General features: G+C 34.5%; 2 protein-coding genes across 2 annotated transcripts in view; both read right to left on the minus strand.

The window, feature by feature from the left end:
• Nucleotides 1-27,879: 27,879 nt before the first annotated feature.
• On the minus strand, nt 27,880-93,279 carry TrpA1 (Transient receptor potential cation channel A1). Its single transcript, XM_090410716.1, has 25 exons — nt 93,037-93,279; nt 59,558-59,714; nt 57,576-57,751; nt 55,120-55,230; nt 54,875-54,986; nt 46,281-46,378; nt 45,728-45,964; nt 45,265-45,465; nt 44,862-45,034; nt 44,587-44,751; nt 43,967-44,081; nt 42,306-42,475; nt 42,105-42,189; nt 41,913-41,972; nt 41,559-41,645; nt 38,572-38,642; nt 38,044-38,227; nt 35,201-35,287; nt 34,769-34,944; nt 34,415-34,547; nt 31,501-31,704; nt 31,307-31,375; nt 31,095-31,205; nt 30,036-30,163; nt 27,880-29,260 (listed from the first exon to the last, which is right to left on the minus strand). The coding sequence occupies exons 3-25, from the start codon at nt 57,687-57,689 to the stop codon at nt 29,053-29,055; spliced, it is 3,099 nt and encodes a 1,032-aa protein (XP_090266842.1). The 5' UTR covers nt 57,690-57,751; nt 59,558-59,714; nt 93,037-93,279; the 3' UTR covers nt 27,880-29,052.
• An 11,101-nt stretch (nt 93,280-104,380) lies between these two features.
• Nucleotides 104,381-144,179, minus strand: part of LOC150095267 (otoferlin-like) — a 158,022-nt gene continuing 118,223 nt past the window's right edge. Inside the window, exons 27-48 of the mRNA XM_090410633.1 lie at nt 142,131-142,265; nt 141,851-142,012; nt 137,834-137,968; nt 136,303-136,464; nt 136,004-136,187; nt 135,036-135,115; nt 134,679-134,819; nt 133,733-133,835; nt 133,215-133,411; nt 130,441-130,575; nt 127,893-128,036; nt 127,505-127,632; nt 127,104-127,274; nt 124,577-124,728; nt 120,236-120,245; nt 113,344-113,476; nt 113,085-113,173; nt 112,899-112,997; nt 112,426-112,664; nt 109,266-109,444; nt 109,050-109,150; nt 104,381-104,561 (exon numbers count right to left, since the gene is read on the minus strand). Coding sequence (XP_090266759.1) covers nt 104,381-104,561; nt 109,050-109,150; nt 109,266-109,444; nt 112,426-112,664; nt 112,899-112,997; nt 113,085-113,173; nt 113,344-113,476; nt 120,236-120,245; nt 124,577-124,728; nt 127,104-127,274; nt 127,505-127,632; nt 127,893-128,036; nt 130,441-130,575; nt 133,215-133,411; nt 133,733-133,835; nt 134,679-134,819; nt 135,036-135,115; nt 136,004-136,187; nt 136,303-136,464; nt 137,834-137,968; nt 141,851-142,012; nt 142,131-142,265 — 3,060 coding nt within the window. The remainder of the gene's footprint in view (nt 104,562-109,049; nt 109,151-109,265; nt 109,445-112,425; nt 112,665-112,898; nt 112,998-113,084; nt 113,174-113,343; nt 113,477-120,235; nt 120,246-124,576; nt 124,729-127,103; nt 127,275-127,504; nt 127,633-127,892; nt 128,037-130,440; nt 130,576-133,214; nt 133,412-133,732; nt 133,836-134,678; nt 134,820-135,035; nt 135,116-136,003; nt 136,188-136,302; nt 136,465-137,833; nt 137,969-141,850; nt 142,013-142,130; nt 142,266-144,179) is intronic.

Raw genomic sequence — 144,179 nt, forward strand, 5'->3', positions numbered from 1 at the left:
AAGACGTCAGAAGAATATTAGGAATGGCTAAAACAGTCAGAGACCTGTCTAAAATCTGAAAAGGTGGATCTCTCTCCAGGCGAACAAAGTTGAGGATTTTGGATGCAGCGATTTTCCCAACAGCGATTTATGGATGTGAGAATGAGATTCTTTTGAAATGTAGTGTAACGGGAGATTGTTCAGGATCTCATACATTGAAAGACAGACAAACAGACAGGATGCTAGAAAGGATCGGTAGAACTTTAATGATCCTTAAGGATATTGGCAGAAGAAAGTTGAAATGCACTTTTCTATTTCGTATGATGATACAACGGCCGTGAGCCCCTTTCAAGGGACGGTACTGCACCATCTAAAACCCCGCAAATTTTATCCAGGCTCGGGGCCTACATAGCTGACGAATCAGACCTATGGCTGGGTCAGTATTCCTAACTGTAATCCGTGTGTGTTCACGGGGTCTGTTTGCCTGTTCTGGGGAAAGTAAAACCCGAGTTTACGGGTGGAAAAAAACCTAACCTCCTATGAGGCCGGCTAACTCACCTTCAGTCAAAAGGGACCAGGTAAAGGTTTCTCGCATCACTGACGGAAATTAAACCCGATTCTTTTCGACGAAAGGACTTCGTCTCTACTGACTAAGCTACCGAGACTCTAATACACTGCTCTCCAAAAGCTAAAGACGAACTCCATTTCCACCTGTATACGTAAAAATGTTCAGGAATACAACCAAATGTGGAAATAAATTGTTGTTAGCATACTAATAAATTATTCAGTCAGTCTCTTCGGAATTTTTTGGCATTAAACAGTGTATGAAACATGATGTGTCTGCATTATTGGATGCAACAAAGAGTAAATAGAATCTAATTAAGATAAAAATTAAGATAAAATACAAATACGTATAAGGACACTGTTTCTTAGAAACCTATATTGCGCACACTTCAGTAGTATGCGAGCCCGCCTTCACCCATGATGAGCTGCTCTTCAGCTTTCTAGGCAGACTCATCAAAATATCAACCGCAATAAATGGCACAGAAAAGTATATGGCCATTAATTATTTGATTAATGTTTACATTGCAGTATGTTTGGAACAGGTTTATTTTTCACTTGTTCATCAAAAAAGAAAATTGAATTCTCTGTTTAATGAGCAACCCGCCCCAAATCAACATCACCAGGGTTCGAGTCGGTACTATCGACATAAGAAGCCTAAATGGCAAAGAAATGGAGCTAGCTGAGGAATTAGATAAGTACCAGATCGACATAATAGGGGTGACTGAAACAAAAAAAAAAGACCAAAACTGGTGAGATCTTTCTGAGCAATAAGTACAAAATGTTATACTCAGGGAATGACAATCAAGGAAAAGAAGGAGTAGCCATAGTATTCAACACAAATTACGAGGCTAATCTTCTTGAATGGCAGTCAGTCTCAAGTAGAGTAATGTGGGCAAATATGAGAATGGGGAACTGGACAATGAGACTTATTTGTGCCTATGGTCTCACCGAAGGTTCTACTAAAGTAGAAGTGGAGGAATTTTTTGATGCTTTAGAAAAAGCAACTGACACAATGAAAAATGAAAAGTTGGTCCTTGTTGGGAATTTAAATAGTAGAGTAGGAAGTGATTGTCAGACGTACAAAAATATTTTGGGAAAATTTGTAGAAACGAACAAAGCTAATAATAATAAAAATGGCAAATACTTGTTGGATTTCTGCTCAGGACATGGACTAGTTATTACTAACACCATGTTCCAACATAAAAATGTGCACAAATTCACATGGCGAGAAGAGGCTAGGAATAAGAAAAGTCTCATTGACTATGTTATTGTTGATAGTGACAGATGTTATTGTTGATTCTGGTGCAGGACACCAGAGTGTAGAGATGATTTGGAATTGGAAGTGATCACTATTTAATCTTGTTCAGGATAACATTCAAATTCGTATTGAAAAGATTAACATCTAAGGACGTTTTAAAGCGAATAAAAGTTAAGCAGATCTCAGATGTGAACTGTAGACTAAAATACACAAACTTATTGAAGAAAAAATGAAAGAGTTTGAGAACAGGAACCAAACCTTGGAGATTCAGTGGCAAGCCCTAAGGAAAACAGTGCTTGATTCAGCCAGAGAGGCACGTGGTGAGGTTGTCTGCAAGGATAGAAAAATCAGAACTCCCCGGTGGACACATGAAGTTAATGAGGCAGTGAAGGAAAAGAAGAAATCATATCAAAAGTCCCTGGTGATTAAATCAGCTTGTGCTCTTAGAGATAAAAAGAGACAAATGTAAGAAAGCCAAACACTGTGTAAAACTAGCTAAAGAAATGTCACAGGAAATCTTTAGTAAGAACATAGAAAATAAATATCAATAAGGTGCCAAGATATTCTGGACGTTATTGAAGAAGCTCAGAAATGGAGGAAAGAGTGCTGTAAAAGGAATTAGAGATGATAAGGGTGATATGAAAACTGGAGAAAAAGGTATCCTTGAAGTATGGAGTAATTACTTCGAAAAAATGCAAAATGAAACAAATAACAAGCAGTGATGGCACAGTGGTAAAAAAACACTGACCAGACATGCAGTCAGGAATACATATCCATACTAGAAATAGAAAAAGCCATCAAAGGCTTGAAATGTGGAAAGACAGCAAGAGTAGATGATATTCGAACAGAAATGCTGAAGTATGGTGGTATAAGATTCTTACAGTGGCTGCACTGCATATTTCAGAAGGCCTGGACAGAGGGACGAATTCGCGATGATTGGAGTAGAGCTCTAATAGTACCCATATATAAAAAAGGGTAATAAAACTGAATGTGAGAATTACAGAGGTATTTCCCTACTCAGTGTTCCTGGTAAGATTTGTGCAAGTGTACTTGAGAAACAGTTGAGAAGAATTGTGGAAGAAAAGCTGGGTGAAGAACAAGCTGGATTCAGGCCAAATAGAGGCTGTCAGGATCAGATATTCACTTCACAACAAATAGCTGAGAAATCATGGGAATATAACAAAGATCTGTATTTACGTTTTGTAGATCTGGAAAAGGCATATGACAAGGTGCCAAGCTATTCAATATGCTACAGTTATATGGTTTCAATGGGACATTATATCAAGCAATACTTAGTCTTTATTTGAGTTGTAAGTCAGCAGTTAGAATTGAAGGAAGTACAGGAAGATGGTTTAATGTTAAATCTGGTGTGAGACAAGGATGTACATTATCCCCTCTGTTATTCATTATCTATACGGATCACATTATGAAGGAAAGTGGTATTAAACATGATATCAAAATTGGAGATGTTAATGTCAGCTCTTTGCTTTATGCGGATGATGTTATACTTCTAAATAAATCCGCTACAAGTCTGCAAGATTCTCTGACTAAATTGAATAGCTGTCGTAATAGATATGGTATGAAGGTCAGCAATAAAAAGACAAAGAAAATGAAAATAGGTAGAACTGTTGAAAATGTCAACTGTGTTGTGAACGGGGAACTTGTGGAACAAGTAAAACATTTCAGCTACTTAGGCACTATTTTTAGTGAAGATGGTAAATTAAATATAGAAACAGACAACAGAATCAACAAAGCTGGTATGGTAGGAAGTCAAATGAATAAATTCAAATGGAATAAAATAGAAATTAGTCGGAACAATAAATTAGCTGTATACAAGACAGTGTTCAAACCAGTTTTAACTTATGGATACGAGAGCTAGGTCAGAAGTAAAACACTTGACTAAAGACTAGAGACCCAGATATGAGAGTCCTGAGAAAGATTAGAGGCGTGAACAGATGGCATCAATGGCAATATCATATTAAAAACGAGGATATTAGGATAGAACTTGACATTGTCAGCATCCAGGAATGCGTTTGCAGAGCTAATCTCAAGTGGTATGGTCACTTAAACAGAATGGGAGAGAAAGCAAAACAAGTGTTCTTTGCCAGGTTGGCAGGAAAAAGACCCAGAGGAAGACCAACATAGAGTAAAGTGTCTTAGAAGAGAGAAACATAAGATCTGATAATGTTGGAGTCTTGACAAGTAACAGACTGATTTGGAGGAAAATTGTAGATAGGAAGTTAGTAATGATGAAAAATTTTCATGTAGTACCCGTGGCGCACCCATGGAGGGGGAAAAAGGGCCCCTTCCCCCCCCCCCAAAAAAAAAAAAAAGAAAAGGAAATAAGCACTAGAAAATGTTCCCAAAATATTTTCCTAATTAAATTTTTATTTATATTTTTATTTATGTTGTGTCTTCTATTTCTATACTACTTATCATGTATTGGCGATCACTGCAGATGCTCAGTCATAGATCGTATGCAATGCGTAGTGTATATTCGTAAATCGTCTACTCAACTCGAACCCCCCCCCAAGATTATATTTTGAGCGCGCCACTGTGTAGTACTATCATATCCTGTACATCCCTTGAGGGTACATGGCAGGAATTTGATGATGATGAATGAGCAACATATTCTATTCAGTCTTAACTTGACCAGCAGGTTGGAGGAGTAGAATTTTCTCGTCTGCCTTAAGACTAATGCACTGCTTACTGGAGACATAAAGTTTCTTCAAACCACGATATGTTTCGGACTATATGAAACAGTTCCAACTATCCTTTCATGGTTAAATGCATATTTAGTAGGATGCAGTGAATATAGCGTATGGTTTCGGAGCGCACGCAAACACACACACACACACACACATTTTTTAATTGCTAATAAGCTCTTTTCATCGTAGTTCAGAATTGTGTTATTTTTTTTCTTCGCTGCATTTTTTTTGTGTATAATTTATACTGAACCGTCTATATCGAAGAATAAGGGAAAAGAAAAATATGTCGATGAGCACAAAAAAAAATTAGTGGTAAAAATTACACTCATTTTTTGAATGCACCGGAAATTCATGTAAAGATGGTTCTTATGAGATTGTTAAATTCTCGTTTTTCTTAGAGAGTCAGAATTTTTTTTTCTCAAACATTCGTTCCATATCTTCGCTAAGTTCACGAGAAAATAAAAAAAGAACTAAATTACCCCAACGATTGCTTATTAGACCCTAGTCTTTCTTTACAGAGCCGTAGACCCCCTTAAGAATTAGAAGTGGAATTTCTCTGATCTCTTATGCCTGCCGAACCATCAGACACACAAACGTCAAATTCGTAACGCGTTCTTAAGAAGCTGGATTTAATGAGCACGTCACCTGTGCTTTCTCGACGCCACTGAGAAAAGGAAGAGCTCATTAGTATTTGCAGCAAAGAACGGGGGAACAAAACTCAAAGCATTTTCGCCATGTAATGGACCGGAATACGCACAACACTCCGCACACCATCTCTTCGGATGGCTGTGTGGATGTCTTTAATGAGAAAGACAACGAAGCATTTCGAAACGAGAATTATACTTTCTGATTTATGCTAAGAGTTATTTATTACCCACTGCTGGAATTAGAGACCCAAATTTAACATGCAGCTCATTAGTGTTAGCATTAATCAAGTAGCTTAGTTTGCGATAATTTAGTCCCCATGTCTGGAATAGGATGCTTATTCAATTCGCTGGCATGTGGTCACTTGCAACGATATGTGTCGCTTTCCAATCTGCGAACGGGTGCTATTATTTTATGCTGAGTCGTGTAAGCAACACTCGTACTGAATTTTAATTCCTGTTTAATCTATTTATTTGAACTACCTTTAATTCATTATGACGCGTTACATTAGCCTTGCCTCGATGTAGAACTCCTGCTTTATATTTATTACGTCGTTCTAACAATGAAAACTAACATTGTTGAATTTCCAACAATGGACAGCGGAAGCTGTTGGTATTGTTGTGTTCATAACAATGGAATGAGGACGTACACTGGTTATTGTTACTACAATCATAAATGTTATTAGCCTAATTAGTTGAATAATCATAAATGTTTAATAAGAAAGAAAAAGCCTGCGTCACTTAGTTATTACTTACAGCCGAATCAATTAAGACTAGCTTATTATGTCTATTAAATGTGTGTTATTCGGCTGGTTTGTGTATTTTGCAACTCCCGGAAACTTGCATTTCTGGGAGGATAGGCCTGTCACTTTTCATCTTCAGTTGAAATTATCATATGAAGGCTCCCAACATCCTAGAAAAAAATTCAAAGCATAGGACAAATATCGCATCGTTCTTTCAACTTCGTCATGGAGGTCTTGAAGAAGTTCATTTTATTTATCATAAGTACTTGGGCCTTCGATAAAATTTGGCTATTCCAGGCAACGACTGTTTAAGAATAACTTTCTCGCCATGTAAACTAGTATGGAAATAATTGGCAACAATCATAAAAAAAAGGCGCATTCTTAATCGCATTGTTGCATAGTGACGTTACTGATTATCCCAATAATTGAATCTAAAGCTGTTTTAGGTTTATGGACTGTCAACAATCGATTTATTGGCATTCGTAATAGATAACGTTGATAACTTTGAATTGTTAATAACTGGTTTGCCTAATTTCAGAAGTAATTAGGCAAATTTAAACAAAAATTCAGATTATTCCACAAAGGTTCAATTTTGATAAAGATCCGGATTATCAATCAAGTAACAATTCCAAGTGAATTCAAATAAAAAAAAACACTTAATTGTTACTAATATTATCGATAGTAAATGAAAACATTGAACCTCTTACTCCACAGAAATATTCCGAATACTGAACGAAATAAATAAACCTTAACATCTACAAGTTCAAGAATGGTGTTGTGGCGTGCTCTTTATATTAACGGAAAAGTTGATATCTAAAAATAAAAAAAAAGTGATTACGGACACATTACAGCTAATAGTGAACTAGACTGAACGATGAATTGGCAACAATGAACTAGACTGAACAATGAATTGGCAACAATGAACTATACTGAACGATGAATTGGCAACAATGAACTAGACTGAATGATGAATTGGCAACAATGAACTAGACTGAATAATGAATTGGCAACAATGAACTATACTGAACGATGAATTGGCAACAATGAACTAGACTGAATGATGAATTGGCAACAATGAACTAGACTGAATGATGAATTGGCAACAATGAACTAGACTGAACGATGAATTGGCAACAGTGGACTAGACTAGACTAGACAAATTACAGAAACAATAGATATTCTCAAAAGAGTCTTCATTGCAACCAGACTGTAGCTACAGTAAGACTGTATTCTTCATTTAATCGCTAGTTTCTTCAGATGCTTATATAATGCTTGAATATTTAACTAATAAAGTAAACTAGAGTTCATTATTTGGGCAAATTACTTCTGAAATAGTTTATAGATAATAAGCATTCTGTAAATATTTCATCTAGTTCACCTGCTCGTATTTAGTTGACACAGTCGTTCCGCCTACCTAATAAAGTTTCACATTATTATCCGTATGGCAAAACAAAACACAGAAACAAACAAAGAGTCCAAAGAACATGAGTGTTTAGCAAATATAATGCCACAAAACTTACACCCAAATTAGGAAGAATTGCATTATTCAGAAGCTTCCATATTCCGCAGCCCATCCCGCCCAAAGGACAGGACTCATACCCAGAAAGATATCTCGAAGATGTTACACGTCCAAACTTCCCAGTCATTTTGGAATCAAGTATTATGACCCCTATCCCAAGACATTTGAGAGAAAAATATATAAAACCCAAGAAAAATGTCAACAATTAAATTGAGCTGTTGTCAGGATTAACTTACACACAGCAAATGGCCTCATCCTCATCGGAAAGCGAGAGCTGTTGGGTTATTGTACAACGGAATTCAGTTTAAAAGTATTATTCATTTAATAATACTATCTAATACATCTAATAGGTTTTTCTGCTTAGTTAAAATACTGTAAGCATTACTAAATCCGGCTTCTACTACGTACGAACTTTGAAAGGTCAATAGCAAAGGCTCATCAATTGTATACACTTTGGGGTAGTTTTCAGAAAATTTTCACTTGTCCAAAATCCTCTGAAACTTTCTTTGGCCTGCAGCTTCTAGTTTCATCTTCATCCGAATATTTCCTGTTGCAAATTCAAATTCAAATTGTTTCTATCGTCCTCGAAATCAAATGGAGACCATCCATTCTGGAACTTTTATATCTTCGAGATCCTTGAAACTATTTTTAAAATCCTCTTTTTAATTGTTCGAGGTAAGCTACATAAATAAATATCTGGGCACTTGAAAATTTTTCTTCAGCTGCTTGATCTGAAGACAGCATACTTGGAAAGAAGTGAAAATGTCTTCGACTCACATAAGTTTTGAAAATCATTAACTTTGCTTGTGGTACAATTATTTGGACATGGCTGTCCAAATAATTGTACCACTCTGTATAATTGGAATGACTTTGCCTTATAGTTGTTTTTTTGCTTCGTTGAATTTTGAAAATATTTCATCAAGTTAAAAATAGTTGGTTTTTATACGGACTAAATTTATCAGCAAATGATCGTGGTCGGACAGAAATTCCACCACTGGGTTATAAAGTTTTACAAGCCTTTGCAAACAGTTACATTTTGAAAACCGCCTTACTTCTGCACGAAGGAGTAATGGGTTGAAATTTTCGTCATTTTTTTTTCACATAGCAAACAGTTGAATTAGTTGATATGACTAAGGACATTTAGTATGAAAAGAACATTTTATTTATTACCTTAATACAAATTTGCAAGACAGTTCTTCACTTTTTTTGAAAGAAGGTGTTGTCTGTGTAATTACAGGGTAATTTTAATTAGATTAAAATATTTACACTTCCAAATGTTGACTCGTCTAATTGCATAGTAAACACAACCTCTTTCAGTTCAGAATTCACTGTTGTTTGGACATCGTTTGCCATCTCAGCAAAAATCCGTTGGACTGAATTATTACTTAGTGGAATGCTCTTTAAAACTAGATTAGCATCCTTTCATACGAAGGGTATAATTATTCCTTCACCACGATCACGTGGCTTTTATTTCTTTGCAATTAGAAGAGAAATATCATACGACGCTTGTAGTTCAGCACAAGCTGCCGTTTACTGTAGATCATGGCTGTCCAAAGCACTGCCAGCGGGCCGCATGCGGCCCTCGGTGTGCGATTTTGTTCGGCCTGCCTGTGAGTTTTGATTCTCACGAGCGAAATAAAATAAAATAATTTAAATCGAATGTGTATTAAATGTTTTAATATTCACTAATCGATAATCTCGATGTTGGTAATTTTATTTGGTGTTTTTACGTCACCCACGTGTTTTTTCAAATATTAGATGTGTCAAAGAAGAGTTCTTACACTGTTTTGTTCCAATGCGCATGCTCCGGGGCGCTCACGGGGCAATCGAGCGCGCGATTAGCGCGCAGTTAGTGTTGTTCGTTTGTTCAGCATTCGAGGTTATGTCGCTGACGCTCACCAAATTACTAAGATACGCACAGTGATGCGGCCCTCGGATTACCTAAGGTTGAACGGCCCTGCTGCAGATGATTTTTTAAAGGGTTAAACAGAGTACGATTTAAATTTTTTACCTTCATTCCTTGAAATATTCAACTTTACCGCTTTTATCATTATGCTTTTTTTTTTTTTTTTGAAGTTCTTTCATTTTATTTCTAGGGTTATCTTTGTGAGGTAATATTTTCTTGAACACTCTCAAAATAATCTTAACGATCCCCGATAACTTTATTAGAAACTAAATATCCCATGCCCACATCCACCAGTCTCTCCCCTGAAGAGCTTTAATTCATTCATAGCTTGGGCTCACTATCAGCTAGAAGAATGGAGGCTGGCAGCACTTCTGTTTTAGAAAGTTAGTTAGGAATAAAGGAGATCCTTGTCCCTTCGAAAAATGAAATGCTTTACAATATTTATTATTCTTTTTAACTATATGGAAATAAATTGGAAAGTTAAATTTACTTTAGAGGGGTAGACCGATTATTCATAACTTAATTCGTTCACCAATAATTCAACTATGTTATTTATTTTATATTTGAGTGCTGTCATAATCCTCTTCTTGAATGTAAGTTTATGAAGAGGATTATGACTTTTTTTTATGATTAATATCTTATTTTCAAATAAATACAGGGATAAAAAGACATCAAGGCACAGGAAAGCAATTTATTTTAAATAGCCCTTCTTCTCACTTCTTTTAGAACTATCACTGTCTATTAGGCAGCTCAATGAATTCGTTTTAGCAGAAATTCATAACCAGTACCAAAGACAATTGCATTGAGGACATTTATTGATAAAATGACGAAATGTATTTGATTAAAACCAAATAATACATCATTCATTTCCGTGGATCAGACTCGTGCGGCTCGTGCATATGCATTACGGAACTTCAGCACCCCCATTTTTTCTCCATATATAAATATATTTATTAATTTATTTATATTGGCTTGTAATATTTAATTTTATCATCAACAATCCTACACAATTCTCTTATTTTGTATAAAAAATAACAAAAATCCATCTTGTAGCACTTAGGAGGGCGCTAGCAGCACTGCGTTTACCACAGTGTCATATTGCTACGCGCGCAAGCATATGCACGTCATAGTGAGAGGCGAGCTATTAGCGTAATGCGGCACTGTCCAACGCACAGTTCCACTGTTGTTTATATGCAGTTTGCGCCAGCAGTAGAGTGTTCGTAGTGCTTATCGTGTTTACTCCGTCTCTTTAAATATTTGGACATTACAATTAAAGACAGCATTTGTTATTGTTTTTATTTTAGAACATTATTGGGGTTATGATAATGGATTTTATTTTAAAATAATTTTAAATTATACCAAACTGTATAATTTTATTGATAATCAACAATAAATTTTCATGTTTAATTTTTTTTTAATTTTTACTGTAATTTTGATATCTTATCCAAACACGTATACACTTGCAGTGTGTATGTATATTTCGAAAGTTGCAGCACCCCCACGATTTCAAGCCACGAGCCGCCACTGTTCACACTTGAGTTAAGTTTATTGTACGGACTGTATAAGTGAATTCATGCTGGCCAGGAGTAGTTGGTCTTTTGAACTTCCCTGTTACTAACAGCCCATCTGTATAAAAGCCATTGAACTTTCACTAGCAAGCAGCATCAGCTCTCATGCCTCTCTATAAGAGTGACTGAATATATTATCATAAGCATCTATACTGGAATAAGAGCTACAACAAGGACTCGATTGGACGATCTGCATTCAAAATTTCTCAGTGTGTTTCTTTGGGAAAATTTCAAAGGTTATATTATAAATTTATAAAAATAAAAAAAAATCTTCTAATGGCTTTTATTTCCACGGATAGGTGTTGCCACTTTAACCTTAATTAACTTTGTTGCACATCGGTAAGCAGCCAATGTTCAGCCATCGCTAACACCTGAGGTCGAAGCTGCCAAAGACTCAATGCTTTCAGGTAATAAGATTGCAGAAGTCAAGTGCTGCCATTTCTTAGTTCTAAATGCTACTGAATATATATTATGGCTGAAATAGAGTGAGCTCTGCTGTCGATTTCTTTGAGTTGTGGGGTTTAAAACCCAAGTTTTTGGGAGAAAATCCTGCTTGCTTTTGTCAATGCTCGAATTAATAATAATAATAATAATAATAATTTTTAACTGTAATAACATTTTATTTATCATCATACAGAGCATTTACATGTATACAATAAAGCATACTATTATACTGGTGTATTGTGTTGCAATGCCTTCAAGTCCTTGGCAACTGGTGTTTTCTGTCTGCTGGCTTTTATGAGATCGTCTCTTGTGGACTTGCTTGTAAGAGACGTACTATGCCTGGTGCAGGTCGTGGCAAGCCTTGTTTTTCGCTCTTCCTAGGAATCCGATTTACGGTCTGAATGTCGTTAAGCTGTAGGGGGATGTCAATTGCATGGCCTAATTTTAAAACTAAGTCTCTGAGGTTTTCTGTAGGTTCAGTTTCAGAAAGACCGTTTATGATAAGATCTTCTTTATGGTGTTGCTGTCGAAGTTTGCGTAAATAAGACAAATGTGTCGTAGTCATGGGAAAAAAAAGAGAAAAATCATCAGAGTTCATAATTACAATTCTCGCTTAATTACAACTGGTGTAATTCTATTAATAAATACAATCTTTAATGATATCGTCGTTAAGTGCTTAAATCTGAGGTTACAATCGAAGTCTCTAACGTTGACTCTGTAATGACAAAAGTCACCTGAACGCCCTATCGTCTCCATCGATCTCCTTCCTTGGTAACGGACGCCATGAAACCACCTGATCGGTTAAATTTCTCTTTTAGCGAAGGTCAAAAGCAGAGTCAAAATCATCGTTTCGCATTGCTAACTAAAATATCAGATTTTTTTTAATTGAATTAATCGAATGTGTAAATGTGAATATCGTTCATTTAACCAATGTTCCATACTTGCATTATTGTCTCCAGATAACAACTAGTGCCATCTAGCGGACAAAGTCCAAATAGGTTTATCAAAATTAAATAAAAATAAATAGATGAAAATTAGAATAAATGAGCGTATTTTTCTTACAAAATTGCATCAGAAATAAAAAATACAAATCAGTATTTCTTTATCGATGTGAAATACGATGAAGTATTAGTTAAATTACCGTCAGTTAATTGTGCTGTTTTTCTGTTATTTTTACTAGTCTCCGTAGCAATTTTTCAGATTAATTGCATCCTTGGAAGAAATTTCCAATCTCTTGATATACGACAACAAAACCTACCGCATCTTTTTTTATATAGTCCCTTCACTAACGTAGCCAGGAACCATGAGATTATGTTTAATTGAAGCAGGCCTTTCTCTATAGCAAACGATCCATATTAATTTCTCCTTGTCTGCAACGAACCTTGTGTAATGCGCTCATCCCATCCCTCTCTCTCTCTCTCTCTCTCTCTCTCTCTTTCTCTCTCTTGTTCTCTCCCTTCTACAGCGTCACCTAGATCCTCGCATACGAAGCAAAGGCAGCGAGGAAGAGTCGCCCGCTCGCCTCGCTGTAGATGCAGTATCCTACACGAGGCTGACTTCCCAAGTGTTGTGCAAATCGATTTTTCTCTCTGTGTGTCTTGGTCCGCTACAAAATGAACGTTGTGATCCCCGGAGAGCTGTCACATTACGAGCAAGAGGAAAACGTGCCCAACTTTGGAAGCTGTTCACCTGAAGGATGCACATAGAATGTCACTCTTGGTTAGTTCTATTTTAATAGTGCAAGAAAGTTGCAGAATTGATGCTTTATTCGTTGTAAACAAACCCAAAAAAACTATGGAGAATAAAAGTAATTAAACAGATTTGGATGCTTTCTAATTGAAGAAAAGAAAACGTGTATTGACTCCGTGGTGTAGCATTTGTTCGGTTGTCAGTAATAGACGAGTAAAACAAATGCCACGCCAGTGATGCTGCCATCGGGGTTTCTGTAAAAATAGATGCAGTAAATTTACAACTGGCACGATAAATATAACAAAATCAATATCAGTAAAAAACTGGTAACGGACATACGAGTATAAAACCAATGGTAGTCATGGAAATCAACATTCCCTTGTAACAATGGAGATCAACAATTGTAGCAATTGAACTATGGAATAATATATTTGAATAATAAAGCAAACGATAGAGACATTCCAGTTTGTTCTCTCTGTTCCCTTCCAAAGATTCCGAAGCTATTAAGAATTAATTCAATTTTTCGAAAGTAAAAACTATAAAGTAATTAATCTGGTTCTGCTGAACAGTTCATGTTCGACAAATCAATCGTTTCAAGATACATGTTTCCGATAGTTTAGATTGATTTAAAATTTAACCCCAATAGTGTACAGTTTAGAGCGATCTGAGTGATGTATCATGTTAGAAGACATTGATGTCTGCATTTAACATAAAATTTGCTCTGATAATCTAATTTCACAAACAAGACCTTTTGAAAAGTACCAAAATAACGCCAGGAAAAAGTGCTGGTGATGATGACGGTTCAAACAGCAAAAACGATCAAAATATTCAAGGACAAAATGTTCTTCTTACTGAAAGACACTTCATACTAGAGTTCAATTTCGATAAAATATAGTAAGGATAATTTTTATCTCCCTGTCCCAAAAAATATCAGATTTTTTCCTCCTGGAAACTCCTCTACTTGTTCATTGTGTGATAAGGTTTGTGGTGAGGGAAAATATTCTCCGATGTTTTGAAGAATGGTTGTTAGAATTGCTGAATGATATAAGCTGCGTGTCAATATGCAAAACAATCTTGTTGAGGGAGAATAAGAGAGACACACAAACAAGAAATGTTTCATCGAAAATATTGTCGGAATCTTGCAAGGGATCGACGAGGTGATATTTTGTTAACAGAAGTACGAAAAAATATATAATAGCGTTTTATAAATAATTCAAAGACGCCTAAGAATTTCCTCAGTAGAGAGAAGCTAAAGATTTCGTATAAAGACACATCACTAACATATATTCTAAAAATATTTAGGATACGAATTAAAAAATAATAATAATAATAAATCCTCTTGATGTTTTTGTAATTTATTAAACTATGGTAGTATGTGGGAATTATTTTAATATTGTTTGTTTATATTATATTTGAAAAGGAAATTTTTGTTGCTACAAATATCATTGACATAAAATATCTTGTCTTTTTTTAAAGGAATCCGAAATACTTCTGCAAATGCTAGACCTTGCTATCAGCATGCGGTAATCCAGCTTAGCCATGTAATCTCTTCATTCAACATGTGATCTTTGACGCACTTCAGTTTTCTACTTTTTTTGGTTACCGTCGATACTTCACACACACACACACACACACACCCTTGAAATTGTTTGTATTCCACGAACAATTTCAAGGGTGTTCCACAAGGTTTGGAACAAACACTTAAGGAAACAATTAATGTCTTTATGTGTACCTTGTCGTATGGCTTCCTTTAATGCTTATAAATTAGATTGTAGGTTCGTTATGCAGAATTTTCATTTTGATAAAAATAACGGTGGTTATTTTGACTGTGTATTAATCGCTCCATTGTGCTTTGTTTCACTGGTTATATAGAGACCATACCTGTTTGATTTATCGCGAAAAATATTAACCATTGATATTTCCACACATGCTTACTTTGGATAATATACAAATCTACAAACAAGTACGCCTTCTTACAATAATTGGTCTAACTTTAACACCCAAACTTTCCCTTTTTTACCCACCAGCTATACTAGCCTTTATATTCTCGGTGTTTGATGCAATACACTTGTTATCCTTCGTTAAATATTGCCTTTAAGTGTTTTATTAAATCAATATTGCCGATTTCTTAGCGTTACAAATGCTAACAACGATAAAATCACTTTTGTAAGGAACTCAACTTGAATTTCATTATTTCTCTAGCGAATCAACGTTTAATAGATTACCAATGGAGATCTTTAGGGCAGCTTTCTGGATGTCTTGCAAACCTGAAAATTGGCAGCTCTTTGAATTTCTGTTTGATATCTGCCAAGATGTTCGTATCACCCTTCAGCCTCCTTTCTTTGAGAGTGGCTATCCGCCGTGTTTTAGAAGAGGCCTTTTTTTTTCGGAGAGGAGTAATTTAAAATGATTCCTTTTCCGTATGAGGTCATCGATTCGCTATCCACTGAAAAAGCCTTCTTATTGCTAATGTGCTTCGGCTACTAAATTGAATCCCACCCCATTGTCCATCCAAAGAACAAACCTCTCCTTGTACTTTCAATAGCTTATACTGGTGTTAAGATATTCTATTATACTTTACTTATTTGAGTCCGAAAGGACAAAACTCCATACGTAAAATTGGATGAAAATTTGTTCAGTTTAATTCAAAAAAATGCTGGTCGACGTTTCTCTGCTAACATTTAATTCACTGGGTTTTCTCCCCAAAAAAATTCATTTTCCTCTGTAAAACAAACAAGTCGGAGGGTTAACACGAGCAACTAATGTATCTCTTACACACACACACACACACACACACACACACACACACACACACACACACACACACAGAGAGAGAGAGAGAGTTATCCTTAGTTGATCGACTTTGCTTCCCGCTACTTTCTTTTCTTTAAAGACATAATTAAAGACCTTTTATGTGATACTATTCGATATCACATAAAAGGTCGACGTGTGCCACCTATAAGTAGGTAAAAAGTATTGGCTTTCAGTATGTTTATGCCTTAAATACGCTGCTGTCCATTGGAAATAGGCCAATAGTGTTAAAAACCAGCGTCATAACCAGGGTCGGCTCATGTATAAGCACTACGGAACTGCAGTACCCCCAATTTTTCCCGCTATATAAATATATTTATTAATTTATTTATATTAGCTTGTAATATTTAATTTAATCATCAACAATCCTACACAATTCTCTTATTTTGTATAAAAAATAATAAAAATCCATCCTGTAGCATTTAGGAAGGCGAAGGACGCTAGCAGCACTGTGTTTACCACAGTGTCATATTGCTACGCGCGCAAGCATATGCACGTCATAGTGAGATGCGAGTTATTAGCGTAATGCGGCACTGTCCATCGCGCAGTTCCACTGTTGTTTATATGCAATTTGCGCCAGTAGTAGAGTGTTCGTAGTGCTTATCGTATTTACTCCGTCTCTTTAAATATTTCGAGATTACAATTAAAGACAACATTTGTCATCATCATCATCAAATTCCTGCTATGTACCCTCAAAGGGTGTACAGGATATGACAGTACTACATGAAAAAATTACATCATTACTAACTTCCTATCTACAATTTTCCTCCAAATCAGTCTGTTACTTGTCAATACTCCAATATTATCAGATCTTATAATTCTATCGTCTAAGGCATTTTGTACCATATCAATCCACCTATATCTTGGTCTTCCTCTGGGTCGTTTTCCTGTCAACCTGGAAGAGAACACTTGCTTTGCTAATCTTTCCTCGCCCATTCTATTTAAGTGACCATACCACCTGACATTAGCTCTGCTAACGCATTCCTGGATGCTGACAATGTCAAGCTCTTTCCTAATATCCTCATTTTTAATATGATATTGCCATTGATGCCATCTGTTCACGCCTCTAATCTTTCTCAGGACTCTCATATCTGCGGTTTCTAGTCTTTGGTCAAGTGTTTTACTTCTGACCCAGCTCTCAGATCCATAAATTAAAACTGGTTTGAACACTGTCTTGTATACAGCTAATTTAGTGTTCCGACTAATTTCTCTCTTATTCCATTTGAATTTATTCAATTGACTTCCTACCATACCAGCTTTGTTGATTCTGTTGTTTATTTCCATATTTAATTTGCCATCTTCACTAAAAATCGTGCCTAAGTAGCCGAAATGTTTTACTTGTTCCACAGGTTCTCCATTCAAAACACAGTTGACATTTTAAATGATTCTGCCTATTTTCATTGTCTTTGTCTTTTTATTGCTGACCTTCATACCATATCTATTACAACAGCTATTCAATTTAGTTAGAGAATCTTGCAGACTTGTAGCAGATTTATTTAGAAGTATAACATCATTATCATAAAGCAAAGAGCTGACATTAACATCTCCAATTTTGATATCAGGTTTAATACCACTTTCCTTCATAATGTGATCCATATAGATAATGAATAACAGAGGGGATAATGTACATCCTTGTCTCACACCAGATTTAACATTAAACCATTTTCCTGTACTTCCTTCAATTCTAACTGCTGCCTTACAACTCAAATAAAGACTAAGTATTGCTTGATATAATGCTTATTGACACCATATAACTGCAGCGTATTGAATAGCTTGGCACCTTGCCATATGCCTTTTCCAAATCGACAAAACTTAAATACAGATCTTTGTTATATTCCCATTCTTTCTCGACTATTTGTCGTAAAGTGAATATCTGATCCTGTCAGCCTCTATTCGGCCTGAATCCAGCTTGTTCTTCACCAAGCTTTTCTTCCACAATTCTTCTCAACCGTTTCTCAAGTACACTTGCATAGATCTTGCAAGGAACACTCAGTCGGGAAATACCTCTGTAATTCTCACATTCAGTTTTATTTCCCTTTTTATATATGGGTACTATGAGAGCTCTACTCCAATCATCGGGAATTCGTCCCTCTGTCCAGGCTTTCTGAACTATGCAGTGCAGCCACTGTAAGACTCTTATACCACCATACTTCAGCATTTCTGGTCGAATTTCTTCTACTCCTGCTGCCTTTCCACATGTCAAGCCTTTGATGGCTTTTTCTACTTCAAATAACATTTGTTATAGTTTTTATTTTAGAACATTATTGGGGTTATGATAATTATTTTATTTTTAAATAATTTTGAATTATACCAAACGGTATAATTTTATCGATAATAAATAATATTTTTTCCTGAAACAAAACAAAAAGAATATATTTTATTTTTATATATTACATTTTATATATATATTTAGATGAAAAAGAAATTATGAATGCTCGTTAGTTACTTCTATCGTATTCAGAAGAACTTAGTAATGATGACCTCCTTAAATAAGATGAAAAGAATGCACTCAAAGATGAAGAAGATTGTGAAGTAGATAAAAATGCATCAGCGAAAGCAATCTTCTTCAACCCATCCTCAATTAGCAAGGGTAGTGACCCTTGATTAAAGGTCACGACGAATCCATGAAGTCAGTACTCACTCCTCTGTTCCCTTCCTTAATACTGACTGACTTTGCCTTTTCAATCGTTTCCGAACGCAGGTGACTTTGTAGGGGATTGCCCACCAAGTATTTCTGGCGAGATGTATAGAGGACAATTCATCATTGTTTTCACCAAAAGCCCCAAATTTATCCGGGCTCGGGACCTGCCTATGATTGGGACTGTAATCCATGTGCGTTTAGGGGTAACGGTTTGCCTGTTTGCAGGAGGGAAAACCCACATAAACTGGGGAGGGAAAACCCTGCTGTCCACGCCCAAGTTTATCTAACTTGGCTATGTCTGAGAAAGATCCTTAAGTTCCTCACATCAGCGAAGGAATCGAACCCAGAACACTCCTTTCTCAGGAGAAGGTTGCGAAGCTCATAGTCACTAAGTTAACCGCACGGACCATTCTTTGAGGGCAAGTATTTCAACTTATAGACCTGTGATGAATCTAAGGGACCTGTCTTCCTTCTAACCAAATTGTTCATTTATACAAACTATAGAGAAAGAGATAGATAACTAAGAATCTGAACGGATATTTAGCTGTTTAGATATTCGTAAAGTACAAGTTGATCCCAACATTCAGTAAAGTAAGCAAGTTCGCCGAAACTTGCAGAAACAATGTTTTTTTTTTCATACCTACTTCTCTCAAGTGTACGCAGAAGAACAGAAAGTAAACATGGTTCAAGCTACGCTCTGAAAATATTTGTCAAATAAATAAATGCAGTTTTCTATTGTACATAATAAACTCTTAATCCTGGCAATGATTTTATTCCCACTCTCAGTTTTATTCAATGAAAAACAAGAAAAATCTGACTGAATAAATTTAGCAAACGCTTTTAAAGTCTATGCAATATTCATAATTATTTTCCATCGAATATTATATTCGATATTCGATACAGCGTGTTTGGTTATTGGCATATTTTCTTTGTACATATTAACTGTGTTAATAAACTGTACTTTTGATGTGTGCGTGTGTGTGTGTGTGGGGGGGGTAATTTTATGTCCTTAGCACCGAACGAATTGTTGAATTTAACTGTTAACAAAAATGCTGGTGAAGGTTTATCCACTAGCACTTGAAACGTCCACCAGTGTATCCTTTATGGTGCTGAACCCGTTTTAAGTGTGATCCCCCATGAAGTGTAAACGGAAAGAACACTGGCTTCGTATGGGAACATCTTAACTGTGCTTCTGTCCAATGAAAATCGGAAGGTAATGTTAAAAAAATTGAGAGTAGTGTTAAACGAAGTCACAGCTATCGTACGATATTAATAGCATTTGTAAAATGGAGTACTTACTCTGGAAAAAAATCTATTCTAATGTATATGAAGAACATTGTATCGCTTAAGCACTTTTGAAGGTGTTTGTAGGATTCCTAGTGAGAGGCTGCGACAAAGAAATGGACATCGGGCATCTTCGAAGATTTCCGATGTTGCATATTAAGGAGAAAACGTGATCTCCTCAAATAGTGTTGTTCCAATTTACGAGTATTCTAACAGAGTACACATCTACCGAGTGATATTGAAAGCACAATAGAAGAATCAATATATTCGCAACTCGAAAGACTGAAAAGGACCTTCTTGTATCAGAGATGCTATTAAATGCATACTAAAAAAAAAACAGCCTTATATGCATTCTTCACCTACAAATTCTTCACAACACGTAAATAACTTGTTTTAAGTGTTCCATGGTTTAGAGCAGAGTTTTTTTCAACTTGTGACGCCTGCTAATTAGTAAAACGTCGAAGACAGTCTCATTACATCGTACTAAAAATTCAGAAACTTTAGCAGGGAAATGGTTTTATTAAGATTATCGGATTAAAGAATAGAATTCTTAATCGTGGTCAACAAAATATCCCGTCCAACTTCGAAGATGTAAATCATTCCATCTTCATCTCACAACTTCTAATTCTTAATTCACACACACACACACACACACACTAATGATTTATTAGTTGTAAGTTACTGACATTTTGGATCGAACATTTCAGCTAATTTTCAGAATTTCAATTTTATGTTTGTCTGGAAGTACTCTATCCTTTCTCGGGGGGTCTAGAAAGTTGCGATAAACAGCTAGAACAAAAATGATATTAAAGCAACTGATATAAACCATCAGTTGGATGACTCCCCCATGTATCAGATGAAACATGGGAGGATATAAAATGCTAGGCTGACACAGTAATATGATGAAGCCTAAAATCTCTTCTATTTCAAATGAATAATTTTAAACTAAGAAGAAGAAGATCAGTCACGTAAAAGATAGAATAAGAGGAGATTGAGGTAGTGTGATTATCTACTTTGTTGATCTAATGCTGACAATCCTCTATGGACTGTAAAGCTTAATCATAGCCTTGTATGTGATGCTCGCTTCAAATATGTTCTTAGAATGTTTAAGGAAATTACTGAACGTTAAGCTAATAAAAAACATGTTTGGACATAAAAATCTAACATTACATCTCTACAGATTTCACTCTTTGCACTTTTTTACAGTTTTATAGTTACACAATTATGTGTAACTATAAAACTGGCACGATTAACTGTAAAAAACTGACTAGAATAATTACAAATAAAATAGAATCGAACTAATACTCTCAGAAATATGGAAAACCCTAATCAAAACTTTAATACAAACTACAGAAAGTCCCTTGGCAACAGCTAGCTAATTTTGTACACGCGATACGTGTTTTAAAGAGTTCGATACCATTTTATTTGTAATTATTCTTCCATAAATAAACTGAGAAGCAAATAAACGAAACCCATTTTGCGTGAGAAAGAACCCAAGAGAAAAGAATCTAAAAACAAGTGACATGCGTACTTCATTTAGATTGCTCAGAAAGCATCATCGAAGCAAATACTGAAAGACTTCGTTTGAAAATGCAGTGCATATTAGAAATATTTTCATGTAACTACCATACATGATTTGCATTCTGGTAAGTCGTTTACCATAAAACATTTTGTTTGAATAAAAATGGTAATTTTATTTTTACCTTGTTTGAATTGGATACTTTCGTAAATTAAACAAGTCCATTTGTTTTCAAGCTCAATTAATCTCCCATGGCATTTTATTATCGAACAAGTATTTTTTTCGATCCTTGTTATTTCCATTCTCTTCATTGGTTCTCTCTCGCGCGAGCCTGTGTATTTCTCTCTCTCCAAAACTTTTATTTATTGTGCCAGAAAGGGATCTAACGATGACATAAAGCTCCTGTTGTGCACCCCCAACCTCCTGAGCCTCCAGCCTACTCTGCAAGGGCTCGCTACAGCCCAAGCAGAGTACGAAGGCAAGTTTGTTGCTTGATCCGTTACCTGCAGACGTACTATCGATCCAAAGAGGCCCGCGCAGTGAAGATGCCTAACTTGGGAAGGCAGCGACATAAAATGGGGATGTAAGGTTAGCAGGGACTGTGTTCAAGGAGTCTCAGAAGACCTAGAATAACGTTAAGTCCAGGGGAGAGGAAATGGCGCGGTTTATCATATTTAGTAAGTCCTCTTCATCCTCCTGTTCATCATTTTTGCCGCGAAAGGATGCTGATGTTGTAATGCACTACTCATCGCAAGGCAACGAGCGATTGATCGACCTTTCTGACATCCCACACTTACGAATGCTTCTGTGCAAGAATAGGTTTCATCCATGGCTTCCATTCCCTCCAAACTTCTTTTACTCATCAATTCTGTTATCCTCGTTCACTTAATGGACTTTTTTCCCCCTCTTCATTTATAAAAATTATACAGCAAGACCGGTGAAGCTTTTTTTCCATCCTGTTTTTTATACCTTTCTCTCTATGATGCAGTTAATTATGTAGCTAAGGGGAGAGAACGATGGCTATTGCACGTTAATTTTTTTAAAGTAGTCGATTACTTCAATTAGCCGTGGAATCATTTATGTGTGTTTTTTATACAGGAAGATATAGGAATGAAAGTGGTGTGGCAATTTCTGAAGGGACATTTACATTATATATTTTTTTTAATTATTTCTCACTAAATTAAACTCTTGCTAATGTTATTTGGTGGAAAACTTTGTTTAACATTTTCTCTGAAAAATAAACTAAAATGATTTACATTCAAAGGAAAAACTATTTTGTAGAGAAATAAATTATTGTTAAAGTCAGTGTAATTTTTTTTGCAGAGGGCGCTAATCTCGCTAAAGTCAAGTTTTCTGTTCTATGTTTTGAAACATGCATGAATTTGATCTCAGATATGATAATATGTTTGCGTAAGCATAAAATGTCAGAAATATTTTCATAATACTCTTAAAAAATTTAAAATAATCGAAAACCAACTAAACTTTTTTGAATTTTGCTGCACCAGTAACAAATAGTTAACTCAAGTTGCACTCTAGCAAACTTTTCATTTTAATGTTTGATTTCCACTGTTTTCGTTCAATGTACGCATGCGCTAACATCTACTATCCATTTCTAGATATCAAATGTAAATTTTTACCTTTTTTCGCCTAAAAAAATCAGATTTAAGTGCTTCATGAAATTCAAATAAGGGGGGAGGAGGTTCATTTGAAAGCCAATGATAAAAATGATGTGGGTAAGGTATCTCCGTCCATATCGTAAGAGTAGCGGGGGAAAAATAATATAAGTTTCCAAAAATGGCTTTAAAGTCTCTCTAAACGAGGAGACTATGATGAAGGGTATAAAATCTCCATGTATTATTGACAACAGCAGAGAAATGGAGATCTTGATTCTCCCTGTGGCGGTCGCTATGGCGACGCAAGACGTCATATTTCGTATTCTCTTATTTGTTTTTCCTCTCTTGTCGCTAGAGGGCAGATCGTATCGTTGTCAGATGATTATTATAGAATGAAAGGCGCTTTTCTACGCCATGAAAAAATGGCCATATAAACCAGCAAATAATTCAAAATAAATGCTCACAAACACGATAATAAAAACCGATATAAATGATACAGCAATCTATCTAGGTTAGCTTCTTTTAATAATGCATTTCCTTTAGGAGAAAGCAGTATTTATAATATTAATGAGCTTGGGGAACTTCGAATGCCTTTCCCTATCAGTTCTATTACAAAACTCAATTCATCCACATATATCTATCGATCTAATTTGTCACACACATATAAAGAAGCTAATAAAAGAAAATGTTATACAAAATAATAATTCAAGAGTATGTTAAAGAACACAAAGTAAACGTTTAGCTCCACATGAAGTTATAATTTGTGGATTAATTGTACACAAGCATCGTATAAACAGTTCTTCTATCAGTTCAAGTAGGCGCCTATAAATCTTTGAAATAGGAGATGCTGTATTGCTGGAAAAAAAGCACAGAACTACTCAGTAGGCTATCCAGTATATAATAATGATGATGATTTAAATATATTCTCTTGCAAAAACATCCAGCAGCTGTTCTTAGCAATGAAAACTTGCATAAACAATAAGTTCTGATCATTCCAGAACTTATTCTGTCTATGGATACAGATTGCTGCAGTACAATAAGTTCTGGTAGTACAGATTGCTGTACTAGGCCTAAATCCGATCGACAGGCGTTGGAGATCTTTGTTTTGACTAATAGATCTTCTAGAACTCAGTTTTAGGACCCTAAAAGTATATCCTGAGATACCTTTGAAGTTATGGATATCATCTTGATCACAGATGAAGTATTGATGGCAGGAGAGAGGTTATCCAAGATATCTATTGTATTTTGCATGAAAATGTATCTCTTTAATACTCTGCAACTCTTTTCTTAGAGATTCCCCTGTATGAAATTACAAACTCCTCTTAGAGAATCTTAGAACCGATCAAACGAGTTCTGAGAGACTTGAAAACTCCCAGTTTTGAAGATAGATGATGCATGGAATCATGAAGAAAGTATCCTCCACTGAATGGAAGATTCCAGTAAACAGGAATCATAAAAGTGACATCCACCTTACCCATTTTATAAGACATGCAAGGAATTCAATAATTCCATAATTACTGAGAAAATTGGATTTATTTTTGTTGAAGTCAATAGCCTTTTACTTAAAATAAACTTTACGTTAACAAAATATAATAATGAAGTCCTTCCGTTTCTTACATTCTTCGTAATTACATGCTTCTCAAAAACTCAGAAATGTTTTTGAGATGCATGATAATATTTATCATGCATCTCAAAATGGCCGAAATACTTACACTAAGCCTTTGTCTTAGTGTAAACATCGAATGTCTTTTATTTGGGAAAAAAATGTAGTTCCCATCTGACACAGGACTTCGTGAACAAGCAGAACTTATTCAGAATAACTTTTACAATTTTTATGAATCCTAAAAAAGGTCAAAAATCTGAGAGTCTTTTCTAGGAATGTTGTGGAGTTCTTCAACAACCTAATTCGGGTGGAGATGAGAGTTTACGTATATCAAAATGTTTATAATTAACAAGTTTGAACTGGTATTGAGTTATAATACTTTAGCCTCACTGCTAATTGCTATTCTAAAATCTCCCATTAATCTTTTATGTTATTCCACCAACTCACAAATAATGGTAAACCTACAGTGCTTTAGTAGCGTGGGTTGTTCGAAATATTCTTAATTGTATTTTATTTATTTTCTATATAACCTGAAATCCCCCTGCTCTGTAAACTAAATATGGACTTTTTCAAGATTTCAGGCAACTAATAAGCAAGACAGTGGCCACAATCTGACATTGGGAGATGATACTAATTTAACACTCAAAGCTCTTTACAACCAATCACGCCACTGATGGGATTCAAACACACAGTAGAGAGTACGCCAGCCACTGAGCAGAACAAGCTGACTGACAAGAGTATTCTGATGGCCTCAGTAGTAGGATAAAAAAATAACTTTTTTCGTGAAATGCTTGTCTTAATGCCATTTTTGCTTAATGTAACAGTCCATGTTAGGACTGCTTAAGAAAATATGTGTTTTCATATTCGATACTTTATTTTTTTCTTGCATAATTTTGCGTGTACAATCTATTCATGTCCATGTATATGAATATGAATTAAAATAAGGAACTTAATTAATAGTAATTTGATTAAGTTTACTAAGTTAATATACTTCCTTATGAGGGTGAAGTAACGTAGTTAAACCTTTCTGTAATAAATAATAGGGGGGGGGGGGTATATCGATTTTCAGTGTCTAATATGTCAATGCTATCATTTTGGGAAGTTGGACTCTTCATCAGTTTTTTTTAATAAGCGCTCATGCCTCTGATAGATCTCGAACCCAGATCTTTCTGACTAAAGCAACTATATATCATTCCAACAAGATCAAATTCTAAAGTTGCTTACATTCATGATTGCAAGATCAAAATTCTCAAACTATATATAAAATAAATTGACGTTTGCTTTGAATATACCCAAAGTAAATTGCCAATGTAAGCTCCTTTTATAAATTGTAAAGGCATTTATATATGTTTACATCGCGAACTAGTGTTTCCTAAAACGCTACGAAACTGGAGACCATTTTTTGTTGTTCATTATAATTTTTTGACCCTTCATGTATGCATACATATATGCAGGTATGTACGTAGTTTGCTGAGTTAAATAAACAGGTCTGTAGTCAAATAAATAACTGATACTTTTACAGGATATCGGTTATGCAATGAGTCTCCACTAAATTTGTATTTTCTGTAAATGCACGTGTTACAAAAGTTGAATAAATAATACTTGTGAAAAGGAGAAAAAATGTTCTCTACTGATAGCAAGTGTGTCATGTTTAAATTATAATATATTCCTAGCATCGGTGATTTTTTGAGCACCAGTACTGGCTACTGTCCTCATTTTGGAAGAGCTGTTACAAACCATCAATGTATATGTCTCCTCATTTTTTTCTACATGATTCGGCTTTCTAGATAAATATAATTTTACACTTTAAAGCCAAATCATGTAGGGAAAAAATAAAAAGATATGTGTATTGATGGATTGTAACAGTGCTTTCCAAAATTAGATCAGTGACCAGATAAATCTAGCTTGTTTGGCCGAGTGGAGGCCTATACTCTCCACCTAATAGAGGTGAGATTGGATTCCACTGTGTTATGAATGCCTGGTGATCTATTCCTTATTGTATTCATGATACTAAAGGAGAAAGGTTATATAGCCTTTCGTGGGTGATACTGACATTTAATAAATTTAAAAAAAAAGAATAATAATACGTATTATCACATTTGAAAATCAAACGTGTCAATGTGTATGTGTCAAAAGAAACTCGAAATTTAAGTATACTCGATTAAATAACATCTATGGATTAGCCTCCCCTATTTGTTCAACTACAATCAACTCGCTTTCATTCTGACACAATTTTTCTCTTTCTTCACCACATAATAAACTAATTAATTAGAATTATTGAATCAGTTCATAAAGTAGGATACTTTTGGACAATCAAGTCCAGACTTACAGCTGAAATGCCGGCCTAATAAAGTTGTGTAAAAGTACCAGGAATATGAGAGGTTACACGTATATTTTGGTATAAACCAAGATGTACAATATGAAGTCTTGTAAGCAAGGAGATTAATTCTTCACAAAAGTATATATATATATATATATATATTTTTTTTTTTTTTTGAAATCGGCTCTTAAATTACTTTCATAGATATTTTTGAATAATGAAAGTTTTATTCAGTTTTGGACTTTTTCAAAAATATTTCCAACTAGAAAACCAAAGAACGTACACGTCTGAAGTTTCAGAGAGGATGATATATCCTTTGACGGTTTTACACAATCTTTCACTCGTTACGACTTGACTCTTAACTTCCATGAATCCTAGATTCTATTAACACTGGGGAAAAAAAAGAAAAAAAAAAAAAAGTTGTAGCCTCTGTACATCAGAGCTACAAGAAAAGCTGCACGTGGATAGTATGATTTTAATACTTATGTGCTAAACTATTTTACATTTTAAGTTCTTTATCATGAAATCTATACTTACTTTTTAATTCTCTTTGATTAGTATACAGTATATATCATAGACTAAAGTAAAAAAAAAGTAAATGAAAGGATTTTATTTTCAAAATTCTGCATTGGAATAATTCATAATAGAGAATTCAGGTTTTTAAAATACTAGAAAAATATTGGGAAAATATTTTTCTATTTTTTTTTTTTTTTTTTTGAAAAATGTAGAATTATAAGGTAAGTAAGATATTTCTATCTGACGCTATTTTCCATAATTTTTTTTTTTTAACTTTAACACATTTCTGAAACCATTTCATAGATGGCAGCACTGTCTACATAGATCTGGTAATCTGTTTTTCAGCTGGTCTCTTTAATCCAAAAAGAGGCGTTTTTTGTATCTTGTAATGACTTTGAAACAACGTCTGCTTATTTTGCTTCTTCGGTTTTGTCTGCCAGCACTATAAATACCCTATTACGCTATGTTAATTAAAGTTGTAGAAATTAAGATTTAAAACATCTTTAATTGCAAAATTAAGCAAAATACAGGCTTTTCGTCATAACAAAGCTGCACTTTTATGTATTTAAAAACTGCCTTAAAGTCAAACATTATTTAATAATGAACAGATTCGAAATAAAAATTAATATTTAAAAAAATCCATAAAATTATTATTATTACATATAAGGAATATATTTTGCAGTCCTTCACTCTTTGCGCTGGTTTATAAATATGGAAATATTCCATATATCATACAAAAAATTACAACTAAGTACAACTGACAATATCAAGACAAATTGTTACAAAATTATTCAGATGTTTCCTCCAATGCAGTAAAAGCTTGAGTCAATTACGATCAACACTATTTGACGGTTATAAACTCAAAATTTTATAAATCTTCTTTTGATATTCATGTTCACTTTGTTTTACGATTATTTTCGTAGCAAATATAAATATATAAAATTAATTACGACAGAAAATATTTATTTTTCTCGTTTGTGTTTTATGAAAAGTCATGCTAAACTGACATGTAAATTTCCTAGTAATGGTGCTGCCATCTACTGGCAGAATGTAATACGACTACATCAGAAATTGATTTTATTTTTATTTGTCGAAATTTCCAAGAAAAATAGGAAAATGGCATGAAAAAGTATAAGATAAGAATTTAAAAGTTTAAAATTTTACACTTAAATGAATAAAAACATTAAGAAGGAATCTTTCTCTAGTATTATAAATAAAAAAAGTAAAGTACTACAGTATCTGTAGTGACATCTAGCGATAATCATAAACACTAAAAGAACTTGCAGTTTGTAAAATTACTGAGACGGCAAAAATATTTTGGTCACTTTTAAAGCACATTGGCTAGATTATCATAAAGGGGCTTTAGTTAGGCACTCACTTTCTTATAAAAAATACTCTTCCTCTTTTTATGAAATAAATAAATTCATCGAAACATGAAGGACCTATTTTCTTTGCTAATTTGTAAAATTTAATTTTAAAAAAATCTGGCAATAGCTTATATAAGAGTCGTCATTTCTATTTATAGGATAATGGGACGGCTTTAAATTGTTATTCCAGCTGCTCTTAATGGTTTTGTAATATAGTTAAGATTCTCTTGGTGCATTTTCCCTGATCTTAACCATCAGCTATTAAAATAAAAATATACACTAAAAAAAACGCGAAGTGACAACAGAACTTTTTTGTTGTTGTTGTTGATTAGCGGATCTTTTTTTTTTTTAATTTTTTATTTTTGAACTGGAGTCTCTCGTGGTGATCTTCCTTTTGGATTGGCAGTTGGGGAACGTTGCCGATAGAGGGCGCTAATCGGTTTCTCCATAGTGAAATAATCTCCTTCGTCCATGTCATCGTTTTCGGTGCGGATTTCCATTTTCTGCACTATTAGACGAAGTAACTGGAGTTGTTGTTCCATCATCTTAGTTAAATCTTTCAGTCTAGCAAAGAATGATATAAAAAAACATTTAAACAATTTCTCTTTGGTAAAGAAAAAATACAACACATTATTACTATTAAAATCTTCATTTCTAATAAAAAAAGATAAATTTTATTTGCTTGTTTCAATAAATATTTTAAACATTGTTTATTCTTCACAATTTTTTTTTGTTCAGAAAGTATGTTTTGCATTACAACAAAATTTTAAGAGTTTATCTTTTTTTAGTGACAAAAAAAAATCAGCTAATGCCTTTTTATTCCCCTATAGGGAGTAGGCGAGGCCGTTTTAGCCCTATCTAACTCTTGGAAACTGAGTGGGCAGTTCAATCTCCACTGGTACCCAATCAGAGACATATGGCCCAAGGCTATCACTAATTAAGCGGCACGCAGTGAAGAGAGACGGCTCAACATGTGGTCCCTAACACAATATATTTAATGTCTGAAATAATGTGGGTTAAACGGTCGATTTTCTTGAGTTTACGGGATGAAAAACCCGAGTTTCCGAAGAAAAAACCAGCTTGCCAGTGCCAGAGATCGACTAACTCAGGAATCGATCGAAAAAAGCTTAGACAAATCTCCTCTAGTCGCCGACTAGATTCGAAAGCAAGTCTTTCTTCGTGCGGTCAAGCACTGTGGTGTGCAAACGTCATATCCAGTGAGCTACACAGGCTCTCTCATTTGTTGCTTAAATGTATTTAAAGTTTATCAGTAATAATAATGACAATAATAATAATATAAAACTGAACAATGCGAGCTCATATAGATCAGTTTTCTTACTTTCTCTTTTGTCCAAACAATTCCGAATACATATCGTCCGATACCCCATCTTGTCCATCAGGCATCCTACATTGTTGGTCAAGTTTGTCTTCTTTTGTGTTGGCAAACCATCTTTGCAAAGCATTCCACTGGAAGATAACACAAAAAAGGACATGTTAATCCACATAATATTTTCCGACAGACAATGGTATTTTAGCATTGTTAAAACTGTGGGTTAAATTGATATCCAGATGAAGAACTTATGCGCAGTAGCGTGTTAAAATATAAATCCCAGCACATCACGTTTAGTGTAATCATTTATAATATTTCATTATTCATTGCATACATTTACACGTTTAATCAATTAATAAAGTAATAATTTTAAAAACAATATAATTACATTTGAATCGTATTTATTTAGATAATTAATACTATTAGTAGTTTAACTACATACGGAGTATCAATTCATTTCTTGTATACTCTCATGAAATATTATGAGACAGCGCGTTTGTTTGGAAACATGCCGATAGTGGTAGTATGGGACTGTTCTCATAAACGTCATTGGGTACTCTCCACCCCATTGAACACAACTTGACCCTAACTTCTTTGTGATTCGTTTCGAACTAGGTGTTACTGAACATAGTGACAATGTCAGTATCTCAAGGCGCGCATTGTTCAAGATTGATTCAAAAAGTATATCCAAGCATTCCGTGTGCTCCTCTGGAACCCTAATTCGTTAGGTCGCTACCCTGGACATCATTTTTTCTATTTGGTCCAGAATACTTCATGATATCCTCTATGGTTTCGTGGAGTCAATGCCAAGAGTTCAAGCGGTTGGTTAGCCCAAATTAGGCCCAACAAGATAGTAGATAGTTGCCATACTTCTTTGGTTCTCTTTGTGTGTGTGTGTGTGTGTGTGTGTGTGTGTGTGTGTGTGTGTGTGTGTGTGTGTGTGTGTGTGTGTGTGTGTGTGTGTGTGTGTGTGTGTGTGTGTGTGTGTGTGTGTGTGTGTGTGTGTGTGTGTGTGTGTGTGTGTGTGTGTGATTTTGTTAATTAATAAAAGAGTTTTAATGAACTCACCACATACGATGGTTGACACTTTTTGTTAGGATATTCAAACACTTCGGATTTATCTACCATTTTCAGAAACTGCTTGGGTAGTTTTCTCTCGAGATCCGTATGCATTGCAACCTGATTAAAATGATTAAATAATAATTAAAAAATAATACACAATTAAAATTGGAGAAATCGCCATAAATACTACGACTGTATTCAATGAATGTTTAGCTCACCTGCATTGTAATTCTTTTCAACTGCGCATTTTTTCTTACTGTTTCGATATCACCAACAGCCAGACCAATCTATAATACACAAACAGTAAAAAGAAACTTTCATTAAACCTTAAATTAATTTCCAAAAGAAAAAAAAATGATAATTTTCTAAGGTAGATGAGTAATTTTTAATATCTCTTATCCGATATACTTGCCAGTAGATTCATCAATAAGATTGGCATAAAAATAGCGAATATCATTAGGAACCCCGTAGCCGCAGCTATCTGATTACGTGGGGGACGGTTCAAAGCTCTTAATGGACGCAGATATGTTCCCAAGAAATCAATTTCTCCTAGCATCATTGTGGAGACTCTTACTAAGGACATTGTGGGACTGTAGAATCCTTTGTCTTCAAGACCCTGAGAAATAAAATTTGACAATAAACGTAATCTATCAACTCTGTTGTAAAGAGTAGAATTTTTACTAATTATTTAAAAAGTATTTAAACGAAATGCTATATTTGGTTGCTACAGTAACCGCAATCGACAAACGTTTATATCTCAGTAATGAACATACCTTATGTTTAGGCAATTAAAATTTATTATTATTAATATTAATACTATTATTATTTTGTTATTGTTGCTCATGATAGTGGACCTCTCGCTAAGGATTTCCACTAACATCAGCTCAAACCATCGATTGTACAATACCTCCCATGTGCTGCTTCGAGCTCATTCACCGAAAAGCACTCCCATCTTACACTGGCAACCCGTTTCACTCATTTGCCACTCTCCAAATCAAAGTAAATTCTGAAGATATTGCTAACAACACTCATATTTAATTTTTTTCCCACAACTACTTACGTACTGAGAACTTTTCTCTGTAACAATCGTATAAAAATCCCTAAGTGACTCTCTAGTATATACATCCTCCTTCTCTGCTTATCAGTCAACCTCTGTAATCTACAAATCTTCAGTTTCTCTTCACATGAATCATTGAATGGACTCGCTGCCATTTTGGTTGGTCACTCCCTCTAGATCCGCTTCACATCTTCGACATCTTCAATAAATAATGATCTCGAGTGACCACATCCATGCGAAGTATGCAGGGGCGAATGCTGGTCTTAAAATTCACGCTTGCTCTTGTTATCATTCAGGGAGTGAGAGGTGTGATTGAAGTCTGATTAGCGGAATAATGAATTACTGACCATTTAAAACTATATATTTAGAAATTTATGTACATTTAATCATACATATACAACATTTATTTTACAAATGATATTCTATCTTTTTCAGTTTAGCTACTTGAATACAAATTCTACCCTACGGTTCTTCTTTATGAACTGGCCAACAACATCGTCATAAAAAGTTGGTTGTAACTTAATTTTCCCAAGCAACACGCACACTTGTAAAGGCTGGCTGAAGCTCACTGGCTTGAGCTACGTTGACTGAGTATGGCCTGTGTTTAAGCAACAGAGTGAGACGACGTGAAATGGCTATGCGTGCGCATGAAATCACAGTGCTGCTGCGAGGACTTGGAAGCTCCTACAACCGAGCAAGCCAAGGTAGCTTTGACCAGACGAGCAAACATCGGCCTTCGATACACAACGCAAAGCTCAGTTATTGCCGCGCAAGCTTAAGACGTCTTCTGTCTACAAAAATAAAACCTAAATACAGTGCTTATAAATGCATGCATTTATTACCAAATAAATATTACTTCTTTTTTAAGTAATGAGTTTGCGCAGCAAGCATGGAGAATTAGCCCTTGAAAATATGGAATATGACCTTTGAAATTCACACAATCCACTACCATCCCTAAATTCCTACTCTCATTTATTACTCGAAGTTCACTTCCATTATTTCAGCAAACAGCTGGTAATTTTTTTCTTCCTAAAATGCATAACTTTACACTTCGCAATATTAAACTGACAACCATTCTTCCTCTTCTTTGCCCGTAATATTACTCTATATAAATCATCCAGCAATATCTCTGCATGATCCTTATTTACTATTACTTGACCCAGTTTCACCTCATCAACAAATAACTAAATATGTCTCCTCGGATCCTTTCCTGTATCTATAAATACATAAGTTCAATGGTAGAGGTCAGATTACAGAGTACTCTGACATACTACGAGTTGCATACATTTTTATGGATTCTACTCCTCCATAAATTATTTTTTGATGTGTAGCCATTAGCCACCCTCTTATCCAAATCACTAGTTTCATATCCCAACCAACTTGCTTCAATTTATGTAACAGAGTTTCGTGCGCATCTTGTCAAATACTTTCGCAAGGTCTAGTAGTATCATCATGTAGCGATTTCCCTTATCCAATTCAACTTTATTATAAAAAGTGAGCAAATTACTGAGTCCTGCTCTTCACAAAACGAAAATCAACACATCTTAACTTTCTTATGTTATTCAATAATAAAACAATCATTTCAACAACTAAGTGCCAATCTTTGAATTTTTAATTAAATTTGAAAGATCGTGTTTAGTTCATGTGATTTAATTTAAATGAAATTTTTTTTCTAAAGCAGCGATTTTCAAATTTGAAGGTCATTCAAGGTTATCATACAGTCAAGGTTATCATACAGTCAAGGTTATTATAAATTCAAGGTCACTCAAGGTTATTATACATTTAAGGCCATTCAAGGTTATTATAAATTCAAGGTCATTCAAGGTTATTATACATTTAAGGCCATTCAAGGTTATTATAAATTCAAGGTCATTCAAGGTTATTATACATTTAAGGCCATTCAAGGTTATTATAAATTCAAGGTCATTCAAGGTTATTATACATTTAAGGCCATTCAAGGTTATTATAAATTCAAGGTCATTCAAGGTTATTATACATTTAAGGTCATTCAAGGTTCTTATGCATTCAAGGTCATGCAAGGTTATTATACATTCAAGGTCATTCAAGGTTATTATACATTCAAGGCCACTCAAGGTTATTATACATTCGAGGTCATTCAAGGTTATTGTACATTCAAGGTCATTTAATAAACCTTCATCGATCATCTGAGAGGTATTATAAAATATTGATGTCAGTAAAAAAAATAATAAATTTTAAAAAAATAGAAAAATAGAAAATTCAATAACTGTATTTATATTGATAGACTTACATCAACAGTAGCCAGTAGTATGTAAAAACTAAGTCCAAACGCTATGATTAGAACAGAGAATACAAACATTACTCTTAGCAACGTAGAAAGGATTTCTAAGAACATTACTACGTACAAGCCAATGCGGTTGAATCTAGATAAAAAATAAAGAAAATAAGTAAACAGAAAACAGTCAGTTTGAACTGAATTTGAGATATTTTCTTGCAAAAAAGTAAATGAATTCTATCGATTATAAATAGAATTTAAACTTCTTATAATTCAACTTAGAATTTAAACGTTTTAAGAATTGTAAGATAAGAATGATTACATTTCGTTGTTAAAGTTATTTGAATTTTAATTGACTAATCGACGTACCTTTGGAGGTATAATAAATAATTGAACCAAGCTAGAAACACTGCTGTAGCTGCCATGATAAACTGCGTGCTAGGATCGAGAAAGTCGCTAAAAGAATGTCCTATTGCCATCATGCCTGAAGAAATGTAGAGAACCCATTCTCCCAGATTGACAAAATCGGTGAAGTACTTTGTACGCTATTAAAAAAATATTAATATTCATTATAGGTTGGTATTATGTAACATACAGTGTTTAACAATAGACATTGGCACAAGTGTTACCATAGTAACACGTGCGCAAAAAACGAGAAAGTTGGAATTAATGTTTTATCTGCAATATTGGTTTAACTTTTTTCTTTGTTAGCACATCCTGAATTAACGATGCATTACTTGTATGTGTGTGTGTGTATTCTTGCGTTAATAATGAAAGGTTAAAAAAGTAGTCCATACTTACTTGTTGATACATTTGACAGAACTCTTTAACAATGTTCAGGACAATAAATACGATTACAACCGTTGACGTCACAGAGTGTAATGGATCCTATTGGTGAACAAGAAACATCGATAGAGAGAGAGAAATTTTAAAACAAATATGAAATTCTCTTGTGTATGATAAATCAGTAATTTAGGCTATCTCAAGAAGACAAAAAATAATTAAATACATTCTCTCAGAATTTTAAAATTATCCAGCCCAATTTATGCTGTTTTAGTCACTAAATACCAATTACTAATAACTAATACTAAATCGTTTCAATTATGAATTCTATACGCAGCAGAAAACTCACAATTTCGTTTATAAAAATAATTTCAATCCTGCTATTTTTTTTCTGAGAATTACACTCATAAATGCTTGTAAACCTATAGTTGTTTAGTACTACTCTGAAATCGCAGTGGCGACTCGTGGCTTTAAATCGTGGTACACGATTTAAAGTACAGTGTGTACATATATTTCGAAAGAGACGGAGTAAACACGATAAGCACTACGAACACTCTACTACTCGCGCAGTTCCACTGTTGCATATAAACAACAGTGGAACTGCGCGACGGACAGTGCCGCATTACGCTAATAGCACGCATCTCACTATGACGTGCATATGCTTGCGAGCGTAGTAATATGACACACTGTGGTAAACACAGTGCTGCTAGCGCCCTCTTAAATGCTACAAGATGGATTTTTATTATTTTTTATACAAAATAAGAGAATTGCATAGGATTGTTGATGATAAAATTAAATATTACAAGCAAATATAAATAAATTAATAAATATATTTATATATCGAGAAAAATTGGGGGTGCTGCAGTTCTGCAACGCCTATGCACGAGCCGCCCCTGCTGAAATGGCTAAGAGTTAGACAATCTGAAGGGTTGAATAGCAACAAAAGATTAGACTTCAATTTCCAATCACCTTTTCAATAAGTCCCAAACATGTTTGCAAATTCCACAATCGTTTCATTATCTGAAATAACTGTGGAATTCTTTGATTTTGAACTTTGATAAAAATACTTTACCATCTTTCTTAAATATAATACAGATATAATATTAGCTTTTACCAAATCTGGTTGTACTTTACGTTTTCTGTGATTTATTAAACTTAAAAAGCTCTGATGGAGATATTTCCCACTCTACAGCCGTGTTTATGTCATCGAATTCTCATCTCATCTTCCTTTTACCCTCTTTTACCTTGTGGTGTAGAGGGTTAAATCATCGCACCTCAAGCCGTTCGCAGGATAAGGTAGTCAGCCTTACTCCCCAGTGTATCCTATGTCCGTAGTGGTGAGATCTCGAGGCCGTCTTGCCTGCTTTGCAGGAGGAAAAACTGCAGATAAACTGGCGGAAAAAACCAGTCCACGCCCAAGAACTGCTAACTTGTCTATGGTAGATTCTTCAGCTCCTCACAGCACCGACGAGAATCGAACCCAGGACACTCCTCCCCAGGTATATGGTTGCGAAGCGCACGGCCACTAAGCTAACCGCGAGGATATTTTAATTATTTTTCCTTTATAATATTTCATATCTTCGTTCCATACTTTTATTTATTTTGCTTTGAATATATTACTTCTATTTTTGTTAAATTTCTCTTTTGTTTCTTGTAAGTACCTCACTCATCACGACTCATATGATCTTGTAATGTTTTATTCATACTTCGTTAACTTGTTCTGTTCCTCGTCTTTTCTCATTTCTTCCCACCTTGCTATATATGCAAGATTTTCTTATATAAAACATTTGTAAATTTTATTTAAATCTTAATCCTTTCAAATATTTTTATTCTCTTAAATATTCGTTTCAAAAAAAAAAAAAAAATTCATACACTCGATATATTTTTGAATAAATTTATATTTATAAAAGTAAAACAACGATTGTAATGTGCTGATATCATAGATGATAGCAATAAATTTAGTTTAATCCTTTATCCCAGTGTAAGCAAACAAAATATGCACCTGAAGTGTCTTCAGGACTGAAGCAACTCGTAGTAAAGGTGGACCAAGCTCTCATCACTGCTTGTCTCAGTATCTCCCACAATGCACGGCACATCACCTTGCAGAAATGTATAATGTTATGCATTAAGCTAAGGGCCCCCTACCCAGACTGGTTTCGAACTTTATTGAGGTCTCGTCAGTGGGAACCAAACTCAGAGGTGGTGATACTAAGGCAGAAGCAATGGAGAAGTCATATTTACCTATACGAGTTACCAAAAGGTATCTTCTCACCTTATTATTAAATTACTCTGGATTTAGAGAAAGATATCGGAAGTTTTTTTCCCCAGTTGGTTGGTTAGACTATAATAAATTTAATATAATCCTTCACCGAAGTGTAGGCAAACAAAGTTTGCGCCTGAAGTAGTTCAGGACTGAGACAACTCGTGGTAAAGGTGGACCATGTATAATGCATAGCATTATACATTAGTATACATTAGTATCTCCCATAATGCAAAGCATTATGGGAGACACTAATGTAAGGAGTGATGAGAGCTTGGTCCATCTTTACCACGAGTTGCCTCAGTTCTGTACATACTTTAGGCGCAAACGTTGTTTGCTTACACTTGGATAAAGGATTAAACTAAATTTATTATAGTCTAACCAAATAGAGAAAAAAACTTTCAACATCTTTCTCTGAATCCAGAGTAATTTAGTAATAAAGTGGTACACCTCTTGGCAACTCGTATAGGAAAATATGACTATTTGCTATTGTTCCAATTGTTCAAAACAGACTGACTCTTTTAAGAACAGAATAGAAATAAAATTTAATATTATTTGAGACTGCAATAGAGATAATAAACTAAAATAGGCAATTGATTACCTTCTTAGGTAAATATGCAACAAAACTCTCTTGAGAAGTCCCATTTTGGTTAACACTTGAAGCCATTTCTGCCAGAGCCACTTGTTGATCTTCCATCAACTGTACAGCATTTGTAGTAATGAAGGCTAAAAATACGGTGTAGATTGCTAGATTCATAAGATGAAAATACATGCCGTAGGAATTCCTGTACGAACGAAATTAATTTATAAATTCAAATTTGTTATTCTAATGTATTCAGATTTATAGCTGGAGCAAAAATGCAGATTTTTATGTATTAAAAAAATAGTTATTTCATTTGTATTTTTTTATTCTTTAGTTTTTAACTTCGTATTTTAAAGTAGTTTTAAACACGTACATTAGTTGTTACAAATCATTAGTTAAATTTTAATTCGTCCTCCATAAATCGTGTCATGATATATGCCAACAGATACTGAATCTTATATTATACAGCGAACTTTTCTCAAATAACTTTAAATTTCTTTGTACTAAAAACTGTATTAATACTGTATGTCATCAAAAAAAAATTACCATTTCGACTCAAGGTACTTGCAACAGAGAGGATGGGACATTAGTTCTTCCCTTCTATATCGTACCATAATCTGAAACAATTCAAAAAAGATTCATAGACGTATTGAAATGTTTTCTGAATGTCAAAAGTAAAAATTTACTCAGAAGTCTTAAAATATGATACCGCACAAGTTAAAAGACAAATTTCACAATCCAAGCTGTTCCTAATAGAATCGATTATACAGATACATTTCTTTATCACAGAATATAGCAAGGATGATTAAGCTTTGTGATAATAATCAAAAATAGTAATAACTAACCCATTTTATTAAATAACTGTCAGTGAAGATGATAACATTTCGCTGAATTTTAAAAAGTAAAGATAAGAATCAAAATAAAAGAAATATAAATTCAGCCCAGCTTTCTAGGTAGGTAATCTTTAAATTCCAATAATAACACCAACAAACTAACGACTACAAATGTAATCATGGTCATTGGGTTTGTAATTCTTGATCATAACCGTTGAAATACACTCTGTGTCCAAAAAGAAACCGAACGTTTCGAAAATAGAAGAAACTAGTGGCGCCACCTGTTGTATCTTTTTGTTGTTGAAAGCGGCAACCTTCATTAGTATTGTGTCAACTATTTTTGACATTTGTTTCATTAGAAGATGAGTTATGGTGCCAAGAGTGACAGTGTTTTTTGACAAACAGTCGGAAAATGAGTTTCACACAGCGCTGCGATTCACCTTTGTGTTTAACTTAGTAAACGTTTTACCGAAACGTATCAAATGCTTGAAAAAGCATACGGTGATGAATGCTTATCCCGTACTCAACTTTACGAGTGGTATAAGCGATTTCAAAGTAGTCGTGAGACGTTTGAGGACGATGAAAAGCCAAAAAAGTGCGTAATTTCATCAAAGAAAACCTGAAATCGTCCTTGAGATTGATTGAAGATGAATTGGGGATTCCAAAATCAACTGTGGGCAACATTTTGACCGAGAGTTTGGGCCCTTCGTAAATTGAATTAGGGATTTGTATCCCACAAGTTGACCGACGACCAAAAAATGTATCGAATTGAACACTGCAAGGACCTCATTAAAACCTCTCGTAAGGACTCAAACTTCCTTGAAACGATCGTTACTGGTGACGAAACGTGGTGTTTTGAGTATGAGCCCGAAACAAAGCGCCAGAGTGCTGAGTGGAGACCACCAGAAGAGGGGCATCCAAAAAAAGTCGCTTGGAGAAGTCAAAAGTAAAGACAATGCTGATTTGTTTCTACGATTTCAAGGGCATTATCCACAAAGAATTCGATTCGTTTCGCCTGGCCAAACTGTCAATGGTGAGTTTTATCTCGATGTTTTGAACGATTGATAGCGAGAATTCGTCTCGTACGGCATGAATATCGTGATGCAGGAAGCTGGTCACTTTTGCACGATAATGCACTATCTCATCGTTCGAACATTGTGAGACAGTTTAATCAAAAACCAAGCTTGTGTTGGATCACTCGCCGTACTCACCTAATTTAGTAGCCTGCGACTTCTTTCTCTCCCCCCGACTTCATTTGCCGATGAAAGGAAAGCTGTAAGACACCATTGAAAACGTTCAAGCGGCAATAACCACGACCCTCAACAGTATCCCAATAACCGAAATAAAAAAACTCATTTTAAGAAATAACTGACCGTGCCAAACGCTGTTTCCAAGCTGAGGGAGAGAATATCGATTGAAATAAATGATTTGAATAATTAAAATTGGCCTGTGTTTTATTTTCTATCAAAAGTTCGGTTTCTTTTTGGACAGACGATGTATTATTAAGGACTGTGTCCTTGTTCCTGTTTAGGCTGAGAAAAGTATTCACACCACCCTTCTTAAAATTTCCCACTTCTAAAATTGTAAGAGAAACTTAACTTCAAGATTAAAGGAGGCACTTATTATAATATATACAGGGTGTTCGGGATAAATTTGACATATTTATAATTAATTATATTTTTCCGTAAGTTACATGTATTAACACACACTTCTCTTCATTTAAAAGTTTGGACCCTTCTTCATTCATATACAAGATGTCAGAAAGGATGGATAGCTGGAACCCACCTGAATCATGGAAGAGAATAACTTGTATCATGATGATTCGTGCCCGCCATCAAAATAAGGATATTACGACTGCTGCCCAATGCTCCCTGAATACAGTAAAAACAATCAGGCATGAACTAGAGACTTGCAATGGTGACTACGAGGATGTAGCAAGAAGAAAGATCCCTAGCACACGATCTGATTGCGTTCGTACAGCAGAATTCCTCGCAAATCTGCAGGAACAGGTGGTGAAAAACCCTGGCATTGGAATTCGGGCTTTGTTCGTGGAGTTGCTAACTGTAGTCAAGCCCTGGATAACAAGGGTAGCCAATGGTAGGCCGTATGTATGGCAGCAGGATTCGGCCCCTTGCCACACCTCTGGGAAAAGTCAAAAATGGTTGTCTGAAAATTTCTACGACTTCACCAGTCCAAATGTTTGGCCTCCAAACTCCCCAGACCTTAACCCCATGGATTATTTTGTATGGGGCGCAGTTGAAAAAGACACCAATCGCACTTCCAGTAATACAAAAGCCCAGTTAATGGATAAAATTAAAACAGTTTTTGCGGCCCTTCCCAGGGAGACTGTAGCATCAGCTTGTTCGAGGTTCCGAAGCAGAATTGAAGCTGTGATCGATGCTAATGGTGGTTATTTTGAGTAAATCTTGTTGATAGTATTGTAATTAACTCTGCCTGTAATGTTTTTTTGTCAATTCATTAAATTTAATAGATACAAAGAAGATTTTCTTTTTCCTTACGAAACTGTCAAATTTATCCCGAACACCCTGTACAACAATGGAAAAGTTATATAAATATAGTCATAAGAAGTATTGAATATTATTTGTTTTATCTGGAGAAGACCATCCTTCTCTGAAAAAAAAAAAAAAAAAAAAAAAAAAAAAAAATATATATATATATATATATATATATAATACTTACATTCATAACTGGAAGAGGTGTTTCTGTAATTGGAACCATATCATTAGTTTTTCCAGTACTTTGTAAATATTGAAAATTGTATTTTATCTGAAAATAAAAGAAAATTATTTAATACTAAAGAATTTCGACATTTAAAATTAATATCTATTAAAATAAATTAATATGCATTTCAATAACAATTTCAGAATACTTTCCTGTATGAATTATCACAAAAACAATCGAAGTGAGATTTGTATTTGTAAATTAAACTAACTATATTTAAAATTAATTAAATCGATTTAAATAATTTAAATTAAAATATACTCATATCCCATACCCCCAAGACGTTTTTTCTTTGTTTATTTCTCTACTTACAAAATAAGACTTGCAATCAAGATTTGAATTAGACTTCACAATTCCTTGATCGAGCACAGCCTATTAAAACACATAAAATCAATCAATAAATAAATATTCAACCTATCGTATTAAGATAAAGATTAAGGTAAAAATGTATTTCGGATTTGTTATAAATGTCTATATCAGACACGGAATAAAAATGTTCTTTACCATCATTACTTCGGGCATCACAGCAGTCAGTCCTTCCAAAAGACAACTGTACTTTTTTGTCCTACACCACATGACTTCAGCATTCCTGAAGATATAAACATTCTACATTTTTATACAGAAGTTATTGTTACGTATGTGATAGAGTAGGCTTTTAGACAAAATTAAAATTACATAAAATTGTATTCTTTACAAATACCATACCTAGTTTCATGAGTAACCATGGCCATTGCTACTTCGCTGTGTTTGTAATTAAGGGCACAATCGGTGGCTGTCATATCTTGATTATTACGTAATATTTTACAGTTCAGTGTTAATAGTAAGGTAGCTGCTGATGGCTTATTATGAGTTGCCGCTAGATGGAGTGCGCTGTTCTAGAAAATAAAAACAGAGGATCATGAGATCCATTCAAACAAGTTATTTAATGGATTTACTAAGCTTAGTAGTTTGTATTTATGTTATAAACTTGGAGCTGTTTGAAAAATTGTCAGAAATCCAAACCAACTAGCTAATACATTTTAGTTACCACATAGTTGCTATGTATGGTGCTGCCCTCTATCTTTAAACTGATGTATCAAAAGCAATGCAAAACTTGAAATATTTAATGCTGTTTTATAAATTTTAGTTGAGATGATATATTTCTAGAATTTGCTTAAATTTTCACCTATAGTAAAATTATAAAAATTATTTATAAAAAAGTTTGGTCATTTATAAACATAATAAATTAGAAACGAAATTGTAAATTATACTAAATAATTTAAAAAGGTTTTATGATTTATAAAAGAAAGAATCCTACTTTCCTGCAACAAAGATCTATCAGCCAGTTATCAAATTATTTTTTTAATATTTATTTATTTTTTATATATCTGACCCACATACAAAAGGTCACAAGACCTGTAGCAGATCAGTGTTGTGTGTGGGCAATACAACTAGTAGACATAAGTACGTTTTATCCAGAAATAAAATCTGATTTTTTATTCCACATAACTCAAAAAAAAAAATCGCAGAATAATCAATAATATGCTAGTAGGATTAAAAACAAAAGGTGGCGGTAGCTGAATGTCGATTTCATCGTTATAAGATTAATAAAACCACTAGAGAAGGTGGAGACCGGTTGCCAACCGTATTTGGGGTATTTGGAAAATTACAATAAGTGCAAAGAATTTATTTTTAATGATAAAAACCAATAATACAGGGTAGCCATAAATTAACTTTTCCTCTTTGGAGGTATCTGCAGCTAAAACTAATACACGGAATGAGACCACATTTTATATTGAGACGTTCGAAGGCATGGGGAGATGAATTCCGCCAAAAAAAAAAAAGATTTAGTACCAAGAGTCGCCGATAGGGAAAATTTTGGCGCTGGCGGAGACGAAAGCAGTCAGATATTTGCAGTAAACGCAGGTAAAAAGGATTATGCAAAGTTTACTGTGCATATATGACAGCAGTGCCACCAGTTCCACTTAAAAAGGGATTGGGAACGTTCAGGCAGTTAATGGAATGACTGATGAATTGTGCTCAATATGCGTCCTACCTTGCCTCATCGTGCTTTACTCGTTAAGTTGTTTCATATCCAGCTGGAATGAGTGATGCGGCTGTCACACCGTCGAAATGTTATTATTCCATTTTATTTGCCTTTAATGTAATCATCCGCTTGTTTTCGGCTCAGCCAGCGTCAAAATTTCCCCTATCGGCGACTTTTGGTACTAAATTTTTTTTTCGCGAAAATTATCACCCCCATGCCTTTAAAAGTCTCAATATAAAATTTGGTCTCATTCCGTTAATTGGTTTTAGCTACAGATGCTTCCAAAGAGGGAAAGTTAATTTATGGCCACCCTGTACATTATAAAACTTGGATCACATACCCCATCTCTATCTGTCTGATCCAGGAGATGAGAATGCACGGCTAGAAGCTGCTCCGTTGTGTGTGTGTAACCATTCATTGAACAGTAATGAAGAGGAGTTCGGCCTTTGTGATCCCTGCAAGAATATTTTTTTAAAAAAAACTAATTATTACACTTAATGAGAAATATAGGAGACAAGTAACTATTCTCTAAAATACAAAACCGTTTGTTACGTATTGTTATATAATACGCCTTCGTGAAGATAAATATATCTTTACCAGGTCTAGTTAAAGATGTAATTGTTGTAATTATTTTTGGTATACGCAGATATACAAAAATATATATTAAAAAGAATAACATTGTCTCATGTCTTATTGCACGACTCAAAATCTTTTTCATTAGCAGATGACCAAAATCACAAAGCCTCTAAAATATAAATAAAATAAGAATAAAACATAAAAATTGGTATTTATAAATTTTATTTTATAATTACGACTAGTTCCAATTTTTATCAAAAGATGGCAGCATTAGTCATGAATTAACCATTCTTAACACTAGATGGCACCAACTGTAAGCGTGAAAGCTACCGATGTTCTAAAATGCCTAATATTGTTATTCTAGATTAGGGGAAGGAATGTTACCTGTGTAATAGGGCGCCTTTAATTAGCAGTAATTGAACCACTCGGGTGTGACCGTTTAGTGATGCAATGTGCAGTGGAGTCATTCCTTCACCATCCATTTCGTTAATTATTAAATGTCCTTTTGCAGTTTCCAACAGGTGGCGTACCGTATTATAGCGGCCGTACCTAAATAAATAAAACATAATATTGATTACACGTTTAATAATAATTCTTCGCTTTATCGTTCAGTGAGAATTAGCTACATAATAATGCTATATTATCTACTAGTTTCTAACCTGGCTGCAAAATGTAATGGTGACTGATTTTCATTGTTCTTTAGATTAATAATAGCTCCTAAGTGGATTAGACTTTGAATAGTTTTCAGATGTCCATTACGCGAAGCATAATGCATTGGAGTACAACCACAGATATCTTTTTCATTCAGCAGATGACCAAAATCACAAAGCCTCTAAAATATAAATAAAATAAGAATAAAACATAAAAATTGGTATTTATAAATTTTATTTTATAATCATGACTAGTTCCAATTTTTATCAAAAGATGGCAGCATTAGTCATGAATTACAATTATATATTATATACATATTTTTCGTTGTTTTGGTATTTATTCATAATATTAACCATGTTTGTATTTATATCTTTTTATGGCAAGAGGGATTATTATTACAAACACTTTTACCTTTGATATTTCTGAGCAGAAGTCATTTAAGCAACCGCCACTAATTACAATATAATGTAGTACATTTCGCTGACAGTTGTCTCTGTGAGTGACGTTGACTCCAAGCCGGAATAACGTCATGGTGGTCTTCCAAGCGCCTCTAGCGGCAGCAAGAAGAAGTACGCTTCTGCCTTCTTTGTCTTCTGCGTTCATGTCAGCTCCCTATAAATAAAAGAAAACATGATTTGATTTTCTTTCTATTTTAATATTCTGAAATAAAAAAAAATAATATTTTATTTGAAACTTTAAATTTAAAAAATGGGCAATTTTTATTTTTTTTAAAAATGTAAGTATATTCAAGGTAGATCAATCGGTTTCTTTTACATAATGTTGGTCACAAAAACTTTTCTTTTCTTTTTTTATCGCTACAATCCGGCGAAAATTATAGAAATAAAAGCCCGAGAAGATGAAAAAGTTATAATACCTGTCTAACTAAATACTCCACAAGTTCTGGGTGGTCGAACATAGCTGCACAATGTAGTGGGGTCATCTTTTGGGCATCACTGATGTTCAAACAAAGTAATTTTTGCTCAGGTTGGGCTTCAAACATCAACTTAACCATTTCTATTGCTCCCTGAGCGCATGCCAAGTGGACCGGAGTAGATAGATCGTGTTGTTGGGTACTTATGATGGCTCCACTCTCCAGACACAATTTTACAGCCTACAAAGTGCCAATGGAAGTGATTAGTAAGTTGACAGACGATTTTTCAAACAGTTGGGCAATAAAATATTCTAATACGAACTTCATTATGAAAGGTTTGATTACACAATTCATTTGTATGAACCGTTCGTGTTTGACTTGCCTAATTTATTCATTAAACTAATTAAACTGTTTGCTCACGCACTTTCCTCATTCGCATTTTGTGTTCTTGCTTTGTTCATCGGAATACCACTGTAAGGTGCCTTGGGACACCAATATAATCAAGAGAGAAAGGTTGTGCAAAGGATAAATCTCACATCTACTAATGCATCCTTACCTTGATGTCACCGGCATGGACGGCTGAGTGTAAGGGAACGTTACCTTCCGCATCGTAAAGCTTCATCATATCTTCTCGTTTGAGACCGACTGATTCAGCTATAAAAAGAAAAAGAAAACTCGTACAAGAAATCACAGAACAAACAAAGAAATTAAAATTAGGTTATCTAAAATTATAATAACAGCACGAATTTTAATAGTTATTCAAATCCCATTGTGCTCCAGCAGGTTTTATGTTTTTGAGAATAAATCCAGTGAGCACCCGAAGAATATCAGCTTCAAAACCATAGCTTGAAGAAGGCTAACTCATTGTTGGAGATTTTAAAACCCTATCAGTAGCACACGAGCTATATTTTGACTATTATACCGTATTTCTGACTGTCCAATATATGCTGCAACAACCACTATTCATTCGGTATTTTATTTTTCTGAATATATTCAATTCTCTTAGCATTCATTCGAAACTTGATTTGACTTATTGCTCTTTACATCTACAAGATGCATGAGGTCATGGGTTTAGCGTGCCATCCTCTTCGGTCCAGTGCTGCTTCTCTTGCTTTCCTCCAACTCGACTATTCTAGTTTGTTTCTTTCTTGGATTACCATCCGACTCCATATCATTTTGGATCTTCCTCTCTTCTTTTTACCATCAGGCGTCCATGTCAATGCTGTTCTTGTGTGTTCTGATGTTGACATTCTCAATAGATGGCCTATCCATGTCCACCTGTGTTTCTTTAACTCTATTGTAATGGGTTTGGTTTTGGTTTTGTTGTAAATTTCAATATTTGAGATTTTATTTGGCCAATAAATTTTGAGAATTCTGCGAAGACATTTTGTTTGAAAGGCATCGATTTTATTTTCTTGTTGTTTGGTTAATTTACATGATTCACTTCCATAAAGTAATACATATTTAAAAGTTGAGTTAAAATTTGCAGCTTTAAGTTTGTTTTTACATTGGATGATTTCTAAATTTTCTGTAAAGTTCTAAATGCGTAGCATGATTTTTTATTCTTATTGCAATGTCTTCGTTGGTACCACCTTCCGTGTTGTCAGTTCCTCTGAGGTCATTACAAGTGTTTTTCACTTCTACTCGAGTTCCATTTATAAAGATTGGGTCATTCTTTTTACTGTTGATTTAGTATTTTGGATTTCTTCTCATTGATGTGTAAGCCTGTTTGTTTATCAGTTTCCTCTAACTTTGCTGTTTTAATTTTCATGTCTTCAAATCTAGATGATAGTAATACAATGTCGTAAGCATCGTCCAAATCTTCTAATGTGGTGTCAATGTTCCAACTTATTCCAGTTTTCAGGTTTTATGCCACCTTATCCAATCTATGACAATGATGAAAAGTGTTCAAGACATGACGCAACCTTGCTTAACACCAGTTTTGATGTAAAAACTTTCGGAAGCTGTTCCATTTAATAGAATTTATCCTTTACATCCATCATACAAATCTTTTTTAATATTTATTATTTTGTCAAGAAGTCGATAATGTTTTTTAGGATTTTCCATAGACATTCCTGTCTCTGCTGTCGAAAACTTTGGAAAAATCGATAAAATTGAGATTCATAGTTGAATTTAGTTCAACACTCTGCTCAACAATGTTTCTAAGAATAAAAATTTGATTCATTGTGCTTCTTCCATTTCTAAAGCCTGCTTGTTCTTTCTCAGAATTTTCTCAATGCTATTTTTTTATTCTGCTTATTATGATTCTAGTGAAGATCTTTGATGGTACTGACAATAGGCTGATTCCTCTCCAATTGGTGCATTCCGTAAGATCACGTGTTTGGAATTTTGACTATTTGTGATTCTTTCCAGTACTCGGAACCTTCTCAGATGCCTATACAATATTAAACAGTTTATATAGTATAGTTGCTAATGTTTTTAGGTCAGCTTTGAGCAGTTCAGCACTAATGTTATCATTTCGATTTGCTTTTCTATTCTTTTGGATCTTGATTGCTTCCATGATTTCTTGTACTGTGATCTCTCCCATTTTACATGAAATTCGAATTGATTTGGCATCTCTTCGAAAAGGGATTCGATATTTGGATTTATAGAGTCGTTGTTTAACATTTAATAATTATTCAAAGTACTCTTTCCATCTTTGTTGGACTTCTCGCTCTTGAGTTAGTAGTTGACCATTTTTATCTTTAACCGCACATTCATTCATCTGATAGGTTCCTCCAAGTTGCCTTATAATTTTATAAACTTCTCCAAGATTTCCAGTATCATTCTCTCTCTCTGAGCATCCTCAGCCAACAGCTAATAGTAGTTTCTCTTGTCATTTCTGGGGAAGCGCTTTACCATCTTATGTACTTCTTGGTATTGCTTCTGATATTCTCCACGTAATCTTTCTGATTTGCAGTTGTTTCTCTTTTATCTTCTTCCTTTCTTCAATTAGTTTTAATGTCTTCCCTGTAATCCATTCTTTGTGTGACTTCCCACTTGTCACTCCTAAAATATCTTCTGCAGTTTTATTGAAGGCTTCTTTACACTTTTTCTAGTTGGCTTCAATCTTATTTTCTTCATCATTTGATTCTTCCAAAACTGAGAATCCGTTCTTCAATTCATTGGTAAATTTCTCTTCTATTTTCTTTTCCATCAGTTTATTATGTTATATTTAATTTTCTTATTCGTTTTTAGTTTGGAATTTCTTGCTAGCTTTAATTTAAACTATTGCGGTTAGCAGAAAATGGTCTGAAGCTGCATCAAGTCCTCTTTTAACCCTTACATCTTGTAATGTACTATTGAAAGTATTACATATAGCAATGTGATCGATCTGTTTTTTTTTTTTTGTTTTTCCATCGCGGGAGATCCATGTTAGTTTGTGAATTTCCTTATGTGTAAAGATATTACCTCCTATAATGAGGTTATTTAATTCACAAAAATACATTTGAAAGCTGAGAGACTAAAAATAATTTGATGTCCATGAAACTACCCGAATATTTATATTCAGTAACGCTCTTTATATGGCTCTTATTCATCCTACATCTATTTGAGACTTTTATGCGAGATTCCCTTCTCTTATATTACTTATACCTAGATCTTCCCAGATCTTCATAGCGACTGGGCTATGAATGTACCTGAGGAAGAGAGAACATCATCCATTTAACTATAGGTAGGATAAGGGGGTATGTAGGTATTGTAAGTTTCTTGCTTCAAACATGATACTTTTGCAAGTCTCTTCAACTCTATCTCTAAATTCATTGATTGCCTGAAGACATGAATAAAAATCCACGAAACAATGGAATTAATTCACATCTATAATATGGCGATACTTTAACATTTTAGTTTAACTTGTTTTAAATTTCTTTTATATATACTTTTTATTGATTTAAAACGTATAATTTTGAAATAAGTAGCTGCTATTTTTGTTTTTTGATAGATAAATGTAAAGTTTTCCTATCACACTTTGGGTCCCAAAACATACGTATTAGCAGTTACGGATGGCTCCATCTAGCGATATGGTTATAAACAACTACTACGGAAGTATAGCTGAAATTCAAGTGGATGTTGAATATAATTTTGTTAAAAATAATAATATTAATTACACTTTTGTTTATTTTCTTCCTTTATTAAACAAGTGTAATTCTAAGCTTAAAATGTTTCATTTATCATTCGTACTTTGAAAATTAATGCCACTGCTTGTTTACTTTTATAACGAGCAAAATAAACACAATTCTCAAGATGCAAATGAACTTTAGATTACTGAATGCATGTTGAGGGAATTTCTATGTGAAATAAAAATTCGACTTTGCCGTAAAGGTCGATATAGCATTAAATATCAGCTCCACACTGTGTTGTCGTGTCTGGCTTCACGACACCATTCAGTGCGTGGTAGCAAAAGATCAAATATTTGATATCCTCCGGATAGTTGATCCAACCACACAATTATGGCACACTCCACCCTTTGCGATTAGCCTTTGGCAAAAACCATTACTGTGACTAACAGTCCATTCACTTCAGCTTTGTTTGAGGTTCGATTGCTGATAGAAGTCACGCTATTCCACCTACAATATTGAGCAATCGGTCTTATAGCTCGTTCCCGATGACAGGAACAATCTTGATAGAAATATCAAAAAAAATATCTGGAATCAATATTTCTTTGTTAAACGAATCTGATGTGATAAAGGCCTCAAATTACACGTACGACTTTGCTATTGTTGCCTCGTATCGCGTTATATAAACAAATTTGACGTTCGATATCAGCTTAATGAAATTCTCGAGTGTCTAAATGTCGACATCAACTTCAATATGATTCGTACATCGCAAATAAAGCACGTAAGTTTAAAGTATATTTAAGAAAAAAATAGTTTTTGTCTATAATATATCGAAGTATAATCCAATCATCATCGTTTTGACAAAATCTAACTTTAAAGTATTCTTCTTCTTTCACTATGCCTTATCCCATGTTAAACGGGGTCGGCGCACACCGATGTTTAACCTTCCTCTTCCAAGTTCTCGGATCCAGGACGTCCTTTGGACTCCATCCTTTCTCCCTAAGATCCTCTGTCACCTTATCCCTCCACCTGAGCTTGGGCCTGCCTCTTTTCCTCCTTCCCTCCAACTCCATATACTCCACTCGTTTACCAACATACTCCTCACCCTTCCTCTCTACATGTCCGAACCACCTCAGCCTACTTTCTTGTATCTTCTTGCCAATTGGTCCCACCTTAACCGTCCCTCTGATGTAGTCATTCCTTATCCTGTCCTTTGTCATACCAGTCATCCATCTCAACATCCGCATCTCCGCTACCTCCATCTTCCTCTCCTGTGCCTTTGTCTCCGCGCCATGAAGCATCGCCGGCCTCACCACCATCTTATACAGCTTTCCTTTCCTCTTACAACTCACTCTCTTGTCGCATAGGACCCCGCTCATCTTCCTCCAGTTCATCCAGCCGCATGTTATTCGATGCTGTATTTCCTCATCCAGGTTACCATTCCTCTCGACGACCGACCCAAGGTACTTGAATTTCTTCCCTGAAATTAGCCTTTCACCCTCAAGTCGTATGATCATATCCTCGGCACTCCCCGTTGACATATATTCAGTCTTCTCCCGGTTAATTTTCATGCCTCTCCCCTCCAATACCTTTCTTCACTCTTCCAGGGTATTTTCAAGCTTCTCTCGGGATGATTCGCATAGAACAATGTCGTCGGCAAACAGCATGCTCAATGGTGCCTCCTTCTTGATATCCTCCACTAGTACATGCGTGACCAGGTCAAAGAGGTAGGGGCTCAGAGCTGACCCTTGGTGTAGCCCTACGACAATGGGAAACCCTTCTGTCATTCCGACAGTAGACCTGACCTCAGTTTCTGTTCCCTCATACATCTCCTTCACCATCCTCACGTACTTCTCCGACACCCCCCCCCTTCTTCCTCATACACCTCCATACCTCCTGCCTGGCCACTCTGTCGTATGCCTTTTCCAGGTCTATAAACACGATGTGCAGCTCCACTTGCATCTCTCTATATTTCTCCATCAATCGCCTTAGCGCAAATATCGCATCCGTTGTCCCTCTTCCTGGCATAAATCCAAACTGCTCCTCACCAATTTTCGTTTCTTGCCATATCCTCCCTTCAATTACTCTTTTCCATATCTTCAATGTGTGTGACATCAGCTTGATCCCTCTATAGTTGCCACAGTTTTGAACATCTCCTCTTCCTTTGTAGATTGGGATGAGAATGCTTTTCCTCCATTCCTCTGGTATCTTTTCCTGTTGGGCTATTTTCCTCATCAGATCCCATAACATATCCACGTCCTCACTGCCCAAACTTTTTCATACTTCCCCAGGTATCTGGTCTGCCCCCGCAGCCTTTCCATTCTTCATTTTTCTCAGTACCCAATCCACTTCCTCTCTACTTATGTCTTGCACCGGTCTCTCGTTTGCCTCTCCATCCTCACACCTCTCTCTCGGATTCTCCTCATTTAGTAGTTTACGGAAATATTCTTTCCATCTTCCTCTGATTTTGTCCTCCTCTTGTAATACTACTCCTGAGGCATCCTTTATCTGATTGACTGATGTTATGTCTTTCGAGGCCTTATCTCTGGCTTTCGTTTCTTTATTTTTTCTTTGCCTCTTTCTTTTCCTTGATCTCCAACTGCACCTCCTCATTCCACCACCATGCCTTCTTATCCTCAGGTGGTCCCTTTCCTGATGTTATACCACGCACCACTTCTCCAATTTTTTCTAATATTCCGACTATTAACGTCCCACCATTCTTCCACATCCTCTGGTAACTTCATTTCTTTCAACACCTTTTGTGAGAAACTTTAATCGAACTTTAAAGTATTAAAAGTGTTAAAAGAATTTTTATAGTCAAAGCTTAATTTTTCACAGCTTAATTAAAAACATAAGAATTAATTCATTCAATATTTTAAGTTATTATTTTGCTTACAGTGTCAAATAACAAAGATAAACAAGTGAGGTTGTATTTTCTTCTTCTTCTGCAGATTTTCCCACTTAAGTAGGGTCGCTATTTGTGATGAGTCTCCTCCACAACCTCCTATCTTGGACTGTACCCACATCCAAGTTCTTCATCCTCAAGTCCTCCTCCACCACCATCTCCCTCCATCTCTTCTTGGCTGCCCACGCTTCCTCCTCCCCTGCACATCCATCTGCATGACCTTTCTTCCCACATACTCTTCCTCCCTCCTCATCACATGACCAAACCATCTCAACCTTGCTTCCTGTATCTTTGCTCCCAAGTTCGTAACTTTTACCGTTCCGCTTACATCGTCATTTCTCAGACTATCCTTTCTGGTCACACCGCACATCCAACTAAGCATTCTCATATCAGCTACCTCCATCCTGCTAATGTTATTTTCCTCAGGGCCACAGTTTCCATAGCATACGTCATAGCTGGTCTCACTCCACTGGAGAGATATAGCACTCCAGCCATATCTCTCTCTCCAGTTCCTCCATCCTGCTTGTATCCTGCATCCCACTTCCTTATCAACCTCACCATCCTCTTTCATTGTTGAACCTAAGTATCTAAAGTCACTGACCTTCCTGATGACATTTCCTTCCAGCTTCAGATCTGTCTCCTGGCTGCTATCCACTTTGCAACACATATACTCTCTTACTTCTGCGCAGTCTCATACCTCTCTCTTCCAGTACTTTCCTCCAACAATGCAGTTTAGCTGCCCCTTCTGCTCTTCATTCTGCATACAGCACGATGTCATCTGCATACAAAATAGTCCAAGGCGCGTCTTCTCTCACCACTTCCATCACAATATTAAACAGGAACGGACTTAATGCTGACCTTTTATATGCCCACCATCGTTGACTACGCCTTTGCCTAAACGGAGGGCGACAGTCGGCCAGAAATTTGGCCGTTTTTAGATTCAAATTTGCTTGGATAATGAAGTGTTTGGTACCCTAAATAGATTATGGACACCCTTCGATGTCTGAAGTGGAGTCATTTTAGGCAAACACTTTTTTGCCTTCTAATTGCATATAGGGTCTCAAGCACGTGATCCAATAATCCAGTTTGTCTATATTGCTTCATAATTATATATTATTTTAATGTTTTTACACGTTTAGTTATCCATCTACCAGACCCATAAGAAGAAAGTTTATGTTGGCAATATATCCTTACACTCCTGGCCTTGCAATCCTTACATATCATGGCAAGGAGTGCTAGGAATCTTCATGCCATTAAAGCTGTTCTAGCAAAATAACTAGTAATAAAGCTGAATAATATTTAGCTTTTAACTTTTATAGTACAAGATTTAAGCGAAATTTTAAAACTATATTCTTTCTTTTTATTTCTTTAATTTTTAAAATTTTTGAAAAATATTTTCAAACACCTATTAAAATATTTCATGATATTCAAATAAAATTTAGGTATTGTTTAATTAAAATTTTCATCCCTTGGCACAACTCTACCAAGTATCTAGGAGTTCATCTTGATAAACGCCTAAATTTCAAGACACGCGTAAATAGTGTCTCCACCAAAGCAGGTCAGACTATTGCACAGCTATATCCACTTTTGAATAGGAACAGCTTCCTAAACATAAACAACAAAATTATCCTCTACAAATCAGCGATAAGATCTCAGATAACTTACGCCTCACCAACTTGGAGACACACATCTAAACAGAACATCCTCAGATTGCAAAATACAAAACAAATGCCTTAGAATGGCATTTAATGCCCCTTGGTTCATCAGAAACCAGTAATTACACCAAGAAGCCAACCTTCCTGATATCAAGACCTACATGACGGGCATTGCAGAAAAATTCTTCACAATCACCCAAATCAACTAATTCAACAGGCAGCGGACTACAAACCCTCAGATCGTTTCAAATATAAAAATCCGAAATCCATCGCTAGAGAAAGCTAATACAGTTTACAATTCTCACAATGAGCGGTAAATTACCCACAATAATCCCCCTCACACAAGCTAAAATGACGAAGGGATGAAGATTCAAAGACTCTGTCCATCTCCCAAAGAAGTTTCAAGTTAAAATTGTCATAAAGGATATAAAATGTTTATCATCTTGTCAAAATTAGGCCTACATCTGTTTGTTCATCAACTCACAATTTTATTTTCATTGCATAAAATAAAACAAGAATATCACAAGCTTCTTACCCCAGTCCAACATCACTTTCATGGCATTTGCAGAAGCATTTCTTGCAGCTTCGTGTATAGGGTAATATCCGTTATCACAGGGCGTTTTGGGGCAACATCGCAAGTCACTGAGCTAGTTGTAGAAAAATAAAAGAAACATACACTACTAAGAAAACTCGAAATAATTGCATAGTGAAAAAAAAATATTATATTAACATGGTGTAATTTCTCAAAAGTATGATTACACCAAAATATACTAAACTTACCAAAATCCTAGTGCATTCTGGGTAGTCATATATAGCTGCAAGATGTAACGCAGTTCGTCCATGCTTTCCTCTCAAAGAGGTATCCACCTTGGATTTGTATTTCACCATTTCCTATTAATTAACGTAGCTTAGTAATTTGATAAGATCGATTTCTTAATTTTGATAAATTATATATTAGAAAAATAAATTGTGTTTTGAACAACTTTAAAATCTTTACGTTCTAGCAATATAAAGAACACCATATTGGCTTTTTTCCATAGAGAAAGCCGGCAAATCTATGATGGAAAAACTGCCGAAACGTGCAAGAATATTTTTGGCATTGGACATTATAAGACAGATGTTTTTTTCCTGGATATGTTCCTAACTAGCGTCAAAAAAAAAAGGAAAAAAAAAACTCTGTGTCATTTTAATACTGCAATGAATGTTACTCGTCCATAATTATATATGTGTTTACAATTTGAATTACCAGAACGTTCTCTGTAGTTAATTACATTTAAAAAAACTAAAAAAATTGAACAAAAAAAATGTTGTTCTTCCAAGATTAATGGAAGAACAATTAATGAACATGCTTAGCATGGGTTTCAGGTGATCAAACTAAGAGAGGCTGCTCAATCTATAGTACATTAGTGTTGGGGATAGAAAGAACGCGTAGGAAAAAGAGATACGAAACTTGTTAACATTGGATCTGAAGATTATGCAAATTGTAGTCTTCGAGAACAGAAGCTGTTCATTCATTTTTGTTTGATTTCAACTTTATGATCTTGCGTGTAAGTCCGTTCATTTGTAGCTTTGTTGAAGCCTCTTCATTTTTAGTGTAATATCAATTTTACACATTTACAGTTGTTGAATAAATAGTTATTATTTTATATTTATTGAAACCAGAGGACATTTTTTGAATAGCAAATGTCTATTGAATGTCGTTTAAAAAATAAAAGAATGAAATAAAAACAAGACACCGAATAATCCTTTGAATACTCTTTACAATATACCTAGTATAATTCTACTGTTTACGAGTTTTCAGATAATTTACAGTCCGTCTTATTTCGGATGATTGGCCAAATATTTCTATAATTACTTTGATTCTGTATAAAAGCTAGCAGTTGCCAAGAAATATTTTGACAATTTGATTTTCTGTAGAAGGCTATTTCGTAAATTTATAAAAATATTGCATATGAATACCTGATAGAATTTGGATTTATATAGATCCAGAGCGACACCACCTAACCTATCTATTTAAAATGTTAATATTTTCTCCTAACTATTACAGCTTTTTAATATCTGGTTACATTCTACAGGAAAAAACTGACTCTAATCTATTTGCTCACTAATTGATGCTATTAACTTAATTTTCTTTTTATTTTGCTTGTTTTTATATTATAATATTAGTTTTGACTATACTTAAAACTTAAAAATCGTGAGAGATTTTGGAAAAAGTAAAAGTAGACGAAGGAATCTGGTAATAGATAATATAATTTTTCTGTACTTAAGCCTAAATCTTCTGGTCGTATAAGCTGTAGGCCATCTTGACATTTTCAATCCCAGAACTATTATCTAAGTCAACTGATATTTTACGAGATAAAACTTATAAAAGCAAGAATATTCACAATTAAGGGAATTAGGGAATTAAGGGAATAAGGGAACTCAATTAGAAAAAGAAACTTAGAATGAATAGTTTCAAGTAATACTATTTCAAGTAATTACTTTCTTCTCGCACACAGGATTAACTCCCGATAAGCTTCAATACCGAGTTTCAAAAAAAAACCGCTAAACAAGTAGTCTGATAAGGCAGTAAATTAGGATCTGAAGAGAAAAACTTCGGACTTGAACACTGACAAACAGCAGTGTTGGGTATAAGAGCTCTTTTGTGCCGTCATTAGCTGAATTCTAAAAAAACCGTCATGACACGAATCTGGGTTGGAGATATATTACCCATCAAAGTCATGCCAGTCGGCTGGCAACTATGGCTTAGCTGATTATAGACGCTTTTATGAGGAAAAAAAATAAAGTTTGTTACGAAAGCTTTAATTAACAGTCAAAATGATAGTTTAACGTAAAAGAACACGAAGCTACACGTTTTAGCAATTATAAATATAAGCAATACGTGCAGAATAGAGGATAGGAGACGTCTGTGCGAAATGTAAATTAACACATTAAATCAGTGCTACCTAATCGATGTCTGTGCTCATTTTCGATATCAACTCCTCCTTCTCCCATTCCCCTAGTTATCAAAAAGAAAATGTGGGAGGGAGAGAGAGAGAGAGAGAGAGAGAGAGAGAGATCAGGTAATTGATAATATTTGTTCCAAGTTTCGAAATTCTTATATCCACGCGGAGCTCTGTTGTACGTCAAACATCAGAGAAATAAGCACTACTTTATAGTTTCGCAAAGAAATTCTCCTCAAGCTACAAATCTATCGTATTTTATTTACACCATTTGCTTGACCATCTGGCACTCACTTCCAGAACTTTCACCTTGTTTAGTTCAGTGGCTAAGTGCACTGCGCCCTTCATCTCATTATTCAGAATAGAAGAGTCAGCACCGTGCATCAGGAGGAAGTTTAGGGTGTCCATACTTTCCGTTTCCACTGCCAAATGGAGTGCTGTGTTTCCAGCGTTATCCTGAGCGTTGATATCTGCAAGAGACGTAAAAGGGAAAATAAATACTGATTTGAGGTTTCACAATAGAAAGATAGTAACAAAAAAAAAAACAAAAAAAAAAGTATCACAATACATTTTATGTAGAATTAATTTCGTGTAACCTTATTAATTTATAAACTCTAGAATTAATTTTACGTATAATAAAATGTGTTTAATTAATTCAAGTATCATATAATGACATTTAAATTACCCTCTGTACTAGGTGATTCTTTATTTTTGGTTCTTGATCAGTCATTGGGAATATTATTAGCTGGAATATCCTGTAGAAAATTGATCCGTTCTCAACAGCTGTATTTCCTCACGATATTGCATTTTTATTGCACCTCCTATAGAGCGTAAACAGACGTGGAGGGAAAAGGAAGCAAGAGAAGCATGTCGTGATGTGAAGATCTTATTATATATTCATAGAAGGTGGATATAAACACTTATACAACGTGGGCTTGATGGTACCTCTTTGTTTAGGATAAATAAGCAATTTTCATAGACTGAAGTCTTTTTTTTTAGAAAATAAGAGCTATAAACTAGCCGAACAGAATAATGATCTACTTCAGGTGGATACATACATTATTTATATTTTACTTACATCGATATTTCAAAGATTCATCCTAGTTATTCGAGAGTTGATTAGATGAGCGATTGGTCCTTTGAGACTTCGGCTGTATCAAGAGTTGAGAATATTTTGAGTAAGCTCTGTAGAAGAACAGACGTCAATAGCAAAAACTGGAGCTGTGTTGCATAAATATGTAGACAAAAAAGTGAAGGTTTTAAAATACTGGACGTCCTCTGATCATGCGTTAAAAGTTCGGGTATTGAAAATGGAAATAGAAACAGTAACTATACAATTTAAATCAGAATTCAGTTAACATATTATTCGTTATAAGGAAGAATTGTATAAAATATGAATATAAAACACAAATAAAAATAAAATATGACAAATTTGATACTAATAAGCATTAATTATAAATTAAATTTTAATATTAAAATGTTATTGTACGTTAAGCCTAATGTAGTTATTTTAATAATTACGCTAAGCGTTTATTTTATTACCTGCATTATTATCAATTAAAATCCTAATATTTTATTAAACCCTATTATTCTAAAATATTATAGCATAATATATTAATATTTATTAAACCTTATTCTTATATTTTCATAAATATGTCCTTAGTAAATATTAATAGCAAAAGATATACGTTCCTGAATTGTTCGTAAATATTATTAATAAAAGATTTTTCCTTAAAAGGACTGGTTAGATGGGCGAAGCAAGAATGCTTTTCATATTCCCCGTTATCTGTAGAGGACAGTGTAAGGATAGGGTGTTATTGAGCTATATAAAGCTCTGATCATGGCAGGAGGGTAACAGCAATAGCCGAGCCTCAGTTAGAACTTCGCTGGCTACAGTATTGCGATCCATTCCCCTCCCTGGATACCCATTTTAGTCACCTCGTACGACATGCATGAGCTACATTGGGACAATTCTTATCCCAGCCACCACACAGGAAAAGATTTTATATATTTTAATAAAGGATATTAATATACGTAAGGTATTTATTTTCAAAATTGCTGTTAGAACAATTTTATTTTCATTATTTAAAAGAATTTTGAAATTTTATATTTCTTTAGTTTTTGAATTTAGATTAAAACAATTTTCATTTCAAAACACATTTTTCTTCTTTTTATCACAAAGAAAGGATCTCAGGTCTGAGATCAGGACTGAGTGACTTGGAAAAGTGAACGATATAAAAAAATCATTAAGATTTCTAATTTCAAAAGGATCTTACCTCCACCGTGTTCCACGATAAACTCCACAATCTCCACTCTGTTTCTTGCTGAAGCCACATGGATGACTGTCCTACCTTTACTATCTTGATGTTTCAGGCGACTATCATCAAGAAGGTAGAATTTTTCAAACTCCCTCAGATTACCTGCCTCTGCTACCTACGCACACACACACACACACAGCAAAAAAATATATATATAAATTACTGCCAATTATTACAAGCATTGAGATGATTTTCGCATTTTATAAAAAAAATAATTATAATTTTGAAAGCACATAAACAACTACGTCACCATAATCTGAACGGGGAAAAAAATCGAAACTTCGTGTTAATGTGAAAGAAAACGCACGCATGCGTACTGAAACTTGAAAACAAATCAGAAACCAAATAGCTTACCGCAAATAGTCCTTTGTAGTCCATATCTCGTTCTTGATACATCAAAAACGGTGCCTGCAGTTTTTCCAGCAATCTACTCATCTTCTTCTGAGGTTGCTGTATTAAGGGAACCACCTTCATCTTGAAATTTTCTGAGGGCTTACTGTAGTGTCTTCTCTTGTGATCTTCCATGTGTTTTAGTCTCATAGACGCAGTTCTGCATCCACGCTCACAGACTTTACCTATACGTCATCCACCTGTGATCCTCTCACAAACAACACCGTTCTCTTTCATTACAGGAAGTAAGGATGGATGGCACTTGGTTTTATGCGCATGTGCAGACCTTCGAAAGAAGCCTTGCACTTGAAAGCATATAACACGTGTTTGGATGTCACAACCTGTGGAAATGCGAGCAGAATCAGTCGAGGAAAGGAGACGAACGACTTAAGAATGCCATGAGTGCCAATTCATTTTGTTGCAACCTTTGTAACAGGTCGTATATCAATTTATCGTGTTCCTCTCTTTCTTCTAATTATTATATATATTTATCATTTTATCGATCGATCGGTCTGCCTGTTTGCTTTTCCCTATTGTTGCCTGTAGAATCTCTCAGCTTAATCTATTACACGATCATAAATCGTTTTTTTTTTTTTCAACCGTTTTGTTTGACATATTACAATGTTATAAAGATGGCTCAAATCACGTTAAATAAACAAACAAATGACGTTAATTATTTTTCAAATTCACCTTCCAACTATGTTCCCATCCTGCAGCGTGTTATGTATATCTGGGTTGTAAATTTTGACCAGGCTACGCTTCTACTGTTACAATATAGGCAGTCGTGATAGATAATTGAAAACAGTTCTGTACGAAATGGCCAGGATCATCCGCTTATGTCCTTGATTTTCGTACTTCTTTTAATGGCACAATGTTGTCCGGAATGGATGTTCTTGAACAACCACACTGTGTTTGTACTGCACGTATCATCCGACATGACAAATAGTTCTTGTACAAAAACTGTATGCTGATAAATGTAGTGTGACATTCTTGAATAAAAAAAAATAGCTCGATGTTTCGTTTTTCATTGGAATGGACATACATCAAAGGCCATGCTAGGAATGCGTTAACGTGTAGCCAGCGTCTGTGAAATCACGAAAATATGCAATAAGATTGATTTTTCATTTGTAATTCTCAGATGTGACACTACATTAGTTCGAATAAAAATGTTGACACAAGTTTCTGAATAAATCTTGATATCTCCCCAGTTCTCCCTTTCTCTCCACTGTTCTGTTATCTATCTATTTTTATTATTCCCTCTATCTGTTCTTTAATAACAGTAATCTTGTTATTTTATCTTTTTTTTTCCGAACATATGAGGAAAGTTACTCTGTCACGTCTATCATGTCTTTTTACTCTTCTTCAAGATTTTTCTCTAATATCTTGGTACCCTCGTCTTGAGTCGTATAAAAATAGGAGAATACTCTTGAGTTTTTTGTTATTGACTGCTTTGTGAATTTTGCAAAAAATAATAATAATAATAATGCAGATGCACAACAAGATTATACAAATTTAGCCACTGTTTCTAAAGCCGAAGTAGCTATTTCACAGTATTTGGTGATCCTAAAAGTTCAGCAAGTTTATCTTGCTGAACCTTTTAAAAACATGATGAAAAAGTGTTTTCATCATGTTTGGGTTTATTTCAATCTCTATAATTTCGTAATAATTTAAAGCAAATGCAACTTTCGTATCCTTGGTAATTTAATCTAGTCGAGATATTCCAATCTCTTAGCCTCAATCTTCAAAATGTCATAAAAACCAATAAATATAAATGAATAGTCTCGGATGTTGGAATCCATCACCTGTCATTTGTTGCATGTTACATTGGACTGATGGAAATCTTCATTACCACGTAAAGCTTTCTCTTTGGGATGATGATCAATACCAAATTTTGGATAAGTACAATTTCTTTTCATTGAAAGATCATCAGCACAATATGCCGGATCTTCTTTCGGGAGAACCTAAAATGAATTTCAAGAGAATCTGAAACTAGATTATGTTAATATGGACATCATCAATGATCAGATTTATCAGGAAAACTTTATACAAACATTCGCATTATGGACGATAAGTGGCATCCTTCCTTCCTGATTTATGCTCACACGTAGATCCACGCTTTACGTTGCGGGCATTCGTTACCAAATCCAACAGAATAGGATGATTAATTCTGATTCCCATATAGTTCTACGTCTGTATATTTCGTGTGTTTTTCTGAATCCCAGTAACTAACAGAGTTACTGGGATTCTAGGTGGTATAAGTGACAAATATGACAGCTGTACAGTTGCTTACCTGCTTAATAACACTGTATAAATAAGCTCTTACATCTTTGTTTATTATTATTATTATTATTATTATTATTATTAGATATTAATTAATTAATTAATATTAAATGTTAATTAATATTATAAGAGGGCGCTTTAGCAGCAAGCGGTAGCAAGCACGCTATTTCGATGCTCCCATATTTTAAGTTGCAAAGTAGATTTTTTTCTTGTGAATTAAAATTTAGAGTGCATCAGCGAATTTTATTCTTCAAGCCTAATATATTGACATAAAAACTGTACGTATTAGTTAAGTAATAAGTAAATTATAAGTATTCAAAGTTCGAAGTATACGTTGGTCAACTACGCGAGAAGAGAACAAAGGAAGTCGCCATATTAGAAATTACAGCAAGATCGTCAAATAAGAAGTATGAAGTGCTGTGCTACAAATGCCATAAAGATTTAACGGGGGAAGAAAACCACATAATATGTACGAACTGTCAGAGAAACATGCATATTCTATGTTAGGGATTGTCCGAGGCCACTTGGCAGCCAAAATCAAACACGAAGCGACGAGTGGAAATGTCCACAGTGTAGAGAAAACAAAGAAATGTCATCTTCAACTGCAGGCTGGAAACAGATAACGCTGCAATCAACAGCAGAGGGAACGAAAAACAAAGCAAACAACAACGGAAACCCAGGTGAGCCAACTTTGAATGCATTGCTTGAAAATAGATTAAAAAACTTAAAAGACTGTTTAATCGATTTTGTTGGAGAACTATTTCAAAAACATACCGCACAAATTACAGAAAAATTCAACCAATACGAGGAATTTATTAAATTTAATAACAACTCTGTACAAGATGTATTACAGACCGTCAGAGAAATTAAAAACTGCGTTAAAGAACTAACGGAAAGGCAGCATAATCTAATTAATGAGACAACGGAACTACGAGAACTAAACTCTCTAAAGCAACAGTACGAACTCTTAAACCAACAGCAGTATAAAATGATCTCCTGATAGATGGTCTCCCAGAAATTGGTACGGAACATCTAAAAGACACCGTAATACAACTAAGACAAAACATTGGCGCTCCCATTGAACCAAAATATATCCAGTCAGTACATCGGTTACCACAAAAAAGGAAAAGAGAAAATAATTTCCATTCTCCTCCCGTCGTGGTGCGACTCACCAACAGCCCAACAAAAATTTCACTTATAAAAGCTAGCAGGATCAAAAAAACAGTAGTCAAGGATCCGAAAGGAGCCCACCACAATACCCCAATATACTTGGTCGAATACTTAACGCCATATTATCAGAAACCATTTTACCAAACAAGGAAAGTAAACACAGAAACTTATTACCAGTTTATATGGATAAAAGACAGCAACATATTCCTTAAAATGACACAAGGCCAAAACCAATCCAAATAAAATCCGTAGAAGAACTCAACAGGCTGCCACATTGAAAGGAATATTGACAACTCGTAAAGAAGGAACAGCACACCAACCAACATGAATGCAGACCATCAAGCAGATGTCATCACCCCGGAACATGACAATTACCACATTCTGAAATCAATAACAGAATGAAAACAAGTGACCACGCCCAAAAAAAAACTATCCATTCTCCACGTCAACATCAGAAGCATTCAAAAATACTGGCTGATCCTGCAAGCTTATCTGAAGGAAGATGTAGACGAAATAGACATTTTAATACTGACTGAAGTATAACTACGACAAACAAAGAGGCAACTACCTACCAAATGCCACATTTCCAACCACACAAACACTGCAGACAAACTAAACGAGGAGGTCGTATAATAATATTTACCAAACATAAACTAGAAGTAACAGAAATAAACTACAAACTAGAATACGCAGAAAACATATGCATCGAAATTAAAAACAACAAACAAGAAAACTCATTGATATTAAACGCAGACCATCCAACCTAGCACCACAAATTTTCTAGATGAACTGAACAGATGGCTTTCAGCCACGGAAGAAGGCGCCTCAGAATCCTTCATAATAATAGGAGACATGAATATAAACATTAGGAACATAAATAACAACACAGAACAATACCTAGACATCTTATTAGCATATAACATAATCCCATCCATACAGTCGTATACACGAGAAGAGATAGTCGGAAATACAACACCATCATCCTGTATTGACCATATAAATATACGGGGCCCCTGCCAACTGGCAGACTATTATTTCACAGCATTACAGTTATACACTGAATCAGAACCCATAAAACTCACTGAGACTACAAAACAGTATTATAGCATTCTAAACGAAACAATAGTAAACGACGAAATCAGGAAAACAGACTGAGTGCAGATAGCATCTTTAGATTCTGCTGAAGCTGTATATAATAATCTTAAACTTGCATTTAAAAAAATATATAACAAAGCATTAACAAAAATAAAAATACGCTCCACTAGGTCCACAAGCAACCCAGTCGATGTGGTTCCCCACAGTAACAAAAGAAGAACTATCACTGGCAATTCAACAAATTAACCCTACCAAAGGACCCGGGATGGACGGAATCAGACCAAAAAGACATCAAGAAACACTTAACCAACCTACTTCCAGTTATACAAAAACTGTTAAATAAAATCTTAGAAACGGGACACATACCTGAAACACTAAAGACAGCATTAATCACACCCATACACAAACATGGAAAAAGAAACATTATAAGTAATTACAGACCCATCGCCACTTTGTCTGTAATCAACCAAATCACGAAGCGCATCGTGCACTGCAAACTCTCCACATACGTCGAAAATTTTTAAGTCATGCCCAAAACACAATATGGCTTTCAAAAGAATAAAGGAACAGCAGCACTCCTGGAAAATATCACAGACCTAATAAACGCTGCATTGGATAAAAACAGAATAACATTAGTCGTTTTCATTGACCTAACAAAAGCATTTGACACACTAACACACAAAACCTTGTTAACGAAACTAACGCATATTGGAATCGGAGGTCGTCTACTCCAGTGGTTTAAAGCATACATGGAAAACAGAAAAGCACATCACACGTATAGGATCAGCATACAGCAAAGAGGTACAGGTAACATGCGGAGTATCGCAAGGAGCTGTCCTATCTCCCATTCTATTTAACATACACACACACACACACGACATAAACCATCTTTCCTTAAAAAGTAAAATCTTCCAGTACGCAGACGACACGGCCATAGTATCCATTCACAACAACGCAAATATCGCTTGAACAAATATGCAACATGCCATCAATCAAATCACTAACTGGTTAACCGAAAACGGCATATATATAAACCCTGGGAAAACAAGCTAATGATATTCAAAAACCCCCAAACCCTGCCCACAGAAACTAAATATCTCACTATCAGACATTCACCCTCCTATGCACAAAGCGCCGATCCTAAAACCACAACCATCACACAGGTGAAAACAACACGCTATCTTGGACTTCACCTCGATGCTGATCAAAGTTGGAATAGCCATACAAATTACCCACATACCAAGCTTACGATAATAGCAAGCTAACTATACAGTTTAAAAGACATTGCCCCAACCCACATAAAAATACTAATCTATAAAGCATTATGTGAAAACATTTTAAGATACGCATTCTTTACAGACTACAGACTTAACAGGCTACAATGGTTGCAAGATAAAATGGTAAAACTGATATTCTGGGAACAACCCACTCTTATGCAGGAAGCACGGACAAAACGCAAAATATTTCAGTGAAACACTTATGTCGCTTATGTTTACTATGCCTGGAGTAGATCTCCAGGCATAGTAAACAAATAAAAAACAAGTAAAGAAAACAAAAATAACAATATCTCTCCCTTTGCACCTAAAGGAAGACAACTAGTTCCCTCTAGTGGTCATATTGTACTACTACACCATCTTGCTTCATAGTTTACGACTAACCGCACGGGATTGTGTTTTTAAAATGCATTTTAAAAAGATAAGCTTGTCGGCTGTTGCTTGGTAAACACCATCATTAATTTATCTAGTATTACATAAAGAAATTTAAAGAGTTGAAATATTAATTTTTTACTTAACTTAATATTAATATTTGTTGTTTCAACTGGTTTCTCTTCTGATTTGCACATTCGCTTCCAGAAAGACGCCATAATAAGGATTTCACCTTGCTCTTAGTTCTTCGCCAACAGGAAACTTGAATACTGATCTCTACAACCGGTTTAACCTGTACAAAAGTGTCTTCCTAATGCACAAGTCAAGTTCGTGAATACCTAAAAACCCAAAGTCATCCTAAAAGTAGAAGTGTCGTGTGTGGAGTTATAATTACATGATTCAGCAACTCCCGAAACAGTGGGAAAATAATAGAAAATGCTACAATTACGAAACAAAAACTCTGATAAGGATTAATAAGTTGTTATTAACTGACCTTCATTTAAAAGTAAACATTTCTGGAAGCGTAGTGATCAGCGCGCAAACTTTCTGTGCTTATCATCACTAAGAGAATGTGTAGGATCTACTTGGGGAGAGTGGAAGAGTACAGTAGATAATTTAACCTGCAGAAGCAGCTGGTGTTGAGCGTAGAAACACTACATGAGTATATGTTAACAGGATATCGTAAGTAAAAACAAGTTTTTAATCTTTATAATAACACTAATTTGTAATGAGAAAGTAATGACTATAAAAACACTAATTGAAACCAAAATTCTAAATGCGCTACTACAGAGAACTGTGTATTTAAAATAACGGATAGGACATCGCGAACTGAATTATCAATAAATAATTAAAAAGCCTGAGGTGTAGTCAATACATTTTTCGTCTTAAATTCCTTTATATATTAGGTCTCCAGTACAAAGTTTTCATTATCCATTTACTGGGAAAAAACCCTATTTTCCGAAGAACCAAATTGACACTTTTCATAGAATAAGTGTTCCTAAGAAGCTGTTTCCAGTCATAACTGTTCCCTAGTGATGATATTGCACAGGTAACGGTACTTGTACAGCCGTAAATTTTCTGTCTTTGGTGGAAAGAGCAGTATAATGACCCAGTGATAGGTTACAAAACTGTAGAGACAGAGATTCAATATTTCACGTTATACTATTCTGTTTATGATCGTTAGCGGACACTTTACGGAATAAGCAGGGTTAAGATACGACTACGACACACTTGTTTATTCTTTTGTTTCCGAAAGGTAATACACTCTTCCACAAATGAGACTGGCTAACTCACTCTTAAACGTACGCCTATTCAGTCAATGGCTTTCATTAATACCTGTTAAATCTACGGACGTTCAACAGCATATGTGAACAGTTATACGAAAATTGCATGGGTGCTACGAGCTCGTGTTTGTCTATCAATAATGAATCAACAAATACACTCTGAAAAAACATTTTGATATGACATTTGAATGATCTATTCGTTTGCAAGAAGGAAACGAAATTTTATAAGAGCCGAATTCCTTGCGTTTGAAGTCAAATTTTTCTTTCTGACTTCACAAATAAAGTGAATCGGTTTGATTCAATAGAGTTGAAGAGACTATCATATCAGTCAATTTTTAAATCGATCGATCTATCGCATGCTTATTAGTCGTTATTCGTCTTTTTCTTCTTTCTATTCTTGCACAATATTATTTTCCCTTTCAAGTTATATTCAAGAGTTTTATACTTGAGCGATAGCGTAGCATTTTCTGAAGGTCAAGAATATTTTCATTTGATTTTTTTTGTTTTTCTTCCTAATTTATTCTATGTTGGATGACAGGGAATACTTACAAGGAATAGTTTTGCTTTTATATACAATACTATTCAAGTAAGTATTCATTAAATGTACATAATGATAACTAATGATAATTAAATGATCACATATGAAAATGAAAAAAAAGATATAAACGTAAAAATTGCAAAATAGTTAAAAATAACAGGTGTAATTAACTCTATATTTAAACCAAACCTAGTTCAAAAACAAACCAGACTAAAAGTATACAATACATTAGCCCTACCGGTCTTAATGTATGGAAGCGAAATCTGGACGATAAAACAAAAAGACAAACAAAGATTAACAACAGCAGAAATGAAGGTTATGAGAAAAACTGCAAAGTATACCCTATTTGATCACAAAAGAAACGAAGAAATTATGAAAGAATTAAACCAAGAACCAGTAATAGAAAAAAAATTAAAAAATATAAACGTAAATGGATGGAACACGTTCAAAGAATGAAAGCAGAAAGATTACCAAAACAAGCCTTAAAGTACAAGCCATTAGGAAAAAGAAAACCAGGACGTCCTCTTAAACGATTCAACGATGACTTCTAGGGCCGGAACAGGCCATGCTAGGCCTAAATCCTTGATAGGCATGATGATGATGATGATGAATGATAACTAATGTTATTTTTAGTTAGTTTCTTCTTATCCTCCTCCATATTATTATTATTATTATTATTATTATTATTATTATTATTATTATTATTATTATTATTATTAAAAGGGCGCTCTTTTAGAAAAAAATGAGAAAGAGTTCTTTGCTCAAGAATGCAACAACACACACATGCTCTTACTGCAGTTTCCATTTTTAATGTTTTCAAGTGGTTCGTTCTTGCTAATTAACCTGATTGTGCTACAAAGCGGTCCCACTTAACAAATTGAAGACATAAATTATAGAAACAAGTCAAGTATTTTTCAAATAACGTGTATTCAAAATCGAAGTATGGACAGTGGTCAACAAAGATAGAAGAACAAACGAGATATCACCAGTTTTTAACTGACAGAAGCAACAGATCAAGGAAGTAAGCTGACGTTGAATCTTGAAGTGTAACAAATGCCTAAAGGATCTTTCATCCAAAATATCCTTTTTGAAGACATTTTCTGCACCTTATGTTTTGGCCTTTCGGAATTAACCTGACAGCGTAAGTTCAATATACGAAACATGACGAACAGAAATCGTTGACGAAATACTTACCAGAACAAGGATTATAGGTGATTATAAATTTAATAAAGTAGTATCAACGTAATAACTGAGAGACAACACAGTCTAATGAGAGAGACCTTTGAACTGCCAAGAACTTAACTCTTTATGATGCAGTACGAACTTTAAAATCAACAAGTCTGTAAGGAAAATCTTCTCATAGACGACCTCCGTAAACCTACACCAACAGAAAACTTAAGGGACACAGGTAAATTTTAAAAGTTAAGTGACACTACTGGCGAACCTGTGCAGCTAAATAATATTCAGTCCGCAAATCGGCTAACCTCTCTTAAAAAAAAAGCTTGCTGCTCCCTGCTCCTTTCATCACCTAACAAGGAAGTCCATGAGAAACAACCTTATAAAAGCCAGGAGACTGAAAAGATCGGTCACCAGAAGTCTAAACATATCTCCAGATAACACTCCAATTTCGTGACCAAGTACACTACATGGAAAGAAGTCGACAGACATCCCAATGGGCAAAGGGCATCGTGCCAAATAGCGAGTCACGTGTTTTTAGCTGGTATAAAATGGATGGAATATAATGCTCTCAAGTCAGTGCAACTGTGTCCGGATGAAATGGCTGCTAGAGGGGAACTGACGAAGTTTGAAAGAGGAGTTGTGATAGAATGCCAAGTTGCGAGCTTATCTGTTCGGAAAATTGGGCTGACAAAGTGGACCAGGTCAACAGTCAGTGATACCATACTGAGATGAAAGCGCAGGGTGTTAATCGCAATGCTACTCGCAGTAGACGATCCGCCACACTCACCGAATGTGACTGTAGGGCGCTACGAAGGATAATATGTAAAAACTGCCATTCAGACTGGAACACGAATCTGTACAAAAATATTCAAAACCGAGACTCACGAAAGGAGTTTCCATGATAGGACTTCGATATGCAAGCCAAGCCCCGCTTTACCAGAATCAACATGCAGCATTCGTCTTCAGTGGTCAAAAAGCGTGTCCAGTGGGAGGTGAAGCTTTGAAAACTGTGCTATGGAGCAAGAATCACGCTACACTCTCTACCGAGCACATGGAGGTGGAAGATGCCCAGTGAATGTTTCTTAGCAGAGTGCGTAACCCCAACTATGAAATTCGGAGATGGGGGTGTGTTGGTATGCTCCTGTTTTTCCTGGTTTGGCCTCGGACGTCTGTTTGTGATGCCATAATGACATTGAATTCTTAGAATATCTGAACATTTTGGACAATGCAATGGTTCCTACTTTGTGGCGGTTCTACGAAACTGACCAATGTCTCTTTCGGCAAGACAATTCACCGTCATAAATTTGTTGCTGCAATTGAGTAGTTTGCGTATACATAAACCTCACCACACTTGACTGACCTCAACAAACCGCTGATCTCAACCCTAATGAACATCTGTGGGATGAACTGGGGGGTCGGGTGAGGTCAAGGGTGATCCAACATTCCCGTTCATTCTACACTTCAACATTAGAAGAATCAGAAAATATTGGCTTATGTTACAATTTGATAAATCTATCAGTCATCAGCCTCTGTATACAAGTAACCTAGTCATGAAGATACTTTTAAACGCGCCTGTCCTGCCTTTAAAATGGTCCTGCTCCAAAAGAAGACAACATTGACTTAAGAATTTATTTTTGAAAGATCTATCAGAAAAGTCGTCCATTGCTATATTATTATATTGTCTTCTAAGAGAGAATCTGCGTCCATTTTACATCATCTGTCTTAAATGTCTTTTATCCATAAGATAAAATGATTTTTGAACACTATGTTGTATACCATTAGTTTAAGTTTTTTTATTAATTTCCCTCTTATTTGATATAGATTTATTTACTTGGCTCCTTACGTTACCGACATTGTATTCTCTATTTTCATATTGCATTTCATCTTCACTTCCTAAATAGTTGAAATATTTCACTTGTTCTATTCTACACGTTATCCACTCGTACGATGTAGTTGATACTTTGCTTTCATAGCTTTTGTCTTCCTATTACTGTTTTCACACCAAATTGTTTACAACAGTTCTTCAAAATGGTTCAGGAACCTGGCAGACCGGTACTGAATTTATTTATAACATGTGTATCAAATAAAGGCAGAAATAACAGTTCTTTGTGATATCAGGTTGAATGCCACTTTCGTTCATAATCTTATCCATAGGGATGATGAATAAAAGTGGAGATAACGTGCATCTCTCATATGAATATACAACAAACGATCTAAGAATAAGCCTATATAAAGTTCTCTAAAAAGAACTATTTGCAAGATATTAAGTATACCACTAAAACAGCTTTTCTACTGACTTCTTACCATATTCCTTTTTTAGGTCTACAGAACTTAATTATAGATCTAGTTACATTCCCCTGATGATGGTAATATAATACGAAAAATCATTTTCAAAGACTTGCAACTACAATTACGTACATCATGAATATGCAGTATAATTAATGCCTATATTCGTTATACTGCATTTCCAGTAATAATACATCATCAACATTTTCCTTACCATTTAGTGCATTGATGGAATCTATTTACTCTCAAAATCTTTTACGTAACGTATCCCTCATTTACAGCTTTCCAGAGACCTTAAGATATGCAATAATATATGCACATTTATTCATTCCAAATTACAAACTCTCTCTCCTCCTCCGCTTCCGCCTCTCCTGTGTAACTGATACTTTGGCTAACGCCTTTGGCCAAGGATATTAATTCTTCTTTTTATCCGATCTTTCTCAGTCAGTTCTTCTTCTTCGCGCAGGAAATAATAATGCAACGAAACTCTATTACCTGCTTCTAAATAACTTTGCCTTTGACGTCTTCCTGTGCGAATTCAAGGTTAGTCAAATTGGAAGTCAATCCAATTTGACTAGCCTTGCATCTTCTCTCTCTTGGCATTTTCCTGGCCATATTTTGTATTTATATTAACAAGAGAGGGATGGGAGAAAGAGCAACAAATTCTGAACATCCGGTGTTCTCTGTCTACATATAATGAGTATCGGTTGTTGTTTTAGCAGTTAAGATGACATTACAAATAAAATTGTTTCAAGAAACATTTTAGCAGTGACTTTAAACTTCGAAAACTTATGGGAATCATATCGACCTTAAAGGCACTGTCAGAGTGAGCGTTAAGTCTGCTTAATTAACGGTATTTTAATTCATCTTTCTTCTCCATTTTCTACATACGCACCTTTGAATTTATCATATTTCTTAAACGTTTCTACTAGATAGAATTTATTAAAGTACTTTTTCAAATACTTCTTATGGGACACACACACACACACACACACACACACACACACACACACACACACACACACACACACACCATTGTTCTTGAAATGCCATCGTTTTATCTGAGACAATGACAATGGTCACATAGGCCATGAGTGAACTTATGTATAATGATCAGCCTGAGAGTCCCCACAGATGGGAATGGAAAAAGTCTCCCCATTGTGAGAGAGTTGAATCTAATTCTCCCGGTGACCGAGTCCATATTAGGATAGTGTATCTTCATATGTATGCGTATACGAATTAGTAAAATACAATCGCAATCATTCATGACCATGGATGGATTCAAACCGCACCCGATCGGGAGGAGAACTAACTACACTGGACACAAAAATATATTTTGGGTTTTCTTTCTTGTTTTATTTAAGTTTGAGCCCTTTTATTACCACGAGTATATTACCATGCAGCGTGCATTATTTTGGTTTAGACCTCTAGATCTGTGGCGATATAAGAATATAATTTCTTGTCAAATATAATTTACGTTTTTTTAGTGAAAAGTTTGCTATAAAAGTAAAAGTTGACTCTGCTCATTTATCGCACAATATTTTGTCATTTTTAACTGCGCGCTAGTAATTGTACAAGAAAATGATTGTCTCTACGATTTATCTTTAGTTTTATTCCCAGACATTCCAGACGTGTGTGTAACTTATAACTGAGAAAATAAAATAACAAAATTAACAAAAAATAATTCTTTTTTCCATGACTTTTTCATATTGATTACTATGCAAAAGTCATGGAAAAAAGAATTGTTATGAAATTCAAGAAGGTGTGTTACACGTTGCGCCATCTATTGGTTCTAAAGACAACTGCTGAAAAAAATTCATGCTTCGCATCGATTAGGACAAATGAAATGCTGTACAGACAATATTGCAGGAAATTTGTCATATTGTATTTGATACGTTATCAAAAATGGTGATAAACCATTCCGTCACTTTTAATTTTTCTCCATCAATGAAGCAGTTAACTAACAAAAAATTAAAAAGATAAAATTACTGCTGAACTTTCATGTATTTCGATGTTTGCGCTATTCACGTGTTTTTGGTTTTGAAAAGTTTGTATTCATGACACATTCAAAAATAATCATGCCTCTGGCAATTAACAAACCCTCGTAAATGGTACAAAACTCAATTACGAAAACGTGAGCCAACATTATTATTAATTCAGTTTCGAGATCGATAAATGCCTAATTAGTGATAGCCTCATTACGTGAGCAAACTTTAGGAAGACAAATTCAAGAGAGGGAGCTAGAAAAATATATTTTAAAGATGCACAGCTTTATATAGTTTTTGTTGTTTATTTTACTGTGAAAGAAATGGAATTAAAGGTAAACGACTGTCAGATGTGGTTTCCAACGTTACAAATGAAATGTCTAAGAGAAGTTAAAGAAAAGTAAAAAATTAGTACCAATTTATATAAATTTAAATAGAATCCAGTTATTAGGTTCGAACATCTGCATGATTATTAAAAGCAGTCATTTATATAAACCTAGCAGACAAAGTTCTTTATCAGACCTGAATAAAAGGTAGTTGTGATAAAGAGCAGAAGGGGCGGCCAGGATACACGACAGTATAATTGTGGTGTGAAAAGTTCTCTGCCTCGATCATAGATGGCAACGCTATCGGCGAAAGTTTTTTCCCCAGTTAGTACATCTGTCATAAGCATCCATGTGAAATTGCAAGTCATTCTATCGAGTAGTTTGTTTCATACAGCTGGCTGAAGCAAAAGTGTTATCTGTATCCCTTGAAATGGATAAAATTGAGTATCGTGCGGTTATAAAATTCTTTGTAAAAGAAGGTTTAACGACAAAATAAATTCAATCGAAGTTCAAAAAAGTTTATGGGCACTCTTTTCCTTTGTTTTCGACAATTACGAAATAGGCTGCTTAGTTTAAACGTGGCCGTACCAGCCTTGAAGATGATCCATGTGAAGGATTTCCAAAAAGTGTAACAACACCAGAAATCATTGATCAAGTGCACGATATGGTATTGGATGACCGGCGAGTCAAAGGGCGTGAAATTGCTGAGACTATACGCATTTCAAAAGAACGTGTAGGATATATTTTGCATGAAGAATTGCAAACGAAAAAGAAAAACCGAGACAACACTATAGAAGTATACGTAGCACACAACAGAAGTACAAAATAAATAAAAAAGAGGAGAGAACAGGAAACTCTTGGAACTGATTAGAAATTTAGCTAATTAATTTTCTTAAGCGTGACGTCATATAGCAAAAAACGTATTGCTCTACATAAATATGAACTATTCGGAAGAACCAACCTTGAAAACCCTGAGATCTAATTCAACCGATTCTACTTTTCTGAATTTGTGCTCATTCAAGAAGAATTATCCACCCCCCCCCCCAAATGTTTCAATGTATGTATACATAAGTGCAACTGACAATGAACTTTGTGCAAAGAACTTTAGGAGCATCAACAGATCTTACTGTTAGATGTAAATTACCTTAGACTAATTAATTAATTTAGACTTGGGTCTAAAAGGAAAACAGCTGTCAAGTACATTAAGCATTGATGCATACGTTACCCTAAAAATAATCAACATTCTTCCAGTTGTCCATGAGAGACACACAAACGCTTTATGAAGTGATAACTTTTTAATCACGTGGTATTTATTATGTAAAAATGTTCTCACGCATGAGAATAAGCCACAGTTCCGTACGCAAGTCGATTTGAGTGTCGCGCATGGACAACAAGAAGAATGTTGTTCTTCTTGTTGTCCATGCGACCAATATTGTTAGGTAAAATAATTGACCCCACCTCCGTTTTTAATCAACTTCAATTGGCGCTATTTTCTTTCTAGTAGCAATCGGATTAACGGAGCGTCGTGAATAGCCTACGGCAGTTTGACATCTAATGCGTGGTAAGGACATGGGATGCAGTGAATTTAAGATAATGTTTTGTTATATCTATTAAATGCTATATCTATCAAACATTACATTCAAATATTAGCGAAACTTCCAATTCTTCTAATATGCGAACGTAGTTGATTCTAAAAAACTGAATGATGAAATATAAATGAAAGAGAATTTTGATAAATCGCATGCATAGCAATTGACAGAAACATAAAAAACTCGTACATCACAACCAAGCAATAAAAACTATAAATCTTTCTATTTTCATTATTTCAACGTGTTCCATCTATTTGTGTTTATATATTTTAATTCTTTCTATTACTGATTCCTAATAACTTATGACTGATTCAGCAAAGAATTACTAACCAAACAAAAAAAAAAACTATAGTAATATTAGGTGATCTAAACGCAAGAATATGCAACAAACCAATACTGCACGCTAAATAATAGAGAACCCCATCAAATTAAGAATGGGCTGAGATTGATTGATTCTTCCCTATTCAGTAATTTAAAAATAGCAAATTTGCTTCTTGAGCATAAAAACAAAAGTACAAAAATACACAGAGGAAGCACGAGACCTTAATTCTGTAATTGATTAAATAATAGGAAACACAAACAGCGAAGCTAATAACAAACGTGAGTTTACAGAAGTCTAAATTTAGATACCGATCACTATCCAGTTTTTTGGAAACATATATCTTCGAAATTTCTTATGCAACATAACATAATAAAGAAACCATTCAATGACAGCCTTGGGAAATAAAAATAAAAAAACGGCAAATTAAAAAGGGACATTAGAAGTTGGAACGAATACGCTAACACATAAAAGAGAATAACGAAGCTTATAGAAAATGGTTATCTTCTGATACGGTTATAAATAAACTAAATTATAAAAGAAAGAATGTCAAAGCTAAAAGGGAAATTAGAACCTTACAAGAGAGAAACGTGGACGCAATAATTATGCAAAACAACTGTAAGCAGAGTTAAGTAGACTACAATCATACATCAGGAATCACAGTGAGCTCGGTGCAACCTTGCCAAGATTGCCAGCAAGCGTGGAATGAAATTATCATTTGAAATTTAATTACTCTCCTTCCTTCCTTTATGGCATTTAAAGGAAGGAAACTAATTAAAAGCAAAATTGTACCAAATAGCAAACAGTTAAACAAGTTAATAATTTTAATTACCTTGGCTGTAAGATAAGCTACATCGACGAAACAGATCCATGTGTATCAACAGTATAAGCATATTTAAGGATATCTTTAAACTACATTTAGTACAAAGAGATGCTTACCAACTTAGTTAGATTTTGGCATTTTCGTTCTATTAAATGGGCACACATTTCCGCGATTTTTTGGAGGATGGAATTATGCTTTGGAATGTTTTGTTTTTTAATAGTTAATGTTAAGATTATCGGGAATTATATTCGATGTTGGATGTTTCAATTGAAGGTGGGTTCCTTTTCTCATCCGTAAGATCATCCAGGAGATATTTCCTTTTTGTCAAATCTTCGCCATCATTTGGAAAGATATTCTTCGCAGAATTTTTATTAGTTTATTTATTCGTTTTTAGAGTCAACTACGTACGCATAGAAAAAACAGAGGTTTCTTCTAATATGCGAATATAATTTTTGATAGATATTGTGAAGCTTTCATTTCATTATGAACCAAATCCTATCTTAAATCCATCGCACTTTATACCCTAATCAATTATGCAATCCGTAGTTTCTATACAGACGGGCTATGCAGGATACTCCGTATTGATATCTGCATTTGGTACTTCAAACAGCAATTCTTCTCAATTCTTCTGAATCTTTACGATGGACTTGATGAATAAATTCAAGGGAATTGGTTTAACTGGTATATCATAATGCTCAATATGCTTCATTTCCAGCATCCTTCACTAACTGGAATTTAATGAAGAAACGGACGACTTTCAATTCACTCCATCCCAGTACCTGATTTGTGTACGGCAATAACTCTAAGAATGTGTAATAATAATTTTATTGATATTTTCGGATGCTGAAAAATTATATCTGACATACATTTGTCAGATATAATTTTATTTATTAAAGAAAACATTTTATTTGTTAAAGAAAACATTTCTCCGGCAAAATAGACGATACTAGTGCACTGTGGTAAACTGTTACATTTTTCTACTTCTCAAAGAGTGAAACAATATTTTTATCCTCTAAAGAATTATGAACACGTTAGCATAAGAATAGTTTAATATTTGTCAAATATTTTAGTCTGAAAGTAACAGACTATCTTCAGTGGCTTGATAGGAACAGTTTTTAACAAGGTGGAATACCAACAATTGATCATTCAAAAGTAGAACGAGCCGCGTGATGTTACATTGTTAAGCATTAAAGAGAGGTAAATTTCATCAGAGTGATGAATAAATTATAGGTATTAATTCAAAATTTCATATAATAATCTTAATTTATAAATTCAGTTAAAGATAACATTAGAGTAATGTAAGAATTAAACGTCTAAATTAAAAAAAAAATAGGTCGATATTTTGTCATATTTCTTCAAAATTCTTGAAATTGTTTCTGAAATCCCCGAAATATGGGGAACTGGAACTCAACATATTGATTCTTTGTTGTTCTGGATTGGATTGTAGGAATCGAACAGATGTTGTGTACTTTTTTCGGAGAAGCCATTTAGTTTCATGTGATGTTTGATAGTTGAAAGTTTCTTCTGTAATAAATGAGAAGATGAACAATTAGTTTTTGCTCGTCAGATTTATAATTCCGTTTATTTTTCCTGTAATTATAATTCATTTTATAATTCCTGTTTTTTTGATAAGGATGATGGGCAGATTGTTTGAAAATGTAACGTCCAGTAAAAGTGGGTTTTCTGTAAACTGTTGTTGTTAGAATTCCTGAAGGTGAATGGATGAGGAGGACGTCTAAAAAGGTTAACTTGTCTTTTTCAATCTCCATGGTAAACTTAATACGAGGATGTAAGGAATTGATTCTGGCTAAAAAGGAAGGTAAGGAATCTCTGCCAAACTGAAAAGATGTCGTCTATATATCTCACCCAAAATGATGGTTGAGGGAATATAGATGAAAACAGGACGTCTTCTAGATGTTCCAAATAGAAGTTGGTTAGAGCAGGTGAAAGTGGAGTTCCCATGGCCGTTCCTTCTACTTGGTTGTAGAATTTGTTTTGACACAAGAAATATCCAGAGGGCATCACGAAATCAAATAATTTTATAATATCTTGTGGGAAGATGTAAGCAAGTAATTGTAAAATCTCTTTAAGAGATACATTAGTATATAGAGATTCTACATCGAAGCTAACTATAAGATAAGTAGGTTTTAATGAGATATTTTTTAATTTATTTAAGAAATACGAAGAGTTCTTCAAAAAAAGAGCTTGATTTGCCTACATGTGATTTCAATAATTTCGCTAAATATTTGGCTATGCGATAAGTAGGTGAATCAATAGAGTCCACTATAGGACGAAGAGGAATATCTGTCTTGTGGATTTTAGGCAGACCATAAAATCTGTAGGTCTTACAAAATTTGTTTTTAACCTTTCTATAGTGTCTGCATCTAAATTTATCACCTCATCTAGAAGAGAATTTAATTTCTTCAATTATCTGTTAGTCTGTTAGTTTCAGACTGAAATATGTGACAAACATTAAAATATGCTTGTGTTAACGTGTTGATAATTCTTAATTTAATGTCACAAGTGTCTCTCGAGAATAGAATTTTTATCCTCTATCCATCCCAGGGGTGCTTAAGGGTCAAAGCTGTATAACTGAGAGGAGACCTCCACATAGCCTTTAAAGGAATGCGGAGAACCGACCAGGGCTTCTGACCTAATGTCCAATCCTCACCTTCTCGTGGTGCACCCTGTTGGGTATCTACTTTTATACTGAACGAACGAGGATGGGCTGGCAATTTGGGACTTAGCCGACCAAATTGTATTCTTATTGGTTAAACCAAAATAAAAAAATGATCGTACAACATGACAAACTTTCATGCCGGCTGGTTAAACAAGGGCCCCGTTGTTTTCGCCAGGGAACCAGGGCGAACAGCGAAAAGTCAGCTACTGAAACAAATCTGAAAATAAACCCCAACTCAACATCACCAGAGTTAAAGATCGGTACTATCAACGTAAGAAGCCTGAATGGCAAAGAAATGGAGCTAGCTGAGGAATTAGATAAGTACCAGATCGACATAATAGGGGTGACTGAAACAAAAAAGACCAAAACTGGTGAGATCTTTCTGAGCAATAAATACAAAATGTTATATTCAGGCAATGACAATCAAGGAAAAGAAGGGGTAGCCATAGTATTCAACACAAAATACGAGGCTAATCTTCTTGAATGGCAGTCAGTCTCAAGTAGAGTGATTTGGCCAAATATCAGAATGGGGAACTGGACAATGAGACTTATTTGTGCCTATGGTCCCACAGAAGGTTCTACTAAGGTAGAAGTGGAGGAATTTTTTGAGGCTTTAGAAAAAGCAACTGACACATTGAAAAATGAAAAGTTGGTCCTTGTTGGGGATATAAATAGCAGAGTAGGAAATGATTGTGAGACATACAAAAATATTTGGGGAAAATTTGGAGAAAAGAGCAAAGCTAATAATAATGGCAAATATCTGTTGGATTTCTGCTGAGGACATGGACTGGTTATTACTAACACCATGTTCCAACATAAAAATGTGCACAAATTCACAAGGAGAGAAGAGGCTAGGAATAAGAAAAGTCTCATTGACTATGTTATTGTTGATAGTGATGTTTTCTCCCTGGTGCAGGACACCAGAGTGTACAGAGGATTTGAAATTGGAAGTGATCACTATTTAGTCTTGAGCAGGATAAAATTGAATTTCATATGGAAAAGAATAACATGTAAGAAAGTTTTAAAGCGAATTAAAGTTGAGCAGCTCTCAGATGTGAACTGAAGATTAAAATACACAAAGATTATTGAAGAAAAAATGAAAGAGTTTGAGAACAGGAATCAAACCTTGGAAATTCAGTGGCAAACTCTGAAGAAAACATTGATTGATTCTGCCAGAGAGGCATGTGGTAAGGTTATCTGTAAGGATGAAAAAATCAGAACTCCCTGGTGGACACAGGAAGTTAAAGAGGCAGTGAAGGAAAAGAAGAAAGCATACCAAAAGTTCCTGTCAAATAAGTCAGTTTGTGCTCTTAGAGAATACAGAGACAAATGCAAGATTGCTAAACACTGTGTAAAACTAGCTAAACAAAAGTCATGGGAGGACTTTGGCCAGAATATAGAAAATAAATATCAAGAAGGTAGCAAAATATTCTGGAGGTTGTTGAAGAAGCTTAGGAATGGAGGAAAGAGTGCTGTAAAAGGAGTTAGAGATGATAAAGGTGACATGAAAACCGGAGAAAAAGATATCATTGAAGTATGGAGTAATTACTTTGAAAAACTGCTAAATGAAACAAGCAGTGATGACAGCACAGTGGTAAAAAACACTGACCAGGCATGCAGTCAGAAATACATATCCATACTAGAAGTAGAAAAAGCCATCAAAGGCTTGAAATGTGGAAAGGCAGCAGGAGTAGATGATATTCGACCATTAAACACTCAGTAGGGAAATACCTCTGTAATTCTCACATGCAGTTTTATTTCCCTTTTTATGTATGGTGGTATAAGAGTCTTACAGTGGCTGCACTGCATATTTCAGAAAGCCTGGACAGAGGGACGAATTCCCGATGACTGGAGTAGAGCTCTCATAGTACCCATATATAAAAAGGGAAATAAAACTGAATGTGAGAATTACAGAGGTATTTCCCTACTGAGTGTTCCTGGCAAGATCTATGCAAGTATACTTGAGAAACGGTTGAGAAGAATTGTGGAAGAAAAGCTGGGTGAAGAACAAGCTGGATTCAGGCCAAATAGGGGCTGTCTGGATCAGATCTTCACTTTATGACAAATAGTCGAGAAAGCATGGGAATATAACAAAGATCTGTATTTAAGTTTTGTCGATTTGGAAAAGGCATATGACAAGGTGCCAAGAGAGAAGCTATTCAATACGTTACAGTTATATGGTGTCAATGGGGCATTATATCAAGCAATACTTAGTCTTTATTTGAGTTGCAAGTCAGCAGTTAGAATTGAAGGAAGTACAGGAAGATGGTTTAATGTTAAAATTGGTGCGAGACAAGGATGTACATTATCCTCTCTGTTATTCATTATCTATATGGATCATTTTATGAAGGAAAGTGGTATTAAACATGATATCAGAATTGGAGATGTTAATGTCAGCTCTTTGCTTTATGCGGATGATGTTATACTTCTAAATAAATCCGCTACAAGTCTGCAAAATTTTCTGACTAAATTGAATAGCTGTTGTAATAGATATGGTATGAAGGTCAGCAATAAAAAGACAAAGACAATGAAAATAGGCAGAATCATTGAAAATGTCAACTGTGTTGTGAATGGAGAACCTGTGGAGCAAGTAAAACATTTCAGCTACTTAGGCACGAATTTTAGTGAAGATGGTAAATTAAATATAGAAACAGACAACAGAAATAGCAAATTTGGTATGGTAGGAAGTCAATTGAATAAATTCATATGGAATAAGAGAGAAATTAGTCGGAACACTAAATTAGCTGTGTACAAGACAGTGTTCAAACCAGTTTTAATTTATGGATCTGAGAACTGGGTCAGAAGTAAAACACTGAACCAAAGACTAGAGACAGCAGATATGAGAGTCCTGAGAAAGATTATAGGCGTGAAGATGGCATCAATGGCAATATCGTATTAAAAACAAGGATATTAGGAAAGAACTTGACATTGTCAGCATCCAGGAATGCGTTAGCAGAGCTAATCTCAGGTGGTATGGTCACTTAAACAGAATGGGCGAAGAAAGATTAGCAAAACAAGTGTTCTCTGCCAGGTTGGCAGGAAAACGACCAAGAGGAAGACCAAGATATAGGTGGATTGATACGGTACAAAGTGACTTAGAGAATAGAAATATAAGATCTGATAATGTTGGAGTCTTGTCAAGTAACAGACTGATTTCGAGGAAAATTATAGATAGGAAATTAATAATGATATAATTTTTTCATGTAGTACTATCATATCCTGTATACCCCTTGAGTACATGGCAGGAATTTGATGATGATGATGATGATGATGATGATCCATCCATCCTTAAGAAAGCGAAGAAAACCCTACCTCTGTAGGATACCGACTGAGCTACGGAGACTTACGAAAGTTCAGGGTCAGAGAATAATGAACTGCCAATGGACTAAAAACAAAAGTTAACAACACTCTCAGGAACCTTTAAGCACCCACAGCGCAAGTCCTCCCGAAGAAAGACCTAAGTTCGATTCTAGTCACTAACTAGAGGAATATTTTCTAAGCCTTTTCACTGGTTCCCAAGCTAGTCAATCTCTGCCAAGGGAGCACGGAGTTTCTTCTTCACTTTCTTTACGGGTCAAACCTCGAATGTTTCGATCCGTAAACTCAAGAAAATCGACCGTAGAACCACACCTTTCACACGATGACATATTTTGTTATTGTGTGAAACTTGCTAGCACTTGTTAGCCGTCATTTCTCTTCATCTATCTGTTATTGGCTGTCAGTGGAGAATAAATTTTCCTCCTCAGTTTACAAAAGTTAGAAAGGATTTAAACACTTGTCCCTATAAAGGAATAAAAGACGTTAGAAGATTTTATTAAATATTCCTCCATACCCTGTTCGTTTACCAGTGCTTCTGTCACATACCTAGATGAGCAATGCTCTGTATATTAAAGGTTTTAGCTATTTTCTAAACTTTGAAAATGGAAAACGACATGATGAATTTACTGCATTAAAAGTTGTGCTTCTATATTGCATCAAAATCACGAGAGCTTGTGTCATGAGTTGTAGGACAGATGCCACGAGGTTTTGCAATTCCAATGATTGAAAAAGCTGTTGATTGTGTTCAGGAGTAAGACTTCAGCATTCAACCTTTACATCCATTTGAAGAAATGACACGTTCTTGATAAATCTACACGCAACCAATCATAAACCTGTCACAAATTTAAGTAGCAATTTCATAGATAATCCTCCAGTTCGCAAACAGTAGTTAAACCAAATATATGCTGCTAAAGGCCTTGGATTTAGAGATTACCATATAAATCAACATTTCAGAGAGGAAAAACTTCGCCAAACGGCTATAAGTCAGATTAAATTATCTTCTCAAAAGCCCATATAGAAGTTACTGGGATGGCCATGAGAAACAATGCTCGTTTATACTGAGAATAGATTGGAAATGGTTGGCCAATGCTAGACACAGACCAAGCGTAAAACAGAATGGTAAAGAACAACCGAAATGGTTAGCTGGTTATATAACTGGGCGATACAACCTCTGAATACTCTTCAGGCACAAACTGTTTTGATGTCGTGTAGCAGCGAATGACCATTGAGGATATCCTATCTGATAAGAACATGATGTCCCAGAAAACAGGAGGGAAAAGATAATGGAGACAACAGTATGGATCTGTCATACTTCGTGGTGACTGGGAAAGGTGATGGAAATGGAATGATTTTAACCGGTAAGGTTTCCTGTCACTTGACACATCTTACCAATCCCTTGAGAGTCAAAACAATTGCTGAATGGTACAGACAGATAATGTATGTCCTTAAATTCGATCACAGTCCCACTGAGCATTTTTGATATGGGATGGAGCAGAATGTTCGTGAGAGAGACCTACCATTAGCAAATCTGATGGATCTGCAAGAATTATTTGTACTCGTTGAAGAAGGGTATCTGCGGAGGATTTCTGCAACGCTGCCGATTAGATCTCCCACGTACCAAGGCTGTCATGAAGATTCTAATCCAACACGCTAATGAGTTAAGTACCTGTAATTGTATGAACTTACTACAGATGAGTTAACTTGAATGGTTCACTAATTGTGTAACTACGAGAGTTAGAACTGTTGCTGTGCAACATAACCATACTGCTCGTGCTATATGCAAAGCCACACACTCAGCCTTCAACTGTAGGATAATTTACCTGAACCACTTTCATAATTTCAATACGCATTTCATGTCTCTTATTACGTTTTGGAACTACTTAGGATTATAATGGATTATGGTGATAATAAGACTCAACTGGAAACTTGGGTTGGTTGAGTTGACTTTTTTGTAATGACGATGGATGCAATTGAGCTTATAGGATTAGTAGATTATTTCTTAATTGAGAGTGTCTGGAGGTTTAATTTGTCTGTTTTGTGGGATAAACAAATTAACTTTTCTGGAGGATAAACCATGCTACTTGGTTGTGAGAGAGACAAACTCCACTTCAATTGAAAGTGATCAGAAACATTCTTTGCGCCATAGAAAGGATTGGAACTCAGACAGATCTTTACATTAAAAGATGACATAGGTAAGTTTTAATTTTACCTATTGTAAGGCTAATCAGAAAGCAGTAAAATTTATTTGATTGTTGTTGGTATATGCACGATATCTGAATCAGTTATGATTTTTCATTTAATCATTCAATTTTGGATATTATCATTCTAAACTTCTAAACTCGATTGCATAACTTACAGCATTTCTTCCCATGAAAACGCCTGGCCATAATATTCTCTCTTCAGCCTCGCTTTTAACATCCTAGAGATAATCCACCCATCAGGCACATAGTCTTTCTGACTACAGTTTTCAGATAGTATCGACTCATTGCTGTGTTTACCCACTACCTCTATCTGCATCATAATCTGCTTGCACACTGTACATTTCGAAACCTCTGTAATCAGCTTATAATGTTCATATACAATTAAGATCGCAAATATAGACGAGATAAGTATTATCAGCATTCTATTGAAGTAACAATATAGTCGGTAACCTTATAGAAACATGGGGCAATATTGTAAGTTAGTTATTAGCTTCATGTTTACCAGCTGATCGTCATACGAGTAGCGATTACGAAGCATATTTACACCAATCAAAAGCGCTTCGATTTATCAGCCTACAATGTTTTAAAATGCATGCTTGTGTAATTTATCTTTATCTACCTGAAATCTTGTTATATCGTTAATTAACGGCTAAACTGTTTTATTACTTCTGCATTTTGTTAGGACCAGTTAATCCCGTAACCTCTTTTACCCATCAATAATAACCCTTTAAATCTTTTAATGGATTTTGATTTTGTCACATGATTTCGGAATCAATTTTGATAAAGTTTCAGATGTATGACTTTTATGCATTAACAAAAATAAACAACCTTAGTTTCATCCAGAATAAATAAGTACATTAATTAATTAATCACCTTAAGCTATTTCATAATGAAACTTATGAAATGAAAGGATTATTAAATGAAAGGTCAGTAAGAGCATTCTTCACCTCCCATCATCTCCGAGGATGAGCGCCTATGGCATTGATCTGCTTGGTAAAAGGTGAAGTTACGAATAAATACCAATTAGTATTTATTTGCACGAGGGTGGTCTGGAAAGTTCTCGGCCTAACAATGAAAAAATGAATTTATAATTAAAACATTATTTTTCTTTTTTCAACATAATCTCCCTTAAGACTAATACATTTATTCCAGCGATGCTCCAGCGCCATTATCCAGTCCCTGTAGTGGTTCTCAGTAAGATCTGCAAAATACCCCTCTACAGCTGCAATCGCCTCTTGATTCGAAGAAAAACACTGACCAGGGAGGAAGAGTTTTAGTTTTGGGAAAAGACAGAAGTTAGAGGGAGCCACATCTGGGGAATAGGGTGGATGTTTCAACAATTCATAGTGCAGATCCCTTAATTTTCCCATTGCCAAAACACTTTTGAGGGCAGGTGAATTGTCCTGATGAAAGATGATTTTTGCTTCTGCAAACCGCGTCTTTTCTCATGATTTTGTTTCGTCTAGTCTGGTTAAAAGATTAGAATAATATTCTCCGGTTATTATTTTACCCTTTTCAAGATAATTAATGAACAAAATGCCTTTAGTATTCCACAACACCGATGGCATAACCTTTTCTGCTGATGGAACCGACTTTGTCTTCTTTGGCGCTGAACAACCGACTTCTGTCCACTGTTTAGACTGCTGTTTGGATTCTGGTGTGTAATGATGAATCCACGTCTCATCCGTAGTAATAAATCGACGCAAAAAATCATTTTTATTCTTGTTAAAACGCTGCAAGCACTGTTCAGAGATTTTTATGCGAGTGCGTTTTTGATCTGCTGTGAGCAAGCGCGGCATTCATCTTGCGCAAAGCTTTTTTATATGCAATTCTTCATGCAAAATATATCCTACACATTCTTTTGAAATGCCTATAGTCTCAGCAATTTCAGTCACTTTGACTCGCCGGTCATCCAGTACCATATCGTGCACTTGATCAATGATTTCTGGTGTTATTACACTTTTTAGACGTCCTTCACGTGGATCACCTTCAAGGCTGGTACGGCCACGTTTAAACTCGGCAGCGCATTTCTTAATTGTAGAAAACGAAGGAGAGAGAAGAGTGCCCATAAACTTCTATGAACTTCAAATGAATTTCGTTTGGCGTTAAACGTTCTTTTACAAAAAATTTTATAACTGCACGATACTCAGTTTTTTCCATTTCAAGGGATGCAGACAACACTTTTGCTTTAGCCAGCTGTATAAAACAAACTACTTGATAGAATGACTTGCAATTTCACATGGATGCTTGTAATAGATGTATCGACTTAGAAACAAATATCGTGTCGATAGTGTTGCCATCTATAGTCGAGGCCGAGAACGTTTCACACCACCCCTCGTATGTATTCCTGTGTATTATACAGTCAATTTCAGTGTGTTTGATTAATCATAAACTTGTTTTTTTCTGGAGAAATAACATTACTTAATGTACCTTTGGAAAGGGCTGAAAAAATAAGCTTAGAATAGTTTTTCTAAGTAAACGGTTTACGACACGTAGAACACAGGAATGCATTATTCGTTACGTAAACAAATTACACTGACTAGATTCACCACCTTAAATAGAACCCGTGGCCTCCTCAGGGTCAGACACATCAAATCAAATATAAGGATCACGAAGTGGAATAAACGCTGAAAAACGTTACAATACAAATAAGTACATTTATGCTATACGTGTAAACATAAAAACACGTGACTTGCATTAGCTGTCTGCAGGTAGCCATGACAAGTATTGTTGCTGATGAATAAAAACTAAGGAGTGACACTTGGTGTCAGTTTTTAGTTTTTATTCAGAGATCTGACCGAATGGATGACTGCAACATAGTCCTTTAAAAATCTTGAAAAAAGTTGTATTAAAAGTTTTTATTAGTTGGAATAACCAAAGCAGATGTGATTTATAGGCTAAACCACTTTTGTATAATAGAAATGTTTACTACTTTCAGTTTCTTAGTGATGAAAACATCATGCAAAGGGAGTTTTCGATCTTTTTAAAGCCATAATATAAATTTGATAGTAAGTTTGTAAGAGTTAAGAGAATTGCAGAAATTGTTGTGGGATTAGGAGGCCATGTTTCCAAATGATAAAGATGTCATTCACATATTTCCACCATACTAAGCGTTTAGACTTGTTGCTGGTTAGGAAAGTCTTCTCAAAATTCTCCATGAAAGGGCCAGCTGAAGGAAGGAGAGAGAGAGGGGGGAGATACCCACGCGAATCCAAATTTTTGTTTGTAAAACAAAAATGAGGACAGCACGCGAGGGCATCGGAATCTTACATTCAAAATTTCTCCGATTTCTGCCCAGTTTAAATATATCACCTACCGACTTTCTTGCAAGTCTTAGGGTTGTATTTCTTTTTAGCAATGTTGATGATGTGTTTGATCTCCTTACGGACCTCTTTCCAACGTGTCACTGACTTATTTAAATGTTGTCGTCAGTCCATTTTTTACATTTGAACAACACGTTTTACAAACAAAAATTTGGACTTGCCATAGGCAGTCCTCTCTCTCTCCTCCTTTAGCTGACCTTTTTATGGAGAATTTTGAAAACTTTCAGTTTAAAACAATCAGCATGATGAAAATATGTGGATGATATCTTTATAATTTGGGAAACGCGTTTGCCACGCGATTTTATGTTTACTGTATAGCATGAATGTACTTATCTCTATTGTAACAGTTTTTCAGCTTTGAATCAAGTTCTTGATCTTTTTATTTATATTTGTTTTGATGTGTCTAACCTTGAAGAAGCCAACAGTCCAATTTTAGATGCTGAAATTGGTCGATGTAATTTGTTTACATAACGTCTGATAAATTACTGTATTCTATAAGACAAGGCTATTGTTAAGTGTTCATTTTCTGGCATTGAATGTAAATCAACATGCTCTGTTGTTTTCAAAATATTCAAAATCTTAAAAATCATCCCTCTATTGGCTTGTTTAACTACCACTAATTGGAGAAGATATGTTCTGTCAAAGATGAATATTTTTAAAAATATTTTTTATATTTTTAATTATACGATACTCTATTATTGAAAATATACTTTAAACTATTCAAAACGTCGTTTTATGTATCCTACTATTCGATTACAAATAACTGAATTGTCACATAGATCAATTGTTCTTATCATAGGCACATGCGCAAAGACCTTTATGGTATTAGGCAGTACACGATAAGGGGTGAGAAAGCGCTATTGACTCTTTTACCCGTCAGCTGCGAGTGTTCCTATTGCGACGACGGCTTGTCTACCAGCTAAGAATGCTAATGTCCAAATGATGCTTGTTTCTGACTGGACTCGTTACAGTGATGATATTGATTTGATTAAGCGGAAGTAATGACGCTGTGTTAACGTACAGTTTCCTGCTAATTTCCTCTTTCTCGTCAGCCAATAAACTCAAGAAAATAAACATGCTTTTCTCTCGAAGATGGCATAATGTTTGCACAAGGCAGAGTGAAATAATTTGGTGAAATGTATATGCAAACAGAGAGAATTTATTAGTTCTTAGAAATAAAAAGAATAGTTATTGTTATGTATTAAAATGACCAAACCAGTAGCTCATTTCGTAGAAAAGGTTGTCAGAAAAAGACATTTTCATGGAAATACCTAATGATATTGAACCTGAGAATCCATGTATGCATGCATATCTGCATTTGTGTGCGCATGAGTTAGCGTGCACGCGGAAGTGCATGAGTTGATTTTATTCGTAGTTTTTAATTCAGTAAGCTAATATGCAAACGTATTGTTCTCATTAACAAAGTCGATTGATCTTTTCTGGTTTAAAAATCAGAGCAATTTTTAATATGTTTTCGTATTGTTCCATGCATGTTTGGCGAATTTTAATTTCATTTTCTCTTTGAATTTCCTCGTTACCCACGAAAATTTTGTAAATGTATAGGCCATCAGTAGCTATTTTAACACCAAAAGCCTAAACCTAAGAAAAACGATAATTGTATGAACGAAATCCCCTGCGTATATTACTTCCTTGTAAAGCTTCAATGTACTCCGGGAAAGACTTCATACAGTATTAATTCCCCAGTGAAACATTATCTAGTAAATAAAATAGGTTTCCCAATGCTAATAAAGTAGAGAAGGCTATTATTAATAACCCTTTGGTATATCTTCCCTTTTTATCGTTTAAACTGAATTCTCCTTATTATAGGGTGAATGAATGCGAAATATTTAGACTGAAAATGAACTGAAATTATTAGAATGTGTGTGTGTGTGTGTGTGTGTGTGTGTGTGTGTGTGTGTGTGTGTGTGTGTGTGTGTGTGTGTGTGTGTGTGTGTGTGTGTGTGTGTGTGTGTGTGTGTGTGTGTGTGTGTGTGTGTGTGTGTGTGTGTGTGTGTGTGTGTGTGTGTGTGTGTGTGTGTTATTATATTTATATTTTAATATAATAATAAAAATATTATTATATTAAAATATAAATATAAATATTTACTTAGACATAAGAAAAATGTTAAACCGTTAGCATGAATAAATAACAACAAGTAAATAATTCTTAGTCTTCGGTTAAAAAAATCCGAAAAATAAACGACAAACTATAACTCGATATAGTTTCTCGTTTATTACTAAGGTTTTATTACTCGTTACTCGTTCACAACTAAGATTTCTGCAAGAGTTTACGTCAATTAGTATACATCTCAATCATCCTCAATCACTGTCAAGAATTTCGACAAGTTGACTAAAAAAACACACGTAATAACTACAGTAATAAGTTTAATAAGTAAATATTTCATCTTAAGTATCTTAGAATATCGTCAGTACAGTTAATTAAAAAAATACTAGACTCAAAGATACTTAGGATGAAATATTTACTTATTAACTTACTTTTTGTATAATTTACAATTTACAATTTTGTATAATTTACAATTTAGAATTTATTATACAATTTACTTATTGTATAATACAGTCTTATTCTTTCGACAAGTTGTTTGTTGCTTTGAGGTTGGCAACACTTGTGTTCCGTTGCCGGCGACAATGCAAAGACCCTCGATGGAGATTTTCAACCCAAGATGAGTTAACCCGTTTCATGCGGATGATACAGTGTTTCATTTTCCAGAATCCAGGATTTTTGTACCCCACAAAAGAATAAACTTCCTAGAGAAGAAATGCATCTAACCGATATAAGATATTTGTCCTTGAGGATGTAGTAGAGATCAAAACTAGAACACATGACTTCCTCAGGAGGTGGGAAAGTCATCTGAATTCATTTAACCAACAAAGGAAGAGATAATTAGACAAACATCGAACAAAGATAACACCTGGAAGTTATCTGTACATACATAACGCGTAACTATAACCGGCATAAGTGGCCAAGTGGTTAGCCTACCCGCTCTTCCACCAACAGGCTATTGGTTCAAATCCCGCATGGATGTTTGGATATTTTAAGATGATAGATGAATTGCATCGCTCAGAGCGAGATATTTCCAAACAATGTAAAAATAAATAAAAACAATAAAAATGATTAAAAAATAATCTTTAGTTCCATATTGGTGGGATATATATTAAAGATTTGAGCACTAACAGGAATATTTATTATTGGAAAGAAGACAGAAGTACTTTTTAGCTATATGATAGTGAAATCTTTATATTTATTGTGATGTTCATAATACATCTTTAGGAAAATATCAAAAGAATACTTGACATCAATATTAAATAAACGAAGTTGTTCAAAAGGTACTCTTCGAAACGGCCTCATAAAACATACATTGCCATATTCCTACGAATATCATCCACAGATATTTTTCAGAAGTCTGATATGCTATATACATCCAAAATGTGTCTGCTTTGATATTACAGCTGAAGAAATCGTTAGTATCACTCCAAATATTTTCAATTTGCTTTTGTTCACAAACTCCAGAATCTTAAAACTCTTAAGAGAACTGGGCGATGGACTGAGTCCTTGACTCTTTATCCCGTCATCTAAATGAAGAAAATCTGTGTGGATGGGGTTTTATTGAGCTAAAAGCTCTAGTCATGGCTGGGTAACGGCAACAGCCGAGCCTCAGTTAAAGCTTCATTGGCTACAGCATTATCATCCGTTACCCTGGAAGTCCTCTCTTTTGTTTTCCAAGACTCTTATATTATTAACATACATTATTATGATCGATGTCGTTTATTTATATATTAATAAAATTCTTAAAATTGTAAAACTAAAATTATTTAAAATTAAAATTAGCGATTAATTTAAATTTCCACGTGATTCATACAAATGCACTCTTTATCTTCATATTTTGATTAATTTTTTTTTTCACCAGTTAAAGGTTTTAATTTTTTTGTTTGAAGCAAATATTTATAAAATATATGACTGAGGTGACCTCTATCGGTATATCATTCATATAAATTTCACTAAGTAGACAAGTTTCAAAACTATTTGTAGAAAAATGCGCATATATTTATATAAAAACACTTAGGTAAATAGATTTAAAAATAACCTTCTATATATAACTTTATCAGCCTCCTATCTTCTATATATATATTAACAATTACATACAAAAAAGTTAGTTTATTATGCACATCAGATTTTGTTATTTCTAGTGGCGCTACTATGTTTAGCGGATAAGTATACAACGAAGTTATATTCACGTAGCTAACATGCTTTTCTCTACGGGATGAGCGACTGGTAGATGAAGGAACAGTACGTTCAGGTCAGCTAGAAATAACAAACATTATTCTTAGTTTGTTAAATAACCAAGTGTCTGCACTGAGATATGCGATCGTGCATGCGTAGGGTGCTCTGGTGAATTTTACTGACGACTTTCAGCTAGACTGTTTAGATTTTTACGAGTAACCTTCAAATCTTCGAGTTATTTCGATTGATAATTTTCGCAATGTTTTCAAGTAACTGAAATTTATGTTTTGTCAAAAAAAAGAAGAAAACATGTTCATATTTTATATAAGCTTCAGATAAACCAGAACCATAACTATTTAAACTATAAAGCCCTTCTCCTAATAATATCACGTATACATTTTTATCAAGATCATTCGCCATGAGTTTCTAACTTGGATAAATCAAAAATATGTCACTGTTAGGATACGTGAATCCAATGGCCAATCAAAAAATGCCAAAGTTTTACAATGCACTTTACAATGAACACACATCGTTTCAGTTTTTTTTTATTGTTTATATATTTTTTATTTGTTTCATTGAACATTATTTAATCATTTATGTGGATTACATAATTTTAGTTATTGTTGCATCACAAGTATACAAATACTCTGAAAATCATCCCGTATCACAAAAAATACTCACTTTTATTATATTAATCATAATCTAACGTAATAATAAAATTAAAAATTAAAAAAAAAAAGAAAAGATCTTTTTTCAATTGACTTACTTTAAAGATATAAAAAGGTCCATCTTGCACATTGCATACGTCACCAAATATTGGAGCTCCTTCATTCTTTTGTTTTGCGTTTTTCTCCTTGTCGATAAATGGAATAATAACGTGGGAGTCTCTCTCCCTGACTGTCAAAGATATTCCCTTTCCTTTAATATCTTCGTGCTCATCTTTAATACGTCTGTTTGGACAAGAAACTCTTTGAGACCTGGTCCATCTCCTCCTTGAAAAAGTAGTTATAACACGAGCTAAATTGGCCACATTCTCCATATCACGCAATCGAATAAAGTAATCCCTTGTACCCCCTTGTTACAACCTACCTCCCACTTACGGGAGTCACATTCACCGCTTAGTTATCATAATTTTCTCCCGATAACTTTTTAACCCCCCTTTTGCGGTGCTCCTTACTGAGAATGACTTTTTTTGCGATAGGTGTAGCGTTTTACTAAATAGCGCGTGCGTCACAACAATCCACGTCAAGCGTTCGTTTTCCGTTGGGTGTTGCGTGAGCGAGCAACCGGGTGATGAGAATGGGGGGGGGGGGGGCAGAAGAGAAAGAGAGGTCAGAGAGAATTGTGCTTATTTTCTGTAAAGGCCAAACAACACGTAGAAACAACATTGTACACATAGGTGGGAGTGGAGCGATTGTCGGTGCAAAAAATAAAATAAATATTCCTGTCTGTCTGTCTGTCTGTCTGTCTGTCTTCTTACTCCCAAACGCGAGGGAGAGAAGGAGCTATAAAACGCCAAGTCATTATAAGAAGGGAGAGTAATAATCAGATGGACCACATCATTATGGTTTATGGTTGTTCATCGTGTTTAGACCTGTGATACCAAACAAACATAACTGTAATTTCCACAGTCTCGAGGTCTACATGGTTCGGATCGCATGACGGAAAATGTGTTCAATATGTTTGCTATCGCTTACGATAACAGACCAACCATTATCATCGGAGACTAATAGATAACACCTGGACGTTATCCGCACATAATATTGTCTGACTAAGCATATTGAAACTACATCCGGGAAATAAAATTCAGCAACCATTTATTTTTTTTTTAAATATATAATTTAATTACATAAAATAACCGATGATGTAATGCACCACCATTTTTTTCCAGATTCTGAAGATCTTTAAGTATCGAGTCCCACTGCAAAATAAATGTCTGGACCTAAACACTTAAAAAAGAAACACACCTAAACACATTCCAAAAAGAAACACACGTGGCCTTTATTGATTATGAAAAAGCCTTTGACAAAATTAGTAGACAAAAATTGTTTAAAATATTAACCGATTTAAACATACCAAACCAACTTTTACAATCCATTCAAGAAATATACACAGGAAATAAAATAGCAGTTAAATCAGAACACACCTTAGAATGGAAAGCTATATCAAGAGGAGTACGACAAGGATGTACTCTCTCACCTCTGCTTTTCAATATACCGAGTGATTATAAAATAAAGTCACGTGTTCAGAGCCTCTAGCGAGTAATGTATTGGACGAAACACACCAATATTCGGTAGACGTGCACAGTGGAACATGGGGATTCACTTTAACGGAAAAATATAGTACCAAACGTCGCCAACAGGGGAAATTTTGGCCCTGCCAAATTAATTTTAGTAGGTGTGACTAATGAATGACTAAATGGCAAATGAGAGACAGCACACATCAATTTCATGACGTTTATTGTTAATTACAAATGAGGTTCAATATGACCACCATTCTGATGTTCCCGGAACTGCATACGGTGCATCACATTTTGCACAGTGGCTCGCAACATATCGGGATTGATTTGTCTCACGTGTAACGTTATTCGATCTTTCAAAGTTGGAACATCGGGTACATGTCCTTGATACACAATGCTTTAAAGAAATCCCCACAGCCAAAAGTCACAAGGCTTTTGGTCAAAAGATCAGGCGATCTCGGTGACCATGGCGTGGGAAATGCACGACTAATGATTCTTCTGTCAGAGAAATGTTGTCGCAAAACACGCTGTACCTGAAGTCCGATGTGTGTTGGTGCACCATCCTGCATGAAGATGGTCGAACCGAGACATCCTCTTTGCTGCAGTTGTGGAACCACAAAGTTCTGTAGCATATTGGCATACCCGTTAGCATTGACGGTACAGGTCACCGGTCCATTTTGGCGATTTTTCCTCGTAAAAGTATGAACCGATGATAAAAGATGCCGTAAATCCGCACCACACTGTGACTTTGGGCGAGTGGATAGGCATCTGTAGACACACGTGTGGATTAGTTGAAGCCCAAATGCGACAGTTGCGTGTGTTAATATCGCCGTTCAAATAAAAGTGCGCTTCGTCACTCCATAAAATCTGCCACGGCCATGCATCATCCACTTCCATGCCCGCTAATAATCTCAAAGATAAGTCTATTCGTGTGGTCGCATCACCAGGGCGCAATTCTTGAACATGACTGATTTTAAAGGGGTAGAACTTCAACATCTGATGTAGGATTTTCCACACCGTTGTGTATGCGATATCCGTTTGCCGGGATATTGCTCGTGCACTGCTGGTACCCTGCACATTCGTCATCTCCTGTTCCACAATAGCAGTTGCAACTTGTTCAACTTGTTGGTGATTGATTGGTTTGCATCCCCTGCCTACCTACACTGCTAGAGTTCCAGTAGTTTCAAATCGCCGAATTAGTTTTCTTACGTTTGTTACGCTAATCGGATTTTCGTAAATTTTTCATACGGCGAAAATCACGAAGACAAGCACTGGCATTATTGTTCCGCTGATAATAGAGTTTGACTAACAAAGCACGCTCACATAAGGTAAGAGGCATCGAAAAGCAGTTCGTCTACGAATGATAAGAAATCTCACAGGCTTTCCTTTTATTGCATGATCTCTCACAATAAACGCGATAATGCAAATTAAAGCATTTTACTCGGTAAACAGCACCAAAATTTCCCCTGTTGGCGATTTTTGGCACTTTTTTTTCGTTAAATCGAATCCCCATGTTCCACTGTGTACGTCTACCGAATATTGGCGTGTTTCGACCAACATTACTCGCTAGGGGGCTCTGAACACTTGATGTTATTTTATAATCACCCGGTATATATAAATGAAATATTAACAACCTGGAAACAGCATAACCCATTTGGTATACAAATGACCCCGCAAATGAAGATAGATAAACTGCTATTTGCAGATGATCAAATAGTATTAGCTACATCAGAAGATGATTTACAAGATCATTAAAATCATTAAATGATATCTCAAAGCAATATAATATGACAATATCTAAAAAACAGAAAAAAAAACAGAAGAAACAGTAAAAGGCAGTATAAACAAAAATGGGCTAGAACATTTAAATAGAATGGACAACAGCAGACTACTAAAAATATTATACAGATACAAAATAAGTGGAAAAAGAAGAATCGGAAGACCAAGAAAGAGATGGCATGACACCGGAACAGGCCACTTGGCCTAAATTCCATGTTAGGAAGAAGAAGAAGAAGAAGAAGAAGAAGAAGAAGAAGAAGAAGAAGAAGAAGAAGAAGAAGATATATATATATAATCTTTAAAAATTTATATACATAGATAAATATATTTTGAAAGTCAATCGTAGCATTACAATTATGTTAGTTTACAGTTTTCTTATGAAAACAGCACAGCGTGTGATTTTGTATATTTTCAGTGGATATGCTGCCTTAGAAATTAGCAATTTTATGTTCATTGGTTAGGAGTGTTAACAAAAGAGCTGAGTAGAGTAAAGTTGTTTAGTATTTATCTCTTCTATCTAGAAAACGTATCAAAATTCTGTACATAAGCAGAAAGTATGTTTTACCCTACCGGTAATATGTGTATGTATTCGAAATAAATTTCAGTTATCTTAGAAGAATGCAATATTGTATTACGTTAAAATTATATCCTAAAATATTGTGTTTTGTAGTTTTATTTTATTTTATGGGGTTTGTTCGTTAGTTAATTTGTTGATGGTTTTCTGGTTAAAAAACATGTAACTTTCTCTCTCTCTCTCTCTCTCTCTCTGAGATCGGCCAATTATCTTCAGTCAAAGAAAATTTAGAAATGTCTCACGTGTTTTAGTTCAGACTGAAATGTAGGTAAAAATTCTGCATCTCCTTATGGAGTTAATCTGGTGGTTCTTGATCTAAACGCATAGCTCTGGAAATATTCTCCTAACACAGATTATATTTCTTGTTTTCATTCCAGCTATATCCGCGTGCTGTAATCAAATCCTTCTCTTTTGTTTCCGAACTTTAAGCTAGATAATTTTGACTTACGGCGGAGGTAATTGTGGGATCAGTGTATTATCTGAAATTGCATGTTCTCCGGTCGATTTGCTTGTTTTGCGGGATGAAAATCCACCTGAATTTGCTTAAATGAAAGCTCATTCACCTGCATATGCGACCAACTAACTCATGTTTTCAGTTAGATAACGTTTATTCGAGTCTTAGATTAGCATTCGAAGATCTTTCCATCCAAAGAGCATCATCAGTACTTATTGAGTTAGGAAAGTCCTCTGACTTTTGTATCTTCTAGTTAATTTCACTCAGTTTCTGTGATATCTTCATTTCAATGGAGACTCATATTTTCATCCATTTTGTGTTGAACTTTTTCTCATTTTCGTGGCTGAAATAATTTTTTCGTAAGTTATTACTGATGACCTCTAAATGCCAATTTGTGCTCATCCGATTCGAGACATTCATAAAAAAGATTGCAACGTACATATTGTTCTTTACTCGTCTAGATAAATCTGAATTTGGGAAATTCTCTCCATTCCCTAAAGTACTATTTTGGACAATGATAATTTAGTATAGAAAAATACTTAAATATTTTTCTTCATTCGGATATCAAACTGCTGTTTTAGCTGATGTTCTTGTGAAGCTCTCACACTATTATTATTTACAGTTTTGTATTCTCTGATCATTCCTTTATTGAAGATTAGAGATGGAATGTTTTACAAGTTGGTGATTAGCAAATACTTCTTTTACAAGTCTTCTTCATACTTGGGTTGAGGATCTAAAACCAACATCTTCAAATTCAAATTCAAATTCAAATCTAAAACCAACAGGTTTTAGATTTGAATCCCACTGTAAACAGCGATGTTTGTGGAATTTCCGGGATGGCAGATGAATTTTATCACCTGCTGTGAGGCTTCTCCGTTTTTTGAAGGCCTCAAGTGGATTGAATGTTCCGTCTATAGAGAAGGATGTTCTCAGGATTATGTAATAAATAAATAAATTTGAAAGAAATAATATATTAATAAAAAAATAACCTTAACCCATCTACAGTACGAATTTTGTTTCTAAATAACATTTCCTTAATGTTATTCGGGTTCAATAAAAAATGATAATCTTTTTTTATTCCAGTATCAGAACTAGTTAGACGTCGGTTCTAGAATAATTAATAAAAAAACTATTTTTTTTCGCATCGTGTTTTTTCAATTGTTGTTTTTGGAACAGAATACAAATTAGCAAAACTCTTGCATCTGGTTTTTCGATCATTCAGGTTGTTTCAGTAATTCCACATCTAAAACCTTGCATTCCTTAGAAATCTGACAGTTTTTGTCACATCAATGTTTTCCGTATACGTTTTGATATAAGATTTATTTCTTCCAGTATTTTATTCTGAAAATCGAACGTGCAACCGAAATAAAACTTTCAGATACTCTTCACGTGTGTTCGCAAAGGTAAAGAAATTGGTTGTTTATTTGTGAACATGACAGATATTATTGTTCTAATCCCACTGGATCACGATGACCTGTTTAATATTATATGTCATTTCCTGTAAAATCAAAAATAATAAATATTGTTTCTCTATAAATCAAAATTTACAAATACAGTGTAACAATTCACACTTGGCAGTATCCGGTTAAAATAATAAGAATAAAAATTAATCGAGTATACTTTTCAAACGTGTATATATAAAGAAGGCACAGGAATGCGTATACTTTAAAACGATGATGTTTAACGACCACCCTTATCCTGATAAGCACGTAGGTACTCTGGTTCTTTTTCTCGTTATATGGCCTCAATGTTATGAAAAGACAACAGGCTCCATTAATTAAATACGACTTCCATTTTATTAAAGTCTGTATTTTTCTTAATAAAAATATCAGAAAGATTTATCACTATAGAGATACTGTTCCTCGGTGAAACGAATCTTTATAGCTACCACACAGAAAACAATAGCTTCCATATACTAGTAGAAAACATGTGGGGAGTTAACTTTCTTAAACACTCTTTGGTTTTTAATTAATTTCGAACGTGATCCATGTTAAAAACATAAATACAGGACTCTAGTTTGTGACAGTTTAATGTACTAGTTCATAAAATGAAATTTATGAATAACAGCGCACATTATATAAGCAAAGGTTGTTAATTAAGTTAGATAACTGTCATTGTTTCATGCGACTGGCGTGCTTTTTCCTCAAATCTTTAGAAACAGTTAGTTTCTAAATTTTCTAATTAGATGGTTAAAATTCTAATTTTTCGCTAATGAATATGTATTTAATAAAATACATTTTAAAATTCAAATCGGTTTTGCTGATTAGCACACGAATATATCTGCGAGTTCATTAGGACTGAACAAATTAATTCAAAGAATTCAAAACGAAAAGGAAAATAATAGTTCAAACGAAAAAAGAAATAATTCAAAGCGAAAAGGGAAAAATAGTTCAAACAAAAAAAAAAATTCAAACTAGAAAAAAATAATTCACACAAAAAAAAATTTTAAAATTAAAACGAAAAAAAAATCAAATGTTGGACAAACGTGATAAAATAATTTAAATGATTCAAACGAGAATAAAAAGGCAGTTGTTTGCCCATCTGTTCATCAGTGCTGGCTACCAGTGGACATTGAACTGCTCAATCTCCAAAAGCTAGATAAGATTTAAAGGCCAGCCTACTCCCTATAATGGGATAAAAGGTGTTAGCTGATTTTTTTTCCTATTGCATCCCTCATAGAAAAACATTCGTAAATAAACAGACTGCCTCTTTTATGTAATACTTGGTACCCTAGTCATACTGCGATTTCTGGAGTTCATAGATTGTCATTTTTTTGATTTTCATCTTTTCATATATAAGAACAGTAATTTCACTTACTTATAGAGAAAAAAAAGCATCAAAATTATTACTTTAGGATTCATTATTAAAATTAATTTGTAAATTAATAATAATAATAATAATAATAATTTATAAGGTATGGTCATAAAAAATTATTACCAATGCAAAATGTTTAATATAATTATTGTTAAATAAAAAGTTTTATTGTCAAGTAAAAAAGTTATTTACTGTTTTTAAACTATAAGTAATTTAAAATAAAATTCACATATATTATTTATTAACATTATTTTCTAAATTAATATTTGATGCTTATAGAACAAACATTTATTTTAATTTTTTTTTAACGAATTTGTTGAATTTATCCATTTTCATCTTAAAAAACTTGCGATAAATAATAAATATATTAAACTTCCGACACTGAGATTTATCCAGATTTATTTAAGTTGACAGAAATCAGTTTCATAAAATGAAAATGTGGTTAAAATTGTTATATATGACGTTAAAAAATTTTTAACATAATACTTTCATTGAAATGTCGGTAGATGGCGCCAGGAATTATATCCGTAAATTATATATAAAAATGTGCATGGTAGGATTTAATAAGATAATAATGTATTAATCTAAATCCAAGCAATATTGAAACAAATTTTAAGAATATAATACAATTTTATGTAACATTTCACTTACTTTCTCCTTAAGCTGTGTTTTTTTTATAATAAATAATTGGATTAAACCCAAAATATTTTGCAGTGGAATTTTATTTGATCGATAATTTCAAAATAAAATATTACATGGGACAGAGCGAAGCTGAAACTCGCGTATAGGAAATAGTGCTATGGACATTGTTTTTCTTTTTATTTAAAATTTGTACAATGGTTGTGCTTTGGCTTTTTTAAAGTTATATCACCAAGTTTTTATTAATACAGTCATGAAAAAGACAGACTTCAATGATCTACACTACATACACTCTTCATGACATTAAGGAAAAAATATCTACTTTGATTGGTTCATATGAAAATGCAGTGAAAATAATATACATATGAACATAATTAACTAAAAGATAATTTGTTGGTAGGATCACACACGTTATTTATTATTTTGTAAAAAAAAAAAAAAATTGACATAATACTTTCGTTAAATGTCGGTAGATGGCGCCAAACGAATCCGTTAAAAGAAGCAAATCTTTTGAATTTTAGCTACATAGATTGATAAAGTTCCTACCAACAAATTGTTAAAAGTATTATCATTTTGTTGCAAAATAAATCAGCAGATCTCAACTAAAGTCCGTGAACAATGGATACATGTTGGACTATTTTATTGAGCATAGTAATTTGCAAATATTACTATGTACAATCTATGTTTCTTACACTTCTTTTGGTATAACATATTAGCTTCATAATTATAGTGAGCACATTTATAATTTGAGATAATTAAAAGGAAATCGAAATGTTTAACAAGCATTCATAGTCCGTAAATATAAAACACGTCTCTGCTACAGCAATGATATGTTGGGTACCTTCTCGTTTTCTACCATCATACTACCAAAGCTCACAATATATTCTTTGATACAATATATGGGGTAAAAAAATATAAAATACAATAAATACATTAAAAATATATATACACCATTTACACAGAATTCTTTAAAATTTCTACAACGGTTTCTATGAAATACGTTACACGTTAGTGTGTAAGTTTACATTCTTCTCCGATAGATGTCGCCTCTATTATATTTAAGCCAATTAAAAATATATAAAAAAGTTGGTCCAACAAATAGCTGATGTTGCGCAGTTTTGTTACGCAACAATTAAATCTCGTGTAGTGTTGACATTTGAAATTAGTAAATTTGATAGGAGTACTTGGTCAATATTTGTGCTTTCAATGCATCAACAATGAAAACAGAGATATACAATTTTGAAATCGGGACATTGTTTTTGAAACATCGTGTATATTTTTATTTATTTTTGATATGGTTGCTATATTTTAATGTACTTTTTTCAGACAGAATAAATTCCCATCTGTACATATGTATTAGGCGACAGATGAAACGAATTTTACCACTGAGCTCATAAAATTTTCGCACATAGACTGCGCTTGTTGGAACTCTTTATAGTCTTATGATAACCATTCTGCATCTGGTTCTCTAGAAAATCTCGAGTGCTAGATGTTAAAAATCGCATGCTGAATGCAACTATTAATAAAGATGCAGTGTACGTTTAGAATGAAAACACGCAAACAAAGGTTAGTTCTTTTTTTTAATATCTAAATTGCATATCTAATTTTTAATATTAGTTACCAATATCTAAGAATTTATTTATTACTTAGGTATTTTACTGGGTTTTTTTTATGTACTTTTCCATCCAAGGTGCTGGTGGGTGAGATTTTAGGAGAGACCCCTTTCGTTTCTTGGACCATTTTAAAATAAAACTGAGCAAAACGTTTCTATCTTGTTCGTCATAGTAAAGATGGTAAAATTTCAACTCTTTAAAATTCTATTCAATTTTAATATCATCTTTTTATGCCACTGCACTAAAAGCAAAAGGACAAGAATGGGTGATATTTATATACGACTGTGGATAAACAATAATAACCCATAATGTGAAAGGAAACTCACAACGCTCCATACATTGAGGCTTTTAATTTCCTAAAGTTTATATGCTTTCGTGATGTCATATCCGGTGTGGCATCCAGCCTATATTATTTTTAATATTTGAAATACCATTTAAATGGTGTTAAAATAAATAAATAGGAACACGAGTAAACCGGTTTACAGAAACCTAAAAAGTAAGTACACAAGATGAAAAAAGTAAGTAAACAATGGCATGAAAAAGTAAAAAATTAAACAAACAATGGAATGAAAAATAAACAAGGACGTGAAATGTAAACAGGTTTATGACGTACGTAAAATAAATAAGTAAACAAACAAAGTAAAAAAGAGGGAAAAAAGTAAACAAGGATACAAAGCAGTAACTAGTAAGTAAACTTGAAGTAAACATGCGAAAAGAGTAAAAAGTTAAGTCTCGGAGGACGTAAAATAAACAAACGAGTAAAGAGTAAACAACTTCTCTAAAAAAGTAAAAATCAAGTTAACAAGGACATACAAAGTAAAGCAATAATTAGCTCATTTCTTTACTTTTTACTAAATAACTTAGCAACAAATAAGCAGTTAAGTGAACAAACAATACAAGTTAATAGTTAAATAAGTCAACAATAAATCAAAAAAAAATTAGATATCTGAGATTTAAGATTTACAGATGAGAAATTTCTCTAAAGATCTCGATGCAATTCCAAATTCACGTGTTTCTTCCATATCGCAATGACCCCACCGTAAATAATAACTTTTCCGTTCGCTAAATGTTGCTTGTTAAGAACTGCCGATAATCATAACACAAAATACGCAGTTATTTTCAACAAACATTAAAAAAGTTATTATAACGAAGGCGAAACGTTCTGAGCCATTTTACAAGTAGAAGGTATTAATATTTTTCTGAATTACAACAAGTAAGAATGCTCTTTAAAAATGTTTCATATTTAAAGATGAACACCTTATAGTTAATGAGCTCAATTCATCGCTGGATTAACGACATAAAAAATTTAGATTTAGTCATTTGAATATTACAAGTAAGCACACTTGAAAAAACCTCCCTGATATGCTATAATTGTAAGGATAAAAAGGCCATAGTATTGCTGTAACAACATTGAAAATACGGTGCATATTACATTTGAAGTATGTTATACTTAAATATATATTTATGTATTTTTTTATTTATAGATACAATATATTACAATACAATGCACATCCAAAGAGCAACAATTGGAGGAAATATTTTGACTGCAGCCAACATCCAGTGTTAGCGTGATGCTGTCTTCACGTTAGCAACAATGAAAGAATGACATGCGCAGTGATATTTAAAATATTTTAGGTGATATAAGGCTGCACAGCAACCACAATAAACGTTCCACACTTTGTTTGAAGTTTCTGTTATTTTCTATGTGTATTAAATTTTTAACGGTTTTTTTTCTAAGTCAGGAATGTTTTTACCATATCACTGTGGAACATGTTAAGTATTTAAATAAGAATTTCATACTATACCTTCAAGCTTTATAAAATATCAGTAAATATATACAAGCATATCACTCTCTCGTTGTTGAACGTTGGGATGATGTGTCAACGAATCATCCATTTGTATACGGGAGACACTTTTTATTGATAGTTTGAATGTGCTCAGTCCTAGATAAAAAACAAACTCGACGTTTTCTTCTTTTGTAACTAGGATGACAAGATGCTATGCTCCTATCATTTTCTTCACTGTGTATCCAGGCACGGAATACACAAACAGGGCCAGTACTAGGATCAGCATTGCGCCGATGATCACTTTTAAGATGACCCATTTGTAATTATGCCAAATGATATAACGTATTGACTTCAAGGGATTGATAAACCAGATGAAAGAGGAATCCGGCCGACTATAAAAAATAAATAAAATATCATTATTACGTATTTAATTATCTTCTATTGAATTATTTTATACTCATATATTTTAAAGGAGGAATTAACTAACGCATTTCATCTAAACAAAATAAAATTGCGCATCTCTACGTGGATTTTCCTAATAGATCATCCAAGAAGTTCGAAATTTTCAGTTAGCGTAACTCCTAAATCAAAAGACTAACATAAGACAACTGGTGAGATGTTCGTTGGGGTAGGAACGTTTAGGCAGTGCAATATTAAGGTGTCAAAAGTAATGTAATCTCTGTATTCCTTTTGAAACTTCTTTAGGAGTTTACATATACCCTACTATGAGATAGTAGGGTATATGTAAGTTCTGTTCGCTACAAACTTGGTATTTCTAGGTCTACCTACTCACTGATGAGACCTCAATAAAGGTTGAAACCAGTGAGATGCTAATATGAGTTCGCTCTCTTAAGGTTTTTGCCTTAAGGGAGCAATTTGAGTCTCCGGGGAGAGTGTTCTCCGGCACGGCCCGCTGAGGGGCTTTGTCGGTGAATACTTTTCTTCGGAATATGAGCGGTTCTGCTCAGTGGTGGTGGAGGGTGGAAGGCCATCACTGAGTGGAGCCAACGCTAAGATGGACGGTCTTTCGTCCACGATTGATTGGCCTAGAGATCGTCCGAATTTTTAGAGACGGCTTTACTTATTCATAAGGTTGAAACCGGTCTGGGTAGTGACCGTCTCTCACTCATAATGTAGAACAGTAATACAGCTCCTAGGAGCTGGGTTTCACATTATGGGGAAATATCAAGAATAGTGATCGGAGCTTACTCCACCCTTACCATGAGTTGCTCGGTGTTGCACTCCCTAAAGGGTCAGTTGTAACACGATCCAGGTATTTGCTTACGCTTGGACTCGCTGAACTTTATATATTTACTATATTTGGCATGAAACTCTTTGAGTTTCTTATTCGGCTATGAAACAATATGGGATGTAATATCCCTTAACTTAAATAAGTTCATGTCGCCGAATTGAAACCTTTGGCTCTTCGTATAATTAATAAGATGTATTACATTTTCATAAAGAATTGAATAGTTATGTCGAGAGAAAATATGCAGTCAGTCATACCATTAAGACATCAGAATTGAACTAGGAGATAATTTGAATATGTTCAAGAAGGCACAGAAAAGTACAAAATAATAGTGGTTACGATAGTGGAAGGAGATCAGAAAGACAATAAAAGGAAATAAAATAGAAGGAAATAAAACAAAAGGAAATAAATAGGAACGATCAATAAAGAAAGAAATTCTCTTCGGCCAAAGGGCATCATTGCTTGCTTGCTGAACAACATGTTGGTAATCTAGAGCAGAATAGTACTATGAGGGGAATAAAGGTTAGATATTCCGATAATCTTTCTGCAGAGATTAAACATGGGACTTTTTAAGCCACTTCAGGCCTCCAAGAAGGAGAGTGATGCAAATGAAAATTATTGACCACCGGAAAACGTTCACAAACACCTACGCCGTAGCAAAATTTATTTATCAGTCTTTTATGATATCTTCAGTCTCTTCTTCTGATCATTTGAACGAGAAAAGAGAAAGATCATTCATGCTTCGAAGAAATACGCTTTTCCTTTATCCTGAAGACATAAGAAAAAAAAAAGTAGAATCTTAGAAAACATCCTTAAACTTTTCATCAAAGGAGACTCAATACGCTTCCTTGAATAGGCAGATAACATGTGGGTGTTATTGACCCCCTCTCAGCTCCCCGAATGACTTCGATTATTTGTTTTGCTAGAGAATGGATGAGAGTTCTTTAACTAGCAAGTGAATTCAGCGTAGATATCAAAGGTTATTTCACCTAACAACCTTTGTTGCCCGTTTTTCGTCAAACGGTGTAAGTTACGGCATCAATACGACTTGCTGCCGATCGATATTTAAGGTTCTATGGAAATAAAGGCATAACCTTTGTTTTCTAAGCTTTGATCGTCGACACCAGCCATAACTGTTTTTAGTTTCTTGGAAGAGCAAAGAAAGTAAAGCTATAGAATTAAACTCCATTTCCCAGTTTTTATTTTCTTTGATTACTTCTACTAATTGGCAAGCCACACGAGAAAAGGATTATATTCAAATATTTCACTTTTAATGGAAAATGGTGTTATTATACACATGTGGATGGATTCGGCAAAAGTATCTTTTGAATTTGATTTCTATCAAGAGAATTTAGATATTGATAAAACTGTATTTAAAAAACGTCATCTAATTAAACAAACTTTACGTGTTTATGTTTCAATTAAAAGATATTTAGTATATAAAATATTAATGTTATCTTAATATAGTATAAAAGTTTAATCCAATTCTTTTAAAATTATTAAATTAAGAAAATATATTCTTAGATATTTGTAAACACCATATCAAGAATGTTTTGTCAAAAATCCAAAAGGTAAGGACGATGATTATGAATAATGATCACCACATCATCCATCAAACCATTGAGGGATGGTGTGGAGATCAGTGTTTAGGGTACTTAGTGTAGATGGTCTTAAAGAAGCTTTGTTATATGATTTGAATTTACTACATCAGCAAAACTGTAGTTGAGGTTTGAGAGATGGTCGTTTATATTTATGAATAGAAAGAGCGAGTGAAGTAAGAGAGCCCTGAAGAACACTTTCAGTAGTCGGAAAATCTGAGGAGAGAATTGGCAATTCAGATAGAAAGAGAAGAAGAAGGCAGACGATAAGATGAAAAGTTATTATCGATGCTAAACTCTAACAAATGCCTTTGGAATCACAAGTACAACAGAAAACCTTTTTAAAAATCTATGAATGAAGAGGTTTATCAAGTCACTTACTTCTTCGTCTTCTTAGAAGAAGAAGTGAGCTTCTTCTGGAGCTTTTCCTACTTAAATAGTGTCGCTGTTTGTAGTGCGTCTCCTCCACAACCTCCTGTCTTGTGCTGTAGCCACATCCAAGTTCTTCATCCTCAAGTCCTTCTCCAACATCTCCCTCCATCTCTTCTTTGGCCGCCTACACTTCCTCCTCCGCTGTCACTTACTATAAGTTGTTATTTTTTCTTGGACTATACTTTTTTGTAAAGGATAGTCCAATAAAGATAGTTCAAAAGACTTTTTTTTGTAAAGCAATACTTTTGTAAAAATATGGCTTTAATGTTTCGTATCATGTACTGGACAGACTGAGGAGTGAACGCCCTCATTCCACAATGGTCAGTTTCTGTATAAAGATCAAAAGAATAGTAAGAGGCTGGATCTGGAGGACAGAAACAGTAGTCTAACCATGGAAAGAAGAATTAAAACTCTCAGATATTTTTCAATTTGAAAATATTGCTGAAATACTAAAGGACATGAGATGGTGAATGGTTGCGCGGAGAACGTTCCACTAGATCTGAAACTTAGATGAGACTGCGTTTACTAAGAAGAGCGGTAACCTCAACATTTTGACCGGAAGGAGAAGTGGTTAAGAAAAATTTCAGAACGGTGGGAGAGTGGATAGGATTGTCAGAAATTCTGAGAAATATGTCCCAACTTCTTTTACAGTTTGGTCAGCAGAATTTGAAAAAGTGGACCAGTTGGATTCTTGATATTAAATATACCAAGGAAGGTTACTTCACTGTTAGGGAATTTTGACTGCAGGATATCAAACTTCAAAGATGTCAGGATAATTTTCAGAACTGAATGTTATACAACTCTTATACCCTTCAACTAGCGCTTGGCTTCTGAGGATCAAACAAGTGAATGTGCAAATGATGTGCGCAAAACAATAAAATTACTAAAAAAAAATTACTAAATTTAAGTTTTTTTTTCTGCAAATTGGTTTTTAGTTAATATTTTTTGCATAGATAGGCTTACTTTTTTTTATTACTATCATCACTGGAGTCCAATACGCCACTTGTAATCATTTAATGTGCCACTATTGACGCATGCGTCATAGGTTGGCCATCTGTGATGGTCAACCTATGGCGCATGTCACGTTAACGTACGCTCCGGGTAGATCATAAATAATTCGGACCAAACTCATCAAAATGAGCACTTTAATGAAACATTCCATGGATTAGGGTATTGACAAAGAGAGTGACTGTGTATGTGGTGAGTTCGAAAGAACAGAAGATTATCTAAGCGTACACAGGTGGTTTCAACACTTATTCAGATAACTGTCTGTTGCAAGCAAACTCGCTGAAGGGAAAATGGATGCATTTTGCCACAACGGTCGAGTACCAAGAAACAGGGAGTTGTGCAACCTAATCGATGACCTTTGATATGAAATATTCACGACCTAAGAGGCTAATCTATGTGGCCTTTAAGGATTAAAGGTTATCTACCTTAAGCACACCCTTCATTTAATAAAATGACGATAAAAGTAATGCTTTTATCGGTAGATTTGAGTTTGGAACACCAGTTATAAAAGATATAAATGACGTCACTTATTTGGGCAAGAGAAAAAGTGCATGAAAGAAAACACAAATTAGTTTTTTTCTTTTTTAACTTACTGCGGCTTGTCCAGAGGATCGGGTTCACTTCGACCGAGTCCAGCGGGATTTTTTTCAGCCTCCTCTTTTGTCAGTAAATGAAGTTCTGCTTCTACTTTACCCTACGAAGAAAGGAAACTCCCTTACCAACTCAATAAGCTTGATATGTACGATTGAGTGATCTGTAGTCCAGTTATAAATACCCTAATAAAATATTCATAATCTGATTGAAATTACCGTTAACTCCATCTCGTCATTCTCTTTCTTCACGAAGAAGGGCCACCACCCTTTGATTCTTCTCTGCTTGAACAGTGACACCATTGGAACTGTAGAGTCCGTCCTCAACATATCCAACGTGCACAGTTTTGAAGATTTGGCCCCTCTTGGAAATCGATTTAAATCTAGAGTTATTGCTCCTAGAAAGAAATTTTAAAAGTGCTAATTGCTTTATAATTTCCTCGTTAATTTATTACTTTTTAATATATCTAAAAAAAGAGATCAAGTCATAAAAATAAAGCAGGATTAAAATTTGAAAAATTAAATGCAAAAACATTTATAATCATATAATAAAATTAAATAAATATAAATAAATAAATCCACTGACGCCGTTTAGCTCCAACAAACGTTTGGAAACAGAAAGAGCTAGTCGCAGATAGTTGGCCTAAGAGTATCCGCGATTTTCATTAGTATCTGGGGAAGAGAGTACGACTAATAATTGCCGTCATCTCCTGGCTCCTAACCCTTGTACTACATGTTATTGTTTCAAATAATGTAAGTCCTACTGTCGAGTTTTTTGAGATTATAGGATGAAAAACTCGAATTTACGGGAAAAAAAACCTGCTTGCCCTACTAGAATTCGACTAATTCAGGAATCGGTCGAAGAAACGTTCAGAAAAAGTTCGTCTAGTCAGCGATTGCAGAACTAATGAGAGTATCGTTTTTAGGTCGGTCCAGTGCTCCACATCAATAAACAGTCTCAATAACAGAGTTCATTTTTAAAATTTTAAACACATTCGAAATAATTGATATCATAGGAACTTTAATTTTGATTTATACATTATGCATTATTTTTATGTTATTTTAATAATTTCTAATTAATAATTCATAATGACACATCTTAATATGTAGTTTTATACGTTGCATTAAAAACTTGAAATTGTTATAACTGATTCAAAATAAATCATATAAATAAATTTTTAACAGTAAATTCCCTAAAAATTTAGGCTTAATTATATTGAGTTATATATATGGAGTAATTGGTGGTTTAGTACATTAAATGTTAGCTTAATAATTCATATTTTTTTAGATTTATTTACAGTTTGTTTATGAAAACTTGATCATCCTATTGATTGATTGATCTCATCCATCCCTTGAGGACGGGTAGAGTTCCCTAATGAGTAATTCACGACGAAATTAATGCGGCCGGTTCGTCACTCCTTGCTGCATCCCCTAAGGGTAGTGTTCATGACTGTAATGTAATCCGTGTGTGTTCACTGGACTGGTTTGCCTGCTTGCGGGCTGAAAAACCCCTGATAACCTGGCGGAAAAAACCCTGCTGTCTACGCCCAGGATTGGCTATCTTGGCTATGGCTGAGGAAGATCCCTAAGCTCCTCACCTCGTCGACGAGAATCGAACCTGGGACACTCCTTCCCCAGGCATATGATTGCGAAGCGCAAATCCAATAGGGTAACCGCACGGACTTATCATCTTATGAGAAAGCATAATTTATTTTTAACTATTTTTTAGCTTAATTTATTAAAAAATTGTTAAGTTTAATTAGGTTCCTTTTTATACTTGCAGTAACGTTTGTATGCAATGCTAGACTTCTTGAAGAAAGATTGTTATAAGTTTCACTTTAGTCTGAATAAGGGATCCTTTTTCCTAAGATTTTTTTTTTCACCTTACTTCCAAAATAATCAATCTTTGGCATGTGCAACTAGGACTTTTCTCCGAGAAATTTTGGAGTTTCTGAGAGAAAAGTCCTTGGCGACACCCAGAAATATCATCAGCAGAACTCACACTGTTTTGAACAACAACTGACTGCTAAGGTTTTGGTTCACAGGTGACAGAATTTGCCTTCTGTACTCTGGCTTTGAAAATCACAAGTCACTGGTTGCCTAGTGATTTCTAAAAGTCAATTAAGGCAAATATTGGATTTTAGGGGCTCCCTCGATGAGCCTAAGGACTCCTTGGAATCCTTAGACTCATCGAGGAAGGCCCTAAATATCATGTCCGCACAACTATTCGACATTATCACAGTATCTATCATACCTTGCTTTGAACTCATTCATTGTCAGAGCACCTACAATAGACTCTGGTAGCGTATTCCACTCATTTACGACTCTAAAAGTAAAGAATCCAGCTTTAACACCCTTACTGACCACACTCTTGCTCAGCTTCCATAGATGTCCCCTAGTCCTCCTACCACCAGTCCTGATCTCAAAAATATCCTATGAGTTAATTTTATAGAAGCTCTTCAGCAATTTGAATGTCTCAATCATGTCTCCCCTTTTCCGCCTATCAACCAATTTCTGCAACCCACAAATCTTCAACCTGTTTTCATAAGGTTCATTCCATAGACCTGCTCTCATCTTGGTCACTCGCCTCTGGATCCTCTCCACCTCCTCCCCATCAAGAAGGAACCGAGGTGACCCAATCTGAGCACAGTAGTCGAGATGGGGTCTTATCAAGGCTCGATACAGAGGAACAATAACTTGCTTATCTCTGCTCGTCAAAGTATTCTTCAGCAGCATCCAAGTGATTTGATGAGCTGATTTAGCCACTTTTGCAATGTGTCCCCTAAACTTCATCTCTCTATCCACCAACACTCCGAAGTCCCTGGCCTCATCAATCTCCTGGAGTACAGTTCCACTAATTTGGTATACTGCTGCTAATCTTTTCACCCCAAATGCATAACCTTACATTTTGTCACATTAAATTGACATCCATTCTCCTTAGCCCAGAACTCCAATCTATCCAAATCATCCTGCAAGATTTTGACATCTTCTGCATTCACTATCGCCCTACCCAACGTAGCATCATCAGCGAACAAATGAACCGTTCCTCTCAGATCCTTCCCTATATCGTTAATGAACAAATTAAACAGCGGTGGTCCAAGAACAGAACCCTGCGGCACACCACTGGTCACAGGCCATCTTTCGGACTCTACTCCTGAATAAACTACTCTCTGATATCTCTCCATAGAATTAATAACTTATTCATTTAACTTTATTTAGTTAGTTAAATTAACCATAAAAATTATACAATTTAATCGTGTATCTTCGAAATTAATTAACAATTTAATGAATGTTTAATTAACAAATCATTAATATTGATAATACAGTATTAGCAACAGCTAATGAAATCAGCTTCGATAAGAAAATTTCAAGTGCTTACCTAAAAAGTCGTCTGCTGAGAAATGATCTGCATCCCACACCTGAAGATCCAATCTAGCAGGAATCTTGCATTCAGTTTCATCCCACGAGAAAAGGGATTCTTTTCTAGATATGACAATCTTTTCCTCTGCTGGAAGATAATCGAAGGGATATACAAACCTCCAGTTAAAGTTGCCTTCGCCAGTTAATGATCTATAATGGATATCTGTACATTGCGTGTCCTCAGTTCCTTTGAGCCAACTAAAAAACAAGAAAATATACAAATCACTGTATAATTATATAGGTTAATTCTAGTTATGGTAAACCCCAGTTTTAAACTAAATGAGTAGTTTAAACATTCGATGATAGATGGCAGCACATTGTTGTTTAAATATGAACTGTTACTAAAAAGGATCTGCAGTGTAATTATTATATTAAGATATTGTTTTCAGGTTTATTATGCTAGTAAGAAGAGAATATAACTGTTTTTTTTACCCTTTGACGTAGATATCACTCATTTTTTCTCCAGTAAAGAACGCATCATCTTCAAGAACAACGTCGTCCGTGTTCCAAATTATCACCCTTAGTTCGTAGCTGAAAAATATACAAAATTATTTTGTTTCCAGTTTTAAATCACCTCCTAAAATTGAATACAAATTGTCTTTTTATTTTTAATTTTACCTTTTAGGTTTTCTAGGTGATATATCTGTTGGTGGTTTAGGAAGTGGCATGTCCATTGGAAACATATCGACCCACATCTCCAATTTTCCCTGCAACATAAAAAGTAAACACAGTTACAATAAAAAAAAAGGACTTTTAAGAGAAATAAATTTAAAGAAATTAACAAAATTCTATTTATAGTGATAAAAAAAATTCAGTACGTAAACAGCACGAATATATATTATTTTTTACATTTAAATGAAAATTAGTGTTTGAATACCTGCTCTATTCCTGGCTTATCCGGATGATAAAGAGGCCTCGTTTCTACGTGCTCTGGAACCAGCTTGCAACCAACACGTGGAATGTCTTGCCATCGGTGAAGAATTGCTAAAGCCATGTGCTCTTCGTGTATCCTTCCGCCTTTTAAAATAACATATCATCATCGTATGCCAAGGATCTGTATTATTATTATTATTATTATTATTATTATTATTATTATTATTATTATTATTATTATTATTATTATTATTATTAATAAAATAAAAACAAGACCGACAACAACGATCCTAACTGATAAGAAACTCCCAACACCAATCTACATAACGGAACACTGGACTCCATACCTCAAAAATCTTCTATACCAAGCAATGAAGACAAAAACAGAGAAAAACTACAAGTTCCTGTGGACAACAAATTCCCAGATATTTTTGAGTAAGAATGAAAACACTCGCGTATACATAATTACAAGTGAATCCGACTTACACAGCCTACCAATATAAAACACTAACTTTTCACATCCTTAAGAATAAGATTAGAACTCATTTTAAAACTATATAATGGAGATCTCAAACATAGGCGAATATATCCAGTCAGACAACATAAACTTCAAGGTCTTTGACTCTTTGAAGAAATGGTCAGACAACATTTCCACCAACACCAACTTCACTATCGTACACACAAGCATAAGAAGTATAAAAAAACACTGGCTTACATTCATAACACAGCTCAGTTATACCATGATAAACAGAGATGCGCAAATACTGACCGAAGTTGCAATGAACGACACAGAAATTTACTCATACAACATAAAAAATTATCAAACCTACAACTTATGTAGACCAAACAAAAGAGGAGGTGACATCCAGGCATTTATCAAAGAAAAATACAATGTGACAGAAAAACAAACTCACTTCGAACATGCGGAAACACTAATTTTGGAAATCACAAATATCCACAATAGTATCAAATACACAATAAACACAATATACAGACCCCCAGATAATAATCCACTCAGTATTCTTCACGAGTTAGAAACATGGCTAAGCGGCATCGAACCGCGTACAACACACAGGCTCATCCTAATAGGAGACATTAACATAAATACACTTGACCACGTTTCTTCAACCACTAACACATATCTTGATATACTAAGTCAGTACAACATAAACACTACCATTAGCTCCCCAACAAGAGAAGAAATACTCAATAACTCACTAACACAATCATGCGTTGATCATATTAACATACGGGCTCCCATCCATACATATACATCATCAGTAATTCACGTCAAAATTGCCGATCACTACTTTGTCTCGTCTCAACTTCGTTTTATTACGTTTCCTACCCCCCCTTCCCACCACCACAAATGTCGACAAACCTCGACCATACTAAAGAGCATTGTCGATAACCAAGTAAAAAATAGAGACTGGAATTCCCTACTTAAAATAAACGATCCTGTAACATTATACGAGAATTTTCAACTAAATTTCACAGAAATATACAAAAAAAGCAACAAAACCTACACAAACGAGGCGACAAACAGACAACAATCCATGGATAAATGACGACATACTAAATACTATTACTGTAAAAGAAAATCTATGGAAAAATCTGAAAAAGTCACCCAGTAACACACATTTACAAACCTTATACAAAAACACAAGAAATAAACTAACAACAAAAATTCGTAGGGCAAAAAGACGCTACTACTTCCAAAAATTCATGGAATATAACGACAACATTAAGCAAACATGGGTTACACTCAACGAATTAGTAACCCGAAAAAAGAAAACTTCAGCACAAGATTTTATTGCAAAAAGCTTCGGTCAGGACACAAACCAAGAGGAACTAGCACATTCATTCAACCATGCTTTCACAAACAACATCACACAACTCAAAAAAGACAAACTACCAACGATCAACAAAAAACTATCGACACAAAGTCAACAACAAACGATGCATTTTCCACCCGTAACAAAACAGGAACTGAAAGAAGCAATACTACAACTAAAACCAAATACCACTCCAGGAATAGACACAATAAGACTCACAGACCTTATAACACACTTTGAACAAATAAATCCAATACTTTTGAAACTCGTGAACATAATATTCGACACAGGCATTATTCCACAACAACTAAAAACTGCAGTAATTACGCCAATATACAAACATGGCAAAAGAAACGATACTTAGAACTACAGAATAATAGTTACACTACCAGTCATCTCAAAGAGTCTAGAAAAAATAACACACATCAGACTACAGAACTATTTCCAGAAGTAAAACATCATCTCACAAAACCAATACGGCTTTCAGAAAACAAAAACAAAAAGCACCATCACTTTATTAGAAGACATCGCCGACACAATAAACAAAGCTCTCGACAAAAACGAGTACGCCATCCTCATACTGCTGGACCTAACCAAAGCATTTGACACACTTGAACATGACATACTACTCACCAAACTATACTCAATAGGTATAAGAGGAACACTGCATACATGGTTCAAGAACTACCTCTCAAACAGAACACAAGTAACAAAAATAGGTATATGTCACAGTCAGAGTTACAAGTAAAACACGGTGTACCTCAAGGTGCCATATTATCACCCACTCTATTCAACATATACATTAACGATGTTCATAACATATCCATAAGGAGTCAAATATTTCAATATTCAGATGACACCGCACTACTAGCAATCCACATAGACATCAACACGGCTCTCTGCAAAGCACAACAAGACCTAAACGAAATCACAACATACTTCCACCAAAACGCAATTCTAATCAACGGCACCAAAACACAGATGTTGATAATACACAACCCAAGAATGATACGCCCCGCATCTCTGTCGATACATTGTCACAAATACCGCTGCATTAACAACAAAATTACCTGCCAATGTTCCGAAATCAAACCTGTAACACACGCAAAATAACTCGGTCTTTATATAAATTCCCACCTTAAATGGACAAAACATATAGAATACCTACACACCAAACTCCGGATCATCGTAGCAAAACTCTTCCAAGTTAAAGACATTATTCCACCCAACATAAAAAAACTCCTATATCACGGTATCTGCGAATCCCTTCTCAGATACGGAATAACAGTCTATGCAAATGCATCAAACAGCCACCTAACAAAATTAGAAATACTACACAGGAAAATCGTGTCAACAGTGATCTGGACACCTTACACCCAACAACCAATATCCGACAAGCACATGGCGATACACAGAATTCTGAGCATCAAAAACCTGAAACACTACATGACATTAACAAGGAATTACCTCAACATCACCTATCGAAACAACAGAGACACATATTGTATAACACGACCTACAACAACTCTCTACATCCCCACACTCTTCAACAACTCGTACGGTTCTTTTGTGAGATCACATCAGATACCCACGCAACTCAACAACCTACCAAGAAATTTAAAACACGTAGATAACTACAGAACATTAAAACACGAACTCTGGAAAATATACCAACAAAGTTAAGAAACCATTAACACTAATATACACATCACAAATCACCAGCATTCAATGCCTACATCCCATACATAGTAGCAACAACACAAATAGTGAAGGCTAAATATCACTCTCTTCATAAAAGCTAACCCAAGCTTCGACGTAGGTGGGATTAACTTGCCTCACTCATCTACAAGTAATCCTTATAAGCAAATACAGAAATTTGTATGTATAACCACTCTTTCTCAAACTTAAAATAAATAAATAAATAAATAAAAATAAAATTAAAATTAAAAATTATACAAAAAATACTGTATAATCTTCATTGTTAATATTAGAAGAACATGTGTTGTAAATACATAATATAAAGGCAAAAAAGTATTTTTAAAAATTTTAATTGAAATCCAATGTAGGAATTGCAGCACTTAGTGCTGAACTCTGTAAAATTATAAGATGCAATGTCACACAAGATGTTTGTTGTATGTATAAAGATTTTAGCAATCAAAAAAAAATATTATTATGCAATTAAAACACAGTGTCCTACAAGGCGCTATATTATCACCTACTCTATTCAAGCTATACATTAACAACATTCATAACCTGGTTGCACGAAGTCAAATATTTCAGTACGCAGATGACATCGCGCTACTAGCAGTTTACACAGACATCAACACGGCTCTCGCTAAAGCACAACAACACCTAAATGAAATCATAACATACTTCTACCAAAGCTCAATTATAATCAACGGCACCAAAACACAGATGTTAATAATGCACAATCCGAGAATCACGCGCTTGCACCACTATCGATACACTGTCACACATACCGCTGCATTAAAACAAAAATACCTGCCAATGTCCAGAAATCAAACCTGTAAGACATGCAAAATACCTTGGCTTTTACATAGCTTGCCACCTTAAATGAACAAACCATATAGATTAACTGCATACTAAACTTCACATCATCACCACAGCAAAACTCGTCCAAGTAAAAGACATTATTCCATCCAACATAAAAAACTCCTATATCACGGTATCTGAGAATCCCTACTACTCATATACGATATAACAGTCTATGCAAACACATCGAACAGCCACCTAACAAAATTATAAATATTAGGAAAATTGTGTCAGCAGTGATTTGGACACCTTGTACACAACAGCCAATATCCGACCAGCACATGGCGATACACAGAACCCCGAGCATTAAAAATCTGAAACACTACATAATATTACTAAGGAATTACTTCAACATCACCTATCGAAACAACAGAGACACATATCGTATAACAAGACCCACAACAACTCTCTACATCCCTACACCCTTCGACAACTCATACGGTTCTTTTGTGAGATCACATCTGATAACCACGCCACTCAACAACCTACCAAGAAATTTAAAACACATTGATAACTACAGAACATTCAAACACGAACTCTTGAAAATATACAATCAAAGTTAATATAGCATTAACACTTACATATACATGGCAAATCACCAGCATCCAACGCCTACATTCCATCCATATACGGTACCAAACAACATAAATAGTGAAGGTGCTAATCGTACTCTCTTCTTAAAAGCTAACCCTAGCTTTGAAGTAGGGGGGGGGTATTAGCCCGCCTCGTTATTCAACTAATCCTCATAATCATAGACTGCAAATTCCAATACGCAGACGATACAGTAATAATATCCATCCATAATAACGCAAGCATAGCCCAAACAAATGTGCAACATGACATAAATCTGATCATAGACTGGCTCACGAAAAACTCCATACACCTAAACTCAGAAAAGACAAAATTAATGATATTCAGAAATCCACTGACTCGACCAGTTGATAACAAATATATAACCATCCAGCATCCACTTTCCAACATAAAAAACACACAGAACAGCAAAACCACTACAATCACTCAGGTTGAAACAATACGATACCTTGGAATTTACTTCGATGCAGATATGAACTGAAATAGCCACATAAACTATCTACACAACAAACTCCGAACAATAAGTGGCAAACTCTACAGGTTAAAAGACATAGTTCCCATACGCCTAAAAACACTAATATACAAAGCACTATGCTAAAATATACTAAGATACGCTATAACAACATATGCTTTCTGCGCACCCTACAAATTAAATAGATTGATGTCGCTACAGTACAAAATGATAAAACTGATCTTTTGGGAACAAAGAGAAAATAACGACCTTATATACATTGCAATATCAGAACACAAAATACTGACAGCAAAACATTTATGTCACTATGCAGCTTTGCTAAAACATTATTTCGATGCCAACATACCGTATAACAAGACCTAAGACAACTAATTATATCACATATAAAAACAATAATCACTACGGAAAGGCCACACGAAACTTCTACATCCCAGACATGATAAACAAATTACCTTTTGAATACAGAAACCTTACAAACTACAATAGCCTGAAAAGAGCTATAAGGACATACTACGAACAAGAAACACGCACCCAAAATATCATACAAACTTAATGAAACACAATATATTCGTTCAGGCTTCCAGTTCAGCGACGCATCAATACATTCCAAGTTATTGTGTGTGTGTGTGGGGGGGGGGGGGGTGCGTGCGTGCGTGCATTTCTCAATCATAGATTTCGTAGCTTGCCAACACAGCAAAAAAAAAACAATAAATAATAACCAACTGCCGTCAATCTCAGATAAGCTTACATATAAGCTTCAAGGATGAAAGGAGATAAATTAGTTCTAATCCAAGATGTATCATATGTAACCCAGTGCATGTAATGTACGTATCACATGAAAACCAATTTATGTAATGTACGTATTATATGTAAACCAATCTACGTAATGTAAATATCATATGTAATCAAATGTGTGTAATGTATGTAATAACTGTAACAAACGTTTGCAATATAGAGTGATTATATCCATTGATATTGTATATATAGAGTGTAAAATGATGGTACAACATGACAAAATTTCATGACGGTTGGAACGACTCCAGGTTAAACAAGACCCCCTGTTGTTTTCGCCAGGAAACCAGGTCGAACAGCGAAACTTCAGCTACTGGAACAAATCTGAAAACACACCCCAAATCAACATTACCAGAGTTAAAGATCGGTACTATCAACGTAAGAAGCCTGAATGGCAAAGAAATGGAGCTAGCTGAGGAATTAGATAAGTACCAGATCGACATAATAGGGGTGACTAAAACAAACAAAAAAAAATGATGAGATCTTTCTGAGCAATAAATACAAAATGTTATATTCAGGTAATGACAACCAAAGAAAAGAAGGAGTAGCCATAGTATTCAACACAAAATACGAGGCTAATCTTCTTGAATGGCAGACAGACTCGAGTAGAGTAATGTGGGCAAATATGAGAATGGAGAACTGGACAATGAGACTTATTTGTGCCTATGGTCCCACAGAAGGTTCTACTAAGGTAGAAGTGGAGGAATTTTTTGAAGCTTTAGAAAAAGCAACTGACACTATGAAAAATGAAAAGTTGGTCCTTGTTGGGGATCTAAATAGCAGAGTAGGAAATGATTGTGAGACATACAAAAATATTTTGGGAAAATTTGGAGAAAAGAGCAAAGCTAATAATAATGGCAAATATCTGTTGGATTTCTGCTCAGAACATGGACTGGTTATTACTAACACCATGTTCCAACATAAAAATGTGCACAAATTCACATGGAGAGAAGAGGCAAGGAATAAGAAAAGTCTCATTGACTATGTTATTGTTGATGGTGATGTTTTCTCCTTGGTGCAGGACACCAGAGTGTACAGAGGATTTGAAATTGGAAGTGATCACTATTTAGTCTTGAGCAGGATATAATTGAATTTCATATTGAAAAGAATAACATGTAAGAAAGTTTTAAAGCGAATAAAAGTTGAGCAGCACTCAGATGTGAGCTGTAGACTAAAATACAGAAAGATTATTGAAGGAAAAATGAAAGAGTTTGAGAACAGGAATCACACCTTGGAGATTCAGTGGCAAGCCTTGAAGAAAGCCCTGATTGATTCAGCTAGAGAGACATGTGGTGAAGTTATCTGCAAGGATAGAAAAATTAGAACTCCATGGTGGACACAGGAAGTTAAAGAGGTAGTGAAGGAAAAGAAGAAAACATATCAAAAGTTCCTGGAAATTAAGTCAGATTGTGCTCTTAGAGAATATAGAGACAAATGCAAGAATGCTAAGCACTGTGTAAAACTAGCTAAACAAAAGTCATGGGAGGACTTTGGCAAGAACATAGAAAATAAATATCAAGAAGGTGGCAAAATATTCTGGAGGTTGTTGAAGAAGCTTAGGAAAGGAAGAAAGAGTGCTGTAACAGGAGTTAGAGATGATAAAGGTGACATGAAAACGGAAGAAAAAGATATCCTTTAAGTATGGAGGATATTCGAAAAATTGCTAAATGAAACAAGCAGTGATAGCACAGCGGTAAATAGCACTCAATAGGCATACAGTCAGGAATACATATCCATACTTGAAGTAGAAAAAGCCATCAAAGGCTTGAAATGTGGAAAGGCAGCAGGAGTAGATGATATTCGACCAGAAATGCTGAAGTACTGTGGTATAAAAGTCTTACAGTGGCTGCACTGTAAGTTCAGAGGGTCTGGGCAGAGGGACGAATTCCCGATGATTGGAGTAGATCTCTCATAGTACCCATATATAAAAAGGGAAATAAAACTGAATGTGAGAATTACAGAGGTATTTCCCTACTCAGTGTTCCTGGTAAGATTTGTGCAAGTATACTTGAGAAACAGTTGAGAAGAATTGTGGAAGAAAAGCTTGGTGAAGAACAAGCTGGATTCAGGCCAAATAGAGGCTGTCAGGATAAGATATTCACTTCACAACAAATAGTCGAGAAAGCATGGGAATATAACAAAGATCTGTATTTACGTTTTGTAGATCTGGAAAAGGCATATGACAAGGTGCCAAGAGAGAAACTATTCAATACGCTGCAGTTATATGGTGTCAATGGGGCATTATATCAAGCAATACTTAGTCTTTATTTGAGTTGCAAGTCAGCAGTTAGAATTGAAGGAAGTACAGGAAGATGGCTTAATGTTAAATCTTGTGTGAGACAAGGATGTACATTATCTCCTCTGTTATTCATTATCTATATGGATCACATTATGAAGGAAAGTGGTATTAAACATGATATCAAAATTGGAGATGTTAACGTCAGCTCTTTGCTTTATGCGGATAATGTTATACTTATGAGTAAATCCGCTATAAGTCTGAAAGATTCTCTGACTAAATTGAATAACTGTTGTAATAGATATGGTATGAAGGTCAGCAATAAAAAGCCAAAGACAATGAAAATAGGCAGAATCATTGAAAATGTCAACTGTGTTGTGAACGGAGAACCTGTGGAACAAGTAAAACATTTCAGCTACTTAGGCTCGTTTAGTGAAGAGGGTAAATTCAATTTGAAAATAGACAACAGAATTAGCAAAGCTGGTATGGTGGGAAGTCAACTGAATACATTGATATCGAATAAGAGAGAAATTAGTGGAACACTAAATTAGCTGTATACAAAACAGTGTTCAAACCAGTTTTAACTTATGGATCTGAGAGCTGGGTCAGAAGTAAAACACTTGACCAAAGGCTAGAGACTGCAGATATGAGAGTCCTGAGAAAGATTATAGGCGTGAACAGATGGCATCAATGGCAATATCATATTAAAAACGAGGATATTTGGAAAGAACTTGACATTGTCAGCATCCGGGAATGCGTTTGCAGAGCTAATCTCAAGTGGTATGGTCACTTAAACAGAATGGGAGAGAAAGCAAAACAAGTGTTCTTTGCCAGGTTGGCAGGAAAAAGACCCAGAGGAAGACCAACATATAGGTGGATGATAGAGTAAAGTGTCTTAGAAGACAGAAACATAAGATCTGATAATGTTGGAGTCTTGACAAGTAACAGACTGATTTGGAGGAAAATTGTAGATAGGAAGTTAGTAATGATGTAAATTTTTCATGTAGTACTATCATATCCTGTACACCTCTTGAGGGTAGATGGCAGGAATTTGATGATGATGATGATGATGATGAGTGTAAAATTGCAAATAAACATCTGTAATAATCATCGTTATGAATATTATAATAATATATGTTGTAAACAGTTATTGGTATTATTATTTTAAAAAAAAACTTTATATACGAGAAAGTATTTGTTATGCATAATTGTCTTCATATAGTGTATGTAATTTATCTGAGAAATGTATAAAAAATAATAATAATAAAAATTACACAGTTACGATAAAAATGCTTGATACGAAATATTTAAGAGCCCCCAATAGAAATGGTAATTCTCGACATTGCCAGTCTTAGATTGGATTGATCACACTTCGTCCGGTGGAGAGAATTTAAAATATATCCTTTTACAGAATTAAAGGGAAATAAACACAGATTTTTCAATTATATTTCGTATGAAACCGAATATATCGTTCATATTCAAACCTGCATGTATTCTACTAGAACAACCGAACACACGTAGTTTTGTTTCATCTAATAAAACTAAGTGGATAAAATGCATCAAAGGTTAAACACAACAAAAAAAGAACAATATATATATATATATATATATATATATATATATATATATATATATATATATATATATATATATATATATATATATATATATATAGATAGATAGATAGATAGATAGATAGATAGATAGATAGATAGATAGATAGAATTTTAGTGAGGTTTTATAAAGGAGCGTGTTAACAAAAACATCTCTAAGTGATAGTAGAGGTGAATAGCATCCTCTATTGAACCCGCTGCCAGCTTTGAATATTAAAGAATAGAAGTGTGATGTCTCTTTCACTAGTGTACATGCTTTTATATAAAGAAGACACAATGAACAAAGAAATACTGTAGAATGTATGATATTAAGTCATGAAGGCTGTGAAGAACGACTAGAGTGCTATATACACATGGTGTATTTGTTATTAATAAAGATAAAAATTATTAACAAATAGATCTCCATTTTTTTCATATAGCTTTTTGTCCTTTTTATTTTCCCTGTCATAAATGTCCTTTATGATGAATTAATGTCAATTCTCAAAAATACACTCTCCAATAGAAGAAAAGAAACGATCACGAAGCACTAGAGTAAGAGAAAATTTTCTTGATAAATCCACAAAAGCCGATTGATTACCAACGAACATTTAAGCTAGGAGGCGCTCAAAATAACTGTGTGAATTCGCGGATGTTTGCGAAGTTTTTAGCCTACTACCAAGAAACGTGCTACTGTGGTGATTTTTATTTAGTTTCTATAAACGAACGTGTTAACATCTGCGTTATGTTCACGCAAACCTAATAATATTTATTGAGAAAACGGGATAAAAATATTAAGCTTTTTGTGAAGCTATAACAAATAAAATTCTGCAGAATTGGTCTCATTAATCATAACACAATTATTCTATTTTTTATTAAAATGTTATTTCAAAAAGTACGTTTTACTTTATGCGTTTTGGTGTGTTGTTGCTTCACATACGAACTAGAGAAATTAGCTCTTACAGTATCACATAATAAATGGAAAGCCATACAGTTTCTATTTTTGTTTATAAAACCAATATAGTTTTATCTTTTGAATCGGGATTTTAACAGTGTACAATACGATATCATTTGAAGCCATTAGAAGTATTCTTGAAATGTCGTATCCATTTGTTTTCGATTCAATCACTACCTATAACGTTTACGATGATTGCACCTTTTCAATTTACCTTCTTCTTCCTCTGTTTGGAAGCTAAAAATTTTATTCCCAATTCTCACTCGATTAGGCATGAAAATAGGTCCATCGAGCTTGCATTCTTTCGCCAATTTTGTCAAGATTTGGGTTGGTTTCATCGGATCCCTCCACTGGTTTGGTCCCGTACTGCAAATAAACAAATAAATAAATAAAACTTTAAACTTTTACTGATAAGAATTTAAGGGGAAACGTTTATATTTATTTCAAAATTAATTAAGTTTGTTTCTATTTTGTGAATTCTAAGGAATACTAATTTTGTATTCAAAGAATGTACAAGTTGATCATAAAATAACTTTTCCTCTTTGGAGGTATCTGTAGCTAAATACCAAAAAAAACGCATGAGACCAAATTTTATATTGAGACTTTCCAAGGCATGGGGAGATGAATTCACAAAAAAAAAAAAAAAAAAAAGATTTAGTACCAAAAGTCGCCGATAGGGGAAAACAACAACTTGCAAGAGACAAAGAAGTGAAGCATTTTCCGTAAGATTTTCCAGACTGTACCATAAGCCATATCAAGTTTGCCACCTATGGCACGAGCGCCTGGAACAACGTCGAACACCGCAGTAGCAATGTCTGTTACTGTATCTTCTTGCACTATTTTCTGTCCTCTGCCAGGTCTAACTCCTACCGATTCAGTTTCTTCAAACTCCTTAAACATAGCTCTTAGTGCTACAGCTGATATAGGACCTGTACGTAGGTTACGAAGCCTTCTAAATTCCCGAAGGGCCGCTACGGCATTGTACTGTTTAAGGTAAACAACTTAACATTCCCAACCCCCTTTTTAAGTGGAATTGGTGGCGCTGCTGTCACGTACGCACAGTAAAATTTGCATAATCCTTTTTAACTGAGTTTACTGCAAATATCTGACTGCTTTCGGCTCCTCCAGCGCCAAAATTTCCCCTATCGGAGACCTTTGGTACTAAATCGTTTTTCGCGGAATTCATCTCCCCATGCCTTCAAAAGTCTCAATGTAAAATTTGGTCTCATTCCATGTATTAGTTTTAGCTACAGATACCTCCAAAGAGGGAAAGTTAATTTATGGCTACCCTATATAAGTATATAAAACACAACCATTGATGCAAAAAAATCTCATAATTAAAGAGAATGTGTGTTCATTTGTTTACGAATAATTTTACGAGTTATTTATTTCTATTTTATTATTAATTTTTTATAATATTATATAGTATATCATTCCAACCACCACTCCGGGAAAAGGGTTACATAATCCGGCTCTAGATAGCAAACGTGGGAATTTTTCAAGCCAATTGAAGACTTCAATAAGCAAGGTTTTACACTAGACAATTAAAATCTCCTACAACCTGAAGAAATTCGCAACACCAAGGTTAGCTTGTAGAAAAAGTTCGGCCTTTAGGTTGAAGAAAAAGACATGCTGTCTACTCGGGAGAAAGGACATTTACAGCAGTATGTTAAGTGTTAAATAAATGTAGTAAGATGACTTCCCTGATAATTAATGAAATCCTCAGTTACTACTGTAGACTGAGAGGTATACTTTTTAACAAGCAAAATGAACAAAAAGGCTAGCCATCTTTCTATTAACGTCTGTAATAGGCAAAAACTCCTTCGGTGTGTGTAAAACGCTGTACTAGTGACCAAAAGATTTGTTGTTTCATCCATTGCACATAGAACAAAACTATCGATATAAAATAAAATAAAATAAAATAAATTATGCAGAGAATTATAACTAAAAATGGCACGTAATAACCAATCTAAAATCAATCCTATTCTACGATATTTCAAGAAGTATGAATTTGTAACCAAAAATATAAGTTCTGATAAACTAAACTGCTAGATATTAAAATACAGTAAAGAGTTTATTCATAATAAAATCACGTGCCTCAAAACTATAAAAAAATTTTTTTTAATTATCTAAAGATAACAGAATATTATACAGGAAATTCTTCTTTAGATTTAAATTTGTGCTGAAAATAAATGAAAAAGAGAAACAATATGGATAGCTAATTAAATATCAAATTGGTACACAAGATCTTATATATTTGTTCAGTTTTTCCTAGTCCTACTTCTGAAGCTTTTCCCACTTAAGTAGGGTCGCTGCTTGTGGTGAGTCTCCTCCAAAACCTCCTGTCTTGGGCTGTAGCCACATCCAAGTTCTTCGTCCTCAAGTCCTCCTCCACCATCTCCTTCCTTCTCGTCTTTGGCCGTCTGCCTTCCTCCTCCCCTGAACATCCATCTGCATTGACCTTTCTTCCCACATATTCGTCCTCCCTCCTCATCACATGACTAAACCATCTCAACCTTGCCTCCTGTATCTTCTCTTCTAAGTTCGTAACTTGCACCATTTCCCTTATGTAGTCATTTCTCTAACGATCCTTTCTGATCACACCGCACATCCACCTAAGCATTCTCATCTCCGCTACTCCGATACTCCAATATACAGTATACTAGGAACAAAAACTGTAAATATATATCAGCCCTTGTACTCTTTATAATTAATTTACTATTCATTCTTTCTATACTCACATTTCATATTTCTGAGCCAGACCGCAAATAGGACGATGGCGACTATAAAAACGATTTTCTAAATCAATTTTAGTCTCTCCTATAAGATCGTCACTGCCTAAAAGATCCCAGTCATAAATCTGAACTGTCAGAAGAGAATCCTGAGGAAACGTAGCTTCAAATTCAAAACATCTGAAAAAGAAACAAACCTTGTCAGTAAAGTCGGCATGCTATGATGTTAATACATAAAATTCACTGACATTTTGATTGGCATAAAATCCATTGTGTCAATATAATCCAATTAGTACAATGCATAGGAGATCTTCGATTGTAAACTTGAAACAAACATCGGTGTTAACTTTAATTGAAAAATATTTAATAGGCACATTAAGGCACTTAAATCGCCAGTCCATGCAACATACTTGCCAAACACTGGGTTTAACTGTTTGGAAATATAATTCTCTTTATCGGTCGTTCTTTTGCTTCCTAAGTTGATCACAATATAGGGGTCCGCTTTTCCATTGAGATCGGCGGGATGGAGGTCGGTGGCCTAGAACGAGGTTTTGTAATTTTCTGAAATTAATTAATTACTCATTAAAATAGTCAGGAAAAACACATTCTTATTATTAATATAAATTCTGAAATCAGCATATTGTAATCCGAATGAACTAAATTTCTAGCTGATTAAAAACAATTTAAACAAACTTGGAAAAATATTAAAAAGTTAAAATGATAATTAGGTTGGATAGGCAGTTAATTGTTAAGCAATTACTGTAAAAAGGAAATATCAAATACACCTCTCAAACTGACCTTCACTACGTATACTCTGACAAGCACGTGAATTGGGTCATTACTTGGTAATCCTTGAAAGAGACCTGCTTGTGGATCGGTGACGAGTAACATCGGATCTTGCAAGTCTTTCGGTAGAGGAAATTTATAAACTTGAAGCGATCCCTAAAAGGTTAAAAACAGATGAATTAGATACATCCACTTTATATATTAAATGACGTATATGTAAAATTAGTATTAAATACAAAAATAATATCATATTTTTTAAAAGATTTTTATGCGTGGATAAAAATTATATAGTTTTGTTTTTGTAATTTAACTTAGTAAAGTGTACATTGGAATAAATGGAATAAACAAAAATCTATTTAAATATTACAAAACGCATACACGATTCTCTGAGATCACATTTGTGGATATGCAAGATGTTATGCCACAGTACTACACGATCTGATCAAAAGTATCCGGACTGTGATTCGTAAACTGACGTGTAGATGTCACTACGACCTCACTTACCGGTATAAAAGGAGGCACGGATCTGTGTGTTGTTCAGTGATAAGAAGTACGTGCAGAATGGGTAGGGCAAGGGAACTCAGTGACTTCGAACGTGGACTAGTTATTGGCTGCCACACCAGTAAGAAATCTGTCAGAGACATTTCAATCCTCCTCAAGTTTCGCAAGTCAACAGTTGGTGACGTGATTGTGAAGTGGAAACGTGAAGGCACAACCACAACAAAACCACGGTCGGGTAGTCCGCATTGAATGACCGACAGGGACCGTCAAGCATTGAAGAAGGTGGTTCGTGGAAGTCACCAGACATCGAGTGAAACAATCACCAGGGAGTTCCGCATTGCTACTAACTGTCCACTCAGCACCATGACTGTGCATCCAGAGTTAAGAGGAATGGGGTTCTATGGTGGAGCAGCTGCCCATAAACCAAACATTTCTCCTGTGAACGCTAAGTACCGCCTGCAGTGGTGTAAAGAGCGTCGCCATTAGACAGTGGACAAATGGAAACGTATGATTGGAGTGATGAATCACACTTTATCATATGACAATCCGATGGGAGGGTCTTGTTGTGACGAATTCTTGGAGAATGATTCCTGCAAGTGCCAACAGTGAAATTTGGAGGAGGTGGCATTATTATGTGAGGGTGTTTTTCGTGGAATGGACTTGGCCCTCTCGTAACACCACGCTGGAATCTAAATGAGGAAGAGTAAAAGGATATTCTTACCCATTGCGTACTCTCTAGGGTAGAAGATCATTTCGATAATGACTATTGTCTGTATCAGCATTACAATGCTATGTGCCATAAAGCAAGGTCTGTGAGGGAATGGTTTGTGGACAATCACGTTCCAGAAATGGACTGGGGGGCCTAAAGCCCTAATCCCATGGAACATCTTTGGGCTTTGGGATGAATTAGAACGCCGACTCCGTTCCAGACCCCAACGAACCACATCACCAACTGCTCTGGCTAGAGCTCTTCAGGAAGAATGGAATGTCATTCCTCCAGAGACTTTCCGACACCTGGTAGAAAGTCTCCGGGAAGAGTTAGAGCTGTCATAGAAGCAAAGGGTGGACCCATCCCGGATTAATGTCCACTACTAGAAAGTGTGTGACAGGAAAAGTCTGATTACAGTTTCGAGTAGGTGTCCGTATACCTTTGATCAGATAGTGTACTTTGTTTTGTAAGGGAGACCCAAATAAAACCGTAATGGCATGTGCAGGTATTACGTCATGAATTTGAGGATGTAATTGAAAAGGACGAAGTTTGGTGTAGTGAAGAAATTGTAAAATTTCTTTAGATGGCGCAAGGTGAAAGATGGGCTCGAGGGCTTTTCTAAAAGTAATAGGGATTTCCCGAAATGGAATGATATCTAAAAAGGTTTTTATGATAAGTGTTGCTCCTGTTGATATTGCTTTTTTACTCTGTAGGGCTTTTCAGCAGTAGGCATTTAAAGATTTCTTACTTTAGGTTAGGAGTTAACGCTTCCATGTAAGGAATATACGATGGTTGCCAATTGTGGGACTTCTGTTTGAGAACAGTGGCTATATAAGCACAGCCTGACTGTGTTGATCCTGTTGGGATGTGATGAAGTTCTGTACATTTCCAGTGTAGAGGATCTCGATATAATGAAAGTAGTTTTGGAAGTGAAGGTAAAGTGTTTGCCATTCCCCGGATTGTGGAGAATGGCGAACACTTCAGGTTGACTGTTTGTGATGTGGTCTGTAATCAGATGTACGATGTCATGTATTGATCATCTTGGAAAAGAGAAAAGGGTTTAATAGTGATCAATAACATCAGGAAGTATGGGATTGGACATAGTTTCGGGTGTGTGTGATCTCTCTCCTTTGATATCAAGGGCGCTACTGAGATCGTGACAGATTGTGAAAGCCCGTTGGAGTAATATTCTTGCAGCATGTTAAGGAGAAGTACTTCAAGTTGATACCAAAATATTTCTAAAAACCCGGATGAAAATCCATTTAGTTCATTAAATTTCTATCTGCATAAAGTATATATAGAGAGAGAGTGATGAAAAATATATATAGAATAGTAATTAATTTGAAATACCTTGAAATTTCCCACAATTCTATTCTGGTCTTCTAGCTCATCCCCTGTTCTTTTACCACGAAACAAGTCAAAGGAATGAAGCCACTCTCTAAACCCGTTGAAGTCCGGAACGTTTTCCAACTCACATGTGTAGATCTGCAATACAACCAGACATGGAACGTCGATTTATTACATTATCGCAAACAGCAATACGAAATCTTACTAGCAATAGAAATGTAGGATTTAAAACACATTATTTTTTCCTGCAATAATACAAACGGGAGAAGAAACACATTACGTAAGTATAATAGCATTTAATAGTGGAGTACACTTTTTTTTTCTTTATTATACGAAACTAGCAACCGATTTATGTTATAGTCCACAAAGACGTAGATAAAGAAACTCTATTAATCAACAGAAAGGGTATTAAGATATTTTTGAGGTGTTTCCTAGCTGCTACGTTGCAAAATGAATACCACCTCTTTCTCTTCCCACCAATATTTGTAATTTTCAATCTATCTGGCTCTGACATCGATATTTGATTAAATGAAATGAAAAAATGAAATGAACTTGAATAAGAATGTAAAGAGAGGATTAGCAGATAGGTCAAGAAAACGACAGCTCGAAGCTCACCAAAACTTGACTCTCTTTTGGAAGAATCAATAAATCTCTTTTTCCTAACATGGAATTTAGGCCAAGTGGCCTGTTCCGGTCTCATGTCATCTCTTTCTTGGTCTTCCGATTCTTCTTTTCCCACTTATTTTGAATCTGTATAATATTTTTGGTAGTCTGCTGTTGTCCATTCGATTTAAATGTTCTATCCATTTTGTTTATACTGTCTTATGTAGTAATTAATTGGTTTCATTTTCAGGGATTGTAAGATTTCTTCATTTGTTTTGTGGTCCCACTTGGTATATCCAGCTGTTTTTCTGAGGAACTTCATTTCTGCTGTTTGAATTCGTTTTTGATCTTTCTTTTTTATGGTCCATGTTTTGCTTCCGTATAGTAAAGCTGGTTTTGACAAGACATAGTTTGATTCTAGTGTGTTTTTGTACTAAGATTGGCTTAAATATATTATTTATTATGCAGCTTACTTTGACAAAGTTATATTTTAATGTCTATGTCTTTTTCTTCTTCGTATGATAGATCACATCCCAAGTATCTGAAAGTGTTTACTTGTTTTAATATTTTATTATCTATCACTATTTTACTTCTTATTGAGTTTTCTCCTTTGAATGCCATTATGTTTGTTTTTTCTTTAGATATTGGCATGTTATATTGTTTTCAGACATCATCTGATGATTTTAATTATCTTTGTAAATCATCTTCTGATGTAGCTAATACTATTTAATCATCTGCAAATAGCAGTTTTTAGATGATCAATTCTTCATTTGCGGGGTCATTTATATACCAAATGGGTTATGCTGTTTCCAGATTGTTAATATTTCATTTATATATATATTGAAAAGCAGAGGTGAGAGGGTACATCCTTGTCGTACTCCTCTTGATATATCTTTCCATTCTTAGATGTGTTCTAATTTAACTGCTATTTTACTTCATGTGTATATTTCTTGAATGGATTGTAAAAGTTGATTTGGTATGTTTAAATCGGTTAATATTTTAAACAATTTTGTCAAAGGCTTTTTCATAATCAATAAAGGCCACGTATGTTTCTTTTTGAAATTCTCTTCACTTTTCTATTAATAATTTTAAAGTAAAAATTGGATCTATGCAGGATCAGCCTTTTCGAAAACTGTTTTGTTCTTCTAGTAGTTTGTCCTCTACAAAATGCAGCTTAGTTTCTCTTTTTCTTACAGGTTAATTCTCCTGTAATTATGACAATCGTCCTATTGCCCACCACTAGTATTTTCGCAGACAATCCCAAATATCCATGCCCACGGCGGGATTCGAACCCGTAGCCTTTTAGCTGGAGAGCGGATACGCTAACCACTCAGCCAACCAGGCCAGCAAATATATAGATTTATAACTATACTTATAGAATAAAAATCATCATATTTTATTCTATATTCTTAATAATTATAACAGAGACTTTAGTTTTTTTACTATGATTATAAATTATTATTGTAAAGTTTAATTATCAAAAAAATGAGGTTATATTCATATATGCGCTCAAAGCAATTGCGCAAATAGCTATGTTGAACGAAATTATGATGATACGTTAAAGCTATCGTAAAAGAATGTATTACGTAAACTCAGTGGAAAATTAGACCATTGTTAAAACTATTTTGGTTTCAACAATTGTTTTAATTTGGATGAAATAAAACTTAGCTTAGTAAAATTCAGTTATGCTTAAAAAGTATTCATTTGGCGATCAAACTATTACATCCAAGCAATAAATACAATGTTTTTTTGAAAATCGTAAAAAGGTTGGAACTAAAAAAATAATAACAATATGTGTTTTATGACTTTGCTTTGAGTTTCCCCGGTTCAATCATTATCTGGTTATTTGGTTGGTGGAAATACCGAGCGATTCTTAAGGGGTTTTCTCAACTGAATTGCATGTTCTGCTCTCAAGGCAAGATAAGTTTTTTTTTCTACCATAAACTATTGTTTTATCCAATTTCACGGCAATCAAACCAGCCAAAGAACACAGCCAACTACGGAAAGACGCAACAGCCCTATTTCGTCCGCTATAGTTTCGAAGGAATAGGATGATTAACATATTTCGAAAAGAAAGATACAGAAAACATCATAGAATATTAAAGATCAGTTGTTATATTTTACTCGTTTAATAGTAATATATTTTCAATTATTGTGATGGTAAAATGCCGTACCTTTATAAGCGATTCATTGGTTTCTCTTTTGCGCTGAGATTTCGGAGATAATCGGGCAGCTAATCTAACTGCTGTTGAAGTCCCTCTAAATGTCCTTTTTTTCTTTTCGATTTCAATCGTGCTGCTATGGTGTTGATTTTCTAACCTCTTCAATTCCCGCTCCATACGACGAGCATCTTTGGCACTGATTTCTGAACCTAAAAGGGGAAAACCACATCCTTTACCACCTCTTACAGAAAAAACGAACACTCATGAAAAATCAAGAAACTGCATATACGAATGGAAGTATCATAGAAACACTTAAATGAACATTTTAGACAACATATATACTAACATATCGCTTTATGTCAATATACAATGAACAATTAACTTACAGCATATATTGTAAGTTAACAAAATAACATTCAATGCAAACATCAATCCACAACTACTTCTACTACCTATTTCTATTACTACTACTAAAATACTAAACATAAATAAATAAAGAAAGAAGAATACAAAATACACCGATTACATACACATCATACCATCATCTGCATATGGAACTTCCCCATTTGTGACACCAGGGGGAGGTGTTTGGACGTTAACGTTAGATAAACTTTCCGTTGCCTCCTTCGTTTCCTGGAATGTTAAAATATGAAATTACCATTTCATTATAATGCACATCATGTTGCCAGAAATGTAAAAATCCAAAAGAGGAAACGTACTTAATGATGGAAAGAACATGCAAATAGGGATTGTGCAAACGATGCACATGACGTTCTAGAGAGAAAGAGACGTACATAATAAGGATGTCGTTAGGCATCAGATTCAGTCTGCACTAAAATGTTCCTCGCAGACAGAGCTTAATGGATGCAAACGTGATAAACAACTTTATAGATATAACTGGAAGAGCTCAAGACACTCCTGCCTGATAAATGGAAGATTCTTTGTAAGACGAAGATCCCAGTCTTATATTAAAAGCAGCTTATGAAACATATTTGTACAAAGAAAGCCTGGTTGACATTTTCAAGAAAAAAAGAAAGATTTTTTTTGACTTAGAACATACTACGCTGCTCTGTTATTCATATTTTATCACGTCCTTACCATTGTTCAATCTGCAGTTATGTTTGTATCTTTGTACCATTATTCTATTTATAAATATATACAACGAATACCCTTGATACTTGGGCAAAAACTTTATATGGAATAAGTAATTTTATATAAGTTTTCAGTTGTTATTTTTCTTTCTTGCCTACTTATGTTTAATTCTTTAAGGGGAAAAAAATTACCACATAGATTAAATAGAAGCCATAAGAGCGATCATAAAAACATAGCGTGCAATATTATTTTGCAAACAGAGTTGTTTTTCCCCCTCTAAGAAATATATTAATAAAATTCATCACAATCTATAGTATTTAACAGAAGTTCTTAAAGAGCTCTAAGAATAATATACAATTATTTAAACAGATTTTATTATTCTACCTTGATCATTTCTTCATAAGAAGCAAAATAGCGGCTCCACCAATCCCTGTTCTCTTCATCTTCTTCCATCGTTTCATCCATTGCTTGTTTCTTTTTTCTTTTGTTCGCTTCACTTTTCTGTTCTTTACGACTTTTCCCACCCTGTTAAATTTGTGCAGTCATTAGAAACATCGGATAATAATAGCAATAATAAATATTTTGAGATATCTCAAGAAGAAGATAGAGAGCAATTCTATGGAGATAACTCAAAATATTTTCAACAATTAATAGAACAAAAAGCCATTCAATAAAGGAAAATATCAGCCTTTAACATAAATGAGTTAAAATGCTCCCAACATGAAAGTTATTTCAACTTACTAAATTCAATATTATTATGATCTCTTTTGGCAACGTTGGGTTTGCATCATCAATATCAATGATGACATCTTCTATAGGCACTGCTAACATTTGCTGACTAGGATAACCTGAAATTCATATGGAAAAAGAACCTTCAGTCTTCCATCAATGTTTTATTTAGAAATATACAGCGTTAGTATAATTACATTTCGATGTTTGATGCAGTTTTGAAATGCTAAATGCAACTAGAAAATCAGAGTATCATATCTTAACATTTTTATTTTAGGGTATTTTGCATTAGGTTAAAAGATTGAGAATCTGACTTCGAAGGTAAGTCCATTTATTTCATCCTTAACATTTATTTAAAATACCTAAATAATAAAAATGTTGAAGTAGGTTATTCAGAATCTTTAGCTTCATTTAAAGTCAAATAAAGACATGCATATTTTTGACATACAGGTAATAATAATAATATGAAGAAAGAACAAAAACATGCCATGCATGGAACATGCATATTACGTCACAGAGATGGCCAAACACACTATATTTCACAGACGATGTTTCAATGATGGCACAAGATGGTGCCATCTTGTGCCGAGCAAAAGAACTAAACAAAAATACAACTGTAAATGAAGTTTCGAAGAAAAGTTTGAAAATATCAAAAACTAAACCTTTTGGTGTTTTTCATTTCTGTTTAGTTTTCATCTACTGCGGTATGCATAAAATATTCAGGAACGTGTGATGATATCTGACTAAGATTTGGCCAGATTATGATTAGGTTTGGCCATCCCTGTTATATTCCTCAGGAACAATTAATGATGAATAGTGGTGCCATCTTGTGCCGAGCAAACGAATTAAACAAAAATACAACTGTAGATGAAGTTTTCGAAGAAAAGTTTGAAAATATCAAAAACTAAACCTTTTGGTGTCATCTAGTGCTCCATCTACGATCAGAATGGACAGTGAGACAAATTGAACGTTTACAATACCTATCTGTATCAAAGACTGCTTACGAGCAGCTGTTTCTCTATCCTTTTTGGTCATTGGGCGGTACATGAACTTTTGCAAGGAGCTGATCACGTGAGTTCCAACCAGTGTAAATCTTCCGAAACTTCTGCAGTCCATGACTCGGATGGTTAATGGAGGACAGTACATTTCTTGATCGGGTAATTCCTAAAATTAATAATAAAAAAAATAATAAAAAAAAACGAATTTTATTTCTTGCTTTACTTTTTTTTCTGATTTCTTGTTTTTTTAATAAAAAAAAGCAAAGAAATATTAAACTCACCACATCAAAATGCTTGACAGGCATCGAGAAGTTGGGATTCTTCTTGTAATTCATAATAACAGATGATTGTAACACGTGACCAGCGCATTCAATGTCCGCTCTGGGTCTGTCTACAGTCATTAGATGAACACGTTTCAGATCTCGAAGACCCCAAAATAACACCTAAATAATTAAAAACAAATATCGAAGCTTAGTTTTCCGTTCTTAAAACTAAGATTTAAGACTTAAAACTATTTTTAACAGCAGTAATCCTTTACATAAATTTTGTCCTGAGGTTGTCGTTTATGTATTCTATCAAGTTGATTACAAATATCATTCTCACCGTTTTTCTCAAAAAGATATATTACCATAGCATTAATTGTTCACATTATATGAACAACAACATCAGTGCGAAGATATCCATGATGTTAATAGACATTGGATTGGTGAGAAGCTTTTTGTTCCAGGAACAAAATAATTCCATTGATATAATCGAAAAACGTTTGCCATCTACAGCTACACATTAAATGGATCACAATGATTTTTTTTTTGTAAAATTTCAATTTTTAAATTAAATGTCTAAATAAGAACAGCGAATGATTTATTTATTTCAATAATACATTCTTAATGCTAAGTCCAAATAAAATAGCAGAATGATTGGATCACAGACACGGATAATTTGGAATTTGAACAAACTAAATAATGTTGGAAAATCAGTAAGTTTGGCCTACCACTTAATATTTGGAATATCTGAAAATTGAAGGTTTGGCTTCCGTAACTCTGAGCGTAGATTTTTCGGTAGCTAATTCTACTAATACTTTTGATTCACATCTGGATTTTTTTTTCTCTACCTTGGACGCAGTAGGCGATGATCACAATTAAAGATTCTGTTAGGCAACAGAAATTCATTCTAACTGCTTTTTATAAGGAAAACTTCCGAAGGTGCTTACAATGAAAATATACGCAACAAAATTTTTTTTTGATTTGAAATGGTGATTGTGTTTTAGCCTTTACTAAATATATATGAATATGGAGTTTTTAACTTGTTTTCACAAAAGTCGGCGACACTGGAATTTTTATAATCACTACATGGTGATTAAAAGAAAAGTTTTAAATTTATTGTCACTTTTGTCATAAAATATAAAAGGAGTAAAGTGACTCCATAAGGAGATATAAATTAACTATTTTATATCTCTTTATGGAGTCACTTAACTAACCCCATAACGAAATATAAATTAACTAATTAATCATGTATTGACTAATTACAGCCAATAATTACAAGTGTACCTGATTGATTAAACAGGCATCTAACTAATTTAATTTGAATTGGATAATCGGAAAATTATTAAAAATATTTCTAATTCAACCGTAACTATAATCGATTGAAATTAGTCAAAGTACAGTAAAATAATGAATTATATTTTATTAATTAGACGATTTATATTTAAAGAATTAAATCAGAGTGAATCAATGTGCCAATTATCTTTATTTAATTTTTAAATATAGATTTCATGAGAGGAAATAAAATTCTTGTATGACTGATTTGACTTACTTCAATACGGTAAGTCGATAAAGTAGGCCTAATTGATTTAGGAACAGGAAGAACTGGTCCTCGATCGGAGCGCCAGAGATTTTCCTTTGGAAGTGGTAATTCAGGAACATCCCCTTTCTCTTCAGAATCTGATAACTGTAAATGAGAGATAGAACATGACAGAGAGAGAGAGAGAGAGAGAGAGAGAGAGAAGGAATTATTATTATTGACTTTCTGTTTATTACATATTATAAGCCATTAAAAGAAACTAATAATGTCGTGTACGTAATAGTTCTCCCATTTTCAACAATATCTGCAATGATCTTTTTAAAAAAAAATTGCAAAGTTTTTATCTTTTTATCAAATAAACAACAAAATTAACGAATTTAAAAAAAGGAGTTTATTACAGACAACAGAAAAAAGCATACAATTACTGCTTTGCCTCCTAGTGGATATAAGCAAAACTTATTGTTGCCATGGGAGCATGGGGACATATTCAAGCGACATCTATCGTAAAGAAAGAAAACTATTTTATTATATGAAAAGATTATGGAGGTGTTAGTTCCTTCGTGAATATGAAATCTATATTTCAACTGAAGAAAACGAAAATTTAATTTAATAGTTTAAGGATATCATGTTTAATTTAGAAACGCATTTATTAGATATGTCAAGAAAATTTCATTCGGTAAATAAAAGAAAATGATATGAAATATTTTTGAACTTAAAAATTCCAATCTCATTTTGAAAAGCAATAAGCAGTCTGCGGGAGAATAAACCACTCAAAAATCCGCATTACATTTCAAAAGAATTTTAATATTGACTTTCATATGCAAAATTCAAAGTAAAAATAAATCTGTCTGTTTAGATTAAAAAAAAAAAGAAAAGAAAATATATCAGAGCTTTGTAGTGCCAGCAGGTATTACCTGCATGTAGACGAATGTTCTGGCAAAGCTGGCTGATCATAAACACGTGAGCTGTCTGAACTGTTCGAGGCGATAATACAATATTGAGTTTAGATTTTGCAACGGCAATTTAGATAAACGGTCTGCTAAATTCAGGACGTGTGGCACACATAACTCGGCATTCTAAATGATATTTTCTGAGAGTGGAATGCCCTCCCACGATGAATGTTTGGACTCCTTGGAGATGTCAAATGATGATCATGATGATAATTAAAATTAAATCTTTCAATAAAAATGCGATGAATGTCTGGAATCCTTGGAGATGTCAAGTGATGATGATGATGATGATAAAAATTAAATATTTCAATAAAAATGCGATGAATGCTTGGACTCCTTGGAGATGTCAAATGATGATAATTAAAATTAAATCTCTCAAAAAATGCCAAAATTGAAAAGAAATTGCCATGGCAACCTTTATCCATCTTTTTAGAATCTTATACCAATTACACACTTGCCATACTTAATGCTTATCGTACCCAAATTCCGCATAATAACGGTAAAAATCATCATTTGGTAGGTTATCTGGGCTAATATGAAAACTTCCAGAGTATCTTTGTGAACAAGTGACAAAGAGATGAAAGTAAGAAAGTTAATTTAAAAAATAGGGAGGCTTATTGGGTGATGGAGTTAGCCCGCTTCTCCAACTAAGTTGGAGACTCGGGGTAGATCCATCATCCAAACAGCTTGGCTATTTTTGTTATTTTTTTCTTTAAATCAAAAATCAAGAGCGATATCAAACTTAGTTTCAGAATTCTTTATATTAACGAAGAAAATCAATCTTCAGAAAACTGCATAAGTTGCATCCATTAATCCATAAGTCATTTTTTATATGAATTCCACCTAATTTAGATAATCTAGAAAAATTCTTCTCTAGAATCAAACATGGATGTTATATTTCGTCTAAGAACGATTAAGCCCACATCCTACTGTTTGTTGTAGAGTGGATACCACCCATCTACTCAGTTAACATAATGCTGATAATGTAATACACAAATTATGATAAATCAAATGAATGAACAGTGAAACAGCCCGGTAATAAACTAAAAATATAAACTTTTTTGTGACAGTTCCCTCACATAAAATGGTAAACTGTTTGAGAAATACATAGATAGAAAAGTATCCCAAAGGATCGCGGTACAGAGAATCAGTATGAAGAGGTATCCAGTAGCTACTGTTTTACGTGTTTATTTTTTGATACTTTTATGGTCATCTCAACAATGAGTGGTTGTTTACTTTATAACACATTAGTACGTTGGATAGGCAGAAGGGTCAAGAGAGAAGCGAAGCCTGTTAACATTGGATATGAAGGCTTTGGAATACATGCAGTAGAAGGAACAAATGATGAAGAAAATGTATTCGGCTTTTGGAGATAAATTTGAAAGGATGATTAATAGCGGCTGCACTTGTTCTAACAACTTTAGAAGCGAATGTAAAATTCTCAATACCATTTCTAATGAACAGCATTCAAATTTAGGGGCAACACATCCAAAGCAACATTCACTGTTGGTTGAGTTTGTTATTTCTATAATTATAAGCTTCTCGAAGGTACAATAACGTCTTAACGGAATGAGAAAGACTGCCTTTTTTTTAATGTTCAGAGTAAACCCAAGATATGAAATCTCATCTTTCTAGAGATTTAAGTGTTGTCAAAAGTAAAACTCGAAGAAAAGGGTTATTTTTCTAAGAAATAAAACATGATTGAGTTTCATTGGCATTCCGATTAATACCACATTCCCATTAAACTGTAGTTTGGTTCGAAGATCAGAATTTAAGAACGTAGAATTTGATATTCTGGAAGATTTTGGTGAGCGGATTGTTATACTAGACTTATGCGTTCCCTCTCCAGTGAACTGGAGAATGTCGTTGGAATCTACAGGGTCGTTCAAAATTCCACGTACAAACTTCGAGGGGAGGTAGAGAACATCAAAATCAACCATATTCACATAAGAAAGCATGACCGGAAACGCCAACCGAAAGTGATAGGTGGCGCTGTTCGCCAGCGCTCCAGGTGAGCAATTGGGCTTCCTCATTCAATCTTTCGACGTCGTACGAAGAACATGCGTCGTTTTACGAACGCTGAGATGGCAGACATGCACCATGAAACCGTATTATGTATCCAACTACTGTTGAACTGGTCAGTTACGTCTAATAAAGTTTTTTGCGCTACTTACTGCCTTGTGTTATTTCTGTATCTTTGTGTCCCTGTTAGTACCTTCCGGTGGCGTTTCCGGTCATGTTTTCCTGTGCGAATATGGTTGATTTTGATGTTCTCTACCTCCCCTCGAAGTTTGTACGTGGAATTTTGAACCACCTTGTAGATATATAGATATATTTTTCTTAGAGATTTGATGACTTATCTTTGTCCAAGTAAAGATAAAACCCACGTGTATTTGTTGAGTCAATTTTATAAACAAACCTGCTTTATTCGAAGACTTCGAACTTTGAGTCAATTTTATAAACCTCCGCTATATTAATAAGAAGTAGCATGTTCTTTGATAATACTTTAAACATGACTTCGACTTGAAATAAAGCAGGTTTGGATAATACACTGTTAAAGACAACCTTGTCCACAATAATTTACCCACACATCGCTCTGATGTACCATAAGATTTGACTCATTGCTAGTGTTCAAATTCACTATCAATAAAGGCTGAAATGGCTGCAAACCTGACTTCAAAATGTTAGGTAGGGCTAAAGCATTCCACTTACTCTCGTTTGTTAGTTAGAGAATAAAACGTATTCGATTTGTTGTATACATATAAAGAAGACCATCAAATCTTAAAAGCTATCCATCCATGAAATCTTTAATATTCGCGAAAAATTATTCTTTTAAAAAATGTTAATTTCTCTCATAAACACACTGATTACAACATAATCAGTGTGTTTATGAAGAGGTCAATAGTTTTTTATCAGAAAGCAGTAGGATATTACTGCTAAATAACGAATATCTAATTTCATATTTAATTCTCCTAGAATTGCTTGAATTCTTTAAACGTTACAGGAAAAAATATTTTTTAAATAATTTGTCCAATTTCTATTTTCAGAACTATAAAATATGCCCTTATAATTACGTTACCTGTAAGAGTTCAAACGTCGCTAGCAATTCACCAGCTTGTTCTGATCCCCGATAGATGTCGTACCACTCTAATGTTGGTGGAAAATCAGGCTTGGAGTAAGGATCGTCGCTGAATTTTACGTGAGGTTTTGCAATTGTACGTCCAATAAATTCTGATTTACCCTATAGGGTCATTTAAAAATAATAAGAGAATATTAACCAAAATTAAATTATTCAAAAGGTCATTCAAAATTTATATGTCGTTTCATCTTACTAATATACCTTCCAAAAATTATCTTACCACTTTGTCTTGATCGAATATTTCAATTACAATTACTGGTGGATCATCTTTGATATCAATTTTGCTTCCATAGACAATCACTTCAGAGAACAACAATAATTCATCCCATGTTGGACTTAGGGTTTCGTCAATAACCTGCCAAATAAAATAAAAAAAAAAAAACACTGTAAGTTCAAAACTTATTTGGAATATGATTGAAAAGACAAACATTTGCAATTAAAAATATCACCAGAACTATCAAATGATTTTAATTGTTGTGAGTTTGAGCAGCGCCCTCATACAGACGATATTCTGAACTGTTATTTATACGATAACAAATTTATATTCTTTTTTATATTGCAAAGATTGCGCTAATCTTGGTTTCCTGTAAATGATGTTTACTCTACGAAGTCTAGCAATCTTTGTTATTATTTGATGCAATTATGTTAGCTCCGGCTTTACGTGTGTTTATGACACATGTAGAACTCTAAAGGAAATTGTTTAATGTCCCGAGACTAGCACTGAAATGAAACATCAGTAAACTGCTTAATTGAACATTCAGAATGTGTAGGAGTCTGTTCTGTTTGTTCTTTCAGGATAAATAGTAGAAGTATTTTAATATTCTTCACTTCTTGACTGTAGTTTTCATTGGGAATGTGTTGCGAGCTACTTTACATAAGTGCTTGAGTGTTATTGTTTGTTTCTTTCAGCTCCTCGGGGGGGGGGGGTAAGAATTGCTACCACTTCTAGTATTTCATATTATAATTCACTCCATTTATTTCTTCTTCTTTTTTTTCTCTTTAATTTTCATTTTGGTGTTTTATTTATTTATTTTATTTTGTTTGTGTAAAAACATTTCTACTTTAAGTACAAATGTTCTGAATTAGTACATACCTTAATCCGGATTGGTTAAACTAATCGAGATCAAAGTCCTAATTGCAATAAGTCTTTAAATGATGGGTCATATACACTGACTGGGCAAAAAATTAGAGATAGGGTTAATGGGAAGTTGACACTTAAGATCGCGCAGCCGAAGGTCTGTTTCAGCAGTAATTTGCCGCCCCAACCAGCCATATCTCAAGGAACACTCATCTGAGTTTAGGACTATCCAGTGACCCCAAGATCCCCGGATTTAAATTCGATCGAATCTCTCTCTCTCTGGGATGCTGGAGAGCGAGACATCGGATCCATGTATCCAGGACCGACGTCTGAGGCGTGGTTGTGGACAATGCTGCAATACGCATGCCTGGAAGTAACTCCAGCAACCCTTGAGCATCTGGTGGAGTCAATGCCTCGCAGAGCACAGGCCATTATCCGCGCTAGAGGGGGACCAACACTCTTTTCGGTAGATACTGTATCTCTAACGTTTTATCCATTGTTGTCACTAAAGTTGATATTTCGAGCAACTTTTATTGAAATAATCATTCTTTGTATGAAAACAAAACGTATTTGTATGTAATTGCGTAAACTAATCTTTGCCAAAGTCTTTGCTTATGCTTGGATTTGGAAAATGTCAGCACTGAATACCTGTTATCTGCTGTATAACACTAACACACACACACACACACACCCATACTCACACATTTAAAGTTGCTTGCATAAGTTTCCTAATTATGAGTCAATGTGAAATTGTCCAAGTGTGTGTGTGTGTGTGTGTATGTCACGGAGTCGAAAATCCCGAGTTTACAGTAAAAAACTCTACGTCATTGTATAAAACCGGATAACTCACCTTTAACTGAAAAACCCTGATAAAGACTTCGGTCTAAAGCGACTTAATTACGGAAGCCCTCTCTTTAATACGACATGAAAACTAAGAAAACATTTCCATTTCTAAAATATAGTTGCAAGTGATTTTTAGCTTTGCCGAAGCGAAAAAATTCTACCCTCTCCGCATGACACCGTCTAACCCCTCCCACCCCTCCGGTTGAAGAATTCTTATTGTGATTATTTTAGTCCTTGAGAGAAATTAAATCCGGGGATTTTTGCTTTAAAGTGCGCTAAGGAGGTGGAAATGAGAGAGTTTCGAAGTGATGCAAGACTTCACTTTTTTGATTGCAGTTTCATGAAATT

The sequence above is a fragment of the Typopeltis vanoorti genome, chromosome 20 (assembly GCF_054136105.1).
Source record: "Typopeltis vanoorti isolate ZY-2024b chromosome 20, IOZ_Tvanoo_1.0, whole genome shotgun sequence".
NCBI classification, from domain to species: Eukaryota; Metazoa; Arthropoda; class Arachnida; order Uropygi; family Thelyphonidae; genus Typopeltis; species Typopeltis vanoorti.

What these genes read in the sequence shown, in the direction of transcription:
- TrpA1 (XM_090410716.1), bottom strand. Translation starts at nt 57,689, where the DNA reads ATGGACACCCTAAACTTCCTCCTGATGCACGGTGCTGACTCTTCTATT. An exon ending in TTGCATATTTACCTAAGAAG is followed by an intron (nt 35,288 to 38,043) that starts GTAATCAATTGC and finishes GTTCACCAATAG; the next exon opens with GATCCATTACACTCTGTGAC. An exon ending in AGTGTCAACCATCGTATGTG is followed by an intron (nt 30,164 to 31,094) that starts GTGAGTTCATTA and finishes GTTATCTTCCAG; the next exon opens with TGGAATGCTTTGCAAAGATG.